At 41.5% G+C, this 135,836-nt stretch overlaps 2 protein-coding genes and 1 long non-coding RNA gene across 4 annotated transcripts; all 3 read left to right on the top strand.

The window, feature by feature from the left end:
* Positions 1 to 15,534: 15,534 nt before the first annotated feature.
* Psma1 (proteasome 20S subunit alpha 1) lies at positions 15,535 to 26,546 on the top strand. Its single transcript, XM_034485107.2, has 10 exons — positions 15,535 to 15,678; positions 17,176 to 17,220; positions 17,512 to 17,613; positions 17,726 to 17,829; positions 20,191 to 20,279; positions 20,938 to 21,008; positions 21,479 to 21,608; positions 23,925 to 24,004; positions 24,594 to 24,704; positions 26,198 to 26,546. The coding sequence occupies exons 1-10, from the start codon at positions 15,676 to 15,678 to the stop codon at positions 26,252 to 26,254; spliced, it is 792 nt and encodes a 263-aa protein (XP_034340998.1). The 5' UTR covers positions 15,535 to 15,675; the 3' UTR covers positions 26,255 to 26,546.
* Positions 26,547 to 30,672: 4,126 nt separating this feature from the next.
* On the top strand, positions 30,673 to 65,781 carry Copb1 (coat protein complex I subunit beta 1). 2 transcript variants are annotated; one of them, XM_034508304.2, is made up of 22 exons: positions 30,673 to 30,807; positions 31,374 to 31,523; positions 35,024 to 35,253; positions 35,701 to 35,870; positions 38,421 to 38,535; positions 39,506 to 39,598; positions 43,007 to 43,144; positions 45,175 to 45,294; positions 45,815 to 45,922; positions 46,008 to 46,154; positions 46,516 to 46,661; positions 48,395 to 48,491; positions 49,913 to 50,073; positions 51,173 to 51,293; positions 56,770 to 56,997; positions 57,165 to 57,344; positions 58,923 to 59,067; positions 60,192 to 60,311; positions 62,824 to 62,969; positions 63,624 to 63,713; positions 64,672 to 64,827; positions 65,408 to 65,781. In XM_034508304.2, the coding sequence occupies exons 2-22, from the start codon at positions 31,433 to 31,435 to the stop codon at positions 65,465 to 65,467; spliced, it is 2,862 nt and encodes a 953-aa protein (XP_034364195.1). In that variant the 5' UTR covers positions 30,673 to 30,807; positions 31,374 to 31,432; the 3' UTR covers positions 65,468 to 65,781. The 2 variants fall into 2 exon arrangements, with proteins under 2 accessions (XP_034364195.1, XP_034364205.1); XM_034508314.2 differs by lacking the exon at positions 30,673 to 30,807 and adding an exon at positions 31,076 to 31,199.
* Positions 65,782 to 100,409: 34,628 nt separating this feature from the next.
* LOC143435572 (uncharacterized) lies at positions 100,410 to 122,911 on the top strand. The gene is made up of 3 exons (XR_013106011.1): positions 100,410 to 100,467; positions 100,703 to 100,791; positions 121,537 to 122,911. It is a non-coding gene; the product is annotated as an uncharacterized LOC143435572 (long non-coding RNA).
* The last annotated feature ends 12,925 nt before the right edge of the window (positions 122,912 to 135,836 follow it).

Raw genomic sequence — 135,836 nt, 5'->3', positions numbered from 1 at the left:
TTTTAATTCTTTCTGGAACCTATTTCACATGGTAGAAATATTGACGATACTTACAAATAGAAAGCAAACCGTGTCTCCTCCCCACCACCACCACTGCCATATATATGCAATGAAGTGGCACAAGCCTGGAATCCCAGGATGATCAGAATTCTGGGCAATTTTGCAAAGTCCTACCTAAAAATAAGTTAAAATGCTTTTGTGGGCCACTGGAGTGTAACCCAGAGGCTGAGCAGCGGGCTCAGAAATACAGACAGCAAACGGAAAAGCCTATGAGATGTTCACACAATGACGGTAGCATATTCTCTTTACACCAGTCACCCTGATGCAGAAATCATGCTAAATGCTCGGCAAACTCCCCATGGAACATGTTGGTATTCTTTTAAATGAACAGCCCAAGTCTTCTCAAGGAAAGGAGACACCGTTAGGACTCCCACTTTTTCCTCCTTAGTAGGGCTCGGAGTTTACCCTTTCCAAGAGGTACCACAATGTGTGAAAGACAGTGTAGGCAGTTAGGAAGCAGGATCAGAGCTCACTAACACCCCCCCACCCCCACCCCCCACCCCGCTAAATAGTCACAGGCCAGCTGGGAAAGGATTGTGTCAGTGAGAGCCACAAGGAAACCGAACTGCTCTTCAGGCAGCTGGGCTGGATGGCGGCCAGCCTCCCTCCTGGGTCAGCGAGGCTCCGCACAGTTCTGTGAACACTGTCCCCCACCCCCAACCCCACCCCGCACTAAAACAAAAAACGCTCTTCAGACATAGGGTCTGTTTTCACCTTTGTAAGTGAAGAGATTGAACTAGGTTTCCATAGCGGGGTCAAGGGACAGGGACAGTGAGGACCAGATGAGTACGTGCTGTGTGTGCTGCGTCAGAAACTTGCAGGCTTGTTTGGAAAGACTGAAACTAAATAAAGACTTATTAGCATAAGACGAGCATTGTGAAATTTGGTCAAAGGATTTTATGCAATGATGCTCTTTAAAAAAAAAAAAAAAAAAAAAAAAAAGCCTTCATGGTAATGGAGAAAGTAAAGAAAAATAGAGCATTTTATTTAAGGGAGAAAACTGTTGTTATGTATCAACTTGTATGTTTTATGTCAACAACTGGTTTCTTTGACACTAGACCTGAGGAATGGTCTCCTGAGTGGCTTTCTCCCACAAAAGGGGAATAAATTTCTTTTCACAAAACTAAAGTGTACTTTAAAAAAAAAAAAAACAAACAAACAAACTTTGAAAATAACCAACTTTAGACAATCTCTTTCTCCTTTTTACCAATCTTCCTCTTTAACGGGGCTTATCTTCAGACGTTCTAAGAGGAAAAGCTGACTAACCCTACTTAGTTCCCTTTTTGCTTTTGTAACATTTTTTCTCACATTTCCTCTATGGTGCTAGTATTTTATTGTCCCATTGCAAGCCAAATAGCAACAGTTTTTAGTGAGAAAGTAATTATGGAACCGAAAACCAGACATCCACATGCAGAAAGGGTGTGCTTTTTGGCTCTTGGCATGTGGGTGGGCAGGGCTTATTTTCTAGAAGGGTGCACTGAACCACTAAACCATGACATCAAGGGCAGTGATAGTGCATCTCTCCTGGGGACAGAATCTTTCCTAAGTGCCTGTAGTGCACTCTGTCTTTCAGAGGAAAGAGTCCTGAGGACCCGGTCCAACTGGGAGGAGTGTTACCCAGGCTGGCCAGAGACAACATGGCTGGATGCACAGTCCCAGTTTTCATGATCTTTGTTCAACACAAGGAGACAAGGTCAGGGTGCAGGAGGCAACTTTGTGCATTTATACAGAGGAGCATGTAGGGAGGCTGAAGACAAGAGCTGAGTGGGCAGAGAGGGTCAAGGGAAGAGACCAAGTTGTGAAGCCACAAAAGAAGCCTGTGTCAGGGTAGTCTTTTATGTTGACTGCTGAGAGGTTCTGCTTAGAGTAGCCTCCCATCACTACTGGCTAAATGGGACAGATCAGCAAAGGGGAGAACTATTTTTATTCTTTTATATACTTCCTTTTCATTTAAACTAAATTTTAAAATTCTTCCTTCCCTAAGTAGTGTTTGTAAGCTCTGTTCTTCACAGCTCTAATTTGTTTATTTTTTTTTATTTATTTCTCTTTCCTTTCTTCTGAGCCCCCTCCTCGTAGAGCGCTATAAAACCTAACACTTTGAAAATTTCCCCTCTTTGTTCATGTACTCTGACCTATAAACCAGAAGTGTGTTTCTTGTCTTTCTTTTATTTATTCAGAGAGGGTCTCATGTATCCCAAGGCGTGAAGTTGTTGTGTAGCTGAGGATTTTAAACTTTGGATCCTCTTGCTTCCGCCTCTCAAGTGCAGGGATTACAGTGTGCGCCATCATGCCACTTTTTGTATACTAGAGATCAAACACAAGGCTTTGTGCATTCTAGAAAGTCAATGTCAACTGAGCTATATCTCCAGCCCCAAACTGGGACTTTGTATTAGGCTGAATATCTCAGGTGTCTAATTAACTGTGCAAAGTGTAATCTCTTGGTAACAATAATAATAATTTATTATTATTGCTATTATTATTTCAATAACAGTGAACACAGACGTATAGGGAGGAATGTGACATGAGTCACAGCTTCATCTGGGAATACCTTTTCCAGCCTGCTGAGAAGCATCTTTGCTAATGAGCAAGCCACAGAGGAACCTTTACCTTCCAGCTTAGTTTGCTGCTGTGTATTACCTCCTGGTGAAATTCAAATGAAAACAATGGCTGCCACTAGTAAGATTTCTGAGAGTACTTTAAAAACCCAGTGCAGGTTTGTTTGCCTGGCTTGGCTGCTTTGGAGAAATCCCCACTCAAATCCATGTATGGTCATTTAATATCTGCCATTGCACACTCTTGCTTGCTGCATGAAATCTTGCCAATGACTTTTTTTTTTTTTTTATGTTTTTTTGAAATTAACCACACCCCAAACAGCAGAACAACCCTGTGTATACACATGCTCTGGAAAGGCGAGTCAGGTACTGGGTGTAGGCACAGGACAAACCGCATGGGCTGCTTTGGCAGCCCTGTCCTCACCTGCAAGCTGCCCACACACACTCCCTCCCAAAACGTTGCTCCTCTCATGCCAATAGTTGGCTGAGCTACTGTGAGAGGAAGCCTGTCATGGTGGACAGGGGTCAATATTATATACGCTGGGCTTCTAGATTAAAACGGTTTACTCTTTCAACCAAATTCACATTGGAAGTCCTACCTTTTCTTAAAAATCTTGGGCAACCAAGAGTTAACAGGTATGGAAGCTGGTGTAGTTTGGGGCTGCCATCCAAGGCCAGCTGAACAGGCAGCAGGAAGGGTTTGGTTCTGGCGAGGCTACAGAGAGGCCATCTGGATGCTGGAAAGACCCAGAACGCCAGCAGCAACTTTTCTTTTCAGTGTTAGGCTTCACTGAGTCTGGCCTAGAGAGTCTTAGGTTTAAGATGTAAACTGGGATTCTTCTTGCAGCAGCGATTTGATATTTTGAATTTTTGTAAAATAAACATATACTGCATATATTCTTTGGCAAAAAGGTCATGGCAGAATGTATACACAAGTAAACATATTTAGAGAAATGGGGCTTAGACTCCATGGAAGACATCTTAATTATCATATACAAAGCCCCAGTTTGATTTCCACAGTGTGTGTGTGTGTGTGTGTGTGTGTGTGTATAGTCATATATATGAAAGAGAGCAGATTTCCTAAATTTAAAAATATAGACTCCTAATGAGTTTCAACATTTCTGCTAGAAATCTGGATAGATTATTTAGGAGGAAAATTGCTTTTTATTTTCTATAGTATACCCCTCTGGTGTTCTTCTGAAGATTTATTTTTCCTATAGGCAACTTGAAAAGTAATTGTTATTTACATTTGTAATTAATTATATGAGGCATAATGGGTCAACTGAAATTCTTTTCATAGGCATTTTTCTTTCTCTTACTGAAATTGAAAAACAAAAAGAAAAAAGTCTAGAGGGAAATTGTAGCAATTTCCCTCTCTCTATCGCTTTCCAACACACTCTAGAAACCACTGCTTCGAGATAGCATCTGTTCTCCACCGGCCATAGCACTGTTTGCTTTGCTTGTGTAATTCTTAACAATGAAAGGAAAAAGCAAACGCAAGTTCAACTGGACAAAATGAAGCAGAATATTATCCTTCAGAGAAACCTTACCTTGCCAGAGAGGAAATAACACAAAGCAAAATGGATAAAGTGAGGGACGAATTTGTAGTTTTTTATGTTTTTCCCCTCTCCAAGGCATTAACTGGTACCTAGCAGCATCTAAGGGAATTTCAAACTTAGCTTGGGACTGTAAGTCTAGAAAACCTTTCAAAGGGGCCTTTATTGTGAACAATACCCGAGACACCATTGGCCTACTTCAGGGTTAACTTTTTCTCTCTCCTTGAAGAAAGAAAATAGAACAGAGCAAATGAATATGTCTGCATTATTTATCAAAGTCTTCCATCATGAAATGTCCATTCTTCTGTTACCTTTACCACCTCAGCAACCAGCCAAAAGAAAAAAACCTTGGCGCTGTCCCCCAACAATAAAAGATGCTAACTGTGGCCCATGGGGAAAGAAATACTTGTTTTTAGTACAGAGAGCACTTTCCCAAATAACCTCAGAATATATTCCTATTTTTAAAATGAGAGAGGAATATGTTAGGACAGTAATGAATATTTATTTAGAAAAGAATCGAAAGCACTTATAAGGGATAAAATAATTTTTACATGAAACTATTATTCAAATGTATTAAAGAAAGGTGTCCTTATTTCTTCTTTATAAATCTCAGTTTAGGACAGAGGCAGACAGATCTCTGTGAGTTCAAGGCTAGCCTGGTCTACATAGCAAGCTTTAGAACAGCCAGGGCTATAGAGAGAGACCTTGTCTCCAAAAGAAGGAGGAGGAAGAGGAAGAGGGATCTGTTTTTATTTCTGCATTTGTGTGCATTCGTGGTATTATGTGTGAGTTCAATTGCAGGTAGACCACCACATGCCTGTGGATGTCAGAGGACAACATTAGTGTTGGTCCTCACAGACCACTTTTGCTTGAGTCTTGTTTTTTTGTTGTCACTACTGCATAGATCAGGCCAGCTGGACCTAGAGACGTCTCTTGTCTCTGTCTCTTATGTCACCTAAGGTGGATGTATTAGTTAGGGTTCTCTTTATGGAATGTCCCTATATATTAAGGGAATTTATTGTGATGACTTTACAATCTGCAATCCAACTAGCTTAACAATGGGCAGCTATGGATGGGAAGTCAAAGAATCTAGTAGTTGTTCAGTCCCACAAGACTAGTTGTTTGAGCTGGTCTTCTGTAGAAGTAGGTTCCAACAGATGTGCTGGCAAGTAAGTAGAAGCAGTTGAAAAAGAGTGAATCTTCCTTCTTCAATGTCCCTACGTAGGCCTCCAGCAAAAGGTGTGTCATAGATTAAGGTGTCTACCACTGTGTCTGGGTCTGAAACTTGCTTTGTCCCAGCTGACCTTGAACTCAGAGATCTCCTTGCCTCAGTCTTCTGGGTTTAAAGGCATGTTCTACCTTGCCTGGGCCTAAGCTTTACACGGCCACTATACAAGATCTCCATGCCAAGATCCGGGTCAGAAACTTAAGAGTACTTATTACATGCCCAGCAGTAACCTAAGTACTTCACATGAGAAATTCCCCTAATCGTCACAATTATCAGAAGAAGAAGTACTGCCAATCTACCTGTCCACCACCCCCCCCATTGGTGTATGGTCACTATACATAGTAAGTTCATTGTATACAGTAAGTTCACTATACAGTGAGCTGATGCTTACTGTGGTGGTTTGAATGAGAAATGTCTCCCACAGGCATGTATCTAAACATTTGTTCCCTAGTTGGTGGTATTTTAAGGGGAGGTTATGCAGCCTTCAGGAGTAGAGCCTTGTTGGAAGAGGTAATTTACTACAGTTAGGCCTTCTAGCCAGTTCACTGTCTGGTTTTGCAGACATCTTCTGGTTGAAGACTTAATCTTTCTTCATCATCATCACCATCATCATCAATGAGGCCTTCTTTGTACTGTAAGCCAAAATAAAGTCTTCTGTGAATTGCTTCTGGCCATGGTATTTTATCACAGCAACAGAAAAGCAACTAACATACATAAGGATATTTTCATACAAGTATATAATGTACTCTGAGCATATTCCCCCATACCCCATACCTAACTTTTTCACCTCTGTAACTTGAATTTTTTTCAAACCTTATTTTTAATGATGGCTCTTAAACCCTTTAACCTCCCTTGTAGCCCACCACCCACCAGAGGTAGTGGGAAAGAAAGGATACTGGGGAAGTGGACCTGTTTGGAAAGGCTCTTTGGAGCAACTCCCATTTGTGCTGTCTGGAAATCAGAAGATCAGTTCACAGCACAGGCAGCTCAATCCACTCACAGACACTTCACAGATCCACCAGCAGTCCAGTTTGGTAGCGTCAGGATAGCAAACATGAATCAGCAGTGGTCACACTACCTAGCAGAGACAGCCACGCCTCAACCTCAGCATGCACGAGTCAGCAGAAGGGACTCGGAGAGACATCAGAAAAAGTTCTCAGCTGTGCCTCTCAGCGAATCAAGAGAACAACAAGCATCGCACAGACTAATTCAGCTTCTGCATTGTCTGTTTGTACCCTCCAAACATCACATTGTCTTCCACGGGTCTTGCCTCAGCACTTGAGTCTGTCTCAACTGACATCACTCTGCCAGTCAGCCCAAGTTCATGGAAGTGGCAAGAAACTGCAGCACACCACCAGAAGTTTTTTGATGCGTTTTTTTCTCTATGGCATTCTGACAAATGGAGCTCAACTACACAATGTAAGAGGGACCAATACATTCGGGTCACTAGTGAAGACTCCTTCACATGTCCCGTCCTGTGCTTGTGTTAGTAGAACATCCTTTTGCATGTCTGCTTCAGCTACACATTCCTTCACAAGTCTGCCTTAGCCTTTCACCTGTGTCTACTTTAACACCATCCAACTGACTTTCCAAAGAACCCTTAAGTTTCCACTTCACACCTCTCTTCTTTTTTTAAGACTTATTTATTTATGTACAACAGTATTCTGCCTGTACATATGCCTGCAAGCCAGACCTCATTATAGATGGTTATGAGGCACCATGTGGTTTCTGGGAATTGAACTCTTCAGGACCTCCAGAAGAGCAGACAGTGCTTTTAACCTCTGAACCAACTCTCCAGTCCCCTTCGCCCCTCTTTTTATTACCATTTCCCATCTAGACAATTTTACTTCTACTTGTATGCCATAGACACATATGATGTTATCTGTATAAAGTCCAGGAACCACAAATGAGAGAAAGCACACAATACTTATCTCTCTGGTATTACCTAACCAACTTTGCCTAATGTGATTATTTCCAGTTGCACTCATTTTCCTGTAATTGACGTAACTTCAATTCTTCTCTAAGGCTGAAAAAGTTCCTTTGTATATGCCACATTTTATCATTCCTATACTGTTGGACTCCTATGTTGTTTTCATAATTTAAGCACTGTGCATAGAGACACAGTACACATTAATATACATGTATCTCTATATATTGACTTGAATACTTTGGGTATGTACCTAAGAATGGTCAAGCTGGGACATATGATAGATCATTTTTTAGGTTTTTTTTCAAAATAATATTTTTATCAATACTTTGGGAATTTCACACCACATTCCCTCATCTCATTTCCTAGTCCTTCCTTGCCTACCCCTCCCCACCATTATGATCTACCAACAAATAAAAATAATAATAAAATAAAACAAGTCCAATTTATGTTGTGCATACATATGCTCACTGGAACATGATCAAACTCCCAGTGGCCTAAGGGAAACTGAGTCCTTTCCCACCTGCATCCCTGCCAGAAGCCATTGTGGAGAGCTTCACTTCAGCATCCGGATCACAGTGTCTAAGAGTTCTCTTTGATGGCTTCCTTTTTAGGTTGTTCCTTTTTTTGAGGGGGAGGGGGCTATCACAGAAGTCTCCCATGCCCCTCCCTCTTAACTGTGCCATCTGCAGTCATCGATATCACTGCCAAAGCAGCTTCCTTACTCTTAACAAACCATGGGTTTCCACATGCTTTCTGGCCACAGCACAGGCCACAAACATATACCTCCTCACCCAGCACTCCCCCACCCCACCCCTGCCACAGTAGGATCACACATCCAGACATGGCTCTAGGAGGCAGCACAACATGGACATCACTATGGCCTCCAGTGGCAGTGCAGGCCACTCACAGCAATATGTCCCCTGAGGGGCGGGGCAGCAGCATGGTCCACAGACATCAACATGGCTTCAGGTTACAGCACAGACTAGGGACATAACATGGCCTTCAGTGGTAACATGGGCCACAAACATGAACCTGCCCACAGGTTGCATTAAAACCACTGACTCACACATGGCTCTTAGTGGCACCACAAACTATGATGGTTCTTCAGTGAGGTCCAATGCAGAAAGTGAACTGTTCTAAGTCTCAGGCCTCTGCCAGTGAATCCAGGCCTGGTGGCATGTTGGGGGAGGGGTGGGGGCTGAGTTTGGCAAGCCCCAGGCCTGGTCAGCTTCTAGGTTGGTCCCACTGGAGCCAACTTTTTTTTTTTTTTTTTTTTTTTTTTTAAAGAACCATCATTCTGCTGAGTGTAGGAGCATACACCTTTAATCCCAGTGCTCTGGAAGCAGAGGCAGGTGATCTCTGTGAGTTCAAAACCAGCCTAGTCTATACATATAGTGAGTTCCAGGAGAGCCAGAGCTACCCAGTGAGACCCTGTTTCCAAAATAAATAAAGAAATCATTTAAAAATTCCCACCAGCCGCATATAAGGGCTCTCTTTTGTTCACATACTTTCCAGCATTTGTTTGGTGTTTAATATTTATTTATTTATTAGCTTATTTATATTTTGAGACAGAGCCTCTCTATTAAGTAGCTCTACTGTCCTGGAATTTGCTTTGTAGATGAGGCTGGTCCCAAACTCACAAAGGTCCATCTGCCTCTGCCTCCCAAGTGCTGGAAATAAAGGTGTGCACCACCATACTCAGCCATGTTGTTATTTATCTAAGTCTTAACGACAGCCATCCAATTGGCGTGACAGGGAATCTCAGTGTGACATGAAATTTGCATTCTTCTTATTAGAGTAAGATTGGATATCTATTTCTTGTGTTTACTTATCATCTGTGCTTCACCTTTGAGGTATCTGATCATTTTATTAGCTCATTTATTTGCAGTTTTATTTCTTATTACTTTTGACTTCTTTGTATGTTCTAGATGTCAAGTTAGCAAAGATTTTCTCCCATTCTGCAGGCTGTCCCTTCATTTCGTTGTTTTCTTCCTATGCAGAAGCATTTTAACTTAATGAGAGCCCACTTGTCAAGTGTTACTACTCTTTTCTGAGAAACGAAGCCCTTGCCTGTGCCTTAAGGTGGTTTTCTTACCTTTTTCCCTAACCATTTTGGAGTTTCAGGGTTTACATTGTCTTAGACCTATCTGGAGTGAATTTTAAGGGCAATGTTGGGGTCAGACTTTCAGACTTGCTCAAGCTAGGTGCTCATTCTACCACTGAGCTTCAATCTCCACAGATTATCTTCATTTAATAGGATCCAACAATATAGCCTGAAGGCTCAGGGAGGCCAAATAAGTTATAAAAGACCTCAAAGCTTAAAAGTAGCTAAACTCAAATACAAACTTAGAGCTAACATAATCAACCATAATTTTGGAGTGCCCCAACCTACAGTTCTTATAACTCTTTTTTATTTTCACTTCAGTCTATGAAAATGACCCCCCACATTTGGGTTTCCAGCTGTGATGCTTAATAGGTGAACACAAATATCCATCTTCTTTGCTTCTTAGCTATGGGTGTCCTGTGACCAACCAACGGCCAATCCCCACCACAATGGATGGGACCCTCATACTGTGAGCCAAAAGAAACCCTTCCTTAAGTTGCTTTTGCCAGGTAGTTTGTTGCAGGAATAAGACAAGTTGACTAATGCACCAGCTTAGACCTCCACACATGTGCGCACCACTTATTTCATAAATGCACCTGGATGTCTGATATTCCAAACTTGAAATGTGAAAAACAGTCCTAGAAGTACAACAGAAACTCTCCACTTTGACAGAATTTTTTTTTTTTTCACAATGGTAAAGAGAATCATGTCTCCTGCCCCCTGGTGGAAATTTAAACTACTGTTGTGTATGGATCCAGGGCTGTAGTTATTGGTTGAGATGCCTGTGGAGGCCAGAAGAGGGCATTGGAGTCCCTGAAACTTAACTTACAGGTTGTAGGGTACTAGGAACTGAGCAAACCCAAGCAAATCCTCTGTGAGAGCAGCAAGTGCCTTAACCGCTGAGCCACCTCTTCAGGCCCTAGAAATGACCTTTACCCTAAAAGTCTGCTGTGGCTTACTAACGGCTTCACCGGAACAGCGCTCTGCAGAATTGGCTGCCCTACAACATTTTTGTTGATCAACTTTTTAGCTCCTGGCTAAAGACACCATCTGCCAAAACCTTTTATTTACTGTTAGGGTTGTGGTAAACAAAAGGGAGCCACGACACCTGTCTGTGGACACCAGCTGTCTGTCTGTCTTCCTTTATCTTTTTGTGTGCACACGTATATATGCATGTGGAAATCATAGACACCACAGGAGCCAGTTCTCTCTTTCTACCATGTAAGTCTAAGGAGCAAACTTAAGCTGTTCCATCACATGCCGAGCCATCTTGCCAGCTACTGCCGACTCTTCTAACTACATTTCATTGGGCACTGAATTTGTGTGACACATTCCATAATGTGCATATATGTGGCCTAGTTCTTGTCTTCCAGGGGTGAAGGTTTGATAGACAATCTGTAAACAAGTGAGGTTAAGAATGTGGGTAGGATGGGAGACTGCCTCTAGTTTAGCTGAGGCTCCAAGGAAGTAAAATGCCCACTATTCCACCATAAAACAGAAAAGCACTAAAAGCAGAACTCCTCAGTACAGGGGGTGGGGGTGGGGGAGGGCTGGGTGGAGGCAATGCCTTTTACAATTCTTAACTATCTACTCATTCTAAATTAGGGGAAAATTTTGAGTTTAGAAGATTTTTTAGAGCAATTTTTAGTGTGTTGTGAGTCAACAGCTTTTTCCTCAGCTATTTCTAGGGAAAGAAACTTAAGGGGTTTAGTGTAATTTTGCTATATAACCATAGGGTCAGAGGCCACAGTGGACCGGTGCCGGGCTTACACTGAAGAATCTTTCCAGTCAGTACTCACATACTTTTATCGTGTATAGTCACTACTCTAGGAATACAAAACAAAAACAACAAACACAGCAAAAAAAAAAAAAAATGATGAACAGAATGGACAAAACGCTGAGCCTTCACAGAGCCAACGAGCTAATGGGAATTTTGCTGATGCACTGAAAAATGAGTTTGGGGTTTTGGTCAAAGTCCACAGTTACTGAGGTCTGAGGCAAAGTATTCCTCTGAGAGTGTTTCTTTGGATCATAATGTGCTACTGAAAAGGATCACATCAAAGGATAAAAAAAAAAATCCATTCAAAGAAGATAGTCATGGACCTGACGACCCTAACAATGAGCCGATAACCTGACAACACGTTTACCCACATGTGCAAGATAACCAGTATGTTCTCACTGAAGCAAAGGGGGTCTCCATAAACCCCAAGAGGTAACAAGGGTTAACTGCAAACATCACTAGCTCAAGGATCAACCTTTAGTCACAGAACTAAAGCAGCTGACTTAAAACCTTTTCCTCCCTTCCTGTTTCACCTTTGAAGACAGCCTAGTTGGCTGGGACAGAGTGAGAAGGGGAAAATGCAGATAGGGACATAATCACCCTAGCTCACGCTAGGGAAAACAAGAAACTTCTCCTTTAATATTTTTATTATCATTCTGAATGTGTTAATTACTGATCTCACGTTAGTAATGGACTAGCTGGCTTCGGTCAATTCGTTGGCTTTTTTAACTTGACAGACCAAACATGTCATGGGATTTCTAAGATATTTCATTCAAAAGCAGGGAAGAAGTCCACACTGGGTTCGTTTTTACCAAACACAGGGTGAAACACTCTCTCGCTTGAATGTGGCACCAGCTCCATCTCATTTCTTCAGCATACACAGATCACCACAGACATTTGCAAGTCCACAGGAAAAAACATTCAACTTTGCTTTTATTTAGAAGTTACTCTTATATGGTTCTTGAAAAGCCATTGGGCAGGAGAGACAGCTCAGCAGTTACGAACACTGACTACTCTTCCAGGGAACTCAGGCTGGATTCCCAGCACCCACATGGTGGCTTGTAACCTTTTGTTAACTCCAGTAGAAAGGGATCTGAGCCCTCTCCGGCCTTCATCAACACTATATGCATGTGGTATACAGACATGCATGCAAACAATGCACACATAAAAAATAAATAAAAATAAAATTATTTAAATAAAACTAAAACTCCTGACCTTGCTTATTGACATGGTTTGCTGAGCTGGTGTTACCACATGTCTTTGTTGATTAATTTTTCAGCATCATTAACCAAATCTTCAAAAACAGATACAGAAGAACTAAAAATGTAACATGTGCTTTAGGACCTTAAGGAGAAACACAGAGACAGAGAGAGGCAGAGAGAACCAGAATGACATGCCTCTTTTCTTGGCCTATAAATGGAGCTTTGTGAATAAAGAAAGAATATCATGTTACTTCCTGAGACGATAGAAATCAAAAAGACGTTTTTAGGAATGATAGGTCCATTTTCATTAGACTTTTCATTAATTTAATCAAGATTTAGTGAATACTATATGATAGCCCAAGCTTTCTTTCAGTTATGATGAATGCTTCAGTAGAAAAGTGTAAAGTGAGCCAGTTGTGGTGGTACACACTTTTAATCCTAGCACTCTGGAGACAGAGGCAGCTGGATTTCTAAGTTGGAGGGTAGCCCAATCTATATAGCAAGTACCAGGCCAGAAAAAGCTAAATAATAAGATCTTGTCTCAAAAGAAAATTTTAAGTTAGAACTTCCTATCTTAGCCTGCATAGTAGTGCACCCCTTTGGGAACACCTTTAATCCAGTATTCAGGAGGCAGAGGTAGGTAGATATCTAAGTTTGAAGCCAGCCTGGTCTACAGAGCAAGTTCCAAGACAGACAGGACTACACAGAGAAACCCTGTCTCAAAAATAAAAACAAAACCCCTAAAAAACACAAAAAATAAAATTCCTATCCTTCAATGTTTATATGGTTTCCTGTTATACATTCACAAATAAACACAGACAGATACACACACCAGCTTTTATATGAGCTAGAATCTGAAGAATTTTCTTTTTTTTTTTTTTTTGTTTCCAGAAAGATCTTTACTTAGTAGGAACACAGTGGCAACATTACCACTCCTACAAGTTAATGAGAAAACAATGAAAGCAAAGTAAAGGGCAAATCATTAAGTAACAGCTTTAACCATTGAAGTAACAGCAGAGAAACACATGAAAACATTTTTACTAGTAACTAAAAGACAAAGTACACTCAAATTAGAGGGCTTTTTAAAAATCTTTTTCTGCTCATCAATTTGACAAGTTAGAAGGAATACACAATATCCATTGTGCTGCTGAAAGTATATACAAAGTGACACCACAGAATATAAGTTGATATTCAGTCTTATAACTAACATATATTTATTGTAATTATATCTTCCCTTTGACCCCACATGTTATAAATTCATCAAGTATACAAAAGATGTACATGTATAAAAGTCATATTACTTTTATAACGGCAAAAATTTGCTAATAGCTCACCAATAATAAATTATTATATTTCCACATAATAGACTTCCATGCAACTACTAAAAATAATATAGGCCATTATCTACAGGCATGGTAAGTTAGTTAAAACTTCTTAAGTGTATCAGTAAGTGACAGTTTAGTATAATCTTATTTTAAAACATTATATACTGTGTGAGACACATGACTATAGAAAAGAATTGTGAAGATTTTTATAACATTTTTTTAAAGAAATATCAAAGGAAGGTGAGCTAATTTGGGTGCTTTTTAAAAAAAAAAAAGCTATTTTATGTATATGAGTGTTTTACTGGATAGAAGTACAAAATGTATGCACAAGTGTCACAGAAGCCAGAAGAGGTCAGATTCCCTAGAGTTACAGATGGTTGTAAATGGCACTCTGCAGTGCCACAACTATTTTTAAATGAGCATTTAATTTACCCATTCATTCAAAATCCATTGTTCATTCAGCAATACAGATTATGTACCTAATATGTGCTAGGCGCTGGACAAACAAAACAGCCCTGTCTATCAATTTAAAGTTAGAAGTACTTTTTAAAAATAACAAGAGCCAGTGTTGATTAATTTAAAGAACAAAGCAATCTAATAAACTGTTGAGAGCATATAAATTGGGGGGTGGGAAGGGTGTAAAACCTGAGAGACAGAGACAAGGAAAAAAAAAAATCCTGGAACCAGAACGATGGTTCTGAGGATTAGTGTACTAGCTGCCAAGCTGTGAACCTGTGTTCAATCGCAGAATCCACGTGGCGCAAAAAGAGGACCAGCAACTTCAAGTTGTCTTCAGACTTTCACAGAAGTGTATGCAGGGACACAAACACACACACAAAACAAATGTAAAAACAAAAAATGTACACAGACACACACACGAAGATACTTAGAATGTGATACTGATTACTGTGAACATAGATATTTAAGTGACGTGTTACCCGCCTTCAAAGTTCAGATCCTTAACTGGCTCTGGGTACATGTTCTTCAATAGAATTAGCAGTCTGTAGATGGTAGGTAGCAACGAGCACAGAGCTGTCTTGATTTCATTTGGGGATAAACTAAAACATGCTCTTTAAAAATTCGAAAGAAAACTCGCACCTTCCCCCTAGTGGCCTATCTACCAGATATGGTATTTGGTTGTGAACAGCGGAAAATCAAATATCAGAACAGAAATCTGGTACCACAATAGCAACTAATGATCACAAAATGAGTAATATGACCATGAGAGACCATGGAGCCTTTAAGGATGGGCCCTCCAAGTACTCAAGATACTCAGGCCAGGAATATGAACACACACACACACACACACACACACACATATGAACACACACACACACACACACACACACACATATGAACACACACACACGAGATGGCAGGGTGGCAGGGGAGGGGCGGGGGAGGGGAAGGGAAGAGGGAGGAGGAGAGAGAAAGGGAGGGAAGGGGAGGGGAAAGGAGGGAAGGGGAGAGGAAGAGAAGGGTTCTGTGGCTTTTTCTGCAGCCTCTTTCAGTCAGGCTGTTTTCCAAACCTCTGTGCACTGTGACTGAGATCTATGTGGGACCGCCGCACCATCCCGAGTCGGGTGGCGATGTTCAGCCGAACAGATGGAGTGTACGCATGACTCTGCAATCGACTGAGAAAGGAAAGCAAGGAAACTCTGCGCGTGCCGTGAAGCCACGCCCCCGGTTCGCTCCGCTCACTGAGATTCCCACCCCGGGGTTTCCCGCCAATCCCACTTTCTCCTCTTTCGCAGGCCCCGCCGACCTAGAGCTGGAGGGCGGGGAAGCGTTAAACCCCGATCCGTGGCTCTGAGATAGATTGCACTTCCTGCGTCGCCGCCGTCAAGGTTCCGCAGGCTTCTTTGACGATCACCGAACCGTAGTTGGGGCCGTGTTCCTGTGTCCGCTGCTGTGTCTGGTTATCGCCCCGCCGGAGCTATGGTGTGTTGAGTCCCTAGTCCTCAGAGGGTTTGGGGCTGAGGTCCGCTGACATGGTCGGGGATCGACCTCTGTTCCCTGCGGCGCGGGGTGGTGGGAGAGGGAGCTTACCTCACGGACCGGCTTCTGCAGTGATTCAGCATCTGCGGCCTGGCCGGCGGGAAACGATCGGTAACCTGGGCGGCCTTTCGCGCAGCTTCTCCGCTTTACATGGGGTCCAGGAGCTTCTTCCTCGGCCAGCCAGTCGCCCTCCCCTCTTAATTTACTTAGGTTGCCGATTCCATGATTCCCTGTGGTCCTTCGTGATCTGCATAGGAGCGAAATTTATAGGAGTGGAGGGGTGCAACCGGCATCACCAGCCCAGACCTGAGCCTGCAGTCAGGTCTTTAGACCAAGTTCATCTTCCTCGTGGGTCTGTTTGGATTAATCCGTCTCCTTAGACTGCTATCGGGGAAGGCTCCATACAGTCACTTTGTTCTGTACCTAGTTAGAGATGAGAGGGGAAGTGATGAAATATGGTTTACAACGTAGGGCCCTGGGCTGCTTCTGTCGAGTCTAACATGCGAACTCTTGCTCTTTTTGCTCTCATGAATATTCTTCTAAGGGCCGACACACTTGCTTTAGTAATGGCATTATAGCTGTAGTGGTTGTGCCAACGGTAGCTATTTGTGCCCACCTCTTTATTGAGGATTTGTCTATGTGTTAATTCAACCAGTGACACGAAACAGGAAAAGAGTCAAAGTTAAACCAAACATAACTTTAATCATACTATAAAGATAGAAAGGTATGTAGGAAGCTGGTCGTTGTGGTACAGGAGTTTAATCCCAGTCTCAGGAGGCAGAGACAGGCAGAATTCTGTGAGTTTGAGGCTAGCCTAACTCAACGTACTGAGTTCCAGGACAGCCAGAGTGTAGAGGCTGAGTCTGAAAGAAAGAAAGAGAGAGAGAGAGAGAAAAGAAAAGAAAGAGAAAAATGTATAGTTGAGCATGATAGCAGATGCCTGTAATCTGACCACTTGGGAGGCTGAGGAAGGACTTCAAGATAATTCTCCCAGGTATATAGCAGAAGGCCAAACTGAGTTGCATCGGACCTTCATCTCAAAGCTCTGCTGGAAAACTGTGCTGAGAATTCTCGGAGAAAAGAAGAAACCTTCAAGAGATAGACATTTGATTCAATTTAAAGAAAAAGCCTTTGCCAAATTATTAGAGCCCTATGTAAGAGAACAGTATGCACAAAGTGGAAGAAAAGTTGATGTGTGCATTCTTTAGCACTTGACTGCCCAAGGGAAGTGCTATAGAGAATGGTTAGGAAGAACCTAGTCCATTCATCCCAACAGCTCCTGCATGATTAAGGTAGAATCCTTTTGCAAACTGAGTGCTGTAATAATGTCTCAGGAAAGCTGCATTAGCAGAGGGGTTTTAACAATTGAAACACTTGTCTTAATATTAAAATTTGAAGTTTGTAATGTTCTCATTTAATCTGTCTTTCTTTCACTTTCAGTTTCGTAACCAGTATGACAATGATGTCACTGTTTGGAGCCCTCAGGTAAAATGTCTTCTGCCATTTCAATGAAGTGACTTTTCATGGCTGAAGTAGGTTCAGAAACCTGTGAGATTGTGAGCTGGGCTTGGTGGTACACATCTTAATCTTTATTGGTCAGGAAGCTGAAGCCATAGGATCATGGAGTGAGTGGGTGGGCAGATTAAGCATCTTAGTAGAACCCTATTTTAAAAGAAAAGCAAACAAAGCTTGTGAGATTATAGGCTGTGATCTTAAAGTTAGAATTAAAATTAGTTTATTGGTTTTAAAAAGTGAAAAAAAATTTTTTGTCTTCAGGGCAGGATTCATCAAATTGAATACGCAATGGAAGCTGTTAAGCAAGGTTCAGCAACAGTTGGTCTAAAGTCAAAAACACATGCAGTGTTGGTTGCACTGAAGGTAAGTGTAATGATAACCCTGTCTTCCTCCCTCAGGAAACAGAACTATCAAATGTAAATTCACTGATAAATAATAAACTTCTAAACTAAAATACCATACTGTGTCTATTTAGAGGGCACAGTCAGAGCTTGCCGCTCACCAGAAGAAAATTCTCCACGTTGACAACCATATTGGTATCTCAATTGCGGGTCTAACTGCTGATGCCAGACTGTTGTGGTATGTATGATTATGAAAAATTAAGCATTCCTACTGTCTCTTAATAGACTATTTTCCTATTGTTTCTTAATAGACTATTTTTCTTAAAAAAATACCTAGATAAGATACCATAGGACGTCATCTCTCAGAATATAGTTTTCAATTGTTTATTTTATTTGTGTGGGTGCTTTGTATGTATGTCTGTGTACTAGTGTGCACCTAGTTTCTTCAGAAACCAGAAGAGGACCTTAGATTTCCCCTGGTATTGGGGTAACAGAAGATTGTGAGCCTTCATGTGGATACTGGAACCTGGGTCCTCTGGAAGAACAGCTAAGCTACCTCTTCAGCCCCCAGAATATTAAAATTTGTAATATTGTAAATACCTAAGTGAGTTTGGGTGTGTAACTAAGTATTTCTATTTCCTAATTTGTTTTGTTTTTCAAGACAGGGTTCCTCTGTAGCCTGGCTGACCAGGCTGGTCTTGAACTCAGAAATCCACCTGCCTCTGCCTCCCAAGTGCTGGGATTAAAGGCGTGCACCACCATTGCCCGGAATTTTCTTAATTTTTATAGTGCTATTAAACCTAATGGTTTTGAAAGTCCTTTAATTTGATACTTGTTGACATATATATTGTTTCAAGCCCATTATGCCTGAGAGCTGGACACTCTTCTGTTGAAGGATGACGTAAACCATTCTAGTTTTCTTTACAATGTCAGTATTTATTATACATTTGTGTTCACAAAGTTCAATAGCATATAATGGTATAGACTCAGTTTTAGATCTTGTCTTCAGAGAACTTAAAACCTATCTTATTTCTAAAACAGATGGGAAATAGAGAGTAATAGGTAAATTTCTGTAACTGTTCTGAGGAGGTAGATATTTCTTGTTGAGAAATAGCATATAAGTGAAGTGGTAGGACTTTGGGGTTGTACCAATTAAATTCTCACTTTATCACTTTGTATCTGAGATTGAGCTAGTCACTTACATAATTTTTCCCACTAAGTAACCTGACATGTAAAACACTTAACACAGCTTTCAGAAAGAGAGAGAACTCAAAGTGGCCAAAACTAATCTCTTTGGTTCATCATGGTTTTATTAGGAAAAAAAAAAACAAGGTAAGAGTAAGGACCAAGCTGCTGTTCGTTAACGTTTTCGAATTATTCAACCAGTCTCTTAAGTCAGTAGTAGAGTGACACTCTGTGTTTCTGCTCTCAAAGTATAAAGTGTAGCATGTAGTCAAATCTGCTACTTAGGTATCTAAAATGGTGTCATGCCAATATTGAATTAGTATGAAAACTTCATCAGCAAGATGTTGTGTGTGTTTTGGTGTTGTCTTTTCAAGTTTGATGTATGTTTTGTGTTTAAAATACTTTTTAACCTGGTGGTGGTGGCACATGCCTTTAATCCCAGCACTTGGGAAGCAGACAGAAATGGATCTCTGTGAGTTCCAGGCCAGCCTGGTCTACAGAGCTTGTTCCAGGACAACTCGGGCTACACAAAGAGAAATCATATTTCAAAAAAACAAACAAACAAACCCAAAACAGGAAAAATTTTAGTTAGCTGCTTTCAAGACCTTAGACCCACATGTAATTAGCGCTTCCCATGTTAAATAGTATAATTTTAGAAAGTCTTAGAAAATTGGCTTTAAAATACTGGACAGCTTGATGTTACCATCTAGTCAACATTTGCTGAGGCCCAGGAGGCCAAGGGGCTTGCCTCTCTTATTAGGGGCCTGGGATTTGACTTCCACACAACAGAAATACCCCCAGAATAAAGCTTGGTTATCCGATGTGACAAGCATGTACTAGGAAGCCAGTGAGAAGACAAAGGAGCGTAGCTGTTTCTAATGATCCCCTCTGATGAGCACCAGCTTTCTTCTCCTTGCTGTTTACCTGGCTTGGATCTTGTTAGGGTTATCAGTGAGATTCGGCTGTAGGATGGCTTATGTCTCCTCTAGGATGGCACCTGCTTTCAAGAAAGAAAAAACAAACAAACAAAAAAAACCCTTTTCCTCTTTTCTTCTGGTTTGAAACCCAAAATTAAGGCATGTTATTGCTGACAATGGGAAAGAATATTATGAAGCTTGTTTCAAACACCTGGTCTTCTTGCCTTCACTTTCCACATGCTTGATTTTAGAGTTGTGATGCCTTGCTTCACCCGGTCATTTATTTTAAAAACTTCATATGACTTCATATGGTCCCAGAGTTTAGTTCACACACAAAAAGGAATCTAGACGTAGCCTACCTTTCTGATTTTTATGGAATCACTCCATGAAAATACTTGTAGGAAAGCAAAATGGAATCAAACTGCTTTGTTTAAATGTATAGATTATATTTATTCTCTGTAATATAAACTGATTAATTTTTTTGTTTTCTTTTTTAGTAACTTTATGCGACAGGAGTGTTTGGATTCCAGATTTGTATTTGACAGACCACTTCCTGTGTCTCGCCTTGTGTCTCTAATTGGAAGCAGTATCCTTTATGTTGCCACTTGTAAATGTAAACTGTAAAGTTTGGGTTACTTAGTGTTTGCTTAGTCACTTGGAATATGATAGTATAAACATAAACCAGACTGTAAAGGTTTGAGGAATTGGATTACTCTTTCACTATCCTTTATAAACAGTTGATATTTCCAAAATACAGTAGCTCAATTTAAGGAAGCTATTATCATTTTTAGACAGTAAAGTTTCTGAATGGTTTTGGTTATCCCCCCAAGTTCTTGCCCCTTATATTCAAAATAAATTTCTATATAGGAAGAGATTATTTTGTTAGTGTTCATTCTTGGCTTTGGTGAAATTTCAAACTTTGTAAATTAGGCCAAAGGAATACTCTTTCTGTTACTTTCTTGTAGAAAATTATGAAATAATTAGGCTAGAAATCCCCAGGTGATGGTGGCACACACCCTCAGTCCCAGCATTTGGGAGAAAACCAGTGGATTTCTGAGTTCAAGGCCAGACTGATCTACATAGAGAGTTCCAGGACAGCCAGAGTTGTATAATGAGACCCTGTCTCAAAAAAAAAAAAAAAAAAAAAAAAAAAGAAAGAAAGAAAAAAAAAAGAAGCTATAAGTTTTGTTTTGTTTTGTTTTTAATTTATTACATGTTGAAACAGATTCCTTAACTAGTTTCAGAGACCCAGATCCCAACACAACGATATGGCCGGAGACCGTATGGTGTTGGGCTGCTCATTGCTGGTTATGATGTGAGTTCTTGTATTGTCTGCCTTTCTGCCTCTGTGACAAAGTACCTGACACAAACCACCTAGGGAAGAAGGATTTATTCTGACATAGAGTTTGAGGAGACAAGAGCTTGTCCTGCTGGGGAACCTGAGGTGGCCAGTCACACTGCATTGTAGTTAGACTGCAGGAGAAATGTGTGCTGATGGTCAGCTTATTTCCTCCTGTAGTTGATCCAGGACAAAGCGCATTAGATGGTTCCAGTCACTGTCAGAGTGCGTTTTCCCTTTTTGTTTAAATGTGTCTGGAGCTGGGCATGGTGTGGCATGCCTGTAATCTCAGCACTAGGGAGACAGAGGGAGGTGGATCTCTGATAATGAAGATTAACCTTCACATTTATCACAGCTACACCCTAACAATGTTTCAAGCCTAGAAATTTTATAATTTCTAGTCAATTCAAAGTCAAGAATTTCATAATCTGTTTTTCTATTTATAGGATATGGGCCCTCACATTTTCCAAACCTGTCCCTCTGCTAACTATTTTGACTGCAGAGCTATGTCTATCGGAGCCCGTTCTCAATCAGCTCGTACTTACCTGGAGAGACATATGTCTGAATTTATGGAGTGTAAGTGTCATTTGGTTTACTTTGTTTTGCCTCTTCTAGTCTTTATATAGTTAGCAAATATACCCTAAGTGAGGAAAACTAATAATCTTTAGTTTTTAAAAATCTTAAGTTCGTAAAGTGTCTGTTGTTTTGTAACACATGCTAACTTCTAGCTACTAAGAGAACTTTATCAAAATATAAATATGTCTCCAACCTTGAAAACTCTTGACATATTTAGTCTGAAGTAGGCCCCGGTCAGAGTTGAAAACCATTACATTAGTTGCTATTTGTAAGTTCTGTTTACAATTTACTGTTTGTAAATCTGTTTCTACTTTAGGCCACATAGAATTTCTGGGTTAAGTGGCCTATAGATAAGTAAGCAGTATAGCCGTGGGAAAAGAGTTAAGGTGTAAGATGCTGAACTGGTTTTCAAGCACTTTGCTTTGCATTAGAGGAAGGGTTAATATTAGGGCTTTTTTTTTCCTCTCAAGATTTTTTTTGTCTTGGTTTCATACGTTTTCCTGTGGCAGTATAGTATTCTTTGAAGGAACTGGGAGTTTCCGCGATCACCTACTTTTTGGGAGATTTTTGAGGATTCGGCTTGGAGTCATACCCTAGCTAAGATGGTACTGTGGTATAAGGGTTCGTAGCTTGATCACAGAAGGAAACAGGAACCTGCAGGCTTCCCTGTGCTTCTACTCTTCTCATGAGTGTCATGGCAGCAGAGTGATGCTACCATCCAAGGAGCTTTACTAGAGAATTGTTGGAATCTGTAGGGTGTTTAGGGAATAGTCCTGCTGTTGTAATCAGATGACACTGCTTTACAATGGCTTAGCCCAGAAGGTTTTGATGTTATAATATGCAAAAACAAGATGCTCTGCAAAGGAAATGAACTCCTGAATTTAAATTTTTATCTCCTCCTGGGTTAGCCGCTCATGTTAAGATCCTCTATCCTAATACAGGACAGTAGCAGTGAGTCATGAGTCTTAGCCAGCCACATAGTCAGTCACATATTGCTAAGCTGTAACATTTGGTAGGCAAGCTGTGTTGAATGTACACTTTATTTACCCATTTACTGTGGGTAGGCCCATTGTAAGGCAACCTCTGGACATAGACTTTTGTTACATTTACTTAAGTCTTTCAGTGGTATTTTGTAATTTTTAGTTTATGTCTTATGTTTCTTTTGTTTCATTTATTCATACTTTATTTTCATAATGTTTTCAGCATTTTCTCAATATCATTTGCAGATTGCTTGTCATAAGAACTTGATATTTATATATTTATCACATGCTCTTAAGAACACTTCATTAATTAATCTCAAGAACACTTCATTAATTCCAGTCTAGTGGATTCCTTAGATTTGAGATCATGTCACTAGATCACATCATTAGCAGTAGAGGTGGTTTTACTTCTCACTTCCGAATCTTGATGTGTGCTGTTTTTTTTCTTGCTTCCCAGATAGGTGCATTTTGTTTTTATCAAATGCCTTGGCTAGAACTGTCAGTATAGTGATGAGTGGAAGTGATGAGGGCAGATGTCCTTGTTTTATTCCTGAGACTGAGGGGAAAGCATTCATTCAGTCATTCTCTTAAGTATGATGTGAACTGTGAGATGAATAAGTGTTCTTATTAGGTAGGAGTTGGGAGTTTATCACATGCATGTTATATCTGATTCAAGTCATATATTGTTTTTCCTCTTAGTCTATTAATGTATTGGTTGACTTTTCTGTTAACCATCTTTACATTCCTCAGAAAAACCACACTTAGTTATTATGTATAATCTTTTCTCGTTGTTGTTGTTGGGTTCTGATGGTGGTGGTAGAAATGATGGCAGTCGTTTTATTTTGGTTAAGATGAGGTCTCACTGTGTAGTTGAAATGGACGTCAAACTACTCAGAATCTCCACCCCCAGCTCCATACCCTCCAAGTGATAAGGTATGAGCTGCTTCTTTGGGTGTCTTTATTCATAGGGAAGATTGGTCTATACTTGTCTGTGATGACTTTGATATCAGGTAATACCACATAGAAAGAGTTGAAGACTCATTATTAATGAATATAAAAACCTGCATTCTATTAAAAAAAAATTGGAATGGCATTTGTGACCAGGACTTTTATTTAATCTAGTGAAAGACAGATCATATTTATTACTAAAAGACATCAAGTAGTCATTGATGTTGGTTGATATTAGGTTAGATTTGATGCTAACATTATACTTTTGGCTGTTTGATTCTATGTAATATGTCATTCAAGCCACCATTTCAGACTACAGACTTGATCATTAAAAGAAGCCTTATATGATGGTGAAATTAAGACCTTATTTTTAATTTATTGCATACAGGCAATTTGGATGAACTGGTTAAACATGGTCTGCGTGCCTTAAGAGAGACGCTCCCTGCAGAACAGGACCTGACCACAAAGGTAACTCAAGGTTCCAATTGTAGATATTAATGGTATAGTTTAATCCTCAATCACAAGAAAATAGCATGTCCTTAAGTTATTTTAATTGGGCTGCCTTGGTTCGTTATTTCCTTTCCAGTCACCAAATTATCTGGTTTTGAAATGTCATGTTTAAATTGGGGTGGGAGATTATACAGCAATAAAATTCCTTCAGTTTTGTTTATAGTAGGTATTCATATCTTTGTCAGATATTTACATTATGATTCATAACAGTATCAGAAGTACAGAAGCAATGAAAATAGTTTCATGGTTGGAGGTCATTACAACATGAGGAACTGTATTTAAGGGTCGCAGCATTAGGAAGGTTAAACCATTGGTCTAGGAGAAAACTTCATTACTAGATGACTTGGACCTTTGAGGTTTCTCATAGTAACCAACTTGAATATTGAATCTGTAATTGAAAGAACCATAGTTTCCTGCCTCTTTTCACACCTACCTACAGTTTTTAAAACTTTCAATTTAAGTGCTATATTGTTTTCTACTTTCTGCCTAGCATTTTATTTTATATATATAATTAATATTAATATTAATTTCCTTCCCCCCCCTTCAGAATGTTTCCATTGGAATTGTTGGTAAAGACTTGGAATTTACAATTTATGATGATGATGATGTGTCTCCATTCCTGGATGGTCTTGAAGAAAGACCACAGAGAAAAGCACAGGTATGTTACATGTTACTAATCATAACATGAAGCTTTAGCTTTACTGCAAACTGCTGTTCTGTCACAACCATGTAAATTCATTGCTTTTGTCTGTAATTATTTGAGGTAGGTCCATAATTGAAATAACAATTAAGAAAACACTGACTCAAGTAAAATATTGAAGAGTAGTGATCTCCAGAAACACAAAATGGGAGAAGGGTTTGGTTCTCTGTCACTACATGACTTAAGATCACCCCAGAATTTACAGATTTAGATTACATTTCTTAGAGTTCTGTTGTGGACTGAGGCATGGATGACTCTCCTGCTCATCTTCCCTGGGACCTCACAAATGCTGCTGTCTGACTGTAACAGGGGCAGAGCAACCAAGATGGCTTTATTCCTTACCTGCCCATTCTCTAGGTATCTCCGAGAACCAGCTAGAAGCCTGTGGACTACTAGAATGACTAGGCTTCTGTCTGTGTGCTGTCGGGGCTCCTTCTACAGAGTGGCAAGTCAGAGCTTCCAGAACCTCAAAAATGAAGGTTGCCAGCCATTCTTAAGGCTAGAACTCAGGACTGGTACAACCTCACGTTAGCACAATTTTAGGTTAAAGTGAATGACAGGGCCAGCCTAGAATCTTCTGAGAAGGGTCCAGAAGAGAATACATGTTGATCTAGCTTTGGACACTTAAGTTAGCTCTCCATAAATGGTGACAAAAAGCATTAAGAAATACTGATTTTAAACAAAACACAACCTGAAAATAAAAGTGGTTAAGTCTAGATATACAAATCTTTCCTGACAATATGCATTTCATTTTCCCCGTCATTCCTGTCTTCTAAGCAGGTAGAATTACAGACATGCACTCTACACATGGTTCACATTGGCTGTTGATGGATGTGGATTTATGGTTGTGGAGCATAGAAAGTGGTACAGGATTTTTTTTTCTACAGATTATAGGATCATGCCTATAATCCTAGCACAATGACATGCTTTTTCCAAAAAGGGGGTGGTGGTAGAGTTTTTTCCAGCTTGGGTTTGTGAGCTTTTCTCAAATTGGTGAATATGCTATTGGTGCTGTTTGGGAGAATGAGATTTGCATTTTAGATGTTAGCAAGAACTAGCATTTAGAAAGGATGTTCTGGAGTTCCACATAGCTGCTACAGAATGTTTTTTTCTGTTTGTTGGTTGAACAGAAGGAAGTCTAAAAGTTGCTGGCTGTGTTTTAAGCACAGCAGTGAAACATAAGAAAGGCTTAACTCTTAAAGAAGACAAATGATAAACAGTGGAATTATCTTTAAGTTGGCAGAACTGAAATTACATATTTTTCACAAATTTAAAAATATTTTTAAAAGTCCTATTCAAAAAAAATGTAATAGGCTGTTGTACTATAAAATCAAGTATCTGCAAAATCTTTTAACCCTCTTACTGATTTTTTTTTTATATTGTAATACTTGTGATCTAGTGGTATATAGTAAATGCTCACTTTACATCTTTACATTTCTTCTTTTTAAAAGCCTTCACAGGCTGCTGATGAACCTGCAGAAAAAGCTGATGAACCAATGGAACATTAAGTGATAAGGGTTATGACGACATGAGGATGAAGGGACATACACTGGTGACAATAATCTGTATTTTAAAGCAACAGCTGCAGCGTATTGGGTGGTATGTTTTAGAAATCAGTCCAGATGTGAGTTTTCTCTAAGTAACTTCACAGAAACCATATAATGGGGTACATTTTCTTTGAAAGGGTCTACATAATCATTTTCTAGGAAGTATAGGTATCTATACCAATGTTTTTATATGGAGAAAATAAGTGTCTTTGCAGTTTTAAAGACAACTGTGAAATAAAATTGTTTCACCACCTGTTGTGTCAAGTTTTTGTTTTTAAATAGTTTCAACTGTAGATGGAAGCTAATATTACAATGGTCACTTGTCATATCTGTCAGGTTATATTGTTTTTGCTTTTTTTTAGTAATACAGAAAAATGCCTCTTAACACAACTTTAAGCAGTTTAATTTGTTTATGTGGACTGACTATATTGCAAATTAATGCTGATGGTCTTAGAATACAAATTTCACGATGCATACCTGAGATTTATTCTGAAGACTACAAGCCAGGCTTGGGGGTACAGGCCTTAATCCCAGCAGTTCTGTGTTGAGGCAGGAGGATCAGGAGTTATTGGCCATGCTGTGCTTCAGATAATGTTTGAAGCCAGTCTGGTAACATGAGCCTGTGTAAGTAGTAAAAAGTCGCCACTTCCAAACAGAAGTGATATTGGGCTGGAGCTGTATCTGAACTTGTGGTCTATGCTTAGTGCTCACCCTTGGGTTCAATTACCCTTCTATCCCCCTCCCCTCAAAAATGAGCAATTTTTGTATCCAACTGATAGCAACAATTATGACCCTGGCCTATGAAAATCTTGGCAAAGTAAACAGAAGAGACATTTTAATCTCAAGCCTTTTTACCCTCCCCCAGGTCTGGAGGTTGCCTTGTGTTCTCATGAGCCACATGTACTTAGTTACAAAACAGTTCTTAAGCCATGAAAAATGAAATTAAAGAAAGTTCTTTTTAGAGTCAAATTTTTATTGTGCTAAAGCCTGGAGGAACTTTTCCCAGTGTAACTCCCATTTCTAGAGAAGAGATCTTTCTTTATGGACAGTAACCCTGATTCTCCAAATCAGCTACTCTTGGCTTTAGGCAACTCATTTAGCCCTACGTTAGAGAAGTCCTTTTGAGAAATATTATAGTTACAACGGAATTTGTGACAAGCTCAAAGTTTATGATCTTTAAAAGATTTTTTCAAAACTTAAGTCTCAGTTGCTTAAATCCTTTTATAACTTCTTGAAAGGAAAATGAAAGAAACACAGAACCCTGCTGGCTTTATTATCAATCTCTGATCATTTGTTTGTGTGATGTCAGCATGTACTGGAAATAAGCTCAGAGAACTATCTATTAAGCTTGAGAACAGGCTACAGTACCACGTGGCTATGTATGGAATTGCATCAAATACACTCAAAACACTAAAACTTACTGATTTCCTGGACTTACAGTGTGTAGACAGAGAGCGAGGCTAAACTTAATATCTTGTATCTTGTACCTCTTCCTCTGAGCCTTTCTCACTTTGTTCTTAAAAGATTGTCTGCTTTTTAAATGTTTCCTAGGTACGAGCTAGAACTCAAAGATTAAAAAATGACTGAACTTAATTCTAAGGACAGTTTTAGTAGGTTTTTCCCCTCAATATGTATCTGGTTTTATTCTTAAGACACTGATTTAAAAAATTTTTCCCCACTTCGGAACTAGAAAAAAAAAAGACTTTATGAAGAGCCACTTGCTAACCTTGGTTGTGGGAGTGCATGTCTTCAATCCCAGCACTTTGGTGGCAGAGACAAGTGGATCTCTTGAGTTTGAGGCCAGTTAAGGCTATACAAAGAAACCTTGTCTGGAAAGGCAGGAGAAAAATCCAATTGCCGTACAAACAATTAACCTGGTAACTGTAGCACTACAGGATAAAAGGCTTGCTGCTGCTTACTGGCTGCTGGTCTATATCCAGTTTCAGTGAGAGACCCCATCTCAAGGGAGTAAGTCAGGACAGGATGATAGAGCAGAATGCCCAGGGTCTGCCTACTAATAAGTGCAAATATATGTACCTCATACAAAAGGTATCTGCTTAAAGGACCTTACAGAGTTGGATGTGATCCCCTTTCTGTTTAGTCTGGTGTACTCAGTTACTCGATTTCGTCTGCAGGGCAGCTGAACAATGAGATTCCCCGTGTCCTGTAACAAAGATGTCATCTGGAATCTAAGCATCTTCACATGCAGCTCTAAAGAGCTGGCACAGCCAAAAAGAAAAGGAAAGCTAGTCAGAACTCATGTTCTAAGCTCTTAATGTTTGACCACTAAGCCATTTGGAGCAAGTATCTTTAGTCCTCATTTTGTACACTTTTATAATTCTTGATATGCAACGTTTTTATATTGAAGTAATTTGTGATTTGGAAAGCATTCAAAATGAAATAGTTACATGCTAGTATAAAAAGTCTTCAAAATACACTTCATAAGAATTGGTGAAGCTATATAAGATCTTGATACCAGTCAAGAAGCTCTGGTTTAAAATGCAAAACCACGCCCCTTGCCAGGGGCATGTTCAGGTGCAGGCCTAAAATGCTATCTTAAGTGTCCATAGTGACTCACTCGGTCATGGAAAACCCAGAATTTTAACATAAGGAATAGATACCTTTAGTGGACACCACCATGGCCCTAAACTGCTGAGCTTTCTTGTTGCTAAACCTAATCTCTACACCTTGGTTGGTGTCATTTCTTTCTGTCACCTCTTGGTAAGTCATGTGAGTTTGGAGAACTAATAACTGCATTTATATTGACTACATGTGGAAAAAATGGTACACAAAAGGAACATTCTTGAACGCATCTCATTCTCAGAGAATTGTGCTGAGTAAAAAAAGCTAATCTCAGCGGTCCATTGTATGATTCCATTTATACATCAGAATGGATAGATAGTTGCAGGGGTTAAAGTGGGCACCTGGCTGTGACAGCTGGTGTGCAGCAGGAAGAATCTCTAGTGGAACTATTCTATATCTGACTGTTGGTCATTAGACAAAACTGAACGTGTTTAGAAGCAAGTCTGGAGAAGTCTCAGTAAGGAGACATGTCAGATTCCTGCAAGACTTCTCAAGACAAAACTAGGCAAAGACTAGAGGACTTGTCAGAATCATGTTGTCTGACAAGTACCTAGATTAAAAACATCTTTTAATTAAAAATGCAAAAGCCAGATGTGATAGCACTTGCTTGTAATCCCAGCACTTGGGAGGCTAGGCACAAGAGAAGGAGATTGAGAGTTGAAGGCCAGCCTGGGCAGTAAGACTGTCTAAAATCAAAATTTCAGAAAGGCAGCTCTTCTAAGTGCTGGAAATACGTAGCCTCTCTGGTATATTTTGAGTGCTGGGGGATTTGTTTTTTTAACTCGATGTTTCTAGAAAAGGGAATTGTCGGAATAGCTGCATTCCAGGTAGATGAGAAAACAATTTGTATCCTGTGTCCCCCCAAGTGAGGTTAGCAGGGTTTGTATACAGAGTATGTATCCATGTGGTACACACCTGTAATTCCAACTTCTCAGAAACGGAAGACTACCTTTCAAGATCAGTCTGGCAATTTGAGAAGACATTGTTGAGGGTTATTAATAATTGACCAGGACATTGGGATAAGATATGGAACTACAAATGAACAGAATCTAATGTGCTATGTTCAAGTATAGCTGTAACTAGTCAGTCTTCAAAGACAAGAAAAATCCTTTGATGCTGACTCTCTCTCTTTATGCATAAAAAAATTTGATGTATGCTCTGAAAGGATAGCAAGAGGCCATTCTTGAATAAAGAGTCGAAATGATAGTTGTCAGACAACTTCGGATACTCCAATAACTCCAGGTCAACTGAATAAAGTCAGATTCACATCACCAGAGGTGTTAAACCCTCAAGTGTATTTTGATATAACCTAGTCATCTTATTAAAATATCTGAAGCCCAGCAGTGGTGGCGCACGCCTTTAATCCCAGCACTTGGAAGGCAGAGGTAGGTGGATTTCCGAGTTCGAGGCCAGCCTGGTCTACAGAGTGAGTTCCAGAACAGCCAGGTCTATACAGAGAAACCCTGTCTCGAATAACAGCAACAACAACAAAACAAATAAAATATCTGAAATCATCTGCCTAAGAATTGGTTGAGTTTCCGACTTGTGAGAGGAAGGTCTGCTGGACTTCTCTGTTTTTCTTTTGTACAAGTTTTTAGTTCCTGGGAAGCCAATTTCTAAGGAACTGCTAACTGACCAAAGCGCTTAAGTCAGTTCCTAACTCACAGGGGACAGTAAAATACTTGTTCACACTGCTGCAGAAACAACTCAGAGAGGAAGAAGACAGCACACACTTCCAAGGCGCAGCTGCAGGACGGAAGAGGCTTGTCCCCTGTGAGTCTCCGTACGGGCTTTGTAGCTACATCCTTGCTGGTCTCCCCGCCCCCTTCCACGTCAGCCAAGGACTCGGTGGAGCCGTCGCGGCAGCGGCTGTCTGGACCGGTAGTCGACGGTCCCACGGTTCCTTCCCGGCCCCCGCCCCTCGGAGCCAGGTAGCGGCCTGGACCCCGAGCCTCGGGGTTGCGGCGGTCGCGCAGGGTCGGCGAGCCGCCGGATAGGGAGATGCCGGGCGCTTAACAAGGCCGCGGCGACGGGCAGTGGGGGCGGGGAGCTGGGCCGTGGGACCTGGGTCTGCGCCGCCTGGGGCCTGGCACTGCGTGGACGGAGGCCGGGGAGGGGCGGCCGGGGCTCACCCACGGGGGACCCGCCACGGCGGAGGAGTCCCAAGGTTCTGCAGCGTCTTCGCTCGCGGGCCGCCCTCCTGGAACAGATCCGACTGTGTTATGTTGGCAATCACGGCCCCGTGACGTGGTGCTCCGGATTGTCACTGTGGTGTGGACCTCGGCTCCACAGCTTTCCACACCCTGGGCCGGGGAGTGGACGGGTACGGGGACTGAGTGATTGTCACTAGAGTTGATAGAGGAAAAAGGTGGGGAGAGCTCTATTGATCGACATCCTCAGAAGCCGCAGGGAAAGAACTTCAGGCAGTATAAAGATCACGACTCATTTGCAGAATTTATCTCTTTTTTTCTAATGATACTCGTATTCATTTTTGTAGATTTTCCTGGCACCTTTCGTCCTTTTCATCTTGTATTGGGTTGATTATAAACAGAAACCATGACGGCAGCTGAGAACGTGTGCTATACGTTAATTAACGTGCCAATGGATTCAGAACCCCCTTCTGAAATCAGCTTAAAAAATGACCTGGGTAAATAGTCTCTTAACTCAAATAGGAATTCTTTTAATTGATAGATTAAAAACGTAAAAATTGGACAAGTTAATGTGATGTTTTTAATACATATCTATATTGTCTAATACTTAAATCCTGTCGAATATAATTATCTCAAACATCTTTTCTTTATAGTGAAAGCATCTCACATCCTTTCATCAAGATTTTTTAAAATATAATATATAGTTATTAATTGTAGGATACGGTGTCATAACAGAACTTTTTATCTTGTATTCAGTAGCCATTGATCAGCCTTTCCCAGCTTTCCTTCCATCTTACTCTCCTCCTAGGCTCTGTGAACCACAATTCTTTTTTCTTTTTCTTTTTCTTTTTCTTTTTTTTTTTTTTTTTTTCCTTCTTTAATAAGGCCTTACTCTTTCCCCAGGCTGGTCTGGAACTCACTAATAGGCCAGGGCAGCCTCAAACTTCTATCAGTTCTCTTAATTCAGCCTCCCAAGGGCTGAGATTACAGGTACAAGCCACCAGTCACCTTTTATTTTCAACTTCTATGATGATAAAAGTTGATACCTCTTAAAATGTTTCTACTGTCAACCCCCTTTCACCCGAGGAAGTTTCTTATTTATTATGTGTGTATGTGCACAAATATGTGCTAGTCATGTATGCATGTTGTGTGTTCAATATGTGAGGCCAGAGGTAAACCTTAGGTGCCTTCCTCAGTCACACTCCGCCTTACCTGTTTTCTTAGACTTTCGATTTTTATGAAGATTTATTTTTAATTATGTATATGGGGAGGTGCCCATGTGTGTAAATGTTCAGGACAGAGGGGTAGGTTCCTCCTGGAACTGGAGTTACAGGCAGTTATGAGCCACCCGATGTGGCTTCTCTGCAAGAGCATTATGTGCTGTTAGCCACTAAGCTGTTTCCAGTTCCCAGTCTTATTCTTTAATATTTATATAGTGGGAAGTGGGGAGACAAACATGCATAGCACTAGTGTAGCAATCAGAGGACTTCTTGTAGGTGTCAGCTCTCTCCTACCATGTGGGTTTTAGGCATTGGACTCAGGTGGTCAAGCTTGGCAACAAGTGCCTTTTACCTGCTGAGCATGCACAGTGACTCCCTTCACATTACTTTTAGACATAGGATCTCTCACTGGCCCTGAAGCTTGCTGATTTAGCTAGACTAGCTGGCCAGCAAGTCCTAGTTACATCTTCTGTCCACCTCCCCAGTGCTAATGTTGTAGGCATGTGCTGCGTGTGACTTTTACATGGGTGCTAGAGAATGAACTCAGATCCTCATTGCTTATGTGGCCAGCACTTCACTTATTGAGCTATCTCTCCAGCCCCTCCAAACAACAATTATTTTTGTTTTGTTTTTTGAGTCAGGGTTTCTTTATCTAATAGCCCTGGCTCTCATGGAACTCACCTTGTAGACCAAGCTGGCCTTGAATTCAGAGATCCACCAGCCTCCTTAGTGCTGGGATTAAAGATATGCACCACTGTGCCCCATGGAAAGAACACTTTTTAAATCATACATTGTGATTATACAATTTAATCACAGACTAATTTGATAATTACACTAAGGAATGACCATAGGAGAACATTAAAGCTCTACTTCCCATAATTAAACCAAAAAAACTTGTAAGTATAGTAAAAGCATTGCAGCTTATAACATACAATAGTTTGGATCTGAGCTGAGGTGCTTCAGACAACATTAGTTGGTGTTATGTGTTGTAAGGGCATGTCTGGTGTAATGTAAACATGTCATGTGCTCAAAACTAAGACTACAGCGAAGTCATACAGTGCAGCACAAGCAAATGCTACCAGAAATACTAGATTCACTAAATGATTTTGAATTGTGAATGGTGTGTGTGTGTGTGTGTTTGTTTAGAAACGTTTCACTGATGCCAAATTCTACGTTCAGTTGTACTAACCCAAATTGAGTTGTGACTCACAGTTTCAGAAGCTAGGATCAGGGGCTCAGCAGTTAAGAGCACAAGCTGGTCTTCCAGAAGACCAGGGATTAGTCCCTAGCACCCACATGGCTGCTCACAAACTGTAATTCTGGTTCCAGTGGATATGATGCCCTCTTCTGGTCTCCAAGAGCACTACATGCATATGATCCAGAGACTTACATTCTCAATACACACAAAATATCAAATAATTTTTAAAGAAAGAAAGAAGGAGTGAGCTGGGATTAGGCCGGGAAGATGGCTCAGAAAGTGGGAACCTTTGCCACCCAAGCCTGACAACCTGAGTTAGATCTCTGGAACACATGATGGAAGAGAAACTTAGCCTGAAAGTTGACCTCCATGTGCATGCTGTAAAGTATGTGCCCAGCTCACATACACATATAAATACAACAGTACTTAAGTTTTAAAAAGACAGCTAGAATCCAAGTAAACATTGATACTTTGTAGTAAAAATTGAGAAATCAAGAGGCTCATTTATATTTCACATTCACTTATAGTTAAAAGTGCTTAATTTTTCTAGAGTTTTGCTAAATACCTTTTTGTAAGTTATGTGTGCTTGTATGTGGATATGCATATTATTGCAGGTCCTCTGGCATAAGAAGAGAGTGTGTCTGATCCCCTGGAGCTGGAGTTTGGTGGTTGTGTCCTGTTGGACAGATGTGGGTGTTAGGACCTGAGCCCAGGGCTTCTTAAAGAGCCCTCAACGACTAAGCCGTTGATCTCCAGGCCCCCTCTAGAATTTTTGAGAATGTCTTTAGTAGGCCTTTTGTCATATGAAAAAAGAAAAATTTTTCCCTTTAGACTTGTAGTATTGGTTTACAGAAATAGGATAATAGTCTAGTCTAATAAAGCTAAAGAAATAAAATCATTTAATTACATGTTCTTTAAAATATTATAATTTCTTAGATAGTTTTATGTATGATACTTACATATAGCTGACAATTTTCTGTAGGTAATAGTTGGTATAAACAAACAAATGAAGTTAATACTAAACTAAACATAAGCATTCCCTACATGTTTATATTTTCATTTTGAAAACATTTTTGCAAAAGAAACAGACATACGTTTTGAAGTTTAAAAACTCATGTTCTGCTCCTTTAAAGTATATACAGGCCATTTCTAGTGATACGCACGTGTAGTTCCAACTACTCAGAAGGCTGAAACAGTAGGTCACATTTTTAAAACTAATCTGGGCAGCTTAAGAGCCTGTCCTGGTTAAGTGATAGGGGATATGGGCATTGTTAAATATGTAGCACTTGCCAAGCACTCAGGAGGCTCTGAATTCAGTACACAGTACTAAAAAGGAAGAAGATGTGCTGTTTGATTTTAGAGTATGGGGTTGAGGACAGGAATGGCCCTGCCTAGAGCTGACCTTGAACTTAAGATTGACATGTTCTAACTTCTCATGTGCTAAGATACTAGGTGTCTGCTACCATGTGGTACAGCTATAGGTTCAGGAACTCTGCATTAACTCAGTTGGTTATTGATCAGAAGTCTAGTCCAGTACTTTTGAAATAATTGTGCTTTATTATTGTCATTATTGAATCAGAAAAAGGTGATGTGAAGTCAAAGACTGAAGCTTTGAAGAAAGTGATCATTATGATTCTGAACGGGGAAAAGCTCCCCGGACTCCTGATGACGATCATTCGTTTTGTGCTGCCTCTTCAGGATCACACCATCAAAAAGTTGCTTCTGGTCTTCTGGGAGATTGTTCCTAAAACAACTCCAGATGGGAGGCTCTTACATGAAATGATTCTTGTGTGTGATGCATACAGAAAGGTAAACCAAACTGTAACTGTTCACTTTGTTTATTTGTAATTATGAAATTGCTGTAATGGATACTATTAGTTTTCAAAATTAAATGATTGATGAAATGAAAATTTATAAGTATTTATTATTGAAGTTGTAAACTCAAAAATGTGTTTAACCTATGACCTTTAAGCTTAGACTGCCTGAGGCAGGGGCTAGCTGTTAACACTGCCCAAATCTAACTTTAATTTTTTTTAACTAGAAAGTTTTACATTTAAAACTTGATTTTTATAAAAAGCTAAAACTTAAGCCTGTAAGATGGTTCAGCAGGTAAAGTGAGCTTGACTCCCAGGACCCACTGATTTCTGCAAGTTGTCCTTTGACCTCCAGTGTGTGTGTGAGTGTAACACATGTACACATGAATAAGTAAATGTAAGGTTTTTTAAAGCTGAAAATCAACTGTAATTTTTATATCAGGATCTCCAGCATCCAAATGAGTTTATCCGTGGATCTACTCTTCGTTTCCTCTGCAAATTGAAGGAAGCAGAATTGCTGGAACCTTTAATGCCTGCTATCCGTGCTTGTCTGGAACATCGTCACAGCTATGTTAGGAGAAATGCTGTTTTGGCCATCTATACCATCTACAGGTGAGGAAGGATACGCCTTTGCTTTATTTCTGTTTTCTGTGCTTTAGATTAGTGGTTCCAGTGTGATGGTTACCGAATGTATGTACTTGTAGATACGTTTTACTAATCAATACAGTGTTTTTTTCTCTTACTATCATTCAATTGTTACCATGGAGAAGTCAAAAAGATCTGACATCCATAGTCCCTAGTTTCTGCATGACAACAGTCAGCTTGAGTGGCACAGTGCCACCTAAAGTTACTGTATGCTCTCTAGTTTAAGACCATAGCCATTTTTCCTAATTGTATTGCTGCAGTTCACTTAGTTCATTTATTCACTTGCTAAAGGCATCGCATTTTTTACCTTGTTTAAAATTCTTGTTTTGAATAAAAAAAAAAAATTGTATAAAAGCAAAAAGGAGAAGGGAGCATGGGACAGGGGTTTTCTAGGGAGAGGAAATGGGAAAAGGGATGCATCTGAAATGGGGAATGCATCTCTAAATAGAAAAGGTTGGGGACATAGCTCAGTGGTTGTTTGTTTTGCAAGAACAAGGCTTTGGGACAATCATTAGAGTAAAATAATAAAGCTGAAGAGGTTGAACTTTAAAACAGTTGTAAAGTTCAAAGAAGACTAGATTACTAAATTGTTAAAGTCATGGCTGTCAGTCCATTAGAAGTAGATTATGGGGCAGTGGTAGACAGAGCTCAGTAGCAGAGTCCTTGCCTAGAACGTGTGAGCATGGTCCTGGGTTGGATTCCTAGCACTGCCACTTTAACTAGGATATATATTATTTTATCTCTGTGCACATCTGTAAATGTGTATGTTTATATGAGTGTGTGTGTGCTCAGGCCAGAGAACATTAGATATTGTTCCTCAGGCACCATCAGCCTTTAACTTTGACATGAGGTCTCATTGTCGAGGAACTCGCCAAGTATCTAGGTTAGCTGACCAGAGAGCCCCAGGTATCTTCTTGTCTTTATCTTCTCAGCACTAAGATTACACCAGGCTGGCATTGAACTCACAGAGATCCACATGCCTCTGCCTCCTGAGTGATGGAATTAAAAGCATGTACCACCCAACTTGGCTTTTTTTTTCTTCTTAAGATTCATTAATTTAGCCGGTTTTTAAGTTTCTTAAGATTTAAGTTTCTTAAGATTCATTAATTAAGATTCATTAATTTAGCCGGGCAGTGGTGGTGCACGCCTTTAATCCCAGCACTTGGGAGGCAGAGGCAGGCGGATTTCTGAGTTCAAGGCCAGCCTGGTCTACAGAGTGAGTTCCAGGACAGTCAGGACTACACAGAGAAACCCTGTCTCAAAAAAAAAAAAAAAAAAAAAAAAGATTAATTAATTTATCTTATATGAGTGCTCTGTGGTCTGTCTTCATGAATATCAGGAAAGGGGATCAGATCCCATCACAGATGGTTGTGAGCCACCATGTGGTTGCTGGGAATCCTCAGGACCTCTGAAAGAGCAGCCAGTGCCCTTAACTGCTGAGTCATCTTTGTCCCCTCCACCCCCCTTTTTCACAGAAGTTCTAGGGGTAGAACTTAGGTCTGCAAGTACTTTTCCACCTAATTTATCTCTTCAGCCCCTGAAATATTTTTATAAACATCTTTGTTTTTTAATATGTTACATGGCTGAAACACAATTTTATTTATTTTAGTGTTATGCTGTATGTTGACAGAAGTGATATTTTGTTGATAATTATTGAATTCTTGACTGTTGCCATAGGCACTGTATATATGTCAGAACTTTAAAGGGCACACAAAAATGGGAACAGGTATAAGACAACTGAAAATTTGAACAGTATGATGCAATTAAGAATTTTTGGAACTATGATAACAAATTTTGACATATATTTTATTATATATCCCTTCTTTAAATTATTGTTTCTTTGTATGTATATGGGTGTTCTTCTGCCTCCGTGTGTGTATGTTTCCCACTCGAGTGCCTGATGCTCAAGAAAGCCAGAAGAGGGCTTCAGATACATTAGGAGTGGAGTTAGAGCAGCTCTGAGCCAGCATGTGGGTGCTGAGAATGGAACTCATGTCCTCTGGAAGAGCAGCCAGTTCTCTTAACCACTGAATTTTCTCTCCTGCTCCTGCATACCAATTCTCTATGCTAATATTTATCATTCTACGTACTATAAATACTATGTTTCTAAAACAGTGTTGTTAGTAAATACGCTGCACAGATAATAAAAACAGACTCTTTTTCCTATATACTCCTTTTTTCTTTTTTTTTTTAAGTTGGATGCTTTCTTTATTTACATTTCAAATGTTATCCCTTTTCCTTGTCCTCCCCCCTCCCCCAAGCCCTGTGTCTATGAGGATGTTCTCCCACCCACCCACCCACTCCTGCCTCCCTACCCTCAAAGGTTGTAATGTTGTAAAATTGACACTGCGTTAACTTACTAGATGAAGTTCTAACCTACGGTTTCTTCTCCTGCTTCTAATTGATGTATAATTCCAAAACACAAAAGTATTGTTTTATTGTTGTTAGTGTCTAAAAGCAACTGAAATAAGAAAGTGGGCATTTATTTAATATGGATGTTACCTGTTTCATTTAAAGAAATTTTGAACATCTTATACCTGATGCTCCTGAGCTGATACATGATTTTCTGGTAAATGAGAAGGATGCAAGCTGCAAAAGAAATGCGTTTATGATGCTAATTCATGCAGATCAGGTAAAACACCTATAAATACTTCCTTACTATAGTTAAACAAAATTAAAACTAGGTCCTTGGCATGTTTTCTTTATTGTTTCATTTTGTTTTGGCTGTTTTGATTTGTTTGGTTTGTTTTGGGACAGGCTCTCACTATGTAGCTCTGGCTGTCCTAGAACTCACTACATAGATCAGGCTGACCCTGAGCTCACAAAAATCCATTTACCTTCAACTCCCATGTGTGTGCCATTAAGCCTAGCCTCAGCAGATAACATGTTTTTAATTAGTTGATTTGGAGTACCTATGGTTTGAGGTCTATAGAGTAATGTCCAGGTTAGCCAGGGCTACACAGAGAAACCCTGTCTTGAAAAATAAAAAAAAAAGTATTGATAGTTCTGTGTATACATTGTCTGATCATGAGGATGGCTAGATTTTTTTTTTTTTTTTTTTTTTAGGTCTCAGTAATAGAAATACAAATACAGCTATACTCTTTATTCATTTGGGGGTTTTGAGACAGAATCTCCCAATGTAGCCCTGCTGACTTAGAACTTGCTATGTAGATCAGGTTGGCCTCAAATTTGTAGTGATCCTTGTGCCTCTGCTTCTCAGGTGCTGGGGTTACAGGTATGTGCCAGTATACCTGATTTAGAAATAACATGTTTAAACTGCTGCTTTATTTCAATTACATGAATATTCTGAATCATATAGGACTTAGGACTTTTTCCTTTGACTTGCCAGTTAAGAAAAATTCAGACCACACATATGTATCCAATTCTAGGAAATGTTTTGATTTTCTGACATACATTTATTTAGTTTCTTCCTTAATTTCTTTCACTTTTTTCCTTCAGTTAATTCTTTTTTGCCTCAGTTTCTTCATTAGTTTTATATTTGGGGAAATGTGTGTGTGTGTGTGTGTGTGTGTGTGTGTGTGTATTCTCTTAATTCATTACACCAAATGAGAAGTATGATAAATATACTCTTATTTTTTTAGGATCGAGCTTTGGATTATTTAAGTACATGTATTGATCAAGTTCAGACATTTGGAGACATTCTACAGTTGGTTATTGTTGAACTGATTTATAAGGTAAGAATGATAAAAATTTATAAGGTAAGAATGATAGAGAAAAACCCAAGATAGCTAAAGCAATTCTATACAATAAAAGAACTTCTGGAGGTATCACCATTCCTGATTTCAAGCTATAGTATAGAGCTGTAGTAATAAATACCAAGTGGTTTTGGCATAAAAACAGACCTGTTAATCAGTGAATCAAAGACCCAGACATAAATCCACATACCTATGGATACCTGATTTTTAAAAAAGAAACCAGTAATATACAATGAAAAAAGAAAGCATCTTCAACAAATAGTGCTGGTCTAACTGGATGTCTGCATGTAGAGAATGCAAATAGATCCGTATCTTTCACCCTGCACAAAACTCAGGTCCATGTGGATCAAAGACCTCCACACAAAACCACATACAATGATCCTGATAGAAGAGAAAGTGGAGAATATTCTTGATGTGTTGGCACAGGAGACAACTTCCTTAACAGAACACCAATAGTGCAGACACTAAGATCAGCAATTAATAAATGGGACCTCAAGAAACTAAAGTTTCTTAAGGCAAAGGACAATCAAAAAGTCAAAAGGGCAGACTACATAATGGGAAAAGAACTTCGCCAATTCCACATCTGGCAGGCCTGCTGTTTTCTAAGGGGAGATGGGGGGTGGGGGGGCTGGATCTGGGGAAGAAGGAAAGTGGGAGGGAGAGACTGTGGTGAGAGGAAAGAGGGGAAGTACAGTCAGGATTAACATGAGAGAAGAATAAAAATTTCTTAAAAAGAATGATAATTTGTGATATGTAAATTGGCAATTTAAGACAAAAGTAAATGGTCTTATTCTGGAATATTCCTCAATTGGCATGTTAATTTTTTAACTTGATATTTTATATATTTATTGTGAGCTGGTGGCATGCCTTGGGAGGACTTTTGAGGGTCACTTCTCTCCTTCCACTGTGTAGGTCCCAGAGATAGCCAGAACTCAGATTGTCAGGCTGCATGGCAAGTATCTTAGCCCACTTAGTCACCTTGCTAACCCCAATAATAATGTTTTAATGATACATATTATTACATATCTTAGTTTATGCCTTCTTAAATCCTTTTTTCTTTAATACCTTTAATGTGTTTCCCAAGTACTTGCTTCTATTCTTTTTAAAACTATAATAAATAAATTATCAATATAGCTCAAACAACTCATTGTGTACTGCCCAGTCATTAAGCGGATTATGAATCAGGCTTTAGAATAAAATGCAGGATTTTTTTATTATACATTAAACTGTTTTGAAAAACTAAAAATTAATAAGCTTTATAAGTGTTTGATTTTTAAAGTATGATTAGATGGGGCTGGTAAGGTGGATCAGTGGGCGAAGGTGCTCAGGGCATAGCCTGGTATTCTAAGCTTCATACCCAGAACCCACATAAAGGTAGAAGAAGAGAGCTAAGATACCATCCAACCACCACACATGTATGTATAACCCTTGGCTCTCCCCATGTCATAGACACAGATACACTATAATTTAAAAGTGAAGCAGAGGGGTGAAGAGATGGCTTAGTGGTTTAGAGCACTGTCTGCTCTTCCAGAGGTCCTGAGTTCAATTCCCAGCAACCATATGGTGGCTCACAACCATCTGTAATGGGATCTGATGCCCTCTTCTGGTGTGTCTGAAAACAGTTACAGTGTACTCATAGACATAAAATAAATAAATAATTCTAAAAAAATTTTTTGAAAGTGAAGCAAAATGGAAAATACCTCATCATGCTTCAGAAACATTTGTGAGAGTTGCAGTTTTAAGACTTGTTACAACCTTATGATGAGCAAATCTGTCAGTACTACTTTTCCAATGATGTAGTCAGTGTTTTACAACAATACTGACTAGCTAATAACCCTTAAGTAGCTTCTGAGTTAAATGGAAGAAAAGGCACATACCTCTCTCACTATGAACCTAATACTATAAAAAATTAAACATTAAACTTGGTGCTATGGTTTGGATACTGTTTGTGTCCTCAAAAGTCTTGGATCTCAGTGTGTCAGTATACAGGTGTTAGAACATAAAAGGTGAAGCCTAGTAGAAAGTTATTGGGGTACATTGCTTCCAAAAGATAAGCAATATCTTAAAAACCCTGAGATAGTTCTCAGAGGACACTGTGGGAAGAGCAAGCCTTGGGGCCTGAGCCGAAGCTCACTAGTAGAACACTGTCTGGTACACACAGGCCTGACTCACACAGGCCCTTAGTACTGTTAAAGTTGGGGGAGGGTCAGCACTTTATTGTCAGCACTTTTGCTGTTGGGATTTTGTGGAGGTTGGAGAGCAAGGTCTTAGCTATGCAACCCTGAACTCCTGGACTCAGCTATCCTCCTACATTGACTGCACTTTAGTTTGCAATATCTTTTGAAAGAGCTGATTGTCATCATGTTCTGATAAACAAAATGTAAATATCATCCAGATTGTTCTCATAGTCACTTTCTGAGTTCTGGGACTAAAGGTGTCCACTACTACTCTCAGTGTGTCTTCTTTGGCTTGGCATCTAGACTAAAAATTTAAGTGATATGTACTAGTCTATCAGGACATTTATATTAGTACATTAGAATGTGTTCTAGCTTTTCTTGCTTTGACTTTTCTTTCACGTTTTCAAAATACTCATGTCTTTAAAAGCCCACTGAGAACTTGTGAAACAATGAAAATGTAAATTATGATAAAACAGATAAATGCACAAGTGACTATGACAGTTACTTGAATTTGCTTTTTAATTTTTGGGTGTGTGCATGCACATGTCATGGCATAACTATGGAGGTTAGAGAACTTTGTGGAGTAGATGGTTTCCCTTTACTTTTGTATGGTTCCAGGGCTCACTCTCGTTGCCAGCTTGCTCCACAAATACCTTTACTTTTGGAGCCATCCAGCCAGCTCCTGTGACAGTTATTTGAAATACATTTCTTTCTGAAACTATCAGTGTTTATTACATCTCACTCAGTATTGGCTGTTTTTTAAATATATATTTGAAATATTCTTAGCTTTTTTATTGTAGTTTACTTATTATTTATTGAGGCAATGTCTCCTTATGTATGTAACCCTAGTTGGCCTGGAACTTGACAGAGATCTGCCTGTCTCTTCCTGAAGGCTGAGATTAAAGGTGAGAGTCACCATGCATTAAAAAATTCCATCTGGAGCCAGGCAGTGGTGGTGCATATATTTGATCCCAGTATTCAAGAAACAGAGGCAGGGGGATCTCTGTGAGTTTGAGCCCAGCCTGGTCTACAAAGTGAGTTCCAGGACAGCTAGAGCAGTTATACAGGGAAATCCTGTCTCAGAAAGCCAAAACACAACAAACAAACAAAAAAACACATCTGAAAGTAATTATAAAGGCTGGGAATGTGGCCTCCTATGAGTGTATAGCATTCTTGAAATCAGCTGAAGCCTAAATGTTCTCTTTTCCAGGTCTGTCACGCTAATCCATCAGAAAGGGCCCGTTTCATTCGATGTATCTATAACTTACTGCAGTCATCGAGTCCTGCTGTAAAATACGAAGCTGCTGGGACACTGGTAACACTGTCAAGTGCACCAACTGCAATAAAGGTACTTTGGTGACAATATGATAGACATCCTGTCTTATCCCTCATGATTTAATGACACTGAAGTTATTTATATGGCCACTTGCTATGCTTAACGCAGGTACGTCCAACATTTGACATCATTAACAGGATATCTACAAAGTCCTTACTTGAGAACCACACAACTGAGTTAGAGGCGGGAAAAATATCAGTACCCCTCAACTCGGGTACCCACCCACACCCACACAGAGCTTTAGGAAAGTACAGTTTTGTGCAGGGCTGCATTCATATCTACCCTTGACCACCAAGCCACAGGCTAGGCATGTGGTAGAGAGGACTACAGATTTTGTAAGATAATTTACCTTCTTACGTAATTCAGCCTTTCTTTCTGCTTTCACACACTTATAGAGAAAAGAGAGAAGGATAGAGAATTACAGTATTTCTAGTTTCTAGAGAATTTTACTGATGTTTTAAGATCTCTTCATAATTGTGTTAAAAATGGATCTATAATGATGACATAAAAAATTTTGGGGGATCTTTAATAATAGATTATTGCATTTCTTTTCTTTTGTTTAGTCCATCAAGACTTTGTCAAATACCACTTATATGTTCAGAGAACAGTTATTCTAGAAAGCCAGCTAGCATAAATTGTTGAGTTTACTGTTTTACCTGTTAATACTTAAAACAGTTTATTTAGAAATAATTTTAAACTTAAAGGGAAATCAGAAATAGGACAGAGTTCTCTTACATTCCTCTTCTAGCATCCTGTAATGTTCATACCTTGTGTAATCATATAATTATCAAAACTAACATTGAAATAGTATTGTCACATAAACTAGATTTTGTTCCAATTTCTCTTGAAATTTCACTTACTGCCCTTTTCTGTTTCATGGTCCACTCGGGGATCCCACAGTTAACCTATCTGAATCTCCTCTGATCTGTAAATGTTATTTCCATGCCTCATGAAGAATATGAGGTTGTTTATAAGAGATTCTAGAACGTGAGTGTGTCTCATGTTTTCTCATAATCAGTGAGATTAGGCATTTGGGGACGAATAGGACAAAACCAGTCTTCTGTTTTCTCATGTCCTCAGTACAGGATACCTGTATACCTTATTCATGGTTAGTTAGGTCAAGTGCTGTCTCCCTGATTTCTCTACTGTTCTGATTTTTCTGGTCATAGTCAAAATATATTCAAAGTACTTTGAAACTGTAGATTTCTTGTCACGCCTCAGATTTGTTTCCACTAATTTTAGCACTGGTAAATGGATTTTTCTCAGCAAGAGCTATTACTAAATATTCTAAGGGTAACTTTATAGTACCTCACTGAACAGTTACTGTGGCATTCCTACGTAAGGAAATACTGATTTTCTCTTTCTTACTCTTTTTCATTTATATCAATATGAATCATGTCTATGTATCATAACCTACTGTTATCATTATTTTGTTCAAGTTGTTCCAACTTTGACTATTAAGAACTTTTCTAGATTGGCTACTTTTTCCTTTGATTTTTTTTTAAACTTGATCATTCTACAAACTATACCTTTAAAAGTCTTATGTAAAAACATTAACAGGGCACTAGGGATGTAGCTCCATTGCTAAAGCACTTAACTGAGACATGCAAGGGGCTCAGTCACCTGCACTGCCTCCTAAAAGGTTATCTTTATATTCCTGTTTTTTATCACTGTAATAAAAATATAGAAATATTAAACTTTATTCCTGATGTGAAATGTGTTTAATAGTCATACTCAGATTCTCTGCCCTCTTCTGCTGTTTCCTTAGTTTCAGTCCATTTGCATCTGTAGCAGCTCCTTTCCATCCTTGACTTTGTAATCCTTCCCATGCCTTGTAGTCTGGAGTATCACTGAGGCTTGTTATAATTAGGGACCACATATACACGCTCCTCTAAATGAAATGCATAAATGCTAATGCAGAGGCAAATGGCAAATGAGTTTATTTTAGCTTCTTAATGGCCTGGCAGGGAGGGCCAGTTCTTATTTTCACAACAGTGGTTTTTCCAGAATGCATTTCTTTCTTTCTTTCTTTTTTTTAATAGGCTGCTGCTCAGTGTTACATTGATTTAATTATTAAGGAGAGTGATAACAATGTAAAGCTCATCGTCCTGGACCGACTGGTAGAATTAAAAGAGCATCCTGCTCATGAACGAGTCCTCCAGGTGAGTTCTGTTGTCCTTTATGTTCAGATCATCCCCAAGCCTTGCCACTGTAGGTAACTTAACCTAGAACCTGAAGAAGCCTGGTGCTGTAAATTTTGGGCAACTGGGGTGTAACTCTTAAATCACCATCTCCTTTTAGGTCTTTCTACATGACATTGATTAACTAAATTGGGTTTTCTCTAAAATGTTCTTCCTCCTGGATGTGGCTGGTTACTTCGCTGAAATGTCACTTAGCTTGTTCCTCTGACTTTTATATTTTCCATGAAACAAGTTGGATCTAAAACTTGATAGAGTTGATACATTGATACATTGTCAGTTTGGCTGTGTCATATGTGATGTCATCACCCCATGTCTCATTACACTAGGCAACCCAGAGTATCTACTTCTTTCTACACTACTAATTCCATTACTAATCAGAGGACTGAGGTGATGGAGGGCAAATAGCACTGTGGTGCAATTAAGATATTTTTCTTGTTAAGAGAAACACTGGCGTCACTCTGTGTTTTGGGTTTTTTTTCAGGATCTGGTCATGGACATCCTAAGAGTACTGAGTACACCAGACTTAGAAGTGCGCAAGAAAACGCTGCAGTTAGCACTGGATCTTGTCTCATCTAGGAATGTTGAAGAGGTAAAACAGAACATTGGTGACATTGTTTGTAAGTGGTCCAGATATGATGTAATTTTCACTTATTTTTACTTTTTGTCCCCCATAGTTAGTTATTGTCTTGAAGAAGGAAGTAATTAAAACAAATAATGTGTCTGAGCATGAAGACACTGACAAATACCGACAGCTTCTTGTGCGAACACTGCATTCCTGCTCAGTCCGATTTCCAGATATGGCTGCAAATGTTATTCCTGTGGTGTGTAACTCTTATTATTTTACTTGTGAAATTCTCTAGATGTTTTTATTTTTCTTTTTTAGTTATTTTATATCTACTGAAATTGCAACCATCTGAAATAATAGAAGTCTCACTGTACATTGTTGATCTTTATGTGTATTCCTATGCTGACTAGAGTTTTTCTTAATCTTCAAAAATTTTGCTGCACACAGAACTATTGGGACTTCTGTTTATGTAGTAGTATCTGTCTCAGCTTATGTTTTGTTCTATATTTTAAAAATCACTAACTTACATTCTTTGTTCATTAATTTATTTCTGACTTTGTGTAATTTTCTTTCTGGAAACTATGTAACTATTTGTCCCATTTCTCTTTTTTTGTTAGCTAATGGAGTTTCTCAGTGACAATAATGAAGCAGCAGCTGCTGATGTCTTGGAGTTTGTTCGTGAAGCCATTCAGCGCTTTGACAACCTGAGGATGTTGATTGTTGAGAAGATGCTGGAAGTCTTCCATGCTATTAAGTCTGTCAAGTAAGTTTAAACTACACTTAATGTAAAGTTGAGCATTTTGTCAGTTTCTGTTTTAAAAGAGTCAATTAGTAGAAAATAAAATAGAGAGGAAACAAGATATACAATGCAAAACATCATCCACCATTATTCTCAGTTCATAGTGCATAGAATTGTTTTAGTTAGGTTTTTGTATTCTAATTACATCTAAAACATTGTGAATCACAGAATGACTAAGAAACATTTTTTTAAGTGTTGTACTTAAAATCACCTTTTGAATACCTATTATTTGTCACCCTTAGCATTTATTGAAAAGGTTTAAAACAACAATCTGAATCTGACAATATGTTAGATTCTATTAGCCTTTGTTTATGAGAAAGACTTGTTGAATACAAATTTTTGCTTCATTTATTGCATTTACTGGATAAACTACAAGAGATCTATAATATGTCTACTTAAATAGGGTTGGTTCAGTAATGTGAACGTGACTGAGAGGTATCATACATACATACATACCCTACACATATTATGTATGATGTGTGTGTGTGTGTGTATATATATATATATATATATATATGAAAGTAAGATTTGTCCTGTTATGAGAAAAAAAATTGTATGAAAGCTTTTCCTTTGAGAACTGAAATCTTCTGGGCCTTTAGTTTCTATGATTGATTTTATTTTTCTAAATAAATTCAGTTAAAATCTAAGTAAAGGGATAGCTAAAAATTTCATCCAGTTTAACATTTTAAAATAGAAAATTGTTGCTGTCTTTGTTAACTGTCTCAGGGTTTCTATTACTGTATAGAGATACCATGACCACAGCAACTCTTACAGTGGAAAATGTTTCACTTCAGAGGTTTAGCCCATTATTGTCATGGTGGGAAGCATGATGGCTTGCAGACAGATATGGTGCTGGAGAGGGAGCTGAGAGTTCTACATCTGGATCCACAGGCAACAGGAAGTGACTGTGTCACATTGGGCATAGCTTGAGCATCTATGACCTCAAAGCCTACCTCCATAGTGACTCACTTCCTACAGCAAGGCCATACCTACTCCAACAAGGTCACACCTACTCTGTCAAGGCCATACCTCATAATAGTGCCACTGCAGATGGCCAAGCATTCAAACACAGGTGTCTGTTGGGCCATCTTATTCATATTTCCCCTGTGACATTTTAAGTTGGGAACTGCTTTGTTCTTGTAACGGGATACTACTGTGTAGCCTAGCCTGAGTGCCTTTATTACAGATATGTGCCTACTACAGCTGGCTATCATTGCTTAGTTTTTCCGTGCTGGGTTTCAAACCCAGCACCTTGTGTGGTCCCTAGGTAAACACTGTACTAGTGAATTGACCCCCCCACCCCAACTAGATGTTCTTCTGTATATGTCATCCTCCTCAACATTTTGTATCTTGCAGTGATTATAAGTAAAAAGTGAAATGAATTTAAAAATATGTTCAAATTATATATTCTTCCTAGTACAAAGTGATAAAGCCAAATTTATTTTAACTATGCTCTACATGAATGCCTATGGGAAATATTTTGCTATTTAACTTTTGCTAATTTTAGAATGTACTTAATGACAGTGAGTGCAAATAGCTATTTTCTTAGCTTCCCATTTGTTACAGTCTTTCTGAAATGTTTCTCTTCCAGAACACAAAATCCTGTTTTCTTGCCTTACCCTAAATTCATAGAGAAATGTTTCTGCATCACAATTTGTTCCCAGGTTTGTATTTCAGATCTTACATTCTTGTCCTAGGATTTACCGAGGAGCATTGTGGATCCTGGGAGAGTACTGCAGTACAAAGGAAGACATTCAGAGTGTGATGACTGAGGTCCGCAGGTCCCTTGGGGAGGTACGTTTGTATGATGGTCTGTGCCTTAGAAAACTCTGCTGTGCTGGCAGTGCAGCTCAATGGTTCGGCTCAATGCAGCCCTATGTTCAGGCCTAGCACAAACAAAGAAAAACAGCAGTTTTTATGTAATCATTCACTTTTGTGTTTTTCTTATGTCGTGTTTGAGCTAAAGAACACTGAAAATTATGTTTTAATTACCCAGATAAATAAACCTCAGGGGCTATAGAAAATTAAGAGTTGCACCTTTTTCCCCTCCCCTCCCCTCCGCCTCCATGAAAACTATTAACACCTGTTCAAATAATTATTTATCTGGGTAAGATTTTGTTTGAGAAGAATGTCTGTGCAGCTAGTATAATTCTTTTCTCTTCTCTTTTTTTTTTTTCTTTTCTTTTCTTTTTTTTTTTGTTAGTTTGTTTTGTTTTTTTCAATACCAGGTTTCTTAATAGCATTGGTTATTCTGGAACTTAATTTATAGATAAGGCTGGCCTCTCTTCACCTCCCAAGTGCTGGAGTTAGAGCCACTCTTTTTTTCTTTTTCTTTCTCTTTTTCTTTTTCTCTTGTGAGATAAGGTCTCACTGTGTAACCCTGACTGGCCTGAAACTCACTATACAGACTTGACTGGCTTTGAACTCAAGGATCTACTGATGTACCTGCCTCTAGCTCTTGAGAGTTGGCATTAAAGATTTGTAGCCTAGCAATAGCTGCAAACTATGCTATTGCTGATGTGCTTTGAAAGCCTATCTCAGAGCAAGGCTAACTTGAGACAGTTTGTGTACTAATATTGGAATATTCCTTCACCAAAACGACTTCATGGTAGAATACAATGAACAATGGACTACTTTTCAGGACACCTGGGTTCTTTGCTAATTATTGTCAGGAATCAGCTCTGAGACCTTCACTTTAAGTTCCTAAACTTTTTTTCATCTCTAAAATAAAAAACATAAAATAGGTTTAATTAAAGACTCTTAGAATTTTTCATACATGAGAAATTTAAGGCAACATGTTGACAAACAAGCTGTAGCAGCTCTGTGATCAACTAACAGGGTGGTTGGGAAAGTTACTTAAACATTTCATTTTAAAGGGATGAGTGTTGTTTTGGTTCATATTTCAGGAGAAGAGATAAAGAGGAGGAATGAGGCCCAGAAAGCACCTACTTTGCTAAACACTGTCCTGTCTGTTTTTCTATTAAGGCATTATTCAGAAAGAATTAAGATTCCCCCATAATAAATTCAGAAATGAGGCTCAAAATTATTATATTATTCAGCATTATATAAGTAGTAAGTGGTGGTGTGGGAATTCACATCAGAATCATTGACTATAAACCTTCTGTTCTTCCCACAGAGCTCCACAGTCCAAATGCCTATTTCAGTGTAACTTTACTGTTGATATGATTAAATCATTGTTTCCGTTTGGTTTTTAGATCCCAATTGTAGAATCAGAAATAAAGAAAGAAGCTGGTGAGTTAAAGCCAGAAGAAGAAATAACTGTTGGGCCCGTTCAGAAATTGGTTACAGAGATGGGCACCTATGCTACTCAGAGTGCACTCAGCAGTTCCAGGCCTACCAAGAAAGAAGAAGACAGGTAATAGCTTCTGCACCCTGCTGGCTGAACTGCTGTACTGTTCCTCTTGTGGTAAAGTAACTGTGTGGTTTCGTTCTCTTACTAGTTTTTGATGCTTAAGTGAAAGTATTTGCCATTTAAAGTCTTGAAATAAAGTATGTGTGTAAGGTTTTCCTGTGAATTGTCTCTGTAATTTTAGTCTTTTGTTCCTGCTGTTCCCACTGAAGTAAATATTCTTATAAAACTTACTTCACTCATGTAGGAAATGCTGTGTTTATATTTAAGTCTGATTGCTTGTTACTATCAAAAAGATATTTTGAAGTTTCCCCTTTTTCTTTTCGTTCTTTCCTTTATTATACATTTCTCTCTAGGACTATAACTCAGTGCTACTCACATGCTAGGTTAGTGCTCTGCCACTGAAACTACAGTCTTAGTACAAATTGTCTAGTTCTAATTAATAACATAACATTTCAGGTTTTTTACCTCTTTATTTTGCTGTCTGTATTTATAATATGAGAAAAATGATGGTACAGTGTTCTTGAACACTTCTTATGTACTAGAAGCTACACTAAATAGTTGATCTCATAGTCTTGACAGCAGACCTTTGAGAGAAAGTATACTGTCTTCATTTTCAAGAAGAGCAATTTCAGACCTAGACAGCTCTACAAGCAACACTGTGAAAGAGTACATAAGCTAGCACTTGGAAGTAGCATATTAGCTCCAGTACATCTGTCCTTAATTAAACAGCCTTTTCTTTCTGTTCTTTGGACTGTTGAGTTATTTAAGAAAAGTATTAGTTACATATTCTTTTTCATTTTGAGAACTAATGAGGAATTTAAATGAGGTTCTTATCACCAAACATGAAATAAGTAGCTTACCTGAGTTAGGCTGGAGAGATGGCTCAGAGGTTAAGAGCATTGACTGCTCTGCCAGAGGTCCTGAGTTCAGTTCCCAGCAACCACATGGTGGCTCACAACCATCTGTAATGGGATCCAATGCACTCTTCTAGTGTATGTCTGAAGACAGCTGCAGTGTACTCATATAAATAAAAAATATATAAATTTAAAAAAAACAAAAAACAAAAGGATTTGGAGTTTCATGTTTGTTGATTCCTTTGCAGACCACCCTTGAGAGGATTCCTCCTGGATGGAGATTTCTTTGTTGCTGCCTCTCTTGCCACAACTCTGACCAAGATTGCATTACGCTATGTAGCATTGGTTCAGGAGAAGAAAAAGCAAAACGTATGTTCATTTATTTTGTATTTGTCCAGTCACTGATTACTAAATGTCTACTCTGTTGAACAGTGAAAAACTTAAAAGTTAATGCTAAAGGCCATGTCATAAAAGAGCTTGTGGTCTAGTAGAGGAAACAGACACAGTAGTATAACATGACTAAAAAAATAATACAGAAGTAATATGATGACTCTGAGGAAGGTGGTGTGGGGGGTTATGAAGTCATTTCTGTAGGCTGGGGTTAGTCTTCGGCCAATGAAAGCAATGGCTTTTTCTCAGTAGCATTTTTTTTGTTGTTGCCTATTTTATTTTAAAATGTCTCTGAAATGATTCCTATCTGTAGTTGGAACCTAATTACAGTTTCTGACAGTTCAAAATATAGTCTCATTTCCAGTATTGTGCTTCCATTCTTCCAAGCTTCACCAGCCCATACTTGTAAATCCTAGCATTTACAGGGCTTTGTCAGAAAAATCTGTGTTTGAAGCCAGCCTGAACTACATAATGAGATTTTTGTCTCAGGAAAAAAGAACAATTGTAAAAGAACAATGCATCCCTTTTCCAGTATTCTTTCTGATGTCTGGATCAAGATGAAAAGTGACCAGATATTGAGAATTGGGAACAAGACAAAGTTATAGTACCTGCCAGAGTACTTTTTCCTGAATTTAAAAATTGTGGTAAAAACAATACATAGCCTGAAGTTTACCATTTTAACAATTTTTAATTGTGCAGTTAAGTGGCATTAAAAATATTCATATGGTTACCATCCCTCCCAGTGCATTTGTTATCATCATACACAGTAACTTTGTACACACACCATACACAGTAAACAGCTTCTCTGCCTGCCTTCCTGCCCCCAGTCCCTCCTAACATTTACTATACTTAATTTTTTTTAATTGTGTGTGTGTGTGTGTGTGTGTGGTGTTTGAGAGGATGCACCTGTGTGTACCTTGGCATAGATGTGGAGGTCAAAGGACAACCTCAAGTATTAGGTAGGACCTTTCTTGTTGTTTACCACTGCCAGTTAGCTAGCCTGCAGCCTCCAAAGGGATTCTCGTATCTCTATCTGGCATTTCCCTGAAGGAGTGCTGGGATTAGACATGTACCACTGTGTCCGGCTTTTCACATGGGGCCTGAAGATCCATGCTGAGGTTGCCTACAAAACCATCTCAGCTGTCTCATTCTAGGTGCTGTGTTCAAATGAAATCATGCAGGCTCTATTCTTCTGGGTATTTCACTTGCCATAGTATCTTCATACACATTGTATCAGAATTCCTTTTTAAAGGCTGAGTAATAGTACAGTGTGTGTGTGTGTGTGTGTGTGTGTGTGTGTGTGTGTGTGTGTGTATATAACATTCTCTTTACATTTTGTCGTAAATAACAGTTAATTTTCTGAGCTGAGCATGGTGGCAGCTGCCTTTAATCCCAGCTACCTGAGAGCAGATAGAGGCAGGAGAATCAGGAATTCCAGATCATTTTCAGCTAGAGAGGGAGTTTGAAATCAGCCTGAGCTAGAAGAAGCCTTGTCTCCAACCAAAAAAAAATCGGTTATTTTTAATTTTCCTATGTTGAGAACCGAACTAGCCCCTTGTTGGGGCAGCCAAAATAAATGTTGCAGCCCAGGCAAAATGTTGAGGCCCAGGCCGACCCACGTTTGGGCGGCCACTGTATCCCGGCCCAAGCTGCCACTCCGGTCTGCAGGTCGGGGGTTCAGCAAGATCGAGGGTGAGGGCAGACTCGAAGAATGGAGACCAGACAGGGTGTGATTCAATCCCGTTTATTCTTCAGTCTCTCTTCCTCTAAATGTCTCCTGTCTGATTCTCCCTCTATAGTCTCTGATCTCCGTCTATATTCTCTGATCTCTGGTTCTGTCTTCTATAGTCTGACTAATGTCTTCTATCGTCTCAATTCTGATCTGTTCTGTCTCTGCCTTTTATATGTCTCACTTCTAAGCCACACCTCTAAATTACACCTTTAATCATGCCCTTAGGTCTTGTCTCTAACTCTGATCTCTATAATCTCACACACCTTTAATCTCAAGGTATCTAAACCAAGATTATCAGAGTGTTCTCAGCTGTTGTAGGCTATTGTAATTCAAATCTCATGTCAGGGTATATGGCTCAAGATGGCTGCAAAGCTGATAGCCGCTTTCTGCTAAAAGTCAGCCCCCAACATTCCTATGCATTTATCACCTGATATTTTCTTTTTTTTTTAATATTTATTTATATGAATACACTATGGCTGTCTTCAGACACACCTGAAGAGTACATCAGACCCCATTACAAATGATTGTGAGCCACCATGTGGTTGCTGGAATTGAACTCAGGACCTCTGGAAGAATAGTCAGTGCTCTTAACCGCTGAGCCATCTCTCCAACCCCATGATATTTTCTTTTTGCTTAAGTAATTTGATTATTCTTAGAAATCAGTTGGTAAGCAGTTCTTTAAGAACCAAGTTTAGTGATATATGCCTGTAATCCAAGCACTTAGAGGCAGAATTGTAAGACTGAGGGAAGCTAGACCTTGTCTGGGAAAAAAAAATCGAGTGTGTTGTGTGTGTGTGTAAGAAAAACAGAACTCCCAGCACTTACCTACCTAAAACTATTTTTCTTTTACTTGGAAAAAATCAAGTATCCTTCTGATATGATAAAGATCAACAAGGAATGTTATAAGAGAATGTAGCTTGGTGGTAGAGAACCTCGTTAACATTATATAATGCCTGGGTTTGATCCTCAGCACCCCTAAAAATAAGTAAATAAACTTGAGTAGAGTCACTTACGATTATAACCCTTTTTTTATACTACAAACTGTGTTTATGTTGTAGGGAAGATAGAAAATTGAAAGATGGATTGTGGAAACCCTCTAGAATTTGAAATGGCTAGTATCTGTCTTAATATTTTTTTTAGCAACTGAAACAAAAGAATTTTGTACTTTATAAAGTGCATTTTCCCTCAGCATGTAACAAACACTTCCCCATGTTTTTGTAAACCTTCCTAGTTGTATTCATAATATTTAATTGCTTTGAAATTTAAGCATCCAACTGTTTTTATCTTGAGTGCAAATTGATTTTCTCATGATTGGTTGCATCACTTTTTTTTTTTAAATCTTTATTTTCCTTTATTGGAGCAAGATTCCTGATACAGTGATGTATTTACTAAACAGAGTCCGGTGCAGAAATTACACACTATCCATCTAGACAGATTTTGATTACACTTTGCCTATTGATGGAGTAGTTCCATTTATAAAGTTTTATATATCAGAAAGCTTTGAATTTGACCAGGCTGTCCATTAATCACCTCTGGAAAAGTGGCATTGAACGTTAGCTCTATTTTACAGCATTAAAAGGCTTATGCATCAGGTCGTTTCCTGAACCGTTATCCTCTGCACAATGGTGTTGAGCAGACAGTTCTTCATCCACCCAGTTCAGAGTCACATCTGAGTGCTTCCATTACATACCTGTGACGGCTACTACTGACCACCTCACCAACGGTTGCATCACTTTTAAATGATAGGAGAATGTTTGTTGGTATTGGTTTAAGGAGCCAGATTTTTTGCAGTGTCTAGTTAATACACTTAGTTTTTTTTTTTTTTTTTTTTTTTTTTTTTTTTTTTTTTTTTTTTTTTTTTTTTTTTTTTCTGTTTCATCAGCATGCCTCTGTTTGTGCCATTTCCCTCTCTTCGTTCCCTGTGTGAATAGGAGTGTCCTTGAATCACAGACCTTATGCCTAAAGAATGCATTTACTTGAATTGTGAACACAGGTCCTCGCACTTGTGTTGCAAGGGCTCTACCAGTAGTGCCATCTTCCTCTGCCCCCTTCACTTAAAATTTTGAAGGTGTTTTTGTAAAATTTGAGTTCCCAGTTGGCATTATTTTCTCCCAACACTGTAAAGGTGTAGTTCCTATTATCTTCTGCCTTCCTAGTGAGAAATCTGTCACTCCTCCTTTGCCTGTCCATGGCTGGTTTTATATTCGTCTTTTTTTTTTTTTTTTTAAAGGTTTATTTATTTTATGTGAGTACACTGTCACTGTCTTCAGACACACTAGAAGAGGGCATCAGATCCCATTTCAGATGGTTGTGAGCTACTATGTGGTTGCTGGGAATTGAACTCAGGACTTCTGGAAAAGCAGATAGTGCTCTTAACCACTGAGCCATCTCTTTATCTTGGCTCTTAAAAAATAAAATCTTATATGATTAAAAACAGACAGGAAAGCCAGGAGGTGGTGGGTCACGCCCTTTATCTCAGCCCTTAGGATTAATCCCAGTATCAGGACATAGAGACGGATGGATATCTATGAGTTCGATCTACAGGGGGAGTTCCAGGATAGCCAGAGGACTACACAGTGAAACTGTGTTTTGAAAAACCAAAGAAGCCGGGCAGTGGTGGCGCACGCCTTTAATCCCAGCACTTGGGAGGCAGAGGCAGGCGGATTTCTGAGTTTGAGGCCAGCCTGGTCTACAGAGTGAGTTTCAGGACAGCCAGAGCTACACAGAGAAACCCTGTCTCAAAAAAAAAAGAAAGAAAGAAAGAAAGAAAGAAAGAAAGAAAGAAAGAAAGAAAGACAGACAGACAGACCAAAGAAACAAAACCGACAAAAACAAACAGGAAACTGGTCTAGTTTAAAAGACACTGAGGAGATGGTAGCTGGTAAGATGTGTAAAACTGATCCTGGGTTTTAAAGTAAAATAAAAACATTTTGAGGTGATTTAGGAAGACTTATTTGAATTCAAGGTATAGCACATATATTTGGGGATTGTTCGGTTTCTCAAGTAAGAAATCAGTACTTTTGGTTTATAGGAAATTGTATTCATTTTTAGTAAATAGTTGCTAATATATTTATGAAGAGAGGAATCTTGTTTTTACATGGGTAGCCAAAGTATATGAGTTAATAAGAAAGCAAATAGGAAGGTCAGTAAAGTGTACAATCTTGAGACCAAAGTCTTACAATCTTGAGAACCTGAGTCCTGTCCCCAGCACCCATATAGAAAGTCAGGTGCAGTGCAAGCTTGAAATCTGAGTGGAAGCAAAGACAGAAATATCTCTAGGGCTTGTTGTCCAAGTAGACTAGCCTAATCTCATTGAACCTCAAGTCCCAGAGTCAGGTCCTGTCTCAAAAAGCAAGGTTGACCCTGCTACCACATGCATGCGCCCACAGGAAAGTGAACACACAGAAAGCAGATATGGCTAAGAGGTCAACAGTTGCTGAAGCACATTGTTCTTTCAGCTTTCTGGTGGGTTTAAAGAGAAAACATTAAAAGTCCTTGCTGCTTTTCAACCAAGGGTCAGTGAAGCCTTAGAAAGCTGACAGAACAAAACAGGAAGAAGAGTGTGGAAATATCTAGGGAAGTCTGAACAGTTTGGGAAATATCTAGGGAAGTCTGAACAGTTTGTCTAATTCAGGTGCATTCTGGAATTATCTGTTGGTTGTATTTGAGTGACATTATACAATTGAAGAATCACAGCAATAACCAGTTTCTCTGCTTTTGCAGTCTTTTGTTGCTGAGGCTATGTTGCTTATGGCAACTATCCTTCATTTGGGAAAATCCTCTCTTCCTAAGAAGCCAATTACAGATGATGATGTAGACCGAATTTCCCTGTGCCTCAAGGTCTTATCTGAATGTTCACCTTTGATGAATGACATTTTTAATAAGGAGTGCAGACAGTCTCTTTCCCAAATGTTGTCTGCCAAACTCGAAGAAGAGAAACTATCCCAAAAGGTAAGGTATATATGAAAAGTCTATAGAGTGCTTTATAGGTTGGGGTTTTTTCCTTCTTAATTTTGTTGGTTTTTCAGTCTCTGTTTAAGTCTGTCCCTGTGAAAAATTTATGAAAAGTTATTGTTCTTTTCATACAAAAAGACATGTGCATTGCTCTTTCAACACAGAAAGAATCTGAAAAGAGGAATGTAACAGTACAACCTGATGACCCCATTTCCTTCATGCAACTAACTGCTAAGAATGAAATGAACTGCAAGGAAGATCAGTTCCAGCTGAGTTTGTTGGCAGCAATGGGTAATACTCAGAGGAAGGAGGCAGCAGATCCCCTGGCATCCAAACTTAACAAGGTAACAGTATCAGGTGGGGTCTCACTGTGTGGTCCTTGCTGACCTGTAACTAACTGCTTAGACCAAGCTTGTCTCAAACTCATAGAGATCTGCTGACCTCTCTCCCAGGAGCTGAGACTAAAGGCTTGTGCCACCATGCCCAGTTGAAAATTTATTTAAATTGGCTACTTACAAATAAGTGACCGGTCCTGCTGTGCATGTGTGATTGTTTTTGTTTTTTGTTTTTTTGTTTTTTTAATTAAATAACTAGTTACATAGAATTGAGTACATGGGAGCTTGTGCTTGCCATGTATGTATGTCTATACTTTTTATGATTGCAGGCAAACACTGTACCACTGAGCTAGACCTCCAGTCCTTGCATCAGTTTTTACCAAATCCTTGTGATATTTAGGTCCATGAAACTTCATTTGAACCACACATGGTAGTATACATCTATAATGTCAGCACTTACAGAAAGATTACAAAGCTAAGGACAGTTTGGGCTACCCAGTTAAAAAAAGAAAAAGACTATATAAGCTAGCTAGCTGTCACCTGTCGGGTAAGTGAACAGTCTCAAGTTGATTTGACCATTAACTAAAGCTTTTTTTTTTTTTTTTTTTTTTTTTTTTTTTTTTTTTTTTTTTTTTTTTCCAAAACTGAGACGTGGCATTTGGGAAGTTGAAGCAGCAAGACCACAAGTTTTAGGCCAGCCTAGGCTCTATAACCTTGCTTGAAAAAACAACAAATTCAAACTTGTTAGCAACTATCGATTTCTCTTCTAATTGTGATAAAAATTACAGAACATAAAATTTACTGTTTTAATCTGGTCTTGTTTTTTTTTTTTTTTTTTTTTTTTTTTGGTTTTTCGAGACAGGGTTTCTCTGTGTAGCCCTGGCTGTCCTGGATCTCACTCTGTAGACCAGGCTGGCCTCGAACTCAGAAATCCGCCTGCCTCTGCCTCCCAAGTGCTGGGATTAAAGGCCTGCGCCACCACAGCCCGACTCTGGTCTTGTTTCGCTTCATTCACTGCTGAGACTTGAACCCAGGACTCTGCTAGGAATTGTACTGTGCTGTTGAGCTCCCTTTCGTCAGTGGATTACTTGACTTTCATAACTGCAACCATCTCTAGACCATCTCCATCTCTGAATTCTACACCCATTAAACAGTAACATCCTATTCCCATTTCCTGCTGCTCCTGGCAGCTACCAGGCCATTTTCCCTTTCTGATTTTGACTACTTCTTCTGCTCATACAGGTGGAATCGCTGTGCTTTTGTTCTTTTTACTGGAATTTTCCACTAAGTATAAAATAATGTTTTCACTATTGAGCATGTTTACAGTATATAAACAATTTTCTTTACTTTAAAAAAATTATTCTTAACATTTATGTATTTGTTTGGTGGGTTGGGGAGTGTACTGTATGGGCGGAGCTCAGATTGTCCATCTTGGCAGCAAGTACATTAACCTACTGAGCTGCCACATGTGTTTGAGGTCAGACACAGCTCAACAGGATTTGGTTCTCCTGCCCAGTGGATCCTGGTATTGAACTCATCAGCCTAAGTTGTTTCATTCTTTGATTATGTCTGTTTTTGTTTTGACAGGTCACTCAGTTGACAGGTTTCTCCGATCCAGTGTATGCAGAAGCTTATGTTCATGTCAATCAGTATGATATTGTCCTGGATGTTCTTGTTGTAAACCAAACCAGTGATACTTTGCAGAACTGCACATTAGAGTTAGCTACTCTAGGTGAGAAAATTTATCCTAAGGAAAGGTTTTAATGTAATAAATCTTCATGATGAGTTTCTAAGATAGGGTCATAGCTTTCAGTATAAGGATCCTCTTGAGAACTTTTTAACATTGTTTATAATCAAGGCTTAGTTTACAGCTTAAAATTAGTCTCTTTAAACTACCAGTTTTCTGAACCTTTGCCATACTGAGTGACTTATGCTTTTTATGTGACTCAAGTGGGTTCAATTCTGAGTTTGAAACAATAACTGTTTAAATTTGCCGAGTGCTTACCTAGCATGCATAAGGCTTTGGGTTCAATCTCCAGTACCACATTCACCCAGCATGGTAGTATGTGTTTCTACACCCATCACTTCAGGGAGACAGGGATTTCAGGAGTTCAAGGTTACTCTCAACCACACAACCAGTTCCAAACCATCCTAGTCTACACAATACCCTGTCTCAAATAAAAACACATTTACTAAGTAGTTCACTTAGTTAAAATTTAAATTGCCTTGTAGAGAACTAAGTATTTTCTGTTTCCTGCCACATGGGGCCAAAGCAATACATCATTATTAGCATTTTTCAACATGATTTTTTTTCTTGATAAAGACATAGATTCTGTAACCATGTGTACATCTAGTTTTGAAAATGTAAAATATGTATAGTGTATAGAACAGTATAGTGCCTCCAGGTATGGTTTATGCAATAGTTAAGGGACAATAGGGTTTTAGAGAAATTATGCTTTGCCCTATCTTCAGTGAGCCATATCTTCAAGAGTGTACAGGTATTTTGAAGGATATCTTACTCCTTGGTAATAGTATATATAGTTTAAGCTTTCTGAGAAGTTCATAATCATTCATTGAAATAAAAATGGTATACTCAAAGTACTCCTCCCACTCATGACTATAGTTATTATGTGTAGAAAACAGAATTATACCTATTATCTTTTAATAGAGGTTGTGTAGATTAATATGATTGCCAAGAATATTAGATGATTTCCTTATTTTTTTAATTATAATGTTTGAATTATATACTTCTCATTTCTTTTTTCTAAACTATTAACTTGTATACATTCTAATACTGTTTTATGATTAATAAGTATGTTTTTAACTATATCCAAATTCTTTTTTATATTCTCCTAGGGGATCTGAAACTTGTGGAAAAACCATCTCCTTTGACTCTTGCTCCTCATGACTTTGCAAATATTAAAGCTAATGTCAAGGTAGCATCAACAGAAAATGGAATAATTTTTGGCAATATAGGTAAGGTTCTGTTTTATGGCATGTGATAGTTGAGTGTTTTTTATTAAAGAATTTGATAGTATACAGCTATGGACATGGCTTGTGGGCAGAACATGAATCCATTTATTTATAGGGTACTCTCTGTGGTAACCAAACATTGTATTATGTTTTATTTTAGATAATACCAGACTGAACTAGATGGAGGAGTCATAATCCTCAAGAAACCACTAGGCAAACATTTGTACTGTACTAGTTATAAAAGTTCATACAGGCCCTTGTGACCAAGCACAAAGGAATATTTCAGACATTGAAAAAAGCTTGTATAGAAGCATTCAGTCAGTATTTTCTAGCAATTTCTGTTATAGAGATAGACTACCATAGTAAGGATCAACAGATCTGTCTTAAGATGACTGAGGTCAAATAAGGGAAAACAGATATGCAAAATAAGTATTTCCATACATAATGCTGAATGTTATGAAAGAAGCCTGTATGAGAAGCAGTGTGTGAGTCCATGAAGGATTTGGTCAGTTCTCAAAGTATTGTAAGGGACTAGAAAGTTAGAAAAAGCTTCATAGCTCATGTTGAGTTGGATTTTAAATAATCAGTAAGTAATCCACAGATGATTAGAGTTCAGGCAGAGCAAATGCACATAGATTGGTGTGCCAAGCAGTTTGAGTGAAAAGTAAATTCGGAAGTCAGGGAAGCTGACCCTGCTTGCCCTGAGAAAGAGTTGAACACTTATCCATGGAATAGGAAGACACTGGAGGATGACAAATGAGATAAATGGTTAAATATTTCTGTGACAGCAGTACAAATGATAACTCTGTAGAAGATACGGAAGATTGCCTGAGGAGGCTATTGCAGAAACCAAGTGAGAGGGGAAAGGCCTAAACTGACATAGCAGTGCTTAGAGTAGAAAGGAGGGGAGGGGGGAGACTGCTTTAGGGATATGTCTTTAGATATGGGACTATACACTAAAAGAAGGTAGTTTTGGTAACTCTGTGTTGTAGTAATTATTTTAAAAAAAACGGCCACTGGTCATGCCAACTATCTAGGCTGCAGCGTCTTTGTCTAGCTCAACCACGTGGCCAGAGGTCACGTGTGTGCCGCAGCTAGAAACAGCCAGCCAGAGACACCAGTCCTGCCACCCACGAGAGATGGCTCTGCTAATCTACCAGGCTGTCTCTGCAAGGCTGGGCATTGCCCAGACTATCCTGCCAACCATGCAGGCACAGTAAGAAGAATGAGACTCTAATGCTTAAATATTAATCAACAGCTTTATAAGTTTGGTAATGATCAATAACAAGATACCCTTACAATCAGAGGTGTAACCCAATACCCATCCTAGATACACCAACTACCTTTGACTGCTACAGACAAATGAACATCAGCCTCCATATCTACCTCTCTCATTCTCCGACTCTCTCCTAGCTCCTCCTCTTCCTTCTCCTCTTCCTCTCCTTTCTCCTCCTCTTCCTCTCTTTACTCCTCCCACCTTAGTTCCTCCTACAACTCTGTTTTCCCTGAAAGTAAAAAGAGAACTTAAACCCTTATCAGAGTATAACTTAAATTTAGATTTTTTTGTTTTAGAGGTTTTTTTTTTTTTTTGGGGGGGGGTGCTTGTTGGTTGGTTGCTTTTTGTTTGTTTGTTTGTTGTTTTTTCGAAACAGGGTTTTTCTGTGTAGCCCTGACTGTCCTGGAACTCAATCTGTAGACCATCTGTAGACCAGGCTGGCCTAAAACGCAGAAATCTGCCTGCCTCTACCTCCCAAGTGCTAGGATTAAAGGTGTGTGCCACCACTGCCTGGTGGTTGGTTGGTTTCTTGAGACATGGTTTCCCTGTTTATCCCTGGTTGTCCTGAAACTCATTTTGTAAACCAGGCTGGCCTCAGACTTGGAGATCGGTTTGCCTCTCCCTCCCAAGTGTTGGAATTAAAGGTGTACACCACCACCTAACTTTGCTATTTTTGAGACAGCGTCTCACTGGGTAACCCAGACTAGACTCAGATAAAGTAATACTTCTGCTTTAGCTCCAACTTCTGGGATTATAGGCATGTACCATCATGACCATCCAAGACTATGTCTTTCTAGGGAAGAGAGTCTTAGAGACAGATAATCTTATATTATTAAATTTCACCAACATATAACCAAATATTAGGAGGAAAAAGTTTGGATTTATAACTAGGTCCCAACTATGAGAATACTGAGCTATTTGTGTATCTATTATAGCTGCTATATAAATATTCATTAGCTTAAGCTTAACAACAAAACAAAAGTGTACCTGAGCCTAAGTCCTGAGTCTTAAGTCCTATCACTTATCAGTTCTGAAACCTGAAGTAACTTATTTGACTTACCTGCTTTTCCTAATTTGTGAGATGAAAAATTGTAAGGTAGAATTGATGGCATGATTCAGTTGGTAATATTTATAAAGCGCTTATAATCTAGTACATTTAAATATTTGCTAATATCATAAATATTTGTTATTTTGAACTAACATTTACCCTTTGGGGATCTTTCTGTATGTTTATTACAGTTTATGATGTCTCTGGAGCAGCAAGTGACAGAAACTGTGTGGTCCTCAGTGACATCCACATTGACATCATGGACTATATCCAGCCTGCAACTTGCACTGATGCCGAGTTCCGTCAGATGTGGGCCGAATTTGAATGGGAAAATAAAGTTAGTCATTGAGAGGTTTCCTATACATATCTTTCTTATGACTAGTGATGAGGTTTTTTTTGAAGTAATTCCCCCTAAAAAGCATCAGAAGTGAGAAGCAAACAGTTTTTCATTATCTGTTCCTGTGTATTGTCTTAACTAGAAACTATGCAAGTACTTTAGTAATTCCCTGTGGTGAATTAAATAGAATGGCAGTTCTTTCTGGAATCTTGTTATAGTATCTTGCTCTCTGGCCTAGTCAAGTCTCCAGTACCTCACCCTCCACCCATGTCATCTTGGCACAGACACTACCAGTGGCACCACACCTAGCTAGTAATAACTCTGTAACTACTTTGGTTAAGACAGTGTAGACAAGATTCCTCCTCTTCTGTGTCTGGACAATAATCTACCAATGGCTCTTGTATCCCCAAGGCTGTGCAAAGTCTGTGGCCCAGTAGGAAACTTGTCTCTTGAGTTTTACTTGAATTCTGAATTTCCTTGGTGGTCTAGTGAACCGTCTATGTCTGAAAGCACTGCTGATGCCAGTTGGTTTCGGAGGAGTCATTTACTTTTTTTATTGCCCACTCTTTGCCTCCATAGTTGGAAAAAAGTTGTAGGATAAAATGGCAGTAATGCACTTTCAGTGTAAGGTTCACTGAGTCTTCTTCTCTGCAGGTGACAGTTAACACCAACATGACTGACCTGAATGACTATTTACAGCACATCCTCAAGTCGACCAACATGAAGTGCCTGACTCCAGAAAAGGTAGAGGAGACTAGAAAAGGCTAAAGTCTGTGAAAAGACTAGTACAGTAGAAGTCTATCTTCCCAGTTTTCTCTGCTGTGTTTCTATAATAATTCATCATGGGAAAACAGTGTTGCCCTGGAATAGAGTAATTACCCACAAGCTGTTTGACCTGCCCACCTCTTTTCTGACCTGTATCTTCCCAGTCGCTCATGGTTATATGACTTAACTGGAACAGTCAGATTACTTGGGTTTCTTAGTTTTAGTTTTTTGTCTTCACCTTTCAGATAAGAGACTTTATTCTAAAACCATTTTTTTATTTGTGATATTGGGTTAGCAAATGTCCTTCCTCATGGGCTAATTGTAAATCAGAATAAATCTCTAATACAGTGGCATTCTGCTATATCTACATGCAAAAGACTAGAACAAAGACAAAATGAAATTGAATCTCTAAGTGTCTTTCTTTAGAAAATGTCTGTTAATGCTATAATGTGCATCTTACTAATAAGAGAATGGCAACTGTCATCTGGGTGTGTATCTTAGTGATAGAATGGTTGCTTAGCATCCAACACATACACACACACAAACACACATATACACACACACATGGGTGGGGTGGGTTGGGGTGGGACAGGGAACATGTTTACTGCCAAACAAGTAGATTTCATATAGTAGTTTCTTCAACAATTTCTAAGTCCAACAGAAGAAGTTTTTATGGAAGTTAAAAGCCTTGTACACGAGACAAGTAAGTAAATAAGAACAGAATATGTAAATATAGAATAAGTACTCTCTTCAGTATGCACAGGGAATTCTTAAATTTTTACATATTTATTTGTTTTGAGTTTTGGCAAACTCATTAGCTCTTATACCCAGTACCACATAAGTAAAGTTTTAAATAATAGTTTGCATGCATACTTGAGTTTGCCAAGGTATACTTCTCTAGCAAAGTATTGAATTTATCACACATTTTTTTTCCCAGGCCCTTTCTGGCTACTGTGGCTTCATGGCAGCCAATCTGTATGCTCGTTCTATATTTGGAGAGGATGCGCTTGCAAATGTCAGCATTGAGAAGCCAGTTCACCAGGGACCAGATGCCGCTGTTACTGGCCATATAAGAATTCGTGCAAAAAGTCAGGTAATAATGTCATTTTTTGAGAACATTTCTGCACCAAATAAAGGGAGGAAGAATTCATGTCTGTCTTATTTCTGTGATATAATTTCTTCTGTAATAATTATGTTTTGTGTTTAAGATACATACATACATACATACATACATACAAACATACATACGTATGTACGTACGTATGTACATATTCATGGTATTTTCTGAACATTACTTCATTTAAAATAGCTTATTCTACAATATTGCCTAAAACATTGATTGCTGTGTGAAGCCTGTGAAACAGATTCTGTAGAGGTTTTTTTGACAGATAAGGAGGATAAATCTAGCACTAACCAACATCCCTAAAATCAACCCAGTAAAAGGTTTTGGAATCTGTTTTGTATATCCTGTTTTGTTGTTGAATGTGATGTCATCCAACAGATGTGTAGTTAAGCTGGTATAACCTCCTATTTGGGCATTGTTTCAGGAATTATGTTTTGTTGGGGACATAACGCAGTCTTGGGAATGCTTTCCTAACATGTTTAGCCATGAGTTAATTTCCAACGTCACAAAAATGAGATACAAATATGAACATTTTCATTCTTCTTTACAGGGAATGGCCTTGAGCCTTGGAGATAAAATCAACCTCTCTCAAAAGAAGACTAGTCTATAAGAATGAACAAAAGGTCCTTGCAAGTTTATGGTTAAAATTTAGGTGTGGGCTGATTGAACTCCAACATCTTTTGTACTCTTCATGCTTTATGTTTGTAGAATGTGAGGTCATGCTGAATGCATTCCAGCCAGTAATTTATAGCCTTTTCCCTAAATCAAGAATGAGTTTAAAATTATAGTTTGTCTTTTATCTTAACAGTTCTGAATGCTGTCCTCAAAGTATATAATGTTTCTCATATGTACCAAGACCATTTTCACAATAAACAGATCTGTTCATAAATTTTTGTTATTTTATAAATAAATTACTTAATTTTAGATTTGTATCAATGGGATTTTTTAACTTGTCTATATTTATGAAAAAAGCTTAACAAAGTCAGTGATCTAAAATGGAACAGGTACTGGTTTCATGCATTATTGTTTCCTCATTTTCTATAATGATGTCAGTGTCTCTAAAACCCCTAGGGTCTTTTCTCACACTTTGATTCAGGGAGAAAGTATCCAAATTACTTGAGAAAAGTTTCATCTTTGGCTTAAAGGAGCTATTACAAACTCTGACTGACATCAGCATACAGTTCTTGATGATCATGAATTATTATGGAAATTAGATCATCTAAAATCAATTTGAAAAAATCATGCATATTTAGCATTGGGTATTTGTGCTTGTTAGTAATTACAGAGGTTCTAACCAGGAGGATTAGCTTTGGGGGAGTCAACAAGCTGTTCCATTTCCAAATGGCCTCTGTTTTTTATTTCTTTCCTCCTGTTTATAACTTTCCATTGGGCTGGGCAACGCACACACCTCGTTATGATTCCACTTAAGTTTGTGAATGCAGTTTCCCAGGCTATGCCAATCTTTGAGCTCTGTACTAGGAATGATTGAGATAGTTGAGTTTAGCTAAATCTCAACTTAAGCTATTACTTTGTCTTTACTCCAGGGCTTCATCCTTCATTCCCCATGAGTCCATAGATAAGAGCTGGGACAACATGGAAATCACATCATCTGTTGTCAGTGAGAACAGAATGATTTGTTGGGTCTGTAAGAAGATTAATGCTTAGTATGATGTCATAAATTTTGAAGCCACTTGCTGTTTTAGTCATCAAACCAGAGAATTACAGGACATTTGCAGTCCTAGAGCACTGAGATCTTTAAACACAGTCATAGCTGCCAACTGGGAGAGATACAAAGGACTGTGGGAAAGGAGTCATTTTGATAGAGTCAAAGGGTGGAGATAACTTGATGAGAGTTGAGAAATGATTGCATTAGATCAGTTCCCACACTCTGGTTTTTTTTAATATGGATTTCATTAAGTGACATTGGATATTCTGAAAGAAGAAGGATCCGCAGCTAGTTATTTAGGGGATGCTGGCTGTAGTTCCTTACTAAAGAGTCATATAGTACACATTAGCATACGAAAGACCTTGAGAGATCTTCAGTGAAGAAAGTGGAATATCTTAATCTTCCTTTGGCAGGAGATCCTCCACCATTTTGATGTCACCTTTTGACATAGCCTGCACAGCCATGGTGTCAAATTCACAGCCAGCTTGAAATCTGAAGAAGTATGCATTAGGGTGTCCTAGAACACTTCCTAATGCAGACAGAGCAAGTCACAAGTAGAACTTAACTTTATTCCCAGTTCATTTCACAGTTTTTAGGCCAACTATGCTGGAGCCAGAATCTAGTACAGGCATCCTGAGTAGTGGGACTGCAGGCTGTGCCGCAGTCCCTGCCCACACAGACGTCTTCATAACTCATAAAGGGGGAAAGAAGAAAAGAATGCAGTGGAGTTGCCAGAAGTTAGTGACAGCTGAGGGGCAGGGAACCTCACTCGCTGTTCACATGTAATAATTAGGAACCAAATTGCATGGCAGCACTTGTTTGGTGAAGTAGTTTATAGTGTCACCATTCAGTTTGGAAAGTAGTGTACACTCAAAGGTCATGGAAACTCACAATAGATAATATAGTATAATTACAATTACAGTGTCTCATAAGAAAAGACAGCAACTACAGCCTTAAGAGCCTACTGTATAGGCCTAGAAATAGAACATTATTATGTTTCATGTCTTGACACTAGAGGGAGCTCTGTGCAATTATTTTCATTTGGGGATTAGATAAGATTTGTCTTGTTCAAGGCCAGCCTGGTCTATATAGTGAGTTCAGGCCAACCAAGGGGGCTACATAGTGAGACCCTGTTTCAATAAAGAAAGAAAAGGCTAGAGGAGGAATCTCAACATTGGCCTCTAGTTTCTACATGCATATCTACAAATGAGTATAGACTCACATGCGCGTAAGATTTAACTTAGTGATGGTTAAATTTCCTTCCCAAAACAGAAACTTCCTCTAAGGCTTAGGGAACATCATGGAGAATGACAGAAAGACTAAGAACCTGGAAATCAGGAGAAGGGCTGTGAAATGCTGTCTTCTGGACACAACATAGCCAGTACAGTCACGACATCACGGCAGCTATAGCCACTGTAATGAACCCACACAAGACTGGACCTGTCAGCAAACAATGAGTCAGAGAGGTGTTCATGGGACACTACCCTTCCCTTCTGAGTTCTTGGCTACTGATGGATTCTAGAGAAGAGACAGTTATTGTCTTGGTCATGTACACACTGAGGAGACATAGGATAAGAAGGTAATTAGAGGAGGAGGTTATAATAAAAATGCACTTTATAAATGGGTGATATCAAAGAATTAAAGGGGTTAAAGGGAGATTGGATTCAAGGGCTAGGGATGTAGCTCAGTGGTAGTAGTATGTGAGAAGGTCCTGGGTTTCATTCCTGGTCCCACCCACCATGAAAAGGGTTGCACTAAAATTATAGTATCTTTTGTGATAAGGTAGGGCTGGTCAAACTAACTGCTCACCTTTCGGCCCTCTCCAGAATGGCAGTACATCACTAGGTGTTTTCTTTCTCTCAAAGCTCCGTCTACCTCCAGATCTCAGAATCTAACGAACTAACAGTGCGGTGCAACATTGCGGTTCTGTCAGTTTTGCTGCTACATAGAAAACCTTGTCTGCTTCTCATTTGCTGTATGATCTTAAACAATCCTGAAGTGCTAACCTTGTGGCTAGGTGTATAGCTAAGTGATAGAGAACCTGCCTAGCATGCCGGGACCTTTGATCTCCAGCACAAAGTAAGTAAAATAAACTCCTGCCGGGACCTTTGATCTCCAGCACAAAGTAAGTAAAATAAACTCCAACTACTAAGTACTTTGTGTCAGGTGCAATGCTAAGTGCTTTTTCCCATGGCATCTATAGTCCTCATAATTACCCTGTGAGGGGAAACCGGTGTCACCATTTGCAGATTATGGCTACAGTCTTAGGAGAGGTGAAGTTACTTAAGGCTTAATAGAGATGAGCCCAGATATAAACCTGGGTACCTAGTAATTAATCTCATCATCGTTTCTACCTGTTCTTGTGCCTTATTCCTCACCTAGAGGGTGCTTGTGTCTACTTCCCAGAGTTGATGAAGTGATATAATGCATCTATAATACCACAGCTCTTTGGCATGTAGTAAACATTCACCAGGAAATGTTCGTTCCTTTTCTTCCCCATTCACCCTTCTTACAAAAAGAGAAAAACCAGTCCTCACTATCTTTTTGCCTCTCTCAGAATTTAGTTCCTTGTTTTATATTCTACTTGTGCGCTTTTCTTGGTTGTTTTTACTTAAAAGAAGCTTTCTTTCCTTGAAAAGTCTTTGAGACATCATTAATCCTCAGCCTTCTCATATTGTTTGCATAAAACTCTTGGCTCTCCACTTATCAAGTTGTCTCAGTTAGATGTGACTGTCTCTACTCGTATTCCTAAGGATGGTCTCTAATAGGCAGACTTGATTTACTTGGAGAGTGACAGTCACATGACTGGTCCTTTATAAACATGCATCGGTTATAATAGCAGTGTGCGTCTAGGGATTTCTGATCATCTGATCACACCCTTCCTGTGTCCTCCATCTAGCAGTGGCAGCAGATCTTTATCTTTGATGGGACTTGTGCCATGCAGTGACAGGAGTGCAGGCAAGATTTATGTGTTTTCCCTGAAGTTGTAAATGTTATGCAGGATTCTAGAAGACTCCAATACTTGCATCCTGAAATAAAAGTAAAGCCAGTAAGATGTTCAGTGGTTTGCAGCATGGTGGACTGATACAGTCTTAAGGCCAATCCCAACTCTCTAAGTAGCTTTCTGAAAATAATGCCTGGGCCTGTCTTGTTATCTATAAAATGAAACAGTTTAGTTGACTTCTGGAGTGTCTAGCTTTAAAAAAAAAAAAGTCCATAACCCTCACCAAAAGCTTTGTGTTTTACAGTTATCTCCTTAACATGAAATGGGGCTGGGGTACAGCTCAGTGGAAGACTTGTTGCCTAACATGCTATAGGTCTGGATTCACTTCCAGTATTGAAGAAATATACGACACACCCTTACTAAGTCTTCTACTGTCTTCTGTGTCACTTATCTAGAAATCTTAACTCTGCTTTCCCATATCATCAAATTCTAAGTTCTGTTTCCCTGCTTCAGTGTTCTTGTCGTTCGTTTTGTTGTTGTTTGTTTTTTAGGGTTTTTTGTTTTTATCCCAAAGACAGTGTCATTGCCCTGGTTTAGATTCTTGTCATCTTTAACACATGCTACAGTAACCTAAACATAAATTTTATATATAACTTTTAAAATTATGCTTTTAAAAATGAGTGAGCCAGGCATGGTGGCCACGCTTTTAATCTGAACACTCAGTAGGCAGAGGCAGGGGGAGCTCTAAATTTGAGACTAGCCTGCTCTACATTGTGAGTTCCAAGACAGCCGTGACTATCTAAAGAAGCCCTCCTTTCTATAAATAAATAAATAAATAAATAAATAAATAAATAAATAAATATACAGCTCCCTGACTTCTCAAACTCTCCCTTGATAATACCGTTTTGAGAGACATTGTTAAAGAAAAAAAAGAGTCCAAAGATTTTAATAATCTTAAAAGATTATTTAAACATAAATTTAAAAAAAGAAAACATGATTTACCAAAATGGGGCCAGTAAGGTGGGTAAACATGGGTAAAGGTATTTGAAGGCAGATGATGTGGAATATCACAATTTCCTCCAAGATTAAACCTTTCATTTTAAAGGGAAGCCCCTTAAGACATAGTATGTTAAAGAGGAGGTGAAACACCTGGATGTTCTTAGGAGAGAAGAAACATTGCATCGTGCAGGAAAGTTGACCAAACTCAGGTTCAGGTAGTAAACAACTCAATAGCCTCAGGACCAGGTTCACTAGGCCCTTCCACATACATACATACATCATACATACATTACCATATATATATATATTGTGTGTGTGTGTATGTGTGTGTGTGTATCTTGCTAAGAGTCACTCTCGAAAGAGCCAAGCCACTAGAAAGAGACAAAGACTACCAGGTGAGCTGCTTGGACGAGGCTCAGATCAACAGAGCTCCCTGGAAAGAATCTCCAACCTATGGAACAGCCTGCAGGCTGCAGGACACTTCAGGTTTCCAGCTTGCACGGGCTGTCACCCATGCTGGGTTATGCTATGACTTTGCAGTTGTCTTTGAGTCATTTCTGCTCCCGTAAAAACCCCTCACCCATGAATTTGTAGGTAACCTCGTAAAGCTCATTGGTTTACCAAGTAGGACTTTGGTGGTCTCCTTACTTTGGTCTGTCACCAGGTCACCCTGCCTGGTGTGAGTAAGACATTCACTTACACACAGCACAGTGCAACCCTGGTGACCTAAGTTCTAGCCTTATGGAATCCATGTAAGGTGTATACCATGGCATGAGCAGCCCCAACACACACACACAACAATTTATTTTTAAATCTGTGAATTACCCTGTGAATGTGAAATAACAGGAAAAAAATGTGCTCAATATTAAGATAAGCATTCCAGTTACACTGCCAATCTATCCAAGAGAGTAAAAATGGAAATATATTGATTATAAACCTAGTACAGCTTGAAAATAAATGTTAACTACTCTACCAACACACACCGCCCCCCTCCATTTCAGCTCTTGTGATTTTTTAGATCTGTGATCTTGATCTCTTGGGCTTCAAAATAGCTGAAGCCTCAGCCTACTTGGGCCCACCCAGAGAGCTGGCATTCCTCCTGTGAAAGGCCTGCATTCTCCTATGAGGGTGGGGACTGCAGGGATTCCGCAGCCAGGCTCAAGAAAATGCCATCTAACTAGATGAGTCTGGGAAAGTCACTGAAGTACTAAGCTGTGCAAACTTATTTCTTAAAACCCAACAACATATATGTATATATTCCCTTGAGGGACACAGAGCATGCACACTCATGCTTGCACGCACACGCGCGCGCACACACACACACACACACACACACACACTCATGGTGGTGAGTTGAATGAATCAAAAGCAAAATGTTTTCTTTCTATGAAGTCATTTCATGGAAACAGTCAGCTGGCAGACTGTTTGCAGTCTTGCTGCTTGTCTTTGTGGCCGTGTATGTTCCTGGTACTTTTATATCATGTACTGTGTTTCTCCTAGTAAATCATTCCCTGTTCATCAAACTGAATTATGCGCATCAACATTTTTGTGGTGGCAACAAACAAGTTTGGCTTCTGGGTGCCCCACCCCTGGCCCAGGCGTCTGTGAAATATAGACTTGTTTATGGTCTTTTTTTTTTTAACCTGTGAGTGCTCTGTCCACATGTACACCTGAATGCCAGAAGAGAGCATTAGATCTCTTTATAGATGGTTGTGAACCACCATGTGGTTGCTGGGAATTGAACTCAGGACCTCTGGAGGAAGGACAGGCAGTGCTCTTAACCACTGAGCCATCTCACCAGCCCCAAATACAACTTGTAAGATCTAGGCACTCAAGCACTTTGTACAGAATGCATGCCCATAGGCACTATTATAAAATAAGCTTAGGTGATGACATACAAACACAAGTCTCAGTTTATTCCTTCAACTTTAAAAACTGGAAAAGCCCCGGGAGAGAGTGCCCTGGCTTTGCAGTGCTATGCGATTCCCTCCTCATTTGTCAGGAGAAAGGAGCAGTCTGGAGACATGAGGACCCTGGGCTCTGGCTGATAATCTCCTGCACATCTAGAGCTGTACTGTCTTGAAGTTAGGTGGAGTACACAGAGTCTAGTGAGCACTTCAGGGTCCAAACGGACAGCCACAGCACTGTCTACTACTTGAGTCTTAGGGAAGTGTACACACTGCTGTGAGAACACAGATGGTTGTCACAGGGAGGCAGGTGTGGCTTCACAAAGAGATGCTTTTTGAACTAAGCCATCAAAGCATAAATATGCTTGTGTGTGTGTTAGGATTATTATTGCTGCAATGAAACACCAAGACCAAAAGCAACTTAGAAGAAAGGGTTTCTTTGGTTTACACTTCCATATCACTGTTCATCATTGGAGGAAATTAGGACAGGAACTCAAACAGAACAGAACCTGGAGTCAGGAACTGAAGCAGAGGCCATGGAGTACTGCTTACTGGCTTGTTCCTCATGGCTTGCTCAGCCTGCTTTTTTAAAGAACCCAGAACCATCAGCCTAGGGATGGCACCACCCGCGATAGACTGAGCCGGCTCCTCCCCCCAATCAATCACTAAGAAAATACTCTCCAGGTTTGCCTGTAGCGGATCTTTTGGAGACATTTTCTTAGTTGAGGTTCCCTCCTCTCAGATGACTCTAGCTTGTGTCAAGTTGACATAAAACTAGCCGGCACACTGAGTGTCAGATAAGGAACGGGAAAAGAGGGAGGCAGAATTGTTTGAGCCAAGAACACTTTGTATAAAGTCAACAGAGGTATGTAGCATAGAGAGGTGGGCTCTGCTCAACTGAGGGTTTTGTGAGAGGCCGTGGCAGATATGAGACTAGATATGCAAGGCAAAGGTCTGGTTAACAGTGGCAGGCTGGTCAAACCAGGGTGACACACTGGTCTGAAAGGTGTGCAGGTGCCATCTGTACCCATCCAGCAGTTCGCTACTGAAGACTGGAGTGCCCAGCCAGCACTGGGCTGGAAAAAAAAAAACAAAACAAAAAACAAGGCAGCTAAAAGCTAGGCATGGTCACACATACCTGTAATCATAATACTCGGGAAGCTGAGGCAAGAGGATCTTGAGTTGGAGGTAAGCTTGGGCTACATTGCAAGACCCTGTAAGAAAGAGAAAAGAATGGGGAAAGGAGGGAGCAGTATAGGAAAATAGAGGAGGGGGATGGAAAGGAGGAGAGAGGGAAGGGGAGGGAATGAGGGAGGGATGGAGGGAGGGACAAGCAAGATAGACTGAAACATCTTAACTTCATCTCACCAGGAATGTGGAGCTGAGGATTCTAAGCAGATAAAGAACAAATTCACGTACAGTGAGTTCAACAGAGCGTGGTGTGGAGTGGGCTGTAAGGGGACAGGAAGTGGGGACAGACTGCAGGGGTTTGTGGCAATACTACTTTGATAAAGGACTGGGAAACTTAGCCCCACCTTCCCTTCTGTAACATGGGCAGTCTGTGTACTGCCCTTCCGCCTTGAAGGGTTCCTGATCATGGGTTAAAGAGTCAAAAGCAATTTCATATGGATTGCTTGTTTTTATTGCTTCCTGCTTCCTTTTTCATTTAGATCATATCATTACCTTAAAAAAAAAATTTTTTTTTTTTTAAAGATGACCGATGCATTTCATCAGTGAGGATTTCCAGGAATGCTGGGGAGGTAAATGTGGCAGAGAAAAAGTATGCAGGCTTTGGGGCCAAGTAAACCTGAAGTTTTCCCTTGTAATTTATTAACTATGATCTTGAGCAAGTATATTTGTTTCAGCCTTTCTCTGCCCCCCACCTAACACACACCCTAGGAAATGAAAATAAACAGTGATTGCCACCAGGCTTGGTTATAGATACCTGAAATCCCAGCCCTCAGGAACAGAGGGATTGTGGCTGTAAAGCCAACCTGAGTTACACAGCAAGACGCTGTCTCACAACAAACACCATGCGTGAGACTGTGCATGGCTTGTTAGTATGTTGTACATAAAACTTATCTGATCAGACTTGGTCTCAGCATCAAGCATGATGGCTCATGCCTGTAGCCCCAGTACTTGGAAGGCTGAGGCAGAAGGATTGCTGCTAGTGAAAAGGCCAGTTAGTTGAATTATATGGTGAGTTCTGGGGCTTTCTGGGTAACACGGCGAAAAGCTGGCTAAAAACTAAAACCCCAAAGATAAAACAGTTTTGTCTCAGCTATTCCAAGTCTCCCCTCATCTTTGTTGTCCCTTCTTGGCAAAGAACTCAGAATTGTCTGTTTGTGTCCAAGAAAAGCCTAGTTATGACAGGTGCGTAGTATGCACAGGACGTGTCCAACTGTCTTGACTTCAAGCCATTGTCTTTTAGACTGAGTGACCATTAGCACTGTCAAAATATTCCATGGAGGTGGCTTCGCATACCATCTGTGTCAAGTTTTCCCAGAATGCCTCAGCCTTATCTCTCTCACATCGTGTGGGAAGTCACTCAGAGTAGCCTGAAGTTACAATCAGCTCACACAGACTGCATCATGCTCCCTGGAACATACTGTGCTCCCTCCCTGGAAGTGTCAGAAGCTTTTGTTTTTCTTTTAATGTGATAATTACTGCCCTCCTCTTTAAAACTAGATAACTGCTTTTTTGGAAAGAGGGGGAAAAGTTGAATTGTTTTTATCACCTACTTCTGGCTCAATCCAACCCCCAAAGTGAAATCACAGTTACTAATCCTTTACATTCTCAGGTCCCAGTTCCCTTGTAAGTGATGCAGATCAAACCTAGGACCCTGTGCACGCTAGGCAGGTCTTCTACCCTGCCTCACCCTAAGCCCCCTCCTTGCTTAGCATTTCTGTTGAGTGATAAAGCATTCATTCCCATTACACATTGATTCAGGCTCTGTTTCTAGTGTGCTCCCCCTTTTGTGCAGGCACTATTCCTGTCACAGTGTGTAAATCAAGAACAATATACAAAACTTTGTTCTGAGACAGCCACCAAGTAAGAAATTTTCAGAGTGAATAAGTGAGGGCAGGAAAGAAATAGATGGGCTCATGAGGCAGTGTGGCTGGTAGATAGGAGGGAGCAAGCCAGAGCAGTGGGGCATTGTGATGGTTTATATATGCTCAGCCCAGGGAGTGGTACTACTAGGAGGTGTGGTCTTGTTGGAGTGGGTGTGGCCTTGTTAGAGTAAGTATATCACTGTGCACATGGGATTTAAGACTCTTGTCCTAGCTGCCTGGAAGCCAGTCTTCTCCTAGCTGCCTTCGGAACAAGAGATGGGACTCTCAACTCCTCCTGCACCATGCCTGCTTGGATGCTGCCATGCTCCTTCCTTGATAATAATGGTCTGAACCTGTGTAAGCCAGCCCCAATTAAATATTGTCCTTTATAAGAGTGGCCTTGGTTATGGTGTCTGCTCACAGCAGTAAAACCCTAACCAAGGATAGCCACTAAGAAGAAGCTGAGGAGGGAATGAGTTGGGAACCCAGAGCTGTCAGAGCCTTTCCCCTGGCAGTCCTGACAACTTAGGCTTCAGTACCCATCCTCAACGAGCCACTTAGGAGCCACTGATGGAAACCAGAAGAGGGGATTTATCAATGTGGCCACACTGGGAAGGGTGACAAAGAGACCTAGTACCACCCCCAAGTCCATCTTCCAGGGTCGTGACTCAAGGATAAAGTTTATGTAGTCCCAGTCAAGGGTCAAGGCATGGTCCCATCTGTCATTAACCACCACTATCTGGGGTTTAGTCTATCTTACAAGGTTATTACAAGGGAGTCTGAGAAATTGCTAGCACTGTGTGGAATCTTTTTGGGGGAGACAAGTTCCTCCTCCAGCCAGCAGGCTTTAGTATTTTCTTCTCCCAGACAGAGATCCCTGGGGAAATTTTCAATTCCTTGTGAGGTCCCTCGTTTCAATCATCTGGTAGCCAAAGGGAATATCTAAATATCTCTTTGAAAAATTTTCAATTACCTTTTAGGCATGCCAAAAAGAAAATTAATTCTAAAAAAATATCTCTTTAGAATATTTGTATTCCTTTCGGTTTACAGAATGGCTGAGATTTTTTTTCATATGTCTATGTGTGCAGGGTGCATCTATGTACGGATTCATATGAATATATATGCCACATTCACATGAACACATGAACTTGCCATCAGGAGTCTTTCTTGCTTGCTCTCTACTTTATTCTTCACGACAGGGTCTCTCAATTAACCCCAGAGCTGACTGACACGGCTAGTCTGGCTAGCCAGCTACTCCAGAAGGAATCACTGTCTACCTGTGGAGTAGAGGAATTACAGCTCATAGAACAAACACAGTGTGTGTGTGTGTGTGTGTGTGTGTGTGTGTGTGTGTGTGTGTGTGTGTGTGTGTGTGAAATGATCCTTAAAACATACAACTTTCCTGGGAGAGCTGTCCATCCACACGGTGACCCACTGGCCTTTCCTTTTCTGAATGAAGTGTGACAGTCAGCCAGCAGCAGGCTTCATCATGCAGTTAGGAAGCATGATACCTCCTAGCTAGGAAATAAGAGCTGTGCTTTCACACTATGACAGCGTGTGGTTGACAGTAAATTGCAAAGAGATTAAGCAAGAATATGAATGTGGTGTTCCCATGGCAGCCAGGCCTTTAGCAAACTCATGGAGTATGCTCCCACACGGGATCAAGAATTATCTTTTTCTTTTTGGTCAAAGAATGATGTGGAAGCAAACTTGTTACTGTGGGTCCATACTCTGGATTCTAGTTGGGACTCCACCCTTAATGTCAGAAGGCAGAATAGCTCTTCTCTTCTCTGGCATGATAAAGGGTCAGCTCTATTGGTGTTTCTTTCATAAATGCGGCTCACTCAGACTCATGTGTCCCTCCTCCAGGCTCAGGCAAAGCTCCCTGCTGCACCACTATTGTTAGCATTTTGTCTAAGCCCTGCCCCACAGTTACCTGGCAACAGCAAGGTATGCCTGACTCACTATAAAAGGGGCTGCTTGCCCCTTCCACTCTCTCTTGCTCTTGTCTTCTTGCTCCCCCTCTGTCCCCTTGCCCTTTCCCTCCTCTCTCCCTATTCTTCCCTTTCCCCTTCTCTTTCCACTTGCTCATGGCAGGCCTCTATTTTTCTTCTCTTCTTCTCCTCTTCTCTCTTCCCTTCTCTCTCTCTCTCTCTCTCTCTCTCTCTCTCTCTCTCTCTCTCTGCCTTTCTCTGCCTCTACTACCCCCTCAGCATGGGTCCACCAAAGCACCTCCTTCCCCCACACCTGACTATACATCTATCAAAACTTGTCCTCTTTCCCCTTATCTTTTTATAAACACATCAACTATGCCATATGGTACACTGCAATAGGAAACCGTGTTTGTCTCTCAGGCTGGGAACTCCACAAGTACAGATCTGGGCTGTTTCATCTCACAGTCACCCTGCCTATCTCAGTTCCTGACAAAGAGTAGTACTCGGTAAATGTTTTAGTATTTACCCAGCCTTCTTCCCAAGCCTATTCTAAATTTAGAGTAAGGAATCAAGAACTTGGCTGCAAATGCTGCCGTGAAGTCATGATGCAGTAATAGCAACAGCAACCTATATGTATGTGTAGCTCACCACCGTTCTCAGCTCCCAGTCACCTATTCGATCCACGTGATAATCCTGATAGTGTTCGTTATTTCCCAGTAGGAAAACTGAGCTTAAAGACTGACGTCACTGGCTAGATTGCTCAGCAAATAAATGACAGACCCTGACCTTTGACCAGGGCCTCTCCCCTCTTGACTATATGTCACTTTTACTGCTGGCTCAATCCTTGAAACTATTGAAAAACAAACAAATTAAGCTAGTTGCTAGCAGTATGGGCCTTTAGTCCCAGCTCTTTGGAGGCTGAGGTAGGTGGAACTCAAGTTTGAGGCCAGACTACACAGTAAATTCCAGGATAACCAGGGTTACAGAGAGAAATTTTGTCTTGAAAAGCTGGGGAAAAAAAAAACAAATTGTCAAAATATCTACAAACTTTAGTTTCATGGAGGATGTCTCCTGCTTGACTGCCTGTCAAGGTCACACCTCCCTGTGCACTGTTCCCGTCTTTGATTAGTACACCACGGGCGCCCGAGCTGGCAGTGCCGTCCTTCATTCCCCATGGGTGCTGACCTCCACAAGCCTGACTTTGCTGATTCTTAGAGGCTCGCACTGTCAAGCTCAGCCCACCTGAGCTCTTGTCTTGGGGCTTTGGGTTATATGGCTGGTCCTAGAAGAAAAGGACTGATAGGTGGTTTTGTGCTTGAGGCTCATACTATTTTTTTTAATTTGCATGTATGTGTATGTTTTGCCTACATGCATGTATGTATGTATGTATGTATGTATGTACAGTATACCGCAGGAAGGCAGAAGAGGGTGTTGGATCCCCTGGGACTGAAGTCACAAGTGGTTGTGAGCCATGTGGATGCTGGGAACAGAACTCAGGTCAATTGGAAGAACAATTCAGCCAGTGCTCTCAGCTACTGGACCTTCTCTCCAGTCTCCATCTCTTGTTATTAACTGTCGGCCACAGTAACCAACCATTCATTCAGAGCCACTTCAGCTATTTGTTTCAAGGGTTGCACCCTGGACCTTCTTTAGTTGAAATTGTGCTCTACTTTAGAGGCCTTACAATCTATTGTAGCTAAGTCCTTGTCCCCTCCCCCCATACAACTACTCTTGGCAATTGACTGCTTCCTACTTCATAGGAAATTTAAAGTTTCAGGTGTGAACTTCCTCAATTTCCTGCCTCCACACCCACATATTTAGCTACTGAATTTCCCTCGCTTCCTTCCTGACAAAATCAAAGAGGGTCAAGTCTCTTTTCTGAGGCCTGTCATTGTCCTTCCACCTTCTCCAAGACCAAATACCATGCTGTTCTGCTTAGCCACTCCTCAAAACACAACTCTTTCCTGGTTACAACAATTAAAAACAAATTTGTCAAGAGTGTCTCTGTATTATTTTCAAATGCTGATTTGTATACAAGAGATCTGATTACAGGCTGGACTTACTGTTAACATATGACTGCATCATATTTTGTACACTCCCTCTCTCACCTTCTGATTTATTATAATAAAAACCTGGTGGCCTATAGCAAAGGCAGGAAAGGAGGGCTAGGACTTCCAGGCAGAGAGAGGAGAACTCTGGGAGAGACTCAGTGGCAAGAGAATTCACCAGCAGCAGGCCAGGGTACTAGAGACTGAGATGTAACAAGCCACAGGGCAGACATAGAATAATATAAATTGATTAATACAAGTAGTAGGTGCTAGTTAATGGGAACTAGAGAACCAAAGGCCTAAAGCCATTTTAAATAAATATAAGTCTCGTGTCGTTATTCAAAGCTAGGGTGGGCATAGAAAGGCCTTACAGTTAAACGGATGTCCTCCTCACCCTAGCTACTCTCTTACCTCTCTCTCTCTCCTTTCCTTTATAACAGATTTCATAGTCTATGCTTCCAGTCATGAAAACAGTGGTGTCCACCAAGTACTCTACCTGCTCACTGTATTTCCAGCAGCTTTGGGGCTAGTCAGGTGGCAGGTGGCTTGTATGGCAATCTAGCCCGAAACATGGAGTAGCTGGATTGAGACCCCCCTCCCAACCCATCCTCTACCTCACCCCCTACTTCCCCACCCCCACCCACTCACACACTACCCTACCCCCACCTTTCACCCAGCTCCCACATGCCCCACCCATTCTCGACCCTCCACTCCCCACTCCACCACCTACCCCCATCCACCCCCACACTCCCCCTACCCCCAACCCACCTGTACCCTCCACCTCCCTACTGCCCTCCCAACCCCCCACCCACTCTCTACCCTCCACCCCACCCCGTGATCCCTTTGCTTTACAGCTTTATGAGTCACTTGTAGAAGAAGTTGCAATTCCAACTTTAAGATGTTGAAACTAGGCTTTGGGCATGGCTACATGGTAGGGAACTCTCGTGACATGTAAAAGACCCTTTGGGTTCTGTACCAACAAAATAAAAGAAGAAAGGGGAAAAAAAAAAAAAAAGGAATTTCCACCACCCTGAGCTCACAATGACTGTAGAACTGTCTTGTCCCATCCTACCCACTGACTCTAGGTATAAGAAATAAACCTTTATAAACTGTGTATGATGATACTTGCCTGTAATCCCGGCCCTCACTCAGGAAGTTGAAGCAGAAGGATCAGGCATTCAAGGGCTTCTCTGGTTATAGAGTGAGTTAGAAACTAGCCTGGGATACATGAAATCCTCTCAAAATTAAGAAAAAAAGCAAATAAAAGCAGTTTTGTGCTTCCATCGCTGAAACTTCAGGGTTCTTTTTATTCCCACACAGCCTCACACTTCATTTAGTTAGGCTTGCTTGCTTGCTTGCTTGCTTGCTTGCTTGCTTGCTTGCTTGCTTTTCTTCCTTCCTTCTTTTGTTTTTTGGTTTATTGAGGTCGTTTCTCTGTGTAACAGCCCTGGCTATCCTGCAAGTTATTTTGTAGAACAGGCTAGCCTCAAACTCACAATGATCTCCCTGCCTCTGCCTCCGTAGCCTAGCACTTTAAAATGTAAAAGAATAATATCACTCCAGACATGATTTTTAACCTTCTTCCTCTCTGTTAACATTACTCATATAAATGCTACCACAATTCTATTTATTTACTTATTTTTTTTATATGAGTGCTTTATCTGCCTGTACATCTGCATGCCAGAAGAGGGTATTAGATCACATAGATGGTTGTGAGCCACCATGTGGTTGCTGGGAATTGAACTTATGACCTATGGAAAAACAGCCAGTGCTCTTAACCACTGAGCCATCTCTCCAGCCCCCAGTTCTTTTACTTATAAGTCAATGGTTTGACCCAGATAAGTGTCCTCCTCCTAAAACTTCTTCCTCCTCTGCCTGATGTGACATTGTCATGTCTTGCTTTTCTTTTTGTTTTTCTGTAACATGGGATTTGTAGGTAAACAGCATTGGTTTCTTGATCAGAGGGGAATCCCGGCTTGTATCAGTTTAAGCATTGTTATTTAAAAATTTCTTTTTACTGTGTGTGTGTGTGTGTGTGTGTGTGTGTGTGTGTGTGTGTGTGTGATCTGTACATGAGTACAGGTATTCTTGGAGACCAGAGGTGTCAGATAGCCTGGAGCTAGAGTTACAAGCAGTTGTGAACTTCCTGACATGGATGCTGGGAATTGAACTCAGGCCCTCAGTGCATGTTTTTCATTGCTGAGCCGTCTCTGCAGCCTTTGCGCTCTGTTTTTAAAGACTTTTTTTGGCCTTTTCAATCTAAGCATTTCTAACTGACATCCTTGGCGCTCCCCATCCATCCAGACCCTAGTTTCCCACCCTTCTTTTTCACCACTTTTCTCTGCATGGCTCATCTTGTGCCTAGCAGGATTTCTCCCCTCGGATCTTCCCCAGATCTTCATGAGTGCTGGTGGGAAGCCTGAACACTCAAGTTCAACAGAATGAAATTAGATCTGTATCTCTCACACTGCACAAAAGCATTCATTTAAAATGAATTAAAAACCTAAAGAAAGCATAAATAGGTGTAAGAGAACTTTCTGAAAAGGACTCCAGCAGCACAGAAATAACCTAGCAAGGGGCATCGCATCAAGCTTCCTCCCCCCCCCCCAACACACTTCCTTCTTCCTCTTGCTCCAGCCCCAATCACGCATATGAGGGCATCAGATCTCATTAGAATGGTTGTAAGCCACAATGTGGTTGCTGGGATTTGAACTCATGACCTCCAGAAGAGCAGTCAGTGCTCTTAACTGCTGAGCCATCTCACCAGCTCAGTTAAAAAGCTTCTTTCCCACAAAGAAAACTATCAATGTAGCAAAAAGACGGCAAGGATGAGGATGGAAGAAAATCTTTGGCAGCTCCACTTCAGACTTCAAGTCAATATCTATAATACATAAGGAAGTACAAACATTAAACACCAAAACAAGAATTCTGATCAATAAATGGCCTAGTGGATTGAACAGATACATATTATTATTATTATTATTATTATTATTATTATTATTATTTATTTTATTGTCTTTTTATAATATATTTCCATCACATTCTTTCTCCTCTCCCAATTCCTCTCAGATCCTCCATACCTCTCTACCCATCCCATTTCATGTTCTTTCTCTCAGGAAATACACACACACACACACACATCACACACACATCACACACCACACACACACATACATCACACACACACCACATACACAACACACACATACAACACACACATAACACACACACAACACACACAACACACATACACACCACACACATACACACCACACACACACCACACAACACACACAATACACACACATACACACACACCACATACACAACACACACATACAACACACACAACACACAGACAACACACACATACACACACACACAACACACAACACGTACACACTGGAATCTGTTCTGTGCTGGTCAGTTCCTCCTGAGTGTGGGATCTGCTCTAGAGTGTGACCGATAAATCTGGTGTCGCACAACTGGAGAAAACTGATTTTCCCTCTCTCCACAGATATCAATGGCAAACAGCTTTTTGGGTAGGGGTGGGACTGTGTCCCCACTTCCCCTTCTCTATGCTGGGGGGTTTTTGTTGAAAAGACAATTCTTAAAAGAAGAAACACAAATGGCCAATGTTTTCTTAAGTGTTCAACATCCATAGTTGTTAGAATGGAGATTAAAAGTACTTTGAGACTTCATCTTGTACCAATCGGAATGATTTTCAAGAAAGCAAATGACAACAAATGCTGGCTCAGTTGTGGAGAAAATGGAATTCTTACTCATTGCGAGGAAGAGTTTAAACCAGTACAGCCACTATAGAAATCAGTATGGAGGTTCCTCAAAATACTAAGAATAGCCTCAGTTGTACCACTCATGGGCACATCCCCCTGCCCCTCCCTCACACCACTTGTGTGCTTAGTGCCCATGAAGGTTACAAGAAGGCACTGGGTCTCCTAGAAACTGGAGTAATTGCTAGATGTAAACTACGATGTGAGACCTGGGAATCAAACCAGAGTCCTCTGTAAGAGCAACAAGTGCTCCTAACCACTGTGCCATCTGTGCAGCACCCACCAAAGGACCCTTAAGAGCTATCATAGAGACACTTGTACAGCCATGTCAGTTGCTTTACTTGTCACAGAACTAGGAATAGAACTAGATGTCCAGGCTGGAGAGATGGCTCAGTGGTTAAGAACACTGACTATACTTTCAGAGGTCCTAAATTCAATTTCCAGCAACCACATGGTGGCTCACAACCATCTGTAATGAAATCTGATGCCCCCTTCTAGTGTGTTTGTACTTACATAAAACAAATAAATCTTAAAAAAAAAAAAAAAAAAGAACTAGATGTCCATCAATGGGAAAAGAAAATATACACTTAAACTGTAAGTGTTTATGCAGCCATAAAGAAAAATCAAATTATTGCCTAGAAATGAATAGAATGGAAAATTATAATATCCTAAGTAAACTAGAAAGACCTGGAATGATAAATAACACATCTTTTCTCATATGTGGTCCTACTTTTGAATCTTTGTTGGGAGCCGACTTTAGCAGAAAGCGGCTAGATCAACTTTGCAGCCATCTGGAACCATATACCCTGATGAAAGATTTGGTTTTCAATAGCCTACAACAGCTGAAGCACACTCTGATATCCCACATATTTTGTGTTGCTGTTTACTGCCCCCAGCTACAAGGTGCACGTGGTAGTCACGCCTGCAAGGCATTGCAGTTCACGTGCTGTCCACGTGCTATCTACACCATACATGCTTATAAGGCGCACGTGCTATCCAAGCCTGCAAGGCATTGCAGTACACGTGCTGTCCACGCTATAGACACCTGTAAGGCTTACGTCATATCAACACCTACAAGGCACGTGGTATCCACGCACCTACAAGGCACGTGGCAAAAGCCTATAAATAGCTCAGAATTCCCTTCAATAAACGAGACTTGATCAGAATCTCTGTCTTGTCTCCATTCTTCGAGTCTCTTCCCCTTTATCCCCACTCTCTCTCTCGCTAGACCCTGACCCTCGGACCGGAACGGACAGTACGGGCTGCAACAGTTTGGCGTCCAACATCGGGCTCCAATAAGCACAACAGTTTGGCGCCCAATGTGGGGCTCCAGTAAGTGCAACAGTTTGGCGCTCAACGAGAGGCAGCGGGAACGAGAGACCTAGTGAGGGACTTTACAGAAGAAGGATCTGTTGGTTGCCGCAGGAATCTGCCGCATTGAGAAAGGTAAGAAAAATGGGACAAGAAATTAGTCAACCTGAATCCAAAATTTGTCAGCTTGAATTCAACTCTCTGTTTTGGTTTTGTTTGCTGCTCACATGTGTTAATTTTCTGCTTTTGTTCTTGAATGCTGTCATTTTGGTTCAAAATAAAAAGAAGCGTAAGTTAGAATCCAAAATACAGCCAAAGGTTGATGACAATTTGTCAGAGCCAGATTGTGCTGACCGAGAGGAAGAGGAAGTCAAATTTTATGACGCTGAAATGCCCTTTCCCTATGTGCCTCTACCTCCAAGTGCTCCCCCAATGGAGACAATGGTTGTAGATCCTAAAAAGGAGTTACAGGACAAAATTACTACCCTTAAACAACTGATAGAGTTAGAAAAAGAGTATCAGGGCTTAAGTAACCAGTTACAGAAATTAAGGACAGGGAAGAGGTCTCAAGAGACTAACTGCGAAAATCCCCCGGATTTTCATGTTCCTAAACCTGGTGTCCAAAGGCAGTTCCTATCCTCTAGCTTTAGTTCAGCTACAGATCAGCCAGAGGAGGGAGACGCTAAGGCTTTCCCTGTATCAGAGACCAGAGACGCTCAAGGGGTTGCTTGGAGACATCACACAGGGTTTAATTTTCAAATTATTAAAGAATTAAAAAATGCAGTATCTCAATATGGTGCCACTGCTCCCTTTACTCTTACAATTTTAGAATCTGTTGCAGAGGAGTGGCTAACTCCTAGTGATTGGAATATGTTAGTGAGGGCAGTTCTTAGTGGTGGAGACTATCTTATTTGGAAATCAGAGTATCATGAGAATTGTAAAGAGACAGCTAGGAGAAACATTCAGGCAGGCAATGGTTGGTCCTTTGATGCCTTAGTAGGAGAAGGGCAATTTACTTCTAGTGATAACCAGATGCAATATGACCCAGGTTTATATGCTCAAATTCAAAATGCAGCCATGAAGGCTTGGCGTAAACTCCCGGTAAAGGGAGACCCTGGTGCATCTTTAACAGCAGTCAGGCAAGGGCCTGATGAACAATTTTCTGACTTTGTTCATCGATTAATGACAACAGCAGGGAGGATTTTTGGCAATGCAGAGGCAGGTGTAGATTATGTGAAACAACTTGCATATGAAAATGCTAATCCTGCCTGCCAAGCGGCCATTAGACCTTATAGGAAAAAGACAGACCTTATGGGATATATCAGACTCTGTTCTGACATAGGTCCCTCTTATCAACAGGGCTTAGCTATGGCAGCTGCTATGCAAGGAAAATCTGTAAGAGATTTTTTGGCAAATAAAGACAGAAAGGCATGTTTTAAATATGGTAAGCCTGGACACTTTGCAAGAGATTGCAAAGTAGAAAATGAGTTAAGCCAGAGACAGCCCAGAAAACAGCCTGGGCTCTGCCCACGTTGCAAACGTGGAAGGCATTGGGCTAGTCATTGTATGTCTAAAAGAGACGCACCCTTTTCTATGATCAAGGAAACGGGAACAGGGGCCAGCTCCAGGCCCCGAACCAACACAAACCAAAACAGGCTTATGGAGCAGTCAGTGTCCTACCAGCAAATACCAATCCCTTTCTGAACTTAGTCGAGCAACACCAGGAAGCGCAGGACTGGACCTCAGTTCTGCCACCCACACAGTATTAACCCCAAAAATGGGACCTCAAGCCTTACCCACTGGAGTGTTTGGACCACTCTATCCAAATGTGTTTGGCCTGATAGTGGGAAGAAGCAGTACTACTATGCAGGGATTACAAATTTTTCCTGGAGTTATAGATAATGATTATCAGGGTGAGATTAAGGTAATGGCACAGACAATTCAGAATACAGTCACCGTTCCTACAGGAAAGAGAATAGCTCAACTATTGTTACTTCCATTGTACCCTACTAATCACAAATATAAGAATCCTAAAAGAGGGGATCAAGGTTTTGGTTCCTCTGATGCACACTGGGTACAGCCTATAGTTAAACAAAAACCTATGATGACAATCTGACTAGATGGAAAGGCATTCCAAGGCTTGGTTGACACAGGAGCTGATGTGACTATCCTAAAACAAAGTGATTGGCCTGCTACCTGGCCTCTGACCCCAACCTTAACCAATTTAAGGGGTATTGGCCAAAGTCAAAATCCACTACAAAGCTCTAAGGTGCTAACGTGAAAAGATAAAGAAGGAAATACAGGAAATATACAACCCTATGTCATCTCAGGCCTTCCCATTAATCTCTGGGGCAGAGATCTGTTATCCCAGTTGGGATTGATTGTGTACAGCCCTAATGAAGTAATCATGGCTCAAATGGTAAACTCTGAGCTTTCCCCAGGCAAAGGATTAGGAAAAGGTGAAGATGAAATTATTCATCCTACTGAAGTTTATGGTAACAATGAAAGAAGAGGCTTGGGGTATTTTTGATGGGGGCTACTGATTCAGCTGCACCCCTAGGATGTTGTGCGGATCCCATCACCTGGAAAGGGGACTCGCCCGTCTGGGTGGATCAGTGGTCCCTAACCACCGAAAAATTACAAGCTGCCCAGTTGCTAGTGCAGGAGCAATTATAGGCAGGGCATTTGGAAGAGAGTAACTCTCCCTGGAACACCCCAATATTTGTCATTAAGAAAAAATCAGGAAAGTGGAGATTGTTGCAAGACTTGAGGGCTGTTAATGCAACCATGATTAAAATGGGAGCCTTACAACCTGGGCTGCCCACACCGGTGGCCATACCTTTAGGTTATTATAAAATATAGATTTAAAAGACTGTTTTTTTACTATCCCCTTACATCCTAATGATAGAAAACGTTTTGCTTTCAGTATTCCCTCTATAAACTTTAGAGAACCTATGAAAAGATATCAATGGAAGGTATTGCCTCAGGGTATGGCTAACAGTCCTACCTTGTGCCAAAAGTTTGTGGCTTCTGCCATAGAGGGTGTTAGAACTATGTGGAAGCAAATTTACATGATTCATTTCATAGATGATATTTTGATAGCTGGAAAAGATGGAAAACAGGTACTCCAGTGCTTTGATGATCTTAGAACAGCTTTACAGACTGCAGGGTTACAAATAGCACCAAAAAAGGTGCAATTACAAGACCCATATACCTATTTAGGATTTCAAATTAATGGTCCAAGTATTATTAATAGTAAAGCCACACTGAGGACTGATTCCCTTAAGACACTTAATGATTTTCAAAAACTACTGGGAGACATTAATTGGCTAAGACCATATTTGAAACTTACAACAGGAGAATTGAAGCCTCTGTTTGATATTTTCAAGGGAGATCCTGACCCTAAATCTGGCAGGGCTCTAACAGAGGAGGGTAGAAAAGCCTTACAGAAGGTAGAGAATGCTATTTCATCCCAATTTGTAACTCATATTAATTATTCTAAGCTTTTATATTTTTTTATTTTTAACACTAAACTGACTCCTACTGCAGTTTTTTGGCAAACTGCACCCATATTATGGGTTCGTCTTCCCTCATCCCCCAAGAAGGTTCTTAATCCATACTATGCAGCTGTAGCAGATATGATTATGTTAAGCAGAGATAACAGTCAAAAATATTTTGGAAAAGATCCTGATGTCATAGTACAACCTTATACAAGGCATCAGGTTGATTGGCTTATGCAGAATTCTGAAGTCTGGCCTATTGCATGTGCCTCATTTGCTGGTCAGATAGATAATCATTATCCATCAAATAAATTGGTTCAGTTTTATAATCATCATGAATTTGTTTTTCCATCTCGTACTACACATGAACCTATCAAGGAAGCATTGCTAGTTTTCACTGATGGTTCCTCATCAGGAACAGCTGCTTATGCCTTTAAAGATCAAGTAATCTCCTTTACTACATCATCTGTGTCAGCTCAATTGGTTGAATTACATGCTGTTATTGCTGTGTTTCAAACATTTCCAAATCAACCCATTAACATTTATACAGATAGCTCATACATAGCTCAGTCTATCCCTCTGCTAGAAACTGCTGCACAAATAAAACATTCCTCAGAAGCAGCTGATTTGTTTTTACAGTGCCAACAATTAATTTTGAGGAGAAAGTGTAAATTCTTTATAGGACACCTGAGAGCCCACACTGGACTACCAGGTCCTCTCTCTGAAGGAAATACCAAGGCAGACCTAGCTACTCGAATAGCTACAGTTACTTTATCAGATCAAAAATCTAATTTGGATCAGGCCATAAAGGCTCATGAGTTACATCACCTTAATTCTAAAACCTTAAGAGTTATGTTTAAAATTACCAGAGAACAAGCTAGACAAATTGTCAAACAATGTCAATCATGTGTTAAACTTTACCAGTTCCTCATTTGGGTGTAAATCCAAAGGGACTGATACCAAACAGTATCTGGCAAATGGATGTTACTCATTATAATGAATTTGACAAACAAAAATATATACATGTATGTGTAGACACATACAGTGGTTTCATCTATGCAACATTACAAACTGGAGAAGCAAGCAAGCATGTGATTGCTCATATGCTTGCTACAATCGCTGTAATGGGTGTGCCTAAACAGATAAAAACTGACAATGGCCCAGGTTATACAAGCTCCAGTTTCCACCAATTTTGTGAAAGATTGGGAATACTACATAAAACGGGTATTCCATATAATCCACAGGGCCAAGGTATGGTAGAAAGGGCACATCAAACCATTAAATGTCAATTTGAAAAAATTAAAAAGGGGGAATGGTACCCTACCAAGGGATCCCCCAGAAATATCCTTCATCATGCACTCTTCATTTTAAATTTTTTAAATTTGGATTCTGAAGAAAAATCTGCTGCAGATAGATTCTGGCATCCTGATACAAAAAAAAAATTTTGCAACAGTCCTCTGGAAAGACCCATTAACTGGAACCTGGAATGGGCCAGACTCAGTGCTTATCTGGGGAAGAGGTTCTGTTTGCATATATTCCCAAACTGCAGATGCTGCACGTTGGCTGCCAGAGAGACTGATTAAACAAATAGACAACAATAACAAATCCAGGGAGGAGAAACCCCCTGAAAAGCATATTTTTTCTTCACAGGAAACATAAAGATGCTTCACAATTGCCTTCAAATTGGAACAGATCAACGAGTAAACCTGACTTGGGAAGTTATCAGTGCTGAAGAAGACATCACCACCCATATCTCCAGGGTGGCTCTATTAGACTCTTGATTCCCTGACTTATGATTTAGTGGGGAACTAGATTGTTTTAGATTTAGTGGGAATTTAGATTAGGAGAAAACCCACTACCACAGTTACTATAGTTGTTTTTTGGGTTTGAGATTGACTAGAGCAGGAACAGGGATTTCCTTAGTTTTCTTTAGATCAAAGCTATGATCAGTTTTGTATTTATATAGATTTAGATTCTGATATAAGACATTTATAAACAGAATAGAAGAGGCTTACACTTTTTACTCCTCTGATAGAGGGAGTTATGTGTTACCCTTAAAAAAGAGTGTTGCTTTTATACTGACTGTTCAGGCATTGCTAAGTCTCTTGTCTCTTGGGTTAATAAGGTTCAACAAACTGATGGCATTTGTACGAGATACTATTCAAATGAAACCCATACAGGTCCACTAGTACAGGCTGGAAGTAGGGGACTCTAAAACCTCTGTCATCAAGACTGATGAGGATTAACCCCTAACTTACGCGCTAAGCCGGATAGTCAGTGACGGGTAAGAGAACATACCGAGACCCTTGCCCCTAAAAGAAGGGAGGCCTCACCATCCTAAGACAAATCTTTATATGTGAAGGGGGTGTGGGTCATGAAACTAGAAAGAGAACCTTGAAAGGGGAACTAGAGGGCAGAGAGGGAGGGAAAGGGAGGGGGAGAGTCGCAGAATGTATAGTATTTGGGAGGAGATGAAGGGGAGGGGTAGAAAAATCAACAAACACAAAGCATTCATGATGATATGATAATAAACCTGTTATTTTGTATGCTAATTTTAAAAGGCTGTTCTAGAAAGAAAGGCCTTCCTCATTCTGCTTCTTACATCTGTCCATTTGGTTTCTTTTGACGTTTTTTGAAACAAGGTCTTTCTATATAGAGGCTGTTTGTTCCTGGCTATCCTGGAATTCACCATGTAGATCAGGCTGGTCTTGAACCCACAGTGATCCCCTGCCTGTGCTTCCCGGGGGGTTGGGAATAAAGGTGCGAGCCACCGTTTGGTTTTTAATCACTTTATCCTTTAGACACAGGCAAAATTGCTTTTGTCAGTGTGGCTTGTAGCCAGATGTGATGACACTGCCTTCAATCCCAGTGACCAAGCAAGACTTCCAGGTCTTTGGACTCAACAATGAGTTTCAGTTGATCTGGGCTACACAACAAGACTATACCTTAAGAGAACTAAAGACAAAACAGACAAACAAAACCCGAGATTGCTTATGATAGCAGTGATGTGCATGCCTTTAGTGTGTCTCCAGGTGTCCACTTCTGTGACTGGTGGTAAGTTCAGGCACTATTTTCTATGGGATCTAATGGTAATATGCAGTGTTCGGAATTATTCTCTCTATTAAGGCAATGAAGCAGTAAGGTATATACATATCAGCTTCTTTTGAAATTGTTTAAAAAATTTAACTTTTTATGTGCATGGATGTTTGGGGTATTTTGCCTGCATGTATGTAGGTGCACCACATGTGTGCCTAGAGACCACAGAGGACAGAAAAAAGTGTCATGATGTATTAATTATTATTCTGGAGGTTGCTACACTCTCTTGTCTCAAATATCTTTTAGGGGTTTCTACCCCACTTGTGACCATATTGTTCCCAGATAAAAGACACAGAAACCTTTAGATTTATAATAAGCTTAAGAGCACTAGAGCTGGGCAGATGTCAACCCTCTGTGCCATTTTGTATGCTTACCTGTGGTGATCCCTGAGATATCACTTGCCATGTTCTGCATAGGCCACTCCCTCTCCATCAGGAGCCCTCATGGCTGTGTGTTCAAGGTCCATGCTCCTGAATGGTGACCTCTTCCTTCTTCCTCTCTTTCTTGCTCTCCTTGTCCCTACCTCAGACCCCAAGCCTAGAAACCTCTGCTAACACCCTCTTTTGGCCCCCACAAGTACCTGCATGTACATACATACCCCCCCCCCACACACACACATATAAATAATTTTATTTTTTAAAAATTAAAACAAATGAAGCCAGGCTGTGGTGGCACACACCTTTAATCCCAGCACTTGAGAGGCAGAATCAGGTGGGTCTCTGTGAGTTTGAGGCCAGCCTGGTCTACAGAAAGAGTTTTAGAACAGCTAGGGCTACACAAAGAAACCTTGTCTCGAAAAACAGGGGAAAAAAATAAATAAATAATATACAAATCTAGCTGAAGCAAAAGAAAATGTGTGTGTATAAAAATTTTACTGAAAAGACTGGAAAATTTGATAGACCCCACTAAATTACAGAGTAACTCCGGGGAAGGCATCAGGACGGCTGAAGGACTTGGGTGCTGTGAGCTAATTGGACCCTTCTTTAGAATGCTGCTATTAGTGGGTTTCAGCTCTGGTACCTCCTGCCTCAGTGTCTCTGTTCTCAGTTTCAGATTCCCACTTCTGGATTCATCATCATCTCTTGATGAGGTGGGAAAGAATTCGGGAGGTCCTTGCCTGACCCATCGGCACAGCCTTAAAGGGAGCAGCTAACAAAGCAAAGAGTTATTTATCACACATAAGCCAAAAGTAAGGGCCAGAACAGGCTGTATATATACTAAGACCCATTGTTCAATGAAATTTCAAATTTAATTAAAATTCACTTAATGTGCAAATGAAATCAGAGACAAGATAGGTGTCAATAAATGACTGGGAGTCCTATTAGCAGGCAGTTGGTGACAGACTGGAGGAAGGTTCGAATTTAAGGGTACAGGCACAACTCCCTTCCAGCTGATGGTGCCCATAGTAATGCAGTTCTAATACTGATGGATCTTTTGGTTTTTGTTTCTTTTTCTCTTGGTATATCAAACCCTGAGCCTGGTGTCTGTTAGGCAAGCACTGAAAGCTAAGTCTTTGGATTTCTTGGCAGTGCAAACACTTTACTTTTTATAGGAAGTTTCTTGAGTCTAAAAAGCCTTCAAGGGGCCAAATAAAAATCTCTATGGACTGCATCTGCTGTAGTTTTCAGTTTGTAACTTCTGATGTGAATGTTTGTATAGAAACAGAAAGAGTCTTGGCAGAGGCAAGTTTGTGTTGGTTCTATGGTCTTGGGCAAACTATTTTTTTCTCTTTAAGACTGGAAACAACAATTCCAGTCCTCAGAACCACACCCATCACACCCGTGACTCAATAGACAGGAAGTTCTAAAGACGTCCCTAATAAAGTTGTCAGGCTGAATGTGTACATCTGATTTTGCTCCCTCTGAAAAGGCTCAAAAAAAAACCTGTCAGTATTAGAACTACAGTTATGGGACACCATCAGTTGGAATGGAGTTGTGCCTGTACCTTTTGGAGAAGCAGAGAGCCATAGGATAAGGTGTGTGTGTTAGGGGATGGGAGTGGGGGACAAAATAAACCAGAAATAAAATAGTGACAAAAAAAATTTTCAGAATCTAAAAACCAGATGGACAAGTACTAACTGGAACAAGGAGAAGCCAAGAAATGACATTCTATTCATGAGAGTGAAAAGCTGTGGTGGTTTGTATAAGAACAGGCCCTCATGGGCTCATAGATTTAAATGCTTAGTCACCAGGGAGTAGCACTGTTTGAAAGGATTAGAAGGGTTAGGAGGTGTGGCCTTGTTAGTTGGAGTAAGTGTACCACTGGCGGTGGGCTTTGGGAGTTCAAAAGCCTGTACCAAGCCCAATGCTCTCTCTCTCTCTCTCTCTCTCTCTCTCTCTCTCTCTCTCTCTCTCTCTCTCTCTCTCTGCGTATGGATCCGGATGTAGACTGTAGAATGCTCATCTACTTCCCCAGCACCATGTCTGCTTGCATGCTGCCATGCTCCCCAGCACGATAGTGGACTGACCTCTGAACTTTAAGCCAGCCCCAATTAAATGCTTTCCTTTATGAACATTGCTATGGTCATGGTGTCTCCTCACAGCAATAGGACACTGACTAAAACAGAGGCAGAGAGCTAATCTGATCTTACTACAGAATTCTTGTGAAGCTCAGGACAGAGGAGAGGGGGACACAGGAACTAAAACTAGGAAAAATCATATGGAAATTACTTAAAAAACAGATTGTTGGGTCTGGAGAGATGGCTCTTGCAGAAGATCATGGTTTCAATCTTGGCACTCATATGGTGGCTCAAAACCACCTGTAACTCTGGTTCCAAGGGATCTGAAATCTTCTTCTGACCTTCCCTGGGCACCAGGCATGTACTTGGCGCATATGCATACATGCAGGAAAAACACCCATATATAAAATAAATCAATCTAAACCAGAGAGAGAGAGAGCGAGCGAGAGAGAGAGAGAGAGAAAGAGAGAGAGAGAGAGAGATTGTTACTGTTTCCTCACATTTTTCCCTAAGCGAGCACCTTTTTCTGCCCTCTTCCAGAAGACTGAAGGTTCATTTTCAGGAAAATGGTTTTTAGCTCCTGGTTTAAGAGCTACCTAGTATTCATGTGGAGTGTGACTGCACGCATGCCTACTGAGGCTGAAGGCTGTCACGCAATGCTCCTTACTTTTCAAGTACAAGTGTCCAGACATCTATCCCTCAAGACAGACTATTAAAACATTTTCTGAAGAACCCATTAAGTAAAAATAGATACAAATAGAGCAGCAGATGTTTGAGGTTTCCTGACAAATAGCATAGTTAGAACATCGAAGAGTGGGGCTGGAGAGATGGCTCAGTGGCTAAGAATGCTGACTGCACTTCCAGAGGTCTGAGTTCAGTTCCCAACAACCACATGGTGGCTTACAACCATCTGTAATGGGATCCAGTGACCTCTTCTGGTGTGTCTGAAGACAGCTACAGTGTAGTCAAATACTAAGATAAATAAGTAATTCTTAAAACAAAAATGGAAAAGTGAACTAGTGAGTCAAGAAGTCATACACTCATCTTGCTATGTAGCCCAGCCTCTTAGTTACTTTTCTGTTGCTATGAAAAGACACCATTACCAAGGCAACTTACAAAAAAAAAATTTAATTGGGGGGTTTGCTTACAGCTTTAGAGGGTGAGTCCATAGCCATCACGGGAGCTTGGTGGTTGTCAGGCAGGTAAGAACAGGAGCAGTAGCTGGAAGCTTACATCTTATCTAAAAGTTAGAGACAGAGAAAGGGAGACTGGGCCTGGTGTGGGCTTTTGAAACCTCAAAGTCCACCTCCACTGACACACCTCCTCCAACAAGGTCATACTTACTAATCCTGCCCAAACAGCTCTACTAACTAGGGACCACGCATTCAAATCTATGAGCCTACGGAGGACATCCTCATTCAAACCACCACACCCAGGCTGACCTCAGACTTTCAGTAATCCATCAACTTCGAGTAATCCTCCTGTCTCAGCCTCCCAAAGCTTACGATTATTTGTATGAGCTACCACACACACCCTGCTCAAATTATTTCTTTTTCAGTGTCCACTATTAAACAAGAGCAGGCAATTACAGGATAACAAACTCCAGAGGGAACTTTCTCTGAGGAGTACAAGACCCAAAGCAAAGAAGCCGAGAGCAGCACTCAGAGAGAGCAAAGACAGTTCATGAGAATGCAGAACTTCTGAATCACTGTAATCAGTACATTACAGTAAAGAGATGTGCAAAGGCTGTACCTGCTGTTCTTTTTTTTTTTTAATGTTTTTTTGTTTGTTTGTTTTTTGTTTTAATTTATTATAAGTAAGTACATTGTTGTTGTCTTCAGATACCCCATAAGAGGGCATCAGATCTCATTGCGGATGGTTGGGAGCCACCATGTGGTTGCTGGGATTTGAACTCATGACCTCCAGAAGAACAGTCAGTGTTCTTAACCACTGAGCCATCTCACCAGCCCGTACCTGCTGTTCTTATAGGTGGTTGGAATGGTTTGTTTCCTCAGTATGAGTGCTGGGCCTAATGTACGCCTGTGCCTCGTGTGGGTCCCTGGTACTTGAGGAGCTCAGGCTCCTAAGACTGGGGTTACTGATGGCTGCGGTTGCCATGTGAGCACTTAGCACCAAACCTGGGTCCTCTGCAAGAGTCACACATCCTCTAAACCCGTGAAACATCTCTCTAGCCCCACATGTGCTATTTTGCTTTATTTCTTGAGACAGGTTTTCTCTGTGTAATAACCCTGGCTGTCCTGGACTCACTCTGTAGGACCAGGTTGGTCTCAAACTCATAGAGATACTCCTGCCTCTGCTTCCAGGGTGCTGGGACTGAAAGAGTGCACCACCACTGCCCAGCCTATATTCGCTGTTTTAAAATAAAGGGACACATACAGAACAAAAAAAAAGGGACTCTTGGATATTCAAAACTTGGTAAGGAAATTGGATATTTCAGTGAAGGAAATCTCTCAGAAATCAAGGGGAAATTCAGAAGCAGCTAAGGGAGGAAAGACAGAGGATTAAAGTGAGAGGACCTAACTCACTCCATTTTAGAACGGGCAGCCATGTTAGGCCTTAAGCTTCAATTTCCTAAGACAGCCCAGGCTTCTTAGAAAAAAACTCAGAAAATAAGTGCAATCAATCAACAACTCAAAAAAAATCAAAAGCCCCAACATTTGGCCAGGGGCTTACAACAGATAAAACAAAGTCTGTATCGGGTAACCCTCTCTCCCTCAAGGTATAAACCAACCAATCAGAAGTGTACAAATATCCCATATCATAAGCTCAACCAATCCTGATGAAGGTGACCTAACCACAACTGGTAAAGCCCTAACTGGTTTTAACAGTGGTCTGTGAGCTTCCTCTATGGTCGCCATTTTGCTTGGATGGTGGACTCAGGCATACTGGCTGTTTCTGCAGAATAAATCCTCTTTGTCTTTGCATACTATTTGAGTCTGGGATCTACTTTCAGTGATTCTTGGACCCTTACATAACATGCAACCTTCAGGGCTGACATTCAAATGAAGGGAAATTCAGGAAAAAAAAATAAGGAAAAGATGAATGAAAACTTTCCCATCCCCAGACTGACTTGCTCTGATTTTGTCTCATTTTCCCACTGAATAGGCCTATAGAACACAAAGTACGCTAAATGAAAATTAAGCATTATCTCAGCAGATGGTGAAATACAGAGCATTCACTGTGAAATTTCTAAGCATCAGGAACAAAGAGAAGATTCTAACCTCCCCCCTGACACCCACCCCAGGCAAAACACACAAGAGTTTGCAAACTTATTTGGGGCTAAATAGCACATTCCTGAGATCCCAGCACTTCTAAGGGGGATTGCCACAGGTCTGAGAACAGCTTGGGCTACATAATGAGTCCAGGACTTCATAGTGAAACTGTGTCACAAAACACCCATTATTGTGGTTTGGCTATGAATTATGTTCCAAAGGCTCACGTGTTTAGGGTTTGATCTTAGCTCTGAGATCTAATCATTGAGAAATGGAACATGAGGTGTCTGACCTAATCAATGGCCTATTGGTAGACCCACCAATGGCCATTGGTAGACCCACAATTAGCTGGTATTGTTGGGAGAAGGGTGATGAGGCCTTAGTGGAAAAAGCAGGGGCATGTTCTTTGGAGCAATATCTTATCTCTTCCCCTTCCACTGTCTGTCTGCTTCCCAGTGGCCAGGATATAAAAAGCTTTGCTCCTGTACACCATGACGCACTGCCTCACCATGGCCCAGAAACAACGGAGCAACCTCAGGTCGGCAACCTCAGCACACCAACCAAAAACAAGTCCTTCCTTCTTTTACACTGTCTCAGGCACTTGTCAGGGCAGGGAATAGTTTACCACTCACCCAGTCAGGAAACAGAATGGCTTCCATATTCTTTTCTCTTTTCTTTTTTCTTTTCTTCACTTTTGTTTTCTGTCTCTGTAGACCACCAGGCTGGCCTTGAACTTAGAGATCTGCCTGCCAAATGCTAGGATTAAAGATGTGTACCACCACTACCTGGAAAGCTATTTTTTCCCCCAATAATCGGGTGTTACTGACTTTGTAATAATAACAGAACTAAGGCTTCTTAGTGCCTTCTTGGGAATTCCCTGACAAGGTGTTTGAGTGATGCGTGGCAGAGACTACTGACTACAGACCGTAGATGCTACCCTAAGGTTTCTCCTCTCCATTTTCAGCATGGTCCTGTCTTTATGCCACCTACAAGAGACAGGAAGATCTGACTCGGCTGTGAGTTAGCCACTATGTTACACTCTGGAGTGTCCACCAGTGTGGTGTGCACTCTGCTTTCTTCTTGTGACATTCTCTTCTCCAGGTCCTGCCCTGTTCTCACTGCCTCCGCCTTCCTAGGCATGGGTACTGTCTAGAGCATCAGCATTTCATAGCTGTAACTGATCAAGGTTAAACCACCTAAGGGCAAATACCTGGAAATTAACTTTGACATTAATAACAGATGGCTAAAAGCTGGATGTAGCAGGCAATCCTGCCCAACCTGTCCCCTCCTCTGCTATAGAGGAAGATGTGTTCTCCTCTATACAAATCATCCGATACCGTGTGCCGTTATATCAGTTTGACACAAGTTAGAGTCTCTTGAGAAGACAGAACCTCAATTTGTGAAAAATGTCTCCATCAGATTGGCCTGTCGGTATGTGTGTGGGGCATTTTCTTGATTAATGATTGATGTGGGAGGGGCCAGCTCATGGTGGTTGGTATCACCCCTGGGTCCATGGTCCTAGTTGCATAAAAAAACAAGCTTGTAATTAGCATTGCTCCATGATCTCTGCTTTGTTCAGTTCCTGCCTTGGCTCTCCTCATGATGGACTATGATCTGGATAATATATATGTAGGCCATATAAACCCGTTTCTTCCCGTGTTGCCTTGGGTGATGGTGCTTTATCAAAGCAATAAAAAGCAAGAGACAGGAAGTTAAATTACAAGTTGTAGTTATAGGAAGACCTTAGAGATATAGTTCAGTGGTAATATCTTTCCCTACCCTGAACAAAGCCTTTGATTTGATCCCTAACAATCTTAAAAACAAACAAACAAACAAAACCAAATAAACCCTTGTAAGTTTGTGCCTAACTTTTAACAGTTTTTTGCTATAGAGGGATCAACTACGGGCCACCATCCAGCCCCAGCTTTCTTCTTCTTTTCTTTTTAATATTTTCTTTATTCTTTTCTTTTCTGGTTTTTCAATATGACCTTGCCAAGCCATTTAGGCTGCCTTTAAACTCAAAATCTTCCTGCCTTGGTCTCCCAAGTGTTCTTAACTTTTTTTTTTTTTAAACTGGACCTCACTTTGTAGCCCTGGCTGTCTTATAACTCCCTCTGTAGACAAGGATGGCCTCAAACCAAGGGGATCCACATACCTCTGCTACATGGAGTTTGTGGTGCAATATTTTTGTGAAATAGTTCTTGTCTTCAAAGAAACTGAATTTTCCCTGACCTTGAAGCTATGTTATTCATAATTTAAGAACAAGTACCTAACCTGCTGTCCTACTGTGTATTCATCCTGTTTAGGTTTAACTTGCATTCAAGAAAACAATACAATCAAGCTCTCGTAGTAGTTTGGCTGAGGATGGCCCCCATAGGCTCATCTGTTTGAATACCTAGTTCCTAGTTGGTGCAACTATTTGGGAAGGATTAGGAGGTGTGGCCTTGTTGGAGGAGGTGTTTCACCTGGGGATGGACTTGGAGGTTTCAAAAAGACCCACACCATTCTCCAGGTCCTCCTCTCTCTGATTCCAACTTGAAGATCAAAATGTAAGCTTGCAGCTATTCATATCATCATGCCTTTGCTTGGCTCTCCTGGACTCTAACCCTCTGAAACTGTAAGCCCCAGTGTAAACACTTCCTTTTATAAGTTGTTTTGGTCCTGTTTCTTTCACAGCAATAGAAAAGTAACTAACACAAAAACCAGTTTTGGTTTAATCTGGCTTTAAAAGAACAGTGTAACTAACCTGTGTCTTGAATTTCCTAAGCAATCAGTTTTTAAAACCTAAGTCAAATGCAGAGCTTTAATCTTAAATTATGAAGTCTTTTGTGTCAGTGATGCAGAATAATGTATGTATGTTGTGGTAAATCATTTACTGAAAGCAGCCAACAAATTGAAAGCAAACTTGTGGGGCTGGAGAGATGGCTCAGCGGTTAAGAACACTGACTGTTCTTCCAGAGGTCCTGAGTCAGCAACCACATGGTGGCTCACAACCATCTGTAATGGGATCCAATGCCTTCATTTTGTGTCTGAAGACAGCTACAGTGTACTCATATACATTAAATAAATTAATTAATTAATTAAAAAAAAGAAAGCAACCTTGGAACAAATATCCACCACAAAATTAGAAACAACGTGTGAGGGTAGATAGATAACATCTTCGTGAGGTTTAAGTGCTAGTCTGGGTCACTTGGGGCCAGTAAATACCCACTTCCCTTATGAAACTCTGCAAAAATTTTTGGAAAAGAATTCCACTATCTTTTCTGTGTTGTTCAATGAATACATAGCAAAGCCCTTTGTTAAGCACAGGCAACAGGGACAGATCAGACACACACAACAGACAGACAGCAGACAGCCCAGTAACCACAAACTGTAGGGAGATGAAAGATGAGATTAAAAAGTGGAGAACTCAAATTTGGGCTCACTCTGGTTAAATTAATCCAAGAGGAATTTTCTGTCTTCATCTCTTAATGCAACATCAGTGCATTTTGGTACCTGATCTGGGGTGTCATTAATGCGTTAACTGACATGATAATTAAATGTGTGTGCCACCACGCCCAGCATGCTTAACCTTTTAAGAAGCAGAAAACTGTTGTCCAAAGCAGTCATACTTAGCTTTTTATCCTCATGAGCAGTTGACACTCTGCGTGGTTTTATTTCTGAATTTCTGGTGAGTATACAGCAATATTTGCTCTAGCTTTTATCTCATTATTGACAAAAGCGTCTTGTCGTGTTCTCATTAGCAGTTTGTTTACTTTCCTTGGGTAAATGGTTTGTTAGGTTTTTGGGGTTTTTTTGTTTGTTTGTTTGTTTTTGTTTTTGTTTTTTGTTTTTTGGTTGTTTTTTTTTTTTTGTAAAGAGGTGAATTTACTTGATTTTTCTCATGTAAAAACCTTATGTTATAGGGTATGACCCACAGCTGGAGCTGAGGGATTCTGAATGGAGACTCTGGTGTGGGCTTTTAACCAAGCTGGTGGCTGACTTTATTGATAGGGTAAGTTGTGAGGTCTCTTCCCAGAGGTCTTGGTTCTATGAGTCTATAGTTTTTGCAAAATTAGGAAATTTAGGGCCAGATATGATGGTGGTCTCAAGAGTCATAAACGGATATCTCTTGAAAAAAGAGAAAAATTAGGGTTAACGCTTTGTTCTACACTTCCTAGTCCCTATTCTGAGATTTCCAGTTAGAGATACACTGAGAATAGCTTGCTTATATTTTATTTTCTTTTTGTTGTTGTTGTTTTGTTTTTCTTTGACAGAGTCTTACTGTAACCTAGGCTGTGCTCAAACACACCATGCAGCCCAAGAAGGCCTCAAACTGACAGCGATCCTTCTGCCCCAACTTTCCGAGTGCTAGGATTACCAGCATGAGCCACTAGACCCAGCTAAAAGAATTAAGTGCCAGCCAATTCTTTGAAGACCTTAAAAAATATATTTCATCTTGGAATGTGGGTCCCTTGTTCTGGAGGGAGTCCCAGGATGATCTCCCTCAGCTGGGGACAGGGTGAGAGCAGGAAGGGTTTGCTATTGTCTCTGCTGCTGCCTCTGCCCGTGTCTCCACTGTCCGTCGGTCTCCGGGAGGTCCCGGCCAAAGGGCACATAGTTCGAGCAGGGAGGGGAGATTACCTGCCCCAACTGCTGCCTCTGCTAGCTCTATGCTGTCGCTGCTGGGTAACTCCCAGGTGCTGCACATGTCTCTCGGCACTGAGCAGACCTTGGCTGGGTCAATAAGAAGCCAGCTAGCTGGCAAGGAGGCAGCTTGGTGTCCCAGGCAGGTTCCTGGAGAGCAGATCTCTCCTCAAGTGTTACAGCTCTTGTGACAGAAACTCTCAGACACCAGGATGATTCTCGAGCACCTTACTTCCCCTAAATAGAGCCCTTATATACAGTTTCAGGGTGGGTTAGGGTCTGGCAGCAGATAATGACTATTGGCTTGGTCTGAGAGCTTAGAGATACCTCATCTGCATGTGGGAGAGCCTGAGGCACTGTTCCTTGTGACTGATGGCCATAGAACACTCTGTGGGAGAGGCTGTGGAGGGCTGAAGCTGAAAGAAAAGAACCAGGGCCGGGGAGCAGAGCCTAACACCTGTCGTCCAATAAGGGTCCGGGGTTCCAGGCTTATGCTCGACTAAGCACCCAGCTGCTCCTCACAGCCCACCGCCCCACCACAGAACACTTCTGTTGCTGCGACTTCCAGTTTGCTGGTATTTTCTTCTGCAGTGTGTAACCTGTTGCTATTGTCTACTATATTTTCATCTGAATACTGCACTTTCTACTTCTTTAAGTTTGGTTTGGTCTTTTTTATGTCATCTAGCCCACCCTTCACCATGCTTATGCTTTGTTCTGTCCTCTTAACTATGTGAAGTGAGGTATATTTATAATATCTGATATACTGTTCTTCTCATTCTCTCATTCTGTCAATGTAGGTCTGTTTCTATTAATTGATATTTCTCTATATTGTGAGTCATAATTTCCTATCTTTTTTTCATGTCTATGAACTTTATATTATCTGCACTGGACTTTTTCATTTCCTTGTTTGGAGCTTTATTCTAGGATGTAGCTAACTTACTTGGACACAGTTTGGTACCTTTGAGATTACTTTGTAGTTTGGGGAGTGAAGCCTATCCTAGGACTAAGTTGGCTTCAGCATCAGGCAACATCCTTCTGGGCATTCTCCCCAGGCTTAATATAAGGTTTCTCCACAATGGTTGTTGGGAATATGAACTATTTACAATCTTGTGTGAGCTCCAATGTGTGTCGTACCTGTTTGCTCCCAGCATCCTTTCCTTAGCTTTCGGCTGCCTCCCGTGTGGTTAGTCATTATATCCAGGGAGAGCAGAGCTTCTCAACCTTCCTAATGCTTTGACCCTTTAATACAATTCCCCACGTTACAATTATCCCAACCATAAATTATTTTCACTGCTACTTCATAACTAATTTTGCTACTGTTATGAGTTGTAAATATCTGAACAAGATGGGGTAAGAAGCATTAAATTTATCATCCTGCCGAAACAGGGATAAACAAGGCAAAATGCATGAAACAATGCATGTACAGCATATCCAATACGCAACCCCCAAAGTGGTCACAACCCAGAGGTTGCAAACCACTATGTAGAGACTTACCAGGTCCTTCTCTCTGGAACTCTAGAGATCTCTCTGTGCCCTGTGAGCACTAGCCATCTTGGCATCCCTGAACAACCAGTTCTAACTCCTCCTCTCAGAGACTGTGTCAGGTCCACTTTGGATGCCTCTCTGTGCCTTGCAGCCTGCAAACTCTCCACAGAGCAAATAGATATGGTGTGGGGACTCATCTTGTTTTTGGCCCCAGTTGTTTTATGCATGTTGCCTTGTTTATCCTTGTTTTCAGCAGGAGGATAAATTTAATGCTTCTTACCCCATCTTGTTCAGAAGTTATTCTAGCAGCCTCCTACGATCACCTGTGGTATGCCCTCCCATTGTTCAAATTCGGTGCCTATTCCCTGGAGTGGTTCAGGGACGCTGTGATCACAGTGCCAATAAAGAGCATAAAAAGTCCCTCCCATTGTGCCTTACACCCTTCCTCAGCCTACTTGACCTTACTTTGGCCTTTGATACTAATGACCATTTCCTCATTCTTAAAATTCTGTGCTTCCAGGAGTCAGTTCTCTTCTGAATCTATTCTAGTTCTTCCAGATCCCAAGAATCCCCCCTCACTGTCTCCTTCACCCTTACACCCTGACTTCTCTCCCAGCCCTGTTCAGTGGCATCTTTTCTCTCCCTTACTGAGCTCGGCCACCACCCATGACTTCACTTACCGTCCATCTCTAGTGACTCACAGATTTGTTTCTGAATCTCTCTTCCCAGAGCTCCACACCTACACAGCAAATTGCTTAGTGTAAATCTCTTCTTGGATGGCTCGTATTGCATCCCCAATGCCTGTCCTTCCCAGAGGCTGTCACCGTAGCGCTGTGGGTCTAGCTCAGCAAATGGCACAAACACGTATCTGGCTCGAATACGAAAGCCAGCACTCTTCTTGTCTGCTTCCCAAGAGCAGGACCTGATTCCTGACTGGTTTATCTGCTAAATATCTTTAGCGCATACCCTTCCTCTAGTTTTCCCACACAGTGTTGCTCACACCTTCATTTTCTCTCAAAGGGACTATGGCCAACAGATTTCTATTTGCTCTCTGGGCAAATGATAGGTGTGTTTTGATTTCTGCAAATCACACATTAGGTCAAACCATTCCTTGCTCACACAACTCCAGAACCTTTAGTCTAGTGATGCATCAGGCCCTCCACAGGCTGCTCCAAGACAGTCCACGCAGAGCATCCCTTCTGCTTTTTATGTCCTTCCCCATCTTTGTGATTTCACAATTGCCTCTCACATTTCTATGCCCTGCCTGAGTTGAGTGTCTGCCTCTTTGGTGAATTCTTGAATCATTCCTGGAGCCCCTCTGGCAGTTTCTCCACACATCTGTCCCTGAATTCAACTGCAGTGTCCTATTTATTACAAGGTATCTCCATCCATTTCTCCTGTGGATTCCCTAAGCAGGTCTCACTCTAGGTGGCACTCCCTACATGCTGTGCAAATGTTTAGTTTTCTTAATCAAAGGCCATTGCTAGGTTTTGGAGAGTACCTTGTGAGGGCCATGAAAACGTTCGTGAGATGATATGTCTGAGGTTATTATTCTGGTCACCAGAGTTTTAAAGGAACCCTAAATTCACAGTTAATATCTCTACCTTATGGGAAAACATAGTTAAAAAGCTGTGTTTAGAAATCGGAAATTCATCCACAGCCTACATTTCACAATGGGAATAGGATGATTGCTGCTGCTGTTGCTGTTACTGCTGCATGCTGTTATTGCTGTTGCTGCTGCTGTTGTTGTTGCTGCTGCTGCTGTTGTTGCAGCTGTTGTTACAGCTGCTGTTGTTGCTGCTGTTGCTGCTGCTGTTGTTGCTGCTGTTGCTGCTGCTGCTGCTGTTGCTACTGCTGTTATTGCTGCTGTTGCTGCTGCTGCTGTTGCTACTGCTGTTATTGCTGCTGTTGCTGCTGCTGCTGTTGCTGCTGTTGCTGTTATTGCTTCATGTTGCTATTGTTGCTGCTGCTGGCTGATGAGGGCAGATCTGAGGGAAGAGGCACACAGCAGCTTTCCCTGCAAGTGGGGATACTCAAAAGCAACCCCTTCTTCTCTCCTCCCCCACATCTCTGTCTTCCTCTTTCATGGTGTGAACTCACACAACCAAAATGAATGCAGATTTGAAACTTGAACATACACACACCTCAGAATGTACACACAGACACACATAGGCACACAGAATGTACACACAGGCATGAGCACATAGATAAACATACACAAACATCCAAGTAAGCATGTGAATCACAAACACCCTCACTCCTGTGTGCTCCCTAAGTACATACACATACCCATATATCCACACATGTGATACAGAACTAGGCTCCCACAACTCCCTCCTGCAGAGAGTGATTGCGGCACCTGGCACCAGGCCCATGAAGACAGCCGAGTGGAGCCATCTGTCAGGCCGAGGTTCCTGAACACCACCCATCCTGCCTGAGCTCAGCTGGTCGGCATGCCGGGCATGCAGCCTTGCTATTCTCTCTGGCTGAATCATGCTGAGTGAGCTGGCCTGGCTAGAGTTTATCAAATCGGAACAGAATTTTGGCAAAACAGATGACTCGTGAGCTTGGCATTTGTGTGCTCAGGAGACAGAGACCTGAGAAGGGGAATAGAGGGAAGAAATGGCTTCTAGATAGACAGAGAGATGCTGGTGGACCAAACCCAAGAAGCAGTGTGGCAGAGCCCTGATTCAAATTCCAGCTCTGCCACTTAAAAGCCACATGACTTTGAGCATGGCAGCGTATCTCTCTGAACTTTCATATCTTCTACAAAAGTGACCTAATACTATGATCTGACTCACAGGTTTGATTTTTTTAAAAAAATTATTGTAATATAATAGTTATCAATTAGCACAGAAGCATATGACAATGACTACATTGGTAGCTATTATAAGTAGGGGATATCCAAGTCCAACAAGGACATATACTAGCACAGTCTGATAATCCCTTTTAACCCACCATCCCATCCCCACAGGGCAGCAGCCTGGCAGCCTGTCACGGCTGATCTTCATTTATAAATCTGTTCCCTCTGTCTTTTTGTATTCCGTCAGCTGCATGTCAGCTTCCAAACTATTGCTCCTTCCTTCTGCTCCTCCTTAGTTTTTTCCCTAATTCTAGAATTTATTTTTATTATTTTTAAATTATGTGTAAGTGTCTGTGTGTGGGTTAAGTATGCATGAGTGTAAGTACCAGTGGATGTTGAGGTTTGGTCCGTTGCTATGTATGGTAATGCTAAGTTCTGTATCCCAAGGTCTAGTTGTCTCAAGATGTGTGCATTCTCACGTATGCCGGTACAAACCTTGCTCCTTAGTTTAAAACTATTGGTTAATAAAGATGTTTACAGCCTGTAGCTGGGCAGAAGAGAGGTAGGCATGGCAGGGCATGAATTGGGGCCTTGGGATCTGAGGCAGAGACCACAAAGGACGGGAAGGAGACAGAAATGGAGAAGGTGCCATGGGGTAGGTGGATCATGAGCCATGGCCATGAGGGCTGGCCTGTTGGAGTAGGAGCAGCCTAGATAGAACATGGCAAGTGATATCTCGGAGTTACTGACAGGGGAGTAGACAAACTAACATAGAGGATAGATATCTGCCCAGCTCTGATGCTTTAAGGCATTATACATTATGAATATAAAGGGTTTGAGAACTAAATAATCAAAGGTGGTGTGGAAACCCCCAAATGATATTTACCACCACAACTGGAGCCAGAGGCTTGTGGCCCCCTGGAGCTGCAGTTACCGATAGTTGTGAGTCACATGACATGAGTATTGGGAACTTGAACTCAAGTCCTCTGGAAGAGCAACAAATGCTCTTAATGGTTCAGCCATCCCTCCATCCTCACCCCGGTGTTTTGTTTTTTAGATGAAAGTCTTTCTATGTGTCTCACCTAGCTTTGAACTAGCAGTCTTCCCACCTCAAATCCTGAGTGCTAGCATGCAGCATCACGCTCAGTCTACCATTTGGATCATGGGAAACACCATTGCCCTACTGACCCACTGTCACCTCTGCACAGCTCTCCAGGTTGCTGTTTCCAGCAGATGCTCACGTCATAACGCTCCTACCACTCCCCACCTGGTCTGACATAACAACAAAAATAAGAATGGGATTTGCTAAGCCTTCATGACATGTCAGATACCCTCAAAACAAATACAACTTTTTATTTTTACAACAACTTTATAAGGCAGATACTACTAATAGCCTCGTTTTACAACTGAGGAAATTGAGTTACCAGAATATGAAAGACTGAGCCCACAGTCTGTGACACACTGATTGTAAAGACATTCTGTCACCTCGTGGATTGTTAAAAGACACCAGAAGCTAAACTACATTGCAGTACAGAGTGAGTTCTAATTGGAAGGATGTTTGAAATATGGAGGTAGGCAGTCAGGAGAGTGTGCTTCAAAATTAATGAAATAGTAATTGTCCTGGAGCCAGAATGTGGGTTTGTGGCTGAGAAGTCATGCTTATTGTCCAATTCTGTGAAACAGAAACAGGCCAGGTTCTTAATGCCTTCCATTTTATTTAAGCTTGTCATCTATCTGCTAGGTGGGAACAGATTTTTATTACTGTGAGGAAACTGAGGCTCGGGGTAGTTACAACATGTCCAAGGTAATGTCAGAAGTCATCAACATGAGACTCAAAGCAGGCCCATCTAACATCAGCCTCTCCATTCCTCCATGGTAGGAAGAGTTCAGAAAGGGCCTTGTTATGCACATATTATGTTCTATAGCTGTCCTCAAGCTTGTAGAAGTTCTGCTTCAGCCTCATGAATGCTGGGCTTGCAGACATGAGCAATCGAACTTCCTCTGAGTCTCCAGGATCGACCATCATGGTAGCCTCTGTTTCTCTCCACTCAGATGGTTGTTTCCACAGCTGCCCACTCCACAGAGTGGTCCTGTATTAAGTCACAGGTGCCATCCCCATGATCTCTAAGCCCAGACTTCCTTGGATAAGGGAAGGCAGACCCAGTTCTGGACATCAAGGTCGAACACTGGGCTCATGTCATTTCCATCTTGTTCGAAGTGAGGTTAAGGGAGAGTGCTTTTACTTGGCCTGCTTTACCCAGTCATCAACATGAAAAATAAGCCTATTCTTGGTAACTGTCAAATCAATAGGCTTTCCCCCAATCCAGAACATTATTGGTTTTTATGTCATTACCCCAACTAAAATCCTGGTCTTGATTCCCAAAGGCTCCCACAAAAAATGGAAACTTCCAAAGGTTCTCTGTCACCTGCCTTTGGCCATGCCTTTCCCTGTTCCTGGATCACTGGCCTTGAAGGGGTCCATTTCTCCTACCTGGCTTTGTCTGTTAGCTTCTAAGACAATCATGGCTCCAGTCCTGCATATGACTCATACATAGAGCATCTCTTCTGCAAATGATGTATTAGTTTTCCTCTCTCCCATTTGGTAAAAAAAAATCTTCATTTTGCTCTAGTGATTTTCCTTCCCTTTTAGTCAGTAAGAACTGGATGGAACTGACTCTAACTCAGAAGTCTAGAGGTAGCCGTGTGGTTGAGGCCTGCCTTTTCAATGAAATCATTGTGATTAGCTCAGTCGATCAAGTCACTTAATCAAAACCATTGAGAGGAGATTGTCTTTAGAATGCGGCACCCACCCTTGGGTGTATACTACATTTTTCTAAATAAGTCTCAATTTTGCTTCACTTAATAAAACAACAACAACCTATGCCGGGGCTCTAGAGATGGCTTACAGGTTGAGAGAGCTAGCTGTTCTTCCAGAGGAGCCGGGTTTGCCTCTCAGCATACATGGTGGCTCACAACTGGCTATAACTCCAGTACCAGGGGATCCAGTGCTTTCTTGTGTGCTCTGAAGGTACTGCACACATATGGTGTAAATACCTACATTCAAAGCAAAATATGCCTACTCAGAAAACAAAAATAAGTAAAATAAAATAAATTTTAAAATTGAGGGGCTGATGAGATGACTCAGTGGATAAAGTGCACTCAGTCCCTTGGACCACATAATCAAAGGATGAAATCAACCCTTCCAAGTTGTCCTCTGACCTTCATGTGCATACAATCACACACTCACACACACACACACACACACACACACATAACTAAATATAATATTTCAATGGGAATATTTCTGAGAACTTTTATTTATAAATAGGCTCTTACTACATAGTTTAGGCTGGTCTCTAACTTCTGTGTAGCCCAAGCCCGCCTTGAATTTACAATCTTCCTGTCTCAGTCCTCAAGTGCCGGGATTACAGATGTGCACAAGCCCTCCCAGCGGGAAGCACTGGGATTAGAAGCTCTATTTTGGATGAGATCAGATGTAAACGCAGAGCTTGCTGCTGTCAGGAGTTTTCACAGGGACGAAGGACCAAGCTACTAAGAGTAAGTTATAGGAGAACTAATCTTGCGAATAGCATTGCTGGAAGCCCTCAGATATCAGTTGCAGCTACTTCTGCAGTGAGAGAGATTCTGCCTGGGACACATAAATGGTGGGTCCTAGTCATATTTGCTTCTTTTACACTACTTTATATTGAGTTTCTGTGATGTGTAATAAGGAGATATGAATGTACCCTCAATTTGTTCATGAACATCAAGAGAAAGGGCTTATTCTTTTTAACTTTATATCTCTATGGGGCCTCAGCCTAGCACCGGGTAAGGCAGAAAATCCTCAAGGAGATGTAACTGACAGATACACATACACTTTGTCCAGTCTCACTTGTTCTAGTGTCCCGCTGATACTTAGCTAAACCAAGCAGTGGGAGCATGGGGGAGGGGTAGCCAGCTGTAGTCTTGTCCCCAGGGGCCCTGGGATTTGTGAGAGAGGGGATTGAAAACAAGTTCACTGTGATAATATTTGAGCTGTAGTAGGAATCTGAACAAACTTGTGTAAGTGCCCAGAGCTGAGGGTTTGGGGCAATGAGATGTAGGAAGAACTCACAGAGGTGTGGCATGTGACTCAAGTTCTTAAAGAATGAAGAGGATCTCTGGACAGAGGAATGGGGTGAGGAATAGGTGCCCCAGGGATAGGCGGTTCAGACAGAGGAACAGTAAGATTAACAAGTGGATGGATGAGTTGCTACATCCCGCGTACTACATTACTGTCCTATCTTAGTAAATGTCAACTTTTATCTCACCTAATGAGAATATTCACAAGACAGTTCTTTTTGAGGTGGTTGAGGGTTGATGGTAGTGAGGAGACAGAGTCTCATCTAGCCCAGGCTGGCCTCAAACTTTTTCTTTTTGGTTGGTCATCATTTTTATTTTTTAAGGAGATACAAATTAAAACAGAAGCAGAACAGACTTACTGGGACTCAACTGTAGTCCCAGCATTTAGGAGGCAGAAGCAGGAGGATCCCAAGTTTAAGTCCAGCCTGGACTGCATGTAATGATTTGTTGGCCTCAAACTTTGTATACGGCCAAGCTTGACCTTGAACTCTAGTTCTTAATCTTGATCCTCCTATCTCTGAGTTCTGAGTGTTGGCATTTTGTGAGTATGCTATCATGCCTGGCTTACTGGAACTGTTTTTGGGAAATAAGGTCTCACTACACAGTTAAGGCTGGTCTTGAGCTCACTATGTGGGGAAGTAGAGGCAGGAGGAACAGAAGCCTCCTTCTATGTAGCAAGGCAAGACCTTGTCTATATAGCAAGTTTAGTACCAGTTTCCTGAAACCCTGCCTCAAAATCAGTCAGCCCTGGTGGTGTGGGCCTGCAATTGCAGCTACTCAGGAGGATAAGGCAGAAAGATCCATGAGTTCAAGGCCTGCCTGGGCAACTTACTGAGACCCTATCTCAAAATTAAAAATGCAAAAAGCAGAGAGCTGTGGGTGGAGCTTAATGGTAGGGTATTTGCCTAGCATGTCCAAGGCCCTGGATCCCCAACAGCTGCAAGCCAACACAAGCAAACAAAAACAATAAGAATTCGGCCATCTCCTCCTTAGTCTCTGGCTTCCCGGCTTCCCTGCTGGCTCTCCCTCTGCTTCACATAGAAACGAATACAACATTATGGCAAAAAGCACAGACTCTGAGCTCCAGCGACTTGGTTCTGCCATTTACTACCCATAATAAAACATTGAGTAAAACCCACTTACAAATAAGGACAATAGTTCTATTTGTCTCCTAAGGTTGTCAAAAGCAGTAAATAAAATTGCAGATATAAAAAGTGTGTCTGGCATGAGCTCATTCTTGAGGGTTGCTAGCTGCTAAAACTTTATTGTCTTAGTTAAGACCTTCAAGCATCATGAAACAGAAGACCTAACTGGAACAGCAAAGACAGTGGAGAGCTTGTTCATGGCACATAATGGGGAGGCTTACAGTGCAGCAGCTCCAGGCGTGGAATAATCAGGGCTCTGACTCCACTGCTCGGGACTTCTCCCCACTCCATCCTAGTCTTTGTACTGCCTCAGTCTACAGACTGCCCTCCTGCATTGTCCGGAGATGGCCAGTGCCACCATGTCATGAGCTACTCCCATAACAGCATGCTTCCTTGTTCACTTCAGAGAAAAACTCCTCCTCCTCCCAAACAAGGATAAATCCCTCCTTTTCATCTTCTTAGGCTGGCTTAGGTTGTGTACCTGCTCCTGGACCAGAGACCATGGCCAGAGGGCTCCTGTGTTGTCTGGTATTGGCCCAACTTTTTGAACTTGTCTCTGGCAAGTGAGACTGGGTTTCCAGATTGGGTTAGAGGGATCCAGTTGGAAACCACTCTAGGGTGAGAGATGGGGTCAGCTTTCCCCTACTCACGCATTACATCCTGGCCAGTGGGAGGGATTCTGTTACTCAAAAGAAAGGGTTAACTGGACTGTGGTGAGACAACCAGGAGCAATGATACTGGGGTGTGAGTTAGACTCAGGTATTTGAACACTGTCCCCTCCTTAGTGGTGCTGTTTGAGGAGGTGCTAGGACCACCTTATCGAGGAGGAACGAGACTAGAGGAGAGCTCGGAGATTTAGAGCCTCGCCCCACCGCCAGTTCGTGATTTCTGCTTCTTGTTTACATTAAAGATGTATGTGATCTCTTTGCTTCCTGCTGCAACTGCCTACTGCCAAGCGTCCCCTGTCATTATGGACTCCCTCTTTGAATCAAATTATTTTAAGCTCAAACAAATTATTTCTTCTTTAGCTGCCTTTGGTCATGACTATTTTTAACTACAGAAACAGAAAGGTTAACTAATACAAGGACCTGAAGGAATCCTGGCTCACACAGTAGGGGCACAATCAACAGTTTGTTAAGTGAACATGATTCTGACCAGCACCAGAATCCACAGATCTTCTCCTAGGGTGTGTCCTGCTCTGCTATACCACCTGTCTTCATTGACCCCCCATCTTCATCGACACCCCCCATCCGTTCCCTGAGCACTCACAGTCTATTCCCCCACCCATCTTTCTTCCTATCTCTAATATCCTTCTTCTGAGCAGGCTAATATTTGTCCTTATACTAACTACATAGTGTTAGTCATAACCTCTTCTCCCTTTCCAAGCTAACTACCTGTTTTCTACATGTAAAACAGTAAATCTTTGTGTTAAAAAAAAAAAAAAGTGGGGGGAAGCCAGGCAGTGGTGGTGTACGCCTTCGTTTTCAGCACTAGGAAGGCAGAGGCAGGCAGATCTCTGTGAGTTCAAGGCCACATAGGGTTGGGGTCCCCAGGCCTGTGATGAGGAGCCTAGGGCTGGGGGCTCCAAAACACCTGGACATCCAGGTGCTGCTGGGTCTCAGGGAGTTGAGAATGAAGTTGGTCTACAGAGTAAGTTCTAGAGCAGTCTGGGCTACACAGAGAAATTGTCTCTCAAAAAACAAAAAAAACAAAACAAAAGCAAAGCAAAGATAAAACCTACATATTCGATACTTCCTGTATGGCATCTCATTGTCTTCAGAACTTCATTGGTTCTTGCATCTCTGTGTCTAAGAAATGTACATGGAACGTTCACTGTGGGCATTTCTAAGCTTACCACCAGAGGCCTCCTGAATTTGTACCCACCTGTTAAGTCTTTGATGTGTGTGTTAGGCTCAGGTATTTGAACACTGTCCCCTCCTTTACACTGCATACATGGCATGACAACCAGTGACCACTCCTGCTGTGATACAGGCTACTTCCAGGAAGTAGCTACTCAGGCACGACTGATATTATCAGCTCCCTTTACATCCAGGTGTGGCCACGTATATAGTTTTGCCTGTGGGGGGTAAGCAGAAATGTGTGTCATTTCTGGGCCAAAGCTTTCAGGAACTGAGCATGACAGCTCGGCTCCTTCTGCCTGCTGAAGCCCTAGGGGACAATAGAACCACAGGATGAAAGGACTCTATGAATCACTGAGGAAAGAAAGAGCCAACTGTCAAGCAATTTCAGCTGAATGTGATAGAGAGAATCCAGCTGAGTCTATGTGTTTGTGAATTTATTTGTCACTGTAATGAGCAATGCCATAATCAATACAGCATAAAATACATATTATGCTGGACATGATGGTGCGTGTCTTTAATCCCAGTACTTAGAAGGCAGAGGCAGAGGGATCTCTGTGAGTTCAAGGTCAGTCTGGTCTACAAACTGAGTTCTAGGACAAGTAGGACTATAGAGAGACCCTGTCTGAAAAACAACAAACAAAAGATAACAATAACAACAACAAAATATTATTATGGGGCTGGCTAAATGGTTCAGCAGGCAAAGGCCCTTGTTGCCTGACACACAAACCTGATGACCTGAGCCTGACCCCCAGATTTTGTATAAAGGTGGAAGGGGAGAATTGATTCTACAAAGTTCTTCTCTGTCCTTCAAACATGAGCCATGGCACGGGTGCTCATTCGCACACATACATGATGCAGATACACAATAATAAACTATTTCAAATATCTATTGGGTTATATATTATAGTCATCATGTATGCACTCAAAAAAAAAACAAAAGGAAGGATTATATGATATGATAGTGTTGTGTGGGTTTCACAGTCTGAGAGGTTCTCTCAGAAATATGGCAGAGGCAGAAACAGCCCTCTTCTGGGTATTAAGCCGCCCCCACCTCTCTTTGATGGGTGACCATAGAATATGTTATTTGTTAGGCATCTCCGATGACTCAGGCCTGCTGCATTCCCCTCTGAGGTGGGGTAACCCCAGGTAGACTCTGCCCATCCAGTAGCCTGTGGCTTCCTGTCTTCTTCAGTTCAAGGGTTTCTCAGACAAGGAGGAGCCTTGAAAATGTTTCTGCCTTCCCAGAAGACATACCTCGGTTTGACAGGCAAAGGCTACAAAGACTGCCTGCAGGGACAAGGCCACAGTAGAGGGAGACTGGAAGGGACCAGAGCTAAAAGTCTCCTCCTCCCGTTCACCATCAACATCCTGTGAGGCCTGAGAGTTTGCAACTACTAAGCATGTGCTCCCAGAGGGGTTCTGTCCTCCAGGCCCCAAATGCCACCAGAGAGTGAGCTTCAGAAGCCAGATGTCTCAGCTCTTACAGGCTTCCAGGAACGCTCAGCAGTTCTCAGAAGCCCCCATTTCCTGCTTCACACCCACAGCCTGGTCCTCTGTGGAGGAAAGCGGGCTTTTACTCCACCCCACCCCCACCTCCCCTCTAGGTGCATGCGGGCCCTCTCCTGACTCTGCTTTGCCCTGGGGACTCCTACAGGTGTACAGCCTCTCTTAGGAGAGGGCAGCTTGGTGTGTATGGGTTGGGGAAGGCTCAGCAAATCCAGACGCTGGGATCCTCCACCTCTTCCGTATCCATTCCTAGTTTATCATCTATCCTTCACCTCCCAAACTAAAGACAGGCCCAAGGGTTAGCCAAAACAACTGATAACCCACAAGGCACGTCAGCCTGGTGGTGAAATTTAACAGACCAATGTTCCTCAGAGTAGAAGCCACGTAGTATAGAAGTAAAGTGGACTTAAGGTTTCCGCCAAAACATCAACACTAAAGAACACTTTATCACTCCCATCTGATCCCTCTCCAATATTTTCCATTATATCAAAAATAATATCACCATTCAGCACTGTCAGTCTTCATCCACCCCTTAATGCCTGTAAGATCCTGGGGGGGGGGTGGGCAGTAAGAAATGATATTAGAGATAAAAATGGGTTCATAAACATTTTCTACTGTAATGTACTTTTAAGAAGAGACCCTTCACAAAAGCAACACAATTTTATATATCTAGGAAGAAATTCAATAAAAGGCTCATGCTCTATCTTTATGGAGAAAACAGTAACGCTTTAATAACATAAAATAGAAACCTAAACAAATCAAGAGGTGCAGCACTAAGTGAAAGAAGACACTATTATAAAAGAGTCAGCCATGTGTGGTAGCATTCATCCCAGCACTGGAAGAAGATGACAAGCCAAAGGAGGCTATCCCAGGCTACGTAGCAAGATAGACATGGGAGGGAAAGAGGCTATACCAGGCTACACAGTAAGATAGACAAAGGAAATGAGAGAAAGGAGAGAGGTAAAAATTACATGATTTTATTTTGAGATAGGGTCTTGTTGACTAGCCCAAGCTGGCCTGTACTGTGTAACCTACCCAGGTTGGCTTTGAACTCTCAGCAGTCCTCCTGCCTCATCCTCGCAAATGTTGGGGTTACAGGCATATGTTACTGTGCTTGACTGAAAATATAAATGTTATACTTTTATACCATGTCATATATTGTTTATTTCTCCCACATTTTTCTAGAAATATAATGCAATGTCAAACAATACTCTGGCAGTGGGTGTGAACATTTTCTGGATGCTATGACACTTATTTGGAAGAGCAAAGAGGCTGCTCTTGTGCACTGGGTGCTGAGGAAGTTCCTCTCTGAGGACTGGCATGGGAGGAGGGAAGCGTTCCAGCGGGGCGAGCCAAGGCTCTGAGGTAGCAGCTTGCTAGGAACGTTCCAAGAATACGCAGAGGTCTGTGTGGCTGGAGTAGACTAAGTGAATGACAGAAATGAGGTCAGAGAAGCCAGCGGGAGGGCACTGAGACTCACCTGCAGACGAGGAGTCACTGGAGAAAGCAAGGAGGGACTCAAACTGACCTGAATATTTAAAGGTTTAGAGGTGCATTGGTTGATTGCACCACGTAGTGCTAGGGATGGAACCTACAGCCAGTGTATGTATGTATGCTAGGCAGACTTTAAGTCCAAGCCACACCCTAGTCCCCCATGTAAAGACTTAGAAAGGGTTACAGTGACCCATAAACACTTGCAGGTGATACAGAAATGAAAAAACAAAACCATAAAACATGGAGGGACACATAATCGACTGAAATTTGGGGAATTTTAAAATAAACAATTCTTTGGATCACAGATTTGATCTTTTAATTTCAGCTAAGCCCAGACTTCACAAGAAAAAAAAAAAAATCATAGTCTTCAGAGCCAAGCTGACAATCTTTCAGAGACTTGGGTAAATCTTCCCCTAGCTTGGGCACTTGGCTGGTAATCCAGGGAACTCTCCCATGGTCAGGCCTCCAGCCTCGGCCTCCTGGAGAGCAAGTTCAAATTGCAGCTACACTGAATCAACTCCTGAGCAGCATCCCTGGCACCTGCCTATAACCCTAGCATACGGGAGGCTGAGGTAGGAGTTTAAAAGGCCATCCTGAGTCAAATAGAAAACTGTGGAGGAGGAGGAGGAGGGAGAAGAAGAGGAGGAGGAAGGAGAGAAAGAGGAAGAGAAGGGGGAGGGAGAGGAGGAGGAGGCAGAGGAGGAAGATCCAGAACAGATCTCACACTACCTACCTGTCTTGTGGGTCTCTGGGAGGAGCAGTCAGCCCAGGCTCTGCTCTCACAGAGCTCAGACTCTACAGTGGGAAGGAAGGTAAAGATGGGACAGGAACTAAATAGCCAGATACAAAACAGGAGAGAGGGTGAGATCTGCCCACTGCCTTTTTGTTATTGTTGGTGTTGTAAAGTTTTACTGAGACATGGGTGGGCTTGCTTGTTGATGTCTTACTTGTGCTTGCTTCACACTAAGAGAAGAGAATTTGAGGCGTGTGAAAGAGAACGAAAGTTGCTTTTGTTTGTCATTTGTTTGTTTTGATTTAGATTTTGTTGTTGTTGTTTTAAGGTGTGTGCCACCACACTAAACTTTTTTTTTTAGAAAAATGTACATAATTTATTTTTATTTTATGTTCATTGGTGTTTTGCCTGCATGTTTGTCTGTGTGAGGATGTCAAAAGTCCTGGAACCGGAGTTAACAGGACTGCAACATGGGTGCTCAAAATTGAACCCAGACCCTCTAAAGAACAGCCAGTGCTCTAAACTGCTGAGCCATCTCTACAACTCTAAGACCCAAAGTATTTACAGATTAAGTCTGGAACCTTTTCTCCAGCAACATCCAGCGGAGTTTTTGAAATAATAACAATGACCATGGTGGTCACGGGCCACATGTAGCTTACAGGGCACTGGAAGTGTGGCTAGTCACTGAGGAACTGAAACCTTACTTTATTTAATTGAAATTACGTTACATGCAAACTTAAGTGACCCTGTGTAGCCGGTGGCTGTGATGTTGGATAACATAGCCTGATGACGTCACATAGGACAGATATGTGGTGGTCTTCTCTGAAGATGTTCCTTCCTCATTCTTTTGAATTTCTCTGTGCCTGTGTGTTTGTGTCTGATGCTGGGGTCTGGATCCAGCCCCCTCCCCACCCCCACCGGCGAAGGCTTTGTCACTGAGCTATACACTCCTCTAACTCATCTCTTGAGGCCCTAATAAACCAATAGGAACCCAAACTAAAATGAATGCTCCCAGTAACTACAAATTTATCTTGTAAAATGTAAGGACATAAAGAAATATGAGCTCTTTAAAATTCATGGGGAATTGGCTCTAGGACACCCCAAAACCTAGGGATACTTAAGGCTTCTTTACAAAATTTGAGTATTTGAGTATTTGTGTAGGACCTACATACATCCTCCTGTCTGCTATGTCGTTTCTAGGATATTTCCTGAAGCCAACACAAGAAATGCTGTGCACATGTTGATCATATTGTATTGTTTGGGGAAACATGACAAAAAGGGGGGAAAGGCAGTACATGCTTAGTGTAGAGGCTTTACAGTGTCTAACCTATAGACTCAGAGGGATTATTGGTGTTTGATAACCATTATTATTAGCCAGGTGGTGGTGGCCTTTATTTCCAGCACTCAGAAGGCAGAGGTAAGTGGATCTCTGTGAGTTTGAGGCCAGCCTGGTCTACAGTGTGAGTTCCAGGACAACCAGGGCTACACAGAGAAACCCTGTCTCCAAAAATAAAAAATAAAAAACAAAAAAACAAAAACGCCAGACAGTGGTGGCACAGGCCTTTAATCCCAGCACGTGGGAGGCAGAGGCAGGTGGATTTCTGAGTTCGAGGCCAGCCTGGTCTACAGAGTGAGTTCCAGGACAGCCAGGGCTATACAGAGAAACCCTGTCTCGAAAAACCAAAAAAGAAAAAGAAAAGAAAAGAAAAGAAAGCAAGACCAAAAACAAAACAACAACAACAAAAAAAAAATAAAAAAATAAAAAAATAAAAAAAGAAGAAAAAGAAAAAATAAAACAAAAAAAAGAAAAAAAACCCAATCATCATCATCGTTGCCTTCATCATCCTGAAAAGGGAAGCACATGGGTGATTTTTTTCCTTCCCTTTCAAGTCTTTCATTACTACAAAGTCATATTTCTTAAGATTTTGATATAAGGCTGTACTTGAGTGTATTGGTTATTAAGAAGAGAATATCAGAGCTGGAGAGATGGCTCAGCAATTAAGAGTACTTGCTGCTTCTGTAGAAGATGAGAGTTTGGTTCCTAGTACCTACATTGGGCAGTTCACAACCACCTGCAACCCCAACTCCAGAGGGTTCTAACTCCTCTGGTCTCCACTGGTACTCACATTCATGTGCATATGCGCGCGCGTGCGCGCGCACACACACACACACACACACACACACACACACTTAAAAATAAAACAAATCTTAATTTTTTTAAAGAAGAAGAAGAAATCAGTCCTCTGTAATGAGTGGAGGCAGCAGCAAACACGGACAGACAGACTTTTCTCCCGCTCTAACAGAGGCTGGGCTAAATGTTCTGGAAGCCTGTGCTGACTCCAGAGAAACCAGGGGTCCCCACAGCAGGGCTTCTGTGGCCCTCCCTGCACAGCTGCTGGTGTGACTCGGTTGCTTGGTCTGCCCCTCCAAACATCTGCTCTGTGTCCGCAACACGAGCTCTGTTCACCGCTACTGCAGCTTCTGTTCCTTATCCTTTGTTTGCCTATAGTTCTTCATGGCTTCTCTGCTTCCTTCTGCATACATTGCTATGAAATACTGCATCTTCTTGGTGTTTCTCTCTTTCAGTTCTCAAGTGAAAACCAGGGTTAGCCCAGCACTTTTTGTGCCTTTCCAAGGCCTGTGACATCTGGATTTAGGTTTCCATTTCCATCTTACTAGTCCCAAAGAGATCTAGGGTCGCATGTTAGAAATAAGACTGTTGTTGGCTGCCCCAGCAGGGACAATGAAAGGACTTTCCTTAGGAGGGACTGTGGGTCTAACAGGTGAATTGCCTGTGTTAAGTTTCATCTACGGTGTCTGTGTTAGCTAGGACCATTGATAGGGGCCTAGATCTATGATGCTAGGATTATCCAACCTATGGGGCTTTGGACCCTGGGTGTGGGGTAGGGTGGATCTATTATTGCTTTTTGCTATGGTGGTGGCAATTTTGTTTGCTTGCTTGTTTTTTGATCCAGGCTCTTGTCATGTATTCTTGGTTGCCTGGATTCACTACTATAGACCAGTCTGACCTCAAATTTGCAGTGAGCTTCCTGCCTCTGGCTTCAGAGTACTGTAATTACAGGTGTGTGCTACCCCACTGGTTGGTGTGTGATCTTGAATTGACTCTCTTTATGGCTAGAAGTTCCCAGGTAACTATGGCTGTTTGGTTGGGACAAACCAATTATTCCCCATACCAAACTTTTCAAGTTCACCCCATCCCTTCCTCAATTTGGAGACACTTGAGCAATGGAGGAAGGATAATACCACCCACACGGGTCACAGAGCTACAGAAACAGGGCGGTCCCTTGAGAGGAAGCCTGCTGCAGAAGCTGTTGGAGAATTTCCGACCTTCTGCTTCGAGGCTTAGTTATTAATCTGAGGATGATGTGTTTGGAGCTTGTGGGGACAGTTTTGCAATTCCACCTCTGACAGCACGAGCATAGGTTCTGACACATGGGCCACTTCTGACTCAGAGCTCAGCTAAAGAGAGAGAGAGAGAGAGAGAGAGAGAGAGAGAGAGAGAGAGAGAGAGAGAGAGATCTGCTGCTTCCCCAGCTTGGCAGGAATGGCGATGGGTGTTGGCTGGGAAGGCCTTGGGAATCTGCTAGGCAGACACAGTGAGCTTCACATCATTGTATGATAGGGTAGGGAAACCTGAAAAAAATCTTCCATTCTCAGCAAGTCTTCTGCTCTGCGCTGGGTGTCTGAGATAAGCCCACAGACCCTTTCCTTCCCTGGAGGCATTGGTCTCAATTAAATGAATGCAGCTCCCCAAACTGCCCAAGATCATGCTCAACGGTAGCAACACACTCCTGTGGACTTTATGGAAGACTGAATTTCATGCTTTCCTTCCTACTGGGTGTAGAACGGGAGATAATTGGGAGCAGTGGGATGGGGGTGGGGAGAGGAGCATGCAGGCCAAAGCAGCAGACAGCCATGGAGCAGACAAGCATGGATGTCATTGTTCAAACACCAATCATCATTTCCTTCCTTCCTTCCTTCCTTCCTTCCTTCCTTCCTTCCTTCCTTCCTTCCTTCCTTTCTTCCTTTTCTTCCTAGTTATTATTTTAATATATATATAGGTGTGTGTGTGTGTTTTGCTTGCCTGTATGTCTGTGTGCTCCCTATAAATGCCTGGTACTCACAGAGGCCAGGAAAGGGAGTTGGATTTCTTACAACTGGCATTATAGATGGTTGCAAGCCATTCTAGGTCCTCTAGAAGAACAGTCAGTGTTTTTAATCACTGAGCCATCTTTCCAGCCTCCTTTTTCTTTGTAATTTTTTGTTTTGCAATGGTGGAAATCTCTCTTACTGTCCTGGAGGTGACCAAGGAAGTTAGGATAGCTGGCCAGTAAATACTAGAGACCCACTTCTCTCTGTCTGTCCAACATTAGAATTATAAATACAAGCCACCATGTCCAGATTTTTTGATATGGGTTCAGGGGATCAAATCCAGGTCCTCATGCTTGTGTGACAAACATTTCACCAACTGAAAGATCTCACCAGCCCCAGCTTCAAGAAACATTACTATCATGTGCCAGAGATTTGCCTTAAACATCTGCAAAATTACAATGTCTGCAAGATGAAGACATTGTAGCAAGTACAGCGGGCTCTGTGTGCCATGTGTCACTCTTTCAAGGGCAAGACATGGGCTTAGGAGGTACCGGGTACCTAAAATGCCATGCTATAAGACAACATTTCTGAATGAATGAGTCTCATTCCAGAGCTTCTGATTTAGTATAACTCAAAAGATGTACATTTTTTATAACTTCCCAGGTGACATTGATGCTGCTGGGCTGAGGGCCATGTGCTTAGAACTGCCTTGTTAGAACATTCAAGGAAAAGAGACTTTTAGAGGAACTAGATGACCTCCCTCTATTCTGGTTTTGTATCTGGTTCTCGTTCTTCTCCAACATTATAATCCTTATAATATTATTGATGAAAAATCCTGCATCTTTTTCAGCTTCTCTAAAGGGACCCGAAGAAAGATGAGACTGAGCTAGACTCCCTGGAGGTGGAAAATCATAGAAGCCTCTAGAAAACGGGATTTCTTTCATAATATCAGACTCAACAGTTATGTGGAGACTCCATTGAAGCACAAGGTAGCATCTCAGAGAGGAGAGCTCTCAGCAAGGCCAGTCAACGCAGAAGCAAACATGCAAAGAAAGCTGCAGTTTTCAGGTCCAGCCCTGCCCTCTTACCTCGTCCCTTCCCAATCTCAGCAGTAAGATCCCAGACCTCGTATTCCATATCTGAATTCTGAACCTACCGACTCTGTAACTGACGAGTCTACACCAGATTGATGGCCGTCATCGAACAGAACATTTTCCTTCCTAGACATCGCCTAACTAAACACCTTGAAGTGTGAGCTTCAACTGCATGTCCAAGGATGGGCCACAGGGCAGGGCATGATTCAGCATGGACGAGATGCTGGAGTTGAGAGGTCCAAGGCAAATGTACTTAAACAAGTGTGGCAAAGTTCGCGTTCCCCTGACCTCTGTTCACAGTCTGTTATAAATTTAATCACAAGGACACATGCAGCCATTTGCCCACAGCCTATTGCCAACACCTGCTACTACTCAAGAGGAAGAGAATAAATTTAGGGAGACAACTGTCAGTCCTGTCATGATAACCTTAGGATAATAAGTGACCATTGCTCAGGAGACTTAAGATTAATTAATTAATAATCCCAAGGCACTAAATCTCATTAGTTCACCATAAGGAACAAAAGAAAAGCATCTTCCTTTTCATTACTTGTTTTGTTTCTGAGACACGGTTTTGCTTTCTAGCTTTCCAGCCCACGGTGATGCAGAACTTGCTTTGCAGCCCAGGCTGGTTCTGCGCCCTCGGCCCAGCTGGGATTGCAGACATGTACCAATGTGCCAGACTCAGAAAGAAATTTTATTCATAGATTCTCTCAGGCTGCTGTTCCATGTGTGTTCAAAAATAGGTAGGTTTGTCAGGTGTGGAGTCTGGGACAGAGAGGATCATGAGTTTGAGGCCAGCTTGGGCTACGTTTCAAGGCCTGTCTCAAAGAATAACAACATCCCTCCTCACTGTGTGTCAAAATTACAAGTGACCTTTGGCACAGTAAGTCCACTTTCTCTTGACACACTAAAAAAATGAGGAAGTTTGGGGCTGGAGAGATGGTTTGGTGATTACGAGTACTCACTACACAGCCATGAGGCTCTAACTTAGATCCCTGTGCCCATGTTAACAGTCTTCACATGGTCTCATGTGCACTTAGAACTTCAACTAGATGGATGGGGGCAGAAGCAGGAAGGAATGCTGAGAAGGAAGAGCAAATAAACACAGGAAGAAAGGAGAGAAGGAAAAACAGGGAGGAAAGAAGGGAGGAAGGAAAGGAGGGAGGGAGGGAGGGAGAGAGGGAGAGAGGGAGGGAGGGAGGTAAAAGCCTCCTCATGAGGCAGCCCCACTGCTTCAGTGAGACCTGAGATGGTGCTTGCCCAGTCCTACCTAGTCTCATCTGGAGGCTCACGGCTGACACAGGTTGACCCCATGTGAGGAGTACTGCTGTTCTCTGAGTTTCTACAGCTCAAGAGTGAGGTAGTCCCTTGTCCACCACTAGTCCCTTGTCCCAGCAGGACAAGTATATATGAAAGGCAAGTATATGTGAAGTATATAGAGAAGTGTTCAGCTTAAAAGGGGGTGGGGAAGGATAGCCATAGTTAACAACTCCCAAAGACTGCTCAAACCTAGCTCCTCCCTCAGACTGTCAGCACTGCTATCAGGAATCTGAAGTCACCACCAGCCAGAACTTCCCAGAAGTGCCTGAGTTACATGAGATCCTGTTTTATAAAAATCAAATTAAGACATGTGATCTGAGCCATCAATCACTGACCTGGGGGAATATGCTAGACTGTGGGACTGTGAAAGGATGACTTGTTTTCTGGTAGAGTACTGGCTAGAATGACCGGAGACCCTACGAAGAGACGGCATACATTTCGCCACACTCCCAGACTCCAGGCTCCTGACATGTAGCTCCATTGATCCTGGCCTTTCAGTCACCTACCAGCCCCTCCACAGGTAGAGGGTGTGACTACAGGCCTCAACCTCAAGGGATTTCCATATTAATGAGATACCTGAAGGCCAGAGGGTGTAGCCAATTAAGTATTTCTTCTTAGACCCTCCTCCCTCCTCCCTCCCTATTTAAGTCAGGCCCACCCTGACCTGGGGTGGGCGGTGGGGCGCGGGGTGGGAGGGGGGGTGCAGCCAGATTCATCTACCATCCGCACCATGACAATAAAACTTGTAAAACCATAGACTTCCTCGTGTCTTTGGGGCCTGTCGTGGAGAACCATGGAGAGGCCCTCCAAGTATCGAGCCACCGCCTAACCTCCCGTGTTCCAGCCACGGAGGCTGCCGATTCAAGCAAGCTAGCCAAGCCGCTGAGTCAGCCAAGCGAGTACAGTAACAAAGAGTCTCTACTCCTGGGGCGCTGTTGGGGCTTATCTCTCTCTTGTCCCTCTCGGCTGACCAGTTCAGCCTGTATGTCCCCAGTCTCAACTCTTCTGCAGCTACCAACAGTGCCTGGCTGCCCAGGAGTCTTGAGACAAGTTGATCCTTGCACACCTTCTTGTCCAGGGGTCCCCACTCAAAAGCCCTGTCCCAGTGGGACTTCGGACTCTGTTCTCCCCACGCCCGGGTGGAGCCCCGTATCCACCCAGCGCTGCGTGGAGGAAACTCAGTCAAATTCCCGAGTTTCTGCTCCCCAGAGCCCCGGGAACCACAACAGCCCAACAGGACACATGCCTACACCCACTCATGAGCTAATAGCCCCACACTAGACTATGCCATGTTTCTTTTGGTTCTCTCCTCGTTAAGGTCTTAAAAATTCTGGGAACCAGTCACTCCAAGTCTCATCTTATACCATAGACAAGTGCAGCCAGACAGTAGGTGAACTTCTGGAGAAGGAGAAACACAGTGGTACCAAGAGCTGGGGATGAGGTCACCGCAGCCATTGAGCATTCTATGCAGCTCCAAGTCTCTTGGTTTTGAGAAGGAGGGATGATAGATGATATAATTGTCCTTGTTTGTTTAATGAGAGGGTTCTTGTCCATAGATACAGATGTGCAATTCAAGAGGACACTCATCAGAGAGTCTTCTGTAAGGCAGACTAACCACAAGTGCAAACAGTGCCTTCAGCGAGGGGAAAGACCACTCAAGGTAAGAGCTATGGCTGAGGGCTGATCCCAGAAAGTGTCAGGGATGTGAGTAATGGGAAAGAAAGAGGAGAGATGCTTAAGGGAGGATGGCAGCTCAATGTCTTACACCATTAGCTGTGTCGGGCCAGCAGCTTCCATCGGGAATTAAGCCACAAGGACTTACAGTGTCTGTAAATTCACAGTGGGTTCTCTGTTTTGCCTCCAGCTTCCATTTGAACTGGTTTTTAAAAACCATCTCTTTTCCTGCCTATCTGTTTCTCCCTCACATAGACAAGAGTATCAGGAGATGGGGGCTACTCTTCTTTACTCCCCCCTCCTAAAGTTCAGCCCTAAACACAGTCTTACAGAAGCCCAAGAAAGATCCAGGAGAAGCTGAGCATGATGTCACGTGTGTGTAATCCCAACACCTGGAAGGTAAAGGCAAGAGAATCAGGAGTTCAAAACCAACCTCAGCCACACAGTGAGCTTTAGACCAGCCTAAGAATGAGACTCAATCTCAAAATATAAGGGGAAGGGAGCAGGCCAGGAGAGAAGCTCTCTGTTTTTCTCCTGGAGTTTGTATGATACCTGAGACTTTCAGACATCTTGTCACGAGAGGATGACATCAATATCAAATGTGGCATACTCAGCTGGAAAGAACCTGGATTTTGATGACATTGTTAACCCTCTGAGTCAAGAAATCTGGGCAGCAACAGCACCTCTAACCTTCCTCTTGTGCACAATACTACTTTCTCCCTGAAGCACACATCAGCTGGAGGTGCAGCCCTGGCCACTGAACGCATGCACTGTGCAACACTGATTAGAATCTAACTGCTTACTAGGGGCAGAGGGAAGTGGTTTTAAGATGGCAACACGTCACTCTTCTCACAGAGGGCTGCTCATTAAACAATGAATCTCACAATTAAATATTGAACCACAGTAGGATAAAATGCCACAAAAGAGAAAGTACGTGAAAGGATATGAACTTGTCTGAAAGTAACATGTTCTTTTCTCTGTCTCTTGGCTGATTTTAATTGTCATCATTAAGAAGAGCTTAATTTTTAATTAATTTTTAGTTTATTTTTTATTTATCTGTTTGTTCATTTGGAAGGAGATATTCATGCCACTGCACACATGCAGAGGCCAGAGGACAACTTGCAGGAGTTAAGTTTCTCGTCCCTCCGTGTGGGTCAAACTCAGTTTGTCATAAAGCTTAGCAGCAAGTAACTTTTTCCTGACCCATTTTACCTGCCCCAAAAACTGTTTTTTGTTTGTTTGTTTGTTTGTTTGTTTTACTCAGTTCCAAGTCATGTTGTTTGGTTAGAGCTAATGCTGTACGTTTAATGACTGAGGAAAGCCTCTCAGTGTAAGACTGAGGGCCAGTGAAGCTATCCAGCTTCTGTGAAATTCTGATCCTGAGAATACCTTCCTGACAGCAGTCTAGTTTGTGACTTCAGATGAGCAGACCCTACTTTGCTAACTACCAATGCCAAAGGAACCCTGAGAGATAATATAGCTAGAAAGGGTAGGGACAGAGTTTGGGGTCTGTTCACAAAGGTGCCCTCAATACTTAACACTCCACAAGCAAGTGCTTTCTTAGTCATAAAAGTAGGTCCATCAAAATCCTATGACACCACAGTAAGATCAAACTCCTTTTCTTCTCCTTACTCAGAATCACCCATTCCATGTAGGAGACTAATAAAAACACAAACGTTATCCTCAGTGACCCAGAGAAGCATCTGAAATAGAGGAAAAAGATGGAGAAATAAATTGTCTCTAGGCAAAGACAAAGCATTATGACAGCTGAGTCGGGCACCTCCGACTTGGGTCACAGCTCAAACCCACCTGAACCAACTGCAGAGCCCCACTAGGACGGGGCTCACATGTTTTCCTCTTGTGCTGGAGCTTCGTGAACGTTGTGGACACAAACTGGCTAACACGCAAGGGAACATGCACTGTAGGTGGGGTGTGAATTGAAGTCACTGGGCCTGGTCTTCAGCCAACCAGGATCACAAGGGAAGTAGATACAAATCCCTCGGTGCAGAGCTTTAGACACACTATTTATTTTACACATTTGATGCTGGGGATTGAACCCAGGACTTTGTGCATGCAGAACATATACTCTCCCATTGAGCTACAACTCTAATCCAACTCCTAACTTCTCCACTATGTAAACCAGGCTGGCTCCACACTTCTGGGCTCAAGCTATCTCACCTCAGCCTCCTGAGTAGGCTGGTCTCAAATGTATGTGACACTACCCCAGGCTCAGGAAAACAATTCTGTGGTCTATTCTGCAGCTCTTATTGCCACAGTGACAGTCTTAATGTTTGTCTTTTTCTGTTTTACTCTTCTCCTCCACTTCTATTTCCTGAGACCATCTCCCAAAAAACACCCAGACCAAGGTTTCTGTCTCTCCTTCTATTTTTAAGTGAAACCAGATTAAAGCAGGAGACACTGGCAGAGGGAACCACTGACAGAAAGCATTCATCTATGTCACACCTCCTCCCCTGCAAGGCTCAGGGACTAGGACACATCAGGATTGCTGCACTCAAGAACAAGATGAAGCCAGTCAGCCTTCCAGCACAGAGGGTCTGCCCATCGCTGAGGAGCTACTGCCTCCTGATAGGTTGGCCATGACCTAGTGCATGGCTCCACACCCATGTGTATCAAGAATTTTGATTTCTTTAAAAACACAGAGATGTTATAGGAATATGTTTTCAGTTTAATCCCAGGTGTGGGGTATGGGGCTGCTTTAGACTGTCCACAGCAGCTGACTATAACTGCTCTGGCAGGGGTGTGGTTTTTCTCCAGCTGTAGATAGTGTCTGCAATTGTATGACTTTTGAAATTCTGGGGACTCTTAAGAAGATATATAAATGCTAGAGCCCAGAGAGGGGTGTAGCTGTGGCTGCTGCTGCTGGTCGCTGGTTGGTGCTGTTGTTGCTGGTTAACGCTGCCACTGGATGCTAGTTGCTGGTTGCTGGTTAATGCTGTTTCTGCTGCTGGTGGTTGCTGTTTGATGTTGCTACTGCTGGTTGCTGGTTGCTATTGTTGTGGTTTGTCAAGTTGCCATGTGCAAAGAGACAACAAGAAGAAATTAGATATCCTGATGGCTAAGATCAAACTTGCCCCAACGAACTCGATGCCCCTAATCGGCAGGAAGTAGTCAAACAGTATCGATGCCCCCTTCCCTCTTCTTTCTCTCTTGTTGAGGGGGTTGGAAGGACGGAATAGGAGTGAAAGGTGATAAAAAAAGGGAACCCATAAAGTAGCCAAAAGTCTAGTTATAGCCAAGAATATCTGGGAGGCACAAATTGGCCTTCATGAGTTATTTGGAAAAAAATTAAAAAGATACAAATTTGGAAGAGGGTAAGAGTAGATCTAGAAGGAATTAGGGGGAGGATTGAAGGTGAATATGATCGAAATACATTGTATGCATATATGAAATTCTCAAAGAATTAATAAAAATTTTGTATTTTTAAAAACAGAAGCAAGTCACTTCTGCTGGCAGTATACCAAGAAGACTTAAAAATGGAAGGCACCAGAATCCTTGGAAGGGGAGCGTTATATCCTGCAGTGAAAACATCAGCCTTCAGCTGGGAGTGTAGTGCAGTGGTAGAACAGTGGTCTGGCGTGCATGAGGCTGTGGTTTGCTCTCCAGTGTACCCTGGGTAGGAGGCACATTGCTCCTCAAGCGAGCTACAATGAAGCCCTGAGGGCAACAAGTTTGGTTTATATCCGTATCACAATTGCTGTTTTAGTACCTTATATTTTTCTGCTTCTTGGAGAATTTTAAATGCTGAAAACAATTTTAAAGCTTTATAAACAAAAGTCATTAAAGTGGAAGAAAGCTGAGCATAGTGGCATTCGCATCCCAGTACTTGGAAGGCAGAAGCAGGAGGTTCAGGAGTTAAAGGTCATTGTGGGTACAGAGTTGGTTCAGAACCAGCCTGGCTAAATGAGAGCCTGTCCTCCAAAACAACAACAAAATGGTAGAAAATACACCCGGCTCCACAGTCAAGGCTAATATATCGACATAATAACCCACCACCATTAAGTACTTCAGAATGTACCTCCTGTCTACAAGGCACTCTCAGGTATTCACAATGTAACCATCAAAATCAGGAATTTGGCTACAACACAAGACAGCTCTGTAAGCTTCAGACCCCATGCGGCTCTCACAATTATCCTGTTAAGGTCTTTTCCATCAAAGGAGCCAGCTCAGCAGCACACATGCGGTTGAGCCATCAGGTCTCTTTTGGTCTCCTTTCATCTGACACGGTTCACTCTTCCCTTGATGCTCACAACCTTGTTAGGAAAGTACAGTTCTAGTTATTTGCTGGCCTATCTTTCATTTTGGGACTGTCTGATATTTTCTCATAATTAGATTCAGGTTCTACATTTGCAGGAACGCTGTTATGTTCACGCATCCTAGCAGGTGGTACATGGTTTCAATTTGCCCTGTTGCTAATTATGCTCACTTTGATCATTTGATTAGAGTGGGGTCTGCCAGGTTCCCCCACTGAAAATCTTCCTCTCTTTCACTTTGTAATTAATAAGTATTTTGTAGCAGGTGTTTTAAACCATGCACCCATGATACTCCCCTCATCCCACTCCCACACAACTATACTTCATCAAGTTTTCTATTTAAGCAAGCGTGCATGCACACATGCGCACACGCATACACACATACACACACCCCACATGTGCGCACGCATGTACGCTGATATTTATGTATAGATATTTATGACTCCCTTTTGGTGGCTTTAGTTTTTTGTTTTTAATAGGGCCTCCTATGTAGTGTGTTCAGGCTACCCTGGAACACTGTATAGTGTAGGTTTGAACTGACTATTCTCCTGCCTCAACCTCCTGTGTGTTGAAATTATAGCCATGCCTGTACACCTGGCAATTACGTATATTTATTTCTAAATGTATCTACATATTGAATACACATTTCCTCCACTGTTTTAATTTTAAATCAACACCAGAAGGTTCCTTCTAGTTTTCTGCCTTACTGTATTTTCAGCCTTATTTTCTGATGGTGAGAAAACTTATTGATGTCAGGATATTTTCTTAGTTACAGTGAAGGAAGCTACAAGGTTCTGTGTGCATTATGTCTTCCCCCCTTTAAAGTTAGCATACGCGTTTTAAAAAGAGCTGCAGGAGTATAGCCAGCTGCTTGCCTTTCCTCCTCTCATCAGGGCGATGAGGTTAAAAGGTATTTGCAGTGTCTCCATTAGATCTGTATTTACAAACAGGATATTTATGTCTTTCCCCGTTGCCCTTCAACTGACAATGAAGTCTATTACTGAAAAAAGCAAACAGTAAATACCTCACCTCTTGAAGAGAACAGCTTACACTGGAGGCTAGCAACCTTCTCACTCACCACCCTTCCTGGGATGCAGAATTGCAGTCAAAAGGGTGTGTGTTCCCAGCAAACCGACCTCACAGATACACCAGTAGGTGTGCTTTAATAATTTCCCAGGTGTTGCTCAATTCATTCTGACAGCCAAGACGGCTTAACATTCTTTTCCACTCCAATATGCTAGAAGAATCAGGCTTGAATAGGGAACAAAGCTAGTCAAGTCTCTGATGTGGCTCAGAGAACTCATCTAACCTGCCTGAGTTCTAAACAAATGCAGGTAGTAAGAATAAAAAAAAATCACCTTTCTGGTAATAAAGGCTAAATTGAGGCATATGGGTTACAGTAATTGCCAAGTGAGTCAGCTAATAAACTCTAGCTGGCACACCCAGTAATCCCAGCAGTTAGGAGGGAGAGGTGCGAGAACCCAGACTTTGAGGTCAACCTGGGTTACATAGCAAGTCTCCTGCCAGACTGGAATACCTATGAGGCACTGTCTCAACAACAAGCAAAACAACCTCCAGAAGTAGGTGGAGCGACCAGCAGTGGGGATCCCCTGAACCTCAAGCCTGAGGAACTGACCAACAGGCCAAATGAGAAAGCAAAAGGAGAGACCGTGACATTCCTGATGTTTTCAAGCAGGGTCTACTCCAACAAGGAAGGGAGAGAAGCACCAAAACAACTGTGCCTCCCCCGTTTCCAAGTAAACACCACACTCTGTCCCGCTAATTGAGGGGAATCATTTTGAATGTACTTGTCCATAGTCCAGAGAAGCCTTCCAGATAAAGGAGAATCTGAGACTTCATCTCTCTGCTCTAGCTGTCAACTATCATATGGTGGGGTAGGGATCACATTTCTGTTTCATTTAAGACTAAACCTTTTACCAGCAGTGGTAGCACATGCCTCTTTAATCCCAGCACTGGGGAGGCAGAGGCAGGAGGAGTTCTGTGAGTTTGAGGCTAGCCTAGAGAGTGAGTTCCAGGGCAGCCAGGACTACCTTTGGAGCCTGGAGAGATAGTTGGGTTGGTGCTGAGTCCATCGCAGAGCAACAGATCTTCCGGGGGTTTCTTTCAGGTTACACACCCCTGATTCTCACAAAGGTGAGACCTTACACTGCTCTAGTTACAATTGTGCCAGAAGCACTGTGAAGGGCTTTCTAGGAAAAAGGATGCTCTAAGCATAGATAGGGCAGTGAGTATGACAGGCAGCCCCCTGGAAGTCTGCCCTGGGACAACTCGACCTACCACAGTGGAGGCATGGAAGATACATGGAAGATAGATGTCGGAAATGTAGATGGCTCCCTGCTAGCCAGATCAAATGTGCCGAGGAGTCATTTCCATGAAATTGCCACACAGTGACACTAATGAGGTGATCCTGATGACAGCCAGTATTTTGCATAATTCCCAGGGAGCCAGTAATGAGACCAAGATGGATTCCCATTTATCTTCTAAAAACAATAAGAACATGTGGATGACTGTGTCACCCAACCTTAGGAGCAGGGGCCAAAGACTGGGGGTGGAGGTGAGAGTGGAGATGGCACACACCTGTTATCCCAACCCCTGGGAGGTGGAGGCAGGAAATGGGTCAGGAATGCACAGGGAGTTTGAGGCTAACCTGAACTACTGAGACTGTCTCAGAAGGAGGGGCTACATAGTAGTCTTTGCTAAGAGGGACAGACAGCCATGAGGACATTCTGGAGTAACACTAGAGAAAAAGGAAAGTCTAAATTTCAGAATATTGATCCAACACTGGCCCAGGTCTGAGTCACTGTGTAATTACGGCATTTCTCTAGCTCTGCCTTCCTTTCTTCAGTCTACAAGCATGCTCACAAGTTAGCCCTGTTTACACATGTCTCCCTCGAATGCCTCCGTTATTTCATTGTCTCTCTGTTCCTCTGTACCCTGAGACTTAGAAAATAGCTACATTTTCTGCATTCACAATCTCACTCAGTGGTTCTCACCAGCCAATTGAAGCCAGAGCTGGAGAAATGACTCTCCTTGATTAAGAGCATATACTAGCTGCCCTTGAAAAGGACCCAAGTTTGGTTTCTGGGACCTATTATCAGGTGGCTCATAAGCCTGTAAGCCTGTAACGCCAGTTCTGGGGGATCTGACACTCTCCTCTGACCTCCTTGGGCATCTGCACTCATGTGTACATATGCACACACATGCACACACATGCATACACATACACACCATCAGTCCTTTGTCCTCCCCCCACCTTGTCTTTCTTACCCTCTTCAGTACCTAGCCTTCTGGGCTGCTCTCCTCGGATAGCCATTTCCTTTGACTTCTGTAATAGCATCCTTTCCAGATTCTCTCTTTGGCTTTCTTCAAAGGAAAATCCATGGTTCATTCCTCAAATGTGTTCACACCGGGTTCTCTCCTTGGCACCCTTCCCTTCTTGCTCTGGTGATCTCATTCATTCCTTTGGCTTCGACCAATTCCTCACATGCTGCCAACTCCTAGTTCCACGTCCCTGAGCTTCTAGGCCTTAAACTGTCTATTTGCCTAATATGTCTTGATCCTGAGACTCCATATTCACCCAATTGAGTTAACTGTCAGTTTTGTATTTTCTGTGCTCTTCTTCAATTCAGTTGGTAGCAAACTCTTTTTATCTATCTACAAAGTCAGGAGATCTAAGCAGATGTCTAGTCTCGACCTCTGTGTCTAATGCACACAGCTCAACACGTCCAGTTCTCTGTCTGTCCAGCTCCCACCTCAATGCTCGTCACCACCACTTTACTTCAGATCTCGTTCCTCATGTGGATTTTATAGTGGTTGCTAACAGGTTTCTCTGCTCCTCATCTCTCCCTCCATCTATTTCTATCTTTCATATTACTCTCTTACTGATCTACTGAAAGCTTAAATCCGGGCTGAGCCTGTAGCTCAGCCGGAAGAGTACTTCCCTAATATACACAAAACCCACATAAAACCTTGGCATACTGATATACGCCTATACTCCAGTCACTTGGAAGCTTGAGTCAAGAGGATCAGATATTCAAGGTTGTCCTTGGCTACATAGTCACTTCTAGGCCAGGCTGAGAACTTGAGACTCTGTGTCAAAGACAAAACAACCTCCAAAACTTAAGATCCCATTATTGACTCACTGAAAATTTTCTTCATGGCTTCTTATTTCCTTCCAGATAAAATCCAGCTATTTGGGGTTAGATGTAGTGACACATACCTTTAATCCCAGGACTGGAAGGCAGATCGTTTATAAATTTGAAGCCAATGTGATTTACTAAGGAGTTCCAGGCCAGGCACCACTACAGGATGAGACTCTCCCTCTCTCTATCCCCTATGCTCTCTCTTCCTTTCCCCTCTCTCTCTAGTGCGCTCTCTCTCTCTCTCTCTCTCTCTCTCTCTCTCTCTCTCTCTCCCTCCCTCCCTCCCTCCCTCTCTCAGAGACAACTAAGGTGAAGAACTAATAGAGCAAGATATTCGGTGTTGACCACTGGCCTCCATGGTGCATGCATGCACGTGCGCTCATATTCACATGTACACACACCCGACTAACACATAAATAACCTTCATACATAAGAAGACCAACTCATATCCAGGCATCACAAGCAGACATTTCATCTCCAAAGACAAATATCTGCCTCCCCTGCAATTAAAGGTGAGTCCCACTGCACTCAGCTCTTCATCTTAGTTTCTCGGACAGGGCTCCTCACTAGACATGAAGCTCACTGGGCTAAGATGGTCAGTGAGTTCCAGAGAATTGTCTGTTTCTGCATTCCAGCACTGGGGTACAGATGCATGATACCAGGCCCAGTGTTTATGGAGATGCTGGGGACCTGACCTCAGGTCTTCATTCTTACAGAACAGTTTACTGACTGAGCCACCTCCCAAGCCTGTGGTTTGGTCTTTTTCAGTTGTTTTGTCCTGACTGTCCTAGAACTTACTCTGTAGATTAGGCTGGCCTTAGACTCAAGAGATCCATCTGCCTCTGCCTCCTGAGTGCTGATCAAAGGCATGCACCACCATCACCTGGCTAGGTTTGGTCTTCTTTTTTAAGGTTATCTATCTATCTATCTATCTATCTATCTATCTATCTATCTATCTTCTGCATTGGTGTTTCGCCTACATGTATATCTATGTGAAGATGTTAGATCTACAGACAGTTGTGAGATGCCATGTTGGTGCTAGGAATTGAACCCTGGTTCTCTAGAAAAGCAGTCAGTGCTCCTAACCTCAGAGCCATCTCTCTCGCCCCATTTGGTTTTCTTTTAAGGACAAGTAAAGAATTACATGTGTCCTGGATCTTACTGCTATCCCTGTGCCACTGAATTACCTAGCCCTGCAGGGGCCTCTGTAGACTATGAGACAGTAACTGTCTAACTACCCCACTCTTTGATTTACATTGCAGTTGGCCCCAATAACCCCATCACAAACAGAAACATCACAAGGTGAATATGGGTGAGGAGCCAGCTAGATGGCTCAGCAGGGAAAGACATTTGCTGCAAAACCCAATGGCCAGAGTTTGATCTTCAGAGCCCAAATGGTGAAAGGAGAGAATTGACTTCTGAAAGCTGCCCTCTGACCTCCACACGCTTGTATGTGAATGTGATGCACACACATACACACTGAGGCACACCCGCATACACATGCCACTTAAAATTTGTTAAGAGGGAAAATACGATGAAAATTTTAAAAAATGAAGTTTCTTTGACCTTCTTAGGAAAAATTAGATCGAAATCTCCATATTGTTCACATGACAACAGGCAACTTCCTATGTGGTGGTATTTTCAATTGAATTTCTATTTTTCTTTTAGATTTTAAACTACAAAACAGTTTCTGCTATGATGAGAAGCCAAGTGCCCTCTCAAAATTGGTCCCCCACTTATCCAGACATAAATTTCCCTACCTCTTCAAGCCAGAGCCAACCTGCTTCAGTTCTTAGGGTGGGGTGACAGAGACAATAATAGCTAGTTTGCCACATTCTGTGGCTCCCCAGTGTCACAGCTCCTTTCTGCTAAAACATCTAGTTATGCTGGGCTGGTCACCATGGAAACACAGCTGATGCTGTGAGCATATGGCCTAGAGCCTCTCTGTGTTTGCATTCCCAGTGAGGGAAAGGAGCTGGTGGTACTAGAGAACAACAGGACAATGTTCTGTGTTATCTGTCGTGCTTGTAGGATGGAGGAGGAGACCAGATCACTGTGGAGAAGGCTGGCTTGGAAGTGCTGTGAGAAGAAAAGACTCGGAGAGGTTTGGTTTCTCTGTTCTTCTCTGAACAGTTCCTAATTAAGGCTCACATACTTCAAATGTGTGCAGATGGATATGGAGAAGCTGGAGGAGTGGTGGGGAGGAGGTAGGCACACAGAGACCTAATAAACACTCACTGTGTGCCAGGCCTATATTACCATGTGTGCAAGCCTAGTGAACACCAAGAACAGGATACTAGCATGACTGAGATCTAGTGAAGGCCAGCGTCTGCATCCAAGGCCATCTTCTCCCTGGAGTTGTACATGATGGAGAGACAAAGGATCGTCTTTCTCTTCCTTTCCTTTCCTTTCCTTTCCTTTCCTTTCCTTTCCTTTCCTTTCCTTTCCTTTCCTTTCCCTTTCTTTCTTTCTTTCTTTCTTTCTTTCTTTCTTTCTTTCTTTCTTTCTTTCTTTCTTTCTTTCTTTCTTTCTTTCGGCAGGGTCTCACATAGCCCAGACTTGTCTAAAACTAACTATGTAGGTGAGGCTGGCCTTGAATTCTTGATTTTGCTCTCTCCACCTCCCAAG

Source organism: Arvicanthis niloticus, chromosome 1 (genome assembly GCF_011762505.2).
Source record: "Arvicanthis niloticus isolate mArvNil1 chromosome 1, mArvNil1.pat.X, whole genome shotgun sequence".
In the NCBI taxonomy this organism is placed as follows: domain Eukaryota; kingdom Metazoa; phylum Chordata; class Mammalia; order Rodentia; family Muridae; genus Arvicanthis; species Arvicanthis niloticus.
This window is presented reverse-complemented; position numbering and strand designations above follow the sequence as displayed.

Excerpts from the sequence above, each read along its gene's own strand:
- Psma1 (XM_034485107.2), top strand. Across the intron at positions 20,280-20,937 it reads TGTGTCTCTAATTGGAAGCA|AGACCCAGATCCCAACACAA; the intron begins GTATCCTTTATG and ends AACTAGTTTCAG. Across the intron at positions 24,005-24,593 it reads AACAGGACCTGACCACAAAG|AATGTTTCCATTGGAATTGT; the intron begins GTAACTCAAGGT and ends CCCCCCCTTCAG.
- Copb1 (XM_034508304.2), top strand. The coding sequence starts at position 31,433 with ATGACGGCAGCTGAGAACGTGTGCTATACGTTAATTAACGTGCCAATG. Across the intron at positions 31,524-35,023 it reads CAGCTTAAAAAATGACCTGG|AAAAAGGTGATGTGAAGTCA; the intron begins GTAAATAGTCTC and ends TTATTGAATCAG. Across the intron at positions 56,998-57,164 it reads AAGAGAAACTATCCCAAAAG|AAAGAATCTGAAAAGAGGAA; the intron begins GTAAGGTATATA and ends CTTTCAACACAG.